The 142500-nt window shown below is 42.1% G+C and overlaps 1 protein-coding gene across 1 annotated transcript; it reads right to left on the bottom strand.

Moving 5' to 3' along the window:
* Positions 1–20752: 20752 nt before the first annotated feature.
* On the bottom strand, positions 20753–84317 carry LOC147602679 (asparaginyl endopeptidase Rep2-like). Its single transcript, XM_086797518.1, has 9 exons — positions 83943–84317; positions 83693–83857; positions 83459–83615; positions 56113–56198; positions 55645–55844; positions 55432–55480; positions 44498–44758; positions 21269–21475; positions 20753–21159 (listed from the first exon to the last, which is right to left on the bottom strand). The coding sequence occupies exons 1-9, from the start codon at positions 84180–84182 to the stop codon at positions 20974–20976; spliced, it is 1551 nt and encodes a 516-aa protein (XP_086653644.1). The 5' UTR covers positions 84183–84317; the 3' UTR covers positions 20753–20973.
* Between the last annotated feature and the right edge of the window lie 58183 nt (positions 84318–142500).

The raw sequence follows: 142500 nt of genomic DNA on the forward strand, positions 1-142500 counted from the left end.
GATTGCTTTGGATCAGTATATTGCTTATGTCTATCTTGAGGAGCTTTCATATCCATCTTTATGGCTTGCATTTTATTATCCATCTCATGAAGCATTTGCTTTGAGACTCCTACTCGGATTAGTGGATCAGACAAATTTAGTTGTGTGAGGCAGTCCGTATAAGGCCTTGAAAGGAGTCATTCTAATGCTTCGATGATGAGAAGAATTATACATAAATTTAACCAGATGGAGATCTTTGAACCATCTTCTAGGCTCATGACCATAGAAGGATTGAAGAGCATCTTCACTGTCTCTATTTAGTCATCAATCTCTAGGTGATAGGCTGTACTAAGATTAAGAGAGGTTCCTAATGCCTCAAAGAAAGCTATCCAAAGATGAGTGATAAACTTGGCATTTCTATCACTTATGATCCTATGAGGTAATCCATAGAGTTTGAAAATTTCTCGTAAAAATACTTTAGCAATATCTAAGGTTGTGTAAGTCTTCTTCATTGGGAATAAGTGAGCAACTTTAGCCAATCTATGGACTACCACAAATATAGAGTCATAGCTTACATTCATTGAGGATAATCCTGTAATAAAATCCATGCTTATACACTGCATAAGACTCTTACCAAACTTAGCCAAAAATTATGTCTCAACTTAATTAATTTTTTTTCTAGGATTTGTATAAGGTTTGTGAGTAATTCACATGTGAACATATCAATTTTTTGTATTTTCTATCTCTTAATTTCATTAATCAATGGAGAAAAAAATTATATTAATTAATCTCTTTATATAAGAAAAAGGCTAGATGAAATATCTCTCATCAATCGATTTATCATTAGTCTGAAGAGTAAGAGGCTTAACTACCATATTTATAGGTCTAGGAAATACATCTTTGATAATGAGGGGTACCCCTGAGGAAATAGACCTAGTGGATAATCTATAAGATAGTGATGTAAAAGTTATCCACCCAAACCAAGAAATAGGGAACACATCATCTAAAACCTCAATGGCCAAGGGGCCCAACCAACACACCAGCTAGATTCCTAGTTAAGGACATGAGCATGGATGAGTTGGCATATAATCTACTGAACTATTTAGGCTATCTGTGGGTAGGCAACCAACACACCAGCTAGATGTTGGAATATGCACAAGCGAAAGCATAGACAAGGAGAGAGAGAGAGAGAGAGAGAGAGAGAGAGAGTGAGAGAGAGAGAGAGAGAGAGAGAGAGAGAGAGAGAGAGATAACTTGTTGTGACAAGATCACCTTTATTATAGCATGAGGCTTTTACAATGGCAATAGCTAGCACAAAGAGAGCAGTACAAAATGTGCTAGAATTGGATGAAACAAGTGATTATGAGGAGGCCCTTTATATAGGGAAGCAAGGAGTTGGCCGACTACTCCATGACCCATAAATCAAGGGAAAATGGATAAAACCCCAATAAATATACACACTCTTAATACACTATGATGCACAATATTCTAACACTAGAGTCTTAGTCAAGGACATGAGCATGGATGAGTTGGCATAAATCTACTCAATCGTTTATGCTATAGCTGGTAGGAAACCTCAAGGCCATTCCCAACCAACACCTTAAGCATGACATACACACCTATTCCCACATGAAGAGATATGGTTTGGTGTGAAATTTTTTTCACCAGAATTATACAAGTATAGGCCTAGAGAACAATAATTTTGTGCTCACTCTACTAGTGCCGTGGGAGACCATGATACGGCTCATTGTTGGTACCAAGGAAACCTAGTAGGCTGAACTATGGCACCAAATAGATGCTCCTTACATCAAGGTAGCCATTGGCCTTGCCAACCCCTCCAGTCACTCCTTAGTCATTGGCCTTGCCAACCCCTCCAGTCACTCCTTAGTAGGAACAAGATCTAATCCCTACCTATCAGAACTCCTTACCCAACGAGGCATGTATAGAACACCCCAACTTCCATATCCACATTTGGTACTACCACCTTAGTTGGTTCCTCCAAGAATAACACTAGCATAATAGTACTTGGTGACCCTACCTATAAAAATAGAAAACTAAGTGTAGGAGAGCTATGAGTCTTATGGCCAACAAGACCCATATGAATAACCATAGTATTATCCCTATGGGTATCATGAATAGGCTTCACCCCATAGACTACACCTCTCTATTCAAAGCTATGGTGCAACAAAGAGTGAGGGGCCCCAACAATATGGTCCATAGGCCACTGAATACAATGCTTCCACCAATACAAAGTCCCACACTATATTGTAAAGTGCCCTCACAAAGAGCTTGCACCAAATCCCCTAAGTGCTCTAAGCACTCTAAATCCCATGCCCAACCCCAACATAATTGCTTATGGATTTGACCATGCCTACAAGGATTCTCTCAACAGAATGACAATCACCCCTATGGGGGAAAAAGCATTTGCTGTTTACGAGCCTTAACTTACATATAAGGAGGACTTATTCTCAATCCCTTCCTTAATTCCATTACAAGGTTTCAAGAAAAGACAAGGGTAGGCAAAGGAATATCCAAGGCTGCCAATGAGTAGAAAGCCCAGGCTTCAACTTCTAAGCAAGTAGCTAAAGCGCTAGAGGTATAAGCCCCGAGTTTTATAGGAGCCCCTAAAAGGGATAATGAACCAAAACTAGAGGTTTAGAAGAAGAAGACCTCCAAGACAATATGCAAATGTAACACATGCTGAATTATCAATGGCAATGACATCATGACCATTGAAAAGTGTTTAACGAGATCTCTGAAGATGCCTCCCTTGCAGAGATAGCTAGTGATCTCCCACTCAAACAAGGAAAAGAAATCCATATACTACAAAAACCTTCCAAATAAACTCAAGGAGTACCCTAACGTCGTGTTGGAGAAAGAGAGAATGAAACAAGCCCAAGCGATTATAAGGAAAGTATAGCCTGAAGGGGTAGGGTTGGGGTAAAGGCCCTCAGGGATGGATAGATCAATCAGGTCCACTGGAAAGGCATGGTCAGAGGGGAATCCAAATTTGAGGAGGCGGCTCCAGCTCATCTCACAGGGTGTTGGGGGAGCTCAAAGAAGTCATGGGGGTGTTGGAAGGAGTGAATGCCTTGGAAATAAAAGAGGAGGACCAGAGTAGTAGCAGAGGAGCCGTGGGCAATTTGGTGAGGGCATAGATGAAGTGCTGGTGGGAGAGTGGCTCGTCAATGTAGAGGTTGTGTTGCAAAAGGTTGAGGCGTATGCTCTTGAATTGGAGATTGAGAAGCTGGTAAGGGGTTTGCGGGCGGTGGGAGGGCCAAGACCAGGAGCTCTATTGCTGTATCCATCAATGCATCTACCTTTTGTCTAAGGAGTTGGATGAGGGATTAGAAGGTGTGAGAGGAGGCTGGGCTGCCCTGGCTTCAGCATCTCCGAGCTGCTCTTGCAAGGTGTGGATGGTAGCCTTTACAAGCTCTGGATACTTGATGAAATCTGTTTGAGTGCAGGCAGCAAGACTGTCCTCTGTAGTCTGGACATGCTCTTGGGCATCCTGATGCAGGCCTTCGATAACTGTAAGCTTGTGATGTGCTTGCTCGACCACTGCATGGGCTTGGGTGACCTGTTGTTGGAGCTCAATGATGCGGGCAATGGCAGTGTTCAACTGTTCATTCTGATCATCGAAATTCTTCTATAGCTATATGTACTGGAGGTTTGTTTGGTATAATTCCTCAGACACAGCTCTCTCTTGGGCTTTGGCTAATAGCATCTCCTGCTATGACATCTGGGCCACTTCTTGTTGTCGTCGGTAAATATAGTTGGTCATTTGTGTAATAAGCTCACTTGCCATTTGAGAGAAGCAGAGCGCAAAATTGGGTACATCTCTGTGGGCCGCATGTACGATCTCTGCCTAAGCCTAACTAAGCTTCCCGAGTGTGCCCAACGGAGAGTATTGATTGTGTTTTGTGTATTGCTGGGGGAAGAAGGGATGGCCTATGAATATGATTGCATTTTGTTGAAGCGTTCAGGAGGGGGTGTTTTGAAGAGGCTCCTGTTGAAAAAATCTTGTTTTTGCTTCTCTTTCTCCTCCTTCGTGGCCTTCTTGTGTGGGTCTTGGGTTGAGCAGCGATGCTTGTTCTGTAATTGTCTGCTCGTGGTGTGGCCTCTTTGCTGGTGGTGGATTAGGAGAAGTGGATGGAGAGGGTAATAAGGTTACTGCAGCATCTGGCCTGCTCAGTTGGATTGCCCGGGGCAACTCCTTCCATCCAATTGCATAGTAGAGTACTTTGGTGAGCAAGTTAGCGGCCGCTAGCTTTTCTCTTGGGGGTTCGAACAAACTGCGTGCACTTCTCTGAAAAGGTAATCCACCTAGTTGACCATTTGACCCTATGGACCCGAGCCAAAGTAGACATACTATAGTAGCTAAAACGGTATGTCCACCTAGTGTGGTGAGTAAAACCTGTAAAGCACGGGCGGGCATGATAAGGTCCTCTTGTACAATATTCGCCCATTCAACACCATCCTTGTTGGGGCTGCCCCTGTATAGACCTCCGGTGAGCTTTGATGCATTGTTGAGGTGGACGTATGGCTGATCCATAGGTGGTAGTGACAAAGCATCCCTGACGAGCTCTACACTGAGCTACACTTGCTGTATTTGGCCCTCGATATCTATTACTCTGCTAGTGTGCTGATTGGCGTCGTAGGTCCCTGTGAAGTATAGGGCACTGTGGAGGTCTAGCCCCCAGGGCTCCAAGGTGGGAAATCTCCCCAAACTAGGCTATTCCAGCTTCAACACCACAGTGGGGTCTACAACCATAGCCTTGAAACATGGTCCAGTGTAATAAAGGAGCTTGTGCTCGACATTATGATTGTTCTTCGTAAGGGCCCCATTGACCTGTTTCATCAGTGCTTCACCCAAGTGAGAGAATTGGGTTGGGTGCTTAGCATATTCTTCAAAACACCCCCTTGCAAGTCTCTTTCTCCGAAGAGAGGTGTGATGGAGAACATCTTGGGAGGAGTCAGAGGCTTCTGACTCCTCCCAAGATGTTCTCCATCACCCCCTTGCAAGTCTCTTTCTCCGAAGAGAGGTGTGATGGAGAACATCTTGGGAGGAGTCAGAGGCTTCTGACATTTTGCTGGCTGGCTAGTAAAGTGAGGGAGCTCGAGAGAAAAAATGACAAAAGTTTGGCTAATGTGAGAGCTGAAAGTGAGGAAATAGAGAGGATGGGTCCATATTTATAGCTCTAGGAGAAAGGAACGGGCATGGCAAGTCTAGGGAGTGGTCGTGGCTCCGTTAGAGAACGGACATGGCAAGATGAGCGAACGGCCGTGGTAGTTGGACAGATGGAGTGAACGGGCATGGGAAGTCAAGCGAATGGGCATGGTTTGAGGAATTATAGAGTGAACGGGTGCAAGAAGTCAAGCGAACGGTCGTTCGCTCAATGGAACGAGCGTTCGCTTATTGAATTGGAATGGAACGAGCGTTCGCTTATTGAATTGGAATGGAATGGTGGTGGGGAACTTTGAACAGGCGTGGCATTTTGGTTGAAGAAGGAACGGCTGGGGAAAACTTGGAATGGCCAAGGCACTCCAGAACCTGAGAAAGGAACAGGTGTGACAAACTTTGAACGGGAGTAGCAAATGTGGAACGCCCATGGCTTCTCTTCTCTTTTCTCTTTTTTTTTGGTACGCACCTTGAAGTAGGTTTTGTACACAGAGGCTATGCTACCAGCACCCCATTACAGGTTTTGCACTGACCGCGTGCCCAGTCCCCCCCCCAGAGTAAGAAGTCGATTCCAATTAGGCAAAGGCGAGGTGGTAGGGTTTACTTTTTTGAGGGATTCTGAGGCGGGTGATAAGGGAGTACTTGAGGCTGAAGGAGTGGATGAGGGCGTTGTTGTACTCTGTTGTTGTTGCAACCTCACGAGTGGTGGGGGGGTTGCTGATGTTGAAGGTATATCAGTCTTGACTTAGTCAGCAAGTAGCATGGGGGTTTCAGTGTCATTGTGGAGTTTCTATTTGCCTTTGTCTTGGGCCATCTTCACAGAAGATGTTACCTTGGGCTTCCATTGAAGGGTAGGAGAGTGCTGAGTGACATAGGGTGGAAGTTGAGGTTGGTGAGATTTGGGGACCCAAATGTGATGGTTACCCTCGTAGAAGTGCTGGGCTCGTAGGAGAGGTTTGGGGATCCACCGAGGGAGCTGGTTTTGGACAAACTCGAGGGTTGGGTTGAGGGTTTGAATGCCATGGAGAGCTCTTAGGCTTGCGTTTGTCCTGTACCCTGTAAGCTTGAGGTTGGCAAATGTGTTGCCAACATTGGGGAGACGAGGAGCTCTGGGTGCCTGTGGGCAAGGGGGATGGTTGGACCTTTTGGGGATCATAAACTTTGATTCGCTCGCATAATATTCTTACACTATAAGAAGCTTTCGAGGTACCCAATGGCAAGATAGTAAACCCTATGGAGATTTGTTAGTAAAGTTAACAATGTTAGTTGGGTTAGTGTGATGTGGTGGGGCAGCAGCTTGTAAAGTGGCAATGTGAGAGTTGATCACTTCCGTGTATGGTGGTGGGGAGTGTGTGAGAGGCATTGATGGGGTGGGAATGAAAAGCGGCCTCTTTTTTAGGGGGATGGATTGATAAGAGTAAGGTGACGTGATGACGAGACGTGGTGAAATGGGAAGTTCTTGGCATGGGGGAGCAACGAGAACTAGTTCTTTGTCTTAAGGACCGTAACTTGGCCGAAAGCCAATTCTAGGGTTGTTGTTCGTGCATCCCAGTCGATGTTGCATTGGTTATGTCCCATCCACCCTTTAGCGAGAGGAGGATCTCTTCACGCATTGTTCCTGCAGGCATCACATAAAACTTCCCTTCTAAGAGAGTGTGACTATGCCTATGCGATGAACATGCTATGAGGCAATTGTTGTAACAATGGTAGGGGTCTCCTTGAGTGTGGGCTCCCCAAGGGAACGCCATGTTTTATAAGACATTAAATTGTATCTAGCCCTTGTATCAACAAAATCTAGCTTTTGGACAAAGCTTGTCGGGGTGTTCATTCCTAACCACAACCGAGCTGGCTTTACCTCCCAATCTTCTTCTTCTAAGTCGATCACTTGGGCCATATTGATCACATGATATGTCTCTGTATTAACTTAGCTTGCCTTGCTTTGGCTTGTTCTTGTGTAGCTTTTTTCGTATCCTCATGGTATTTTTTTGTTATTATTTATCATGGATGGCTTTTAAGGTGGTCTCAGTGAGAGGGCCATAGTAGCGTTTAAGTTTGCTACTATTGAAGTAATCAGCCATCTCAAGTCCATCAAGTGTTTCAATGAGCACTGCGCCTTGTGGTGTTATCTCAGAGACTAGAAAGGGCCCTAGACCTCTGAGCTTAAGCTTTTTCTTGTGTGTCTTAGTGCTAAATAAGAGGACCTTATCACCCTCATTTATCTGTTTATCCTTATGACTGTCACCCTTGCCAATCTTTCGTGAATGTGTTGTCACTCATGCTTGTTCGGGGGATCTTGTTGGGCTTTGGGTTTGTGAAGTCGATGCCTCTGCAACAGCATGTGTCGCGGCCCTTTGTCGGTTTTGCAGTCTTGTGACTGCATTGAGCGAGACTGCTCGGATGAAGCCACCTCTAACACTCAACAGGTTAAGGCTGGTGCTAGGATTAGCCTCGTGAGCCACCCTCCTAGTCATTCCTGGTCTTAGCAGACAATCCTTATACATATGATCAATACCACACCCAACACACAATGGGGTCAAGGCAGGAGTACTTGCAGAGGTACTCGTGCCATCCCCTTCCTATTGGGACACTCAGCCACTCGGTGAGGTCTCGCCGCACAATCATAGCACTGTATGGGTGGCTGTTTTGTCATCTGCTTATGGCTTGGAGCTACTAAGTGCACAGGGTACATTTGATCTCCCTCCATAACGTAATGATTAAAGGTTTGTGAGGGTGGGCTTGTTGGCTCTTGGGTTTCATAGATAGGAGCTTCTAAAATTTCTCGCTCGTTCCCATCCTCAAAGAGTTCCCTCAAGGTTAGCTGATGAACTAGTGCAACTATCAGTATAACGGGGGGCTGAGGTGGAAGAACTAGAGGTGCTAAGGGCATTTAAGGTACCCTTAAGATTCCTCTTTGAGCCAATTCTTGGCCAGGTTGAGGCACTTCTTGGCCAGGTTGAGGTGCATTATGATGCGCAGGTGTGCTGGTGGCAAGGCCAGCGGTTGCCTAAGGTTTACGGGCAATGCTTGAGGTAGGGCTCTTGCTAAGGAAGCTTTCTAATGGTAGCAATTGGAGACCTCATGATTGCCCCATTTGACACAATAGGTAAAGTACAAGCTTGGACGGGGTCTCAGGTGTGGACACTCCATTCCTGTATGGTTAGCACAACATGTAGGGCACCACACAATTTCCCTTATAGGATAAAGATGAGGTTGGTCTCCTTGGTTCCGACCTTGGCTGATTCTCCATTGTTGGGTCATTTGCTTCATTAAAGCAGCCCAATTGCTCAGAATTATGTCCCAATGTGGACTCCTTACTTTTGCCATCAAGCTTTGTACTAGTGGTCTTGAAAGAAGATTTTGATGTGCCTTCGTGGAGTTCTCGGGAACGAGTTCCCTTGAAGTTATCCTCAAAATCCATAGCACTCCTGTAGCATTACTCAAAGGAGGTATGGCCCAAGGCATACAATGAGTTATGCAAGGGCACGTCATCAAGACCCTCTAGAAATCTCCCTATTAACCTTTCGTGACGTCAGAGAACTTGTCTCTGGCACTACAGCATGAGTGGAGATATCTAACTCTGTTGATATAGTCTCTGATGGTCTCACTTCCTTTTGCCTTACATTATGTAGCTTCTCAACGGGGCTCCACTTGGTACCTTCGCTTCGAAGGTGGTCTTTGCTTTCACTAGTACTGTCAAAGACAAGCACCATTTCACCAACGGGGCGTGGCAGTTGAAAATGTGCACTGGAACGGGCGTTCCCTCAGGTGAGAGGGGAACGAACGGACGTGGCACTGTTAGAACTGGGAATTTTTAGAATTTAATTGGGGCTGTATGGCTACAAGTCTAACAACCTCCCTAGATATCCTCTGACAGTACAAAATCCCCCTAGATTGAATGCACTTCAATGCAAATTATGCCTAATTAAATGCATTTATTCTATTTTTAATGCCTCTACCACATTTAGGCAGTAGATCTTGCCAGATATGGACTGCAGTTGGAAGGAATGGACGTGGCAGATTTGCCAACGACTATGGCCTGATAAGCAAACGGACGTTTGCTTCTTCTCATCAATAGCTTGGCAGAATGCAGTTTCGATTGGGATTTTCTTCAATCACTTTTGCTAATTCAGGTATCTTCCCAGTATTTTTTATGTTTTTGTTTTAACAAGGAGCTAGAGCTAGTCTCTAGCTACTTAATGCATGATTTAAGCTAACAAATTGTAATTAATTTGAGAATTAAGCTAGAATGCAAACATAAAGAAAAAATACAAAAATTTGAGATTTGCTTGAATGTCCAATATGCTAGGAATTTCTCTTTTCCCATCTAAATGATTGAATTCCAAATGTCATAGGAATTTCTCTTTTAAGCATTTCCAGCATATCACGCAAGAAATCCCTCGATGCATCTAGCTTGATGTCCTTAAGACCGACATCAATAGGTGCCGTAGGTTGATACCCATACATAAGCATAAACGGACTAAAACCAATAGCCGTATATTTAAAACTGTTATAGGTAAATTCTATTATTAGAAGATATTTTTTCTAATTTAATGCTTTTCCGTAGACATATGCACGAGGCATATCCTCTACAATCTGATTCATACGCTCTGTTTGCCCATCAGACTGCGGATGATCAGAGGAATTCATACTCAAAGTAGTTTCCTTGTTGTAAACCATTCAGAATAAAGTAGGAAAACATGGCATTATAAACACCAGGAACCAGGTATCCAAGCGGCCCGATGTACCCACATTTTCTCATGGAATTATCAGTGTCCCGAGTTACCCATATCAACATAGAGAGTCATCAATGTCTCGATGAGTAACACCATCCGTAAACCATCAGGTTGACTGTATAAATCACCTAAAGTATGGAACTAGAGAAAGAAATGCCAACAAAGGAAAATTCTAAATTTTCTTAATCCAAATATAACAAGATAAACTCGAACTTTAAAGAAAGAGATTTCAACAAGTGAAAATGCCGACGAGATTACACTCATCAATACATGCAGGCTATAGGTAAAAGAAGTTTATCTAGAGAATGCCTACATTATAACTTCAAGTGAAGTCAAAAAATGAGATTGTCTTTGAATGTTGAGGTCAACATGCGAAGTGATGTAAGCAAAGCAACAATCTTGAGCCCAAATTATCCCATAAGATAATATATACGAGGAATCGCTAGCGTCCCGTACCACCATGATACCACCCATACATACCTTATTAATTTGAAACTCCCTAGTATGCCGTCTAGAAAATATGAATAAAATCCTGTATAAAAGGAATAAGATACCCTTATCCCAAACTTTCACATACTAAAACTTGTCTCTATATTCCTGAGACAACATCAAGAAATAACTCTTTCCAAGTACATCATTAAAAAAGAATTTTGAATTATTGGCGCCTTTCTAATGATAACTACCTAATAAACACACTAAAGCCAGGGTAGAAAAATAACTCACCTAGATATATAAGCAACTAGGTATCCAAGTTAAAATATGTACAAATATACTCCAAAATTAAGTGCAAAAAATGAAGGCAAATGCTACCTTCAAAGCACATGATATTATCCAAAAGATCAAAAGATCCTTATAAACCATGGATAAAAGCATAGAAGCTCCTTGAATCCATGAAAACCATAGTTGATCATAAAAATCAATGCATGCTATCTAATGGTCAAGCCAAAAGAAACATTAAAATTGGCGGCCAACTCATCTTTCCGGAGTATATGAATGTGATATCGTTCAAGAAAAACTCCAAAGAAGTAAGCAAGTGAAAACACATGTGTGTAGCACTCATTTAAAAACCCCTAGACACAAGTGATCTAGGCAGAACCTGATGAGTCCATATAAAACTTGAAAAATATCCAATAAAATCCACCAAAACAAACAGATCAACTAACCCATGATAAAATTTATCTTAGGCTTAAGAAATTAAGCATAGACCACACTTAAACAAGTGTAAAATAAATTATCATGGACAAGTGTCAAAGGTGAGACACACATTGAACACAGATTATAGCCATCATTGAAAAAATTAAGGAACATGTCCAAAAAGAATGGCTAAACAATGGTAAAAAATCATGAAAACATCGTTTAGAATTAATCCAAATAGAAATATCTACTAATACGAGGTATAATCGTATTAATAATATGCGAATAACCCGCATCTATCTAATGTCAGCACGAGAAAATGTACTTCAACATTAAATAACCCTCGAAAATATTAAATTCTTGAGAAAAAGAATTATCATTTTTTCTAAATTTTTTCTAATTTTATAGGGCCTCATAATTTTGAATTTCACCAAACCTATCTTATGGCATTCCAAACCTATATTTTTTCACAAAATTTTTAGTAATTTAGATTTGCCAAAATATCATTGATATTTTAAAAATATCAAGTTTTTAGAATTTTCAAAAATAATTTCTAAAAAATTTCTAATTTTTCCTGAGAGTCCTATCGTTCACGAAATTTTCAATTCCGCCCGACAATTCTCAAATCCAATGAAAATTTTTAATTTTAATAGATTTCCTAATTTTTTGGGTCAAAAAATATATTTTTAAAGGAATTTGAATGGTTGTGGGTACCCGAATGGACACACCACATGCCAAACACCAACCCCACATTTTTCAAAAATTTAAAATAACCTTTGTCTAATTTTTTACTAATTTTTATGAATTTTTTAAAAAAATAATTTACCCCGAACGCATTAGAATACGAACGGACATGCGAGAGAAGAAATAGGAGAAAAATCACAATTGAGAGGCAAAGAGACTCCCACGTACATGGGAGAGCATTCCATGCATCAACATGCTATCCCCTATTGCATTTCAACAGAAAATCGACAGAAATTTGATAGCATACCCGCGGAAAAACCCGTAAAAATGTATAAAAAAATACATTTTAACCATAAAAATGCTCAAAAATTTTCTAAAAATTTCCTAAAAATTATAGAAATTCAGGGAATTCATTCTACCAAAAACATCCGCACTAAATTGTGTAATATTTTGGTAAAATTTTCTATTAATACTTATTTTAAATCATAAAAAATAGAAAAAAATAGCATTAAACTCACGAAATTTTCTCGCAATGTCGATTCGTCCATTGAATAAAAGAAACACACATTCCAACCGCCATATTGACGATCCACATGCAAGTCAACAAACTAATATTTTTATTTAGTAAATATTAAAATTTACTTCAAAAATACTAAAAATTACAATAAGAAAGAAAAAAATAGGCTTAAGTTGATACTAGAGCTGGTAGTCTCTCATTGTTCGTCCACTCTGCAATAGCTCTTCACACTTCCAAGACTTGGTTTCTGCGAGTAAGCATTTATATTCAAAGTTGCACTTTTATGATTTCTTCTCTTACTTTCATTTCCTCCGTAGTAGGAAAAAATGGAGTTGGTCTTACAACATGAAAAAATGGAGTTGGTCTTACATGAAAAATTACCTGGTTTTTCAAAGGCGTGTCAGCACATGAAAACTTACGTACTTTTGAATTTTCTTTTGGCGGTTTGTATTGATGCACACTGTCCTTTGATATTCAAATGATAGTTTGGGTCACAAATCTTTCCTGAAAAGTTTTTTTTTTGAAAAACTAGTATTTTAGTTATCATGGGCATGACAAACTTAGAGTTTTCACAATAAGAATTAAGATTCTTTAGATAAAAATTTTCCATCACTTCAATCACGGTGTGATTTTAGCGAGTTTTTCACGGGATGATAATTTTTAGATTTCGAGAGGTAGTGTTTTGCCCCCCAAAGTTTCCAATTTGAGTCTCCTAAGTATGAATTCTCTAATTTTGCTTTCAATGGGATATCCTTTTTATGATGATTTTTTAAGAAAAAAAAAGACAAAAAGAAGAAAATATGCACTTTCAAGACGTAAATATGCAAGGATCAAAACATGTAAAAATGTATAAAAATAAAAGGTTTTCTTTTCTCAAGGTTTCCCAAGTACTCATAAAACCTAAACAACAAACATAAAACATAAAAACATTGATCTTTTTCTTCTTTTCTCACAAAACACCTAACCGTATTCTCTTCTCAACCTACACAACACTGCTCAAGACACAATGGCTAAGGAAAGATATTTGCATAAGGAAGCTCATCTCATTCATCCACATCCATCGAATCGTTCACAGGTACGACTACTCACATATATCCATACATTCATATCTATCACTTCACAGATTCTCCCTCATGAAGTAGGCGTTTTTTTCCCATCATTGCTTTTGAATTTTAAATCAATAAAATTAGATATTTCATCTCTAGAGACTCTAAAAGAGTGAAGGAACAAAGATTGCCTCCTCAACAACACCAAAAATGTTATGGCCCATTTTAGCTCTCTCAAGCAGAGAGCACAAACAAGCAACAACAATTGTGGGGAACTTACCTTGCTTCCATACTTACCTTGCAGGAATGCACACACAACTTCAAGAAGATGAGGAAGCTTGAGCACAACACAGTAGTGTATTATGAGTGCCAAAAATGAAAGATAACAAGCCCTAGAAGATAATGGGCGTATATACAATGCACGGGGGAAAAAACCTCCTAGTGAGGGAAAAAGTGCCCCGGCGGTCCTAAGTGTGTTCACACACATCACTACTATAATATGGTAACAAATCCCCCCTGGAGTGATGCGGTGAACAAGAGCTAGCACTCATGTATAGGGAAGTGTCTAGCTATGTGGACGAATCCACAAAAGGGAGTAAGCCCAAAGCTTTGCGAAAAGCTTCGAACTTCTCACGAGGCAGAGCCTTTGTGAAAAGGTCTGCAAGGTTATCCTGTGTTGGCACATAAGCCAAACTGATCTCTCCTGCAGAGAGTCTCTCCCTGACATAATGGTAGTGCACCTCAATGTGCTTCGTACGAGCATGGAACACTGGGTTCCGCGCAACTGCCAATGCGCTCTGACTGTCAGTGAAGATGGTGGTGGCAGATGGCTGCCCAACACCCAAATCAGCCATAAGGCGTCTGAGCCACACACACTCAACCGTAGCTGTGAAAGCTGCCCTGTACTCAGCTTCACAACTAGAAGTGGCCACAGTAGGCTGCTTCTTGCTCAACCATGATATGCATGAGCTTCCAAGCATGAAGCAAAAACCACTCGTGGACACGCGTGTGTCATAACAACCAGCCCAGTCAGAATCTGAAAAAGCATGTAAATCTGGCGGCAATGATCCCCCCTTGGGATAAAACAACCCAAGATGCCGAGTACCACTCAAATAGCGAAAGATACGCTTCACTGCCTGCCAATGCTTAATGCCTGGGCTATGCATAAATCTGCTCACCTGTGAGACTGCAAACTGAATGTCTGGCCTCGTAATGCATACATAAATGAGGCAACCAACAGCTGTCTGATAGAGTGTGACATCAAAGTGATCTCCAGCATCATGAAGACTCAACTTCAAACCTGTCTCCATTGGAGTAGCAATAGGCTTGCAGTCTTCAAGGCCAAATCTCCGCAACAATGTTTCAATATACTTTGTCTGACACAAAGCAATACCTCCATCACACTGCTTAAATTGTATCCCCAAATAATGATGCAAATGCCCCAAATCTGACATCTCAAAAGAGGCATTCAAATCAGCCTTAAAATCAGCAATATGACTCTCATTTGGTCCTGTGAGCAGCATGTCATCGACATAGAGAGCAATGATTAGATGTACACCATCCACACGTTTAACATACAAAGTGCTTTCTGTTGGACTATTCTGAAACCCATGTGCAGTCAAATATGCATGTATTTTTTCATACCAAGCTCGTGGAGCTTGCTTTAAACCATATAAAGCCTTTTTTAACCTGCACACTTTGTTTTCCTGCCCTCTTTGAACAAAACCACGAGGCTGCGATACATACACCTCCTCATGCAAATCTCCATTTAAGAACGCAGTCTTTATGTCCAGCTGATATACATTCCAACCATTATGAGCTGCTAATGCACAGATGCTACGAACAGTGGTCATACGACATGTGGGAGCAAAAGTCTCATCAAAATCAATGCCCTTCTCTTGAGCATAACCTTTTGCAACAAGCCTAGCCTTATGGCGATCCACTGTGCCATCAGGCTTACGCTTCAATTTGTATACCCACTTAGTGCCAATGGCCTTCTTGCCAGGGGGCAAGTCACATAAAGACCATGTACTATTCTTCATAATAGCATCGTATTCTGCTTGCATAGCAGCCATCCAATTTTCTGAACTTTGTGCCTCATCAAATGAAACAGGCTCACTTTCATCGCACATACTAGAAACAGCCAATGCATAACAATCTGACGCATAAGAGGCACCATGAGAGCCAGAACAAGTGCGACTAGACAAAGGGGCATCCAACTTGCTGTCACGCAAAGTCTGCACCAGCCATCTAGGCATGTTCCTAGAGCCCTCAATCTCTTGTCTCTCATCCTCAAGTGCATCATGCACATCTGCATCAGATATAGGCTGATCTGTGCCATCATTTAAAACCTGCATAGGCTGAAAAACTGCCTCATGAGGTATTGCACTTGACTGTGCACCACTGAAAAGAGGCAACAATGTATCATAGACATCACGTGAGCTGATATCTGTCTCCTTAGTACATGAAACCAAGGGCTGAACTGCATCTTCCACAAATACAACATCACGGCTAACCAAAATGCGCTTTGTCTGTGGATGATACAAACGATAGCCTTTGCTCTCAGCACTATATCCAACAAAAATACATTTGACAGCTTTGTCATCCAATTTTCTGCGATGTTGCACAGGCACTAATGCATATGCCAGGCAACCAAAAACACGTAAATGGCCAACAGATGGCTTGCGGCTATGCCAAGCCTCATATGGAGTGACAACCTGTAATGCTTTGGTGGGACACCTGTTTAGTACATAAGTGGCACACATGACAGCCTCAAGCCAAAAACCATGTGGTAGACTTTGACTCTTAACCATACATCTTGCCATTTCCATGAGAGACCTGTTTTTTCTCTCAGCCACACCATTTTGCTGTGGTGTATACGGCACTGTACATTGGTGTTTTATCCCACGCTCAGCCAGAAATGCATTAAATTCTGAAGACATATACTCCCCCCCTCGATCTGAACGGAGGGTGCCCATCTTACTTTCTGACACATTTTCAGCCATAACCAAAAACTGTTTGAAGCACAAAAACACTTCGGACTTTGCCTTCAAAGGATATACCCATGCATGCCTGGTAAAATCATCAATGAAAGTCACGAAGTAAAGGTAGTTTCCAAATGATGGAGTTTGCATGGGACCACAAACATCACTGTGAACAAGCTGCAATCTGCGTTCAGCTCTCACTGATCCATCTTTGGGAAAGGAAGCACGCTGCATTTTACCCAATATGCAGCCCTCACAAACATGCTTGACAGGTGCCTCAAGCTTAGGCAAAGAAGACACCATTTCAGATTTCTGCAGGCGCAGCAAACTTGCAAAATTCAGATGACCAAAACGTGCATGCCACAGTTTTGCATTTGAAATAGCCTGCGTATCCATAATAGCACATGCTGAATCCTCTACACATTTGCCATCCATATTGAGCTTATACAGCCCTCGACATAGTGAACCAGATGCTACAATGATGTCACCACAAGAGAGATCATGAACAGTACATCTGTCATCCACAAATTTTACAACCAAACCTGTTTTGGCAAATGCGGATACTGACAGCAGATTCTTTTTGATCCCTGGCACATACAATGCATCAAAAAGTGTAAAGGTGTTGCAATTTGCAACATTCAGCACAATCTGTCCAACTCCTTTAACGGGATAAGAGGAGTTATTGGCACAAGTGACAGTATTCCCTGTGGGAGCAGACTCAAGGAAAGTGAATAAACTGCGCTGCGAGGTGATATGCTTAGTGGCACCACTGTCAAAGTACCATACATCTGAATCTACTGCAGACATACATGTGTCATGCAAAGATGGGTCATAACTGCACTGCGCATTGAATGCCCATTCTGTATCTTGAACAACATTAGCAGATTCATTGTTAGAAGGAGAGGCATCTGCAACAGCCATACCAGCCTCTTTCTTCTTAGCCTCTTTCGCAGCCAGCTTAGGACACGCTTTGATGACATGATCATTTCCCTTACAGTACTTGCAAAATGTCTTCTGTTTGTCACCCTTCTTCTCATCTTTGTCTTCCTTCTTTGGTTGCGCAGCATTTGCAGATTTCTGCTTACTAGAAGAAAAGCCAGCTTTACCTTTCCCGCTTCTCTGACTAGCAACGAAAGCTTGATCTGCGACACGCATAATATTCCTGTTTTGCCTTGACTGGTCTTCTTGCAGCAAAACAGAAACTAACTCCTCAAATGATAAGGCATTGGGATTGCCTTTCATCATCAAGCGAAGAGTGGAAGCAAAACCCTGATAAGAATCTGGTAGACCATTCAAAACAGTCTGCACAAGTGAACTGTCTGACAGGATTTCATCTGCAGAAATGAGCTGCTCTTTGAAATCCTTGATCTTTGTCAAAAAGCTATCCATAGAATCACCTTCGTTCATATGCTCACTCTCCAACTGTTTTCGGAGGTAAGCAACACGAGCCTCATTTCTTGCCTGATACAATGTGGCAAGTACATCCCAAGCATCCTTAGAAGTCCTGCAGGAGCGAATATGTGGGATAATGGTACGTTTGACAGACAGCGCAATCAAGGCATGAGCCTGCACATCTCTACCATCCCAACGAATCTGCTCTGCTGAAAGTGGTGGTTCTCGAACAGCTGCTACAGCACTTGTGCCTGCACCATCATCAACAGTACCTGTTTCTGATGTGTTTGCAGCATTCCCAGCCACAATAGGACGTGCATCAATACCCTGCACAATGTTCCATAACCCCTTTGCTACCAATACATGTCGCATCATATATGCCCACAATGGATAGTTGGTGCCATCCAACTTATCCTCAGCAGCCAACATGCGGAATACATCATTGTTGTCAGCCATGGCCAATGACTGTACTACTAGATGTAAATGCTGTCTGTAAGAGGTAAACCTGTATAAAATCGACCTGTGCTATGTAGCACAGCCCATAACAGACGAATGGGCACCTGTCCTGCAGATTTTAATCTTGACAGAAAATCTGCACAGTAGGACGATTTTGCCTGCGCAGTACTTGGAATGCAAAAACGGAGGGCGAAATGACTTCAGATCAAAATTCTGAAACGACCAAGCCCTACGAGCACTCCCACGGCATATACTAACCTGCAGACGCTCGTGAAACCTCGTCGCAATCGGAGGAGATGACGCGGCAGGTGCCGGTGATGCTGCCCGGGAGGAGGAAGCCTGCTCTGATACCAATTGTTGGAATTAGGGTTGCAGGAATGCACACACAACTTCAAGAAGATGAGGAAGCTTGAGCACAACACAGTAGTGTATTATGAGTGCCAAAAATGAAAGATAACAAGCCCTAGAAGATAATGGGCGTATATACAATGCACGGGGGAAAAAACCTCCTAGTGAGGGAAAAAGTGCCCCGGCGGTCCTAAGTGTGTTCACACACATCACTACTATAATATGGTAACAGTTGGCAACTCCTCTTCTTGAAGCCACCAAGCTTGCCAAGTCCTCTTCTTCAAGCTCTCTTTTTTTCTTTCACCAAGGGAACTGCTTCACCTTCATACAAGGACTCCCTCATCTTTCACTGTCTACTCTCTCTCACACAAAGCGTAGATAGGAACATGAATTGAGGAGTAAACTAATCTCTATTCTCGACTCTCTCACATAGCAAAGAGCAAAGACCAAATAGAAGACTTAGAGAACTTGTTTAGCACAAAGGGGAATTGAGTCCATTCATATGAGATAATGCCTTGTAGACAATATGCCCTTGGGCACTCAAAACTCCCAAGTTCACTATTTGAGTTTGTGTGACTAGCTTTTTCATAAAGGTTACAACTTTTATAGTGCCTTTTTATGACACTTATCACTTTCATAATGGCGGAGAGCGTCCGGTTATTTACCCGAAATGGAGTTAATACGGAATATGTATAGACTCATGCACCAATCTAAATTGTGTATCCACCATCACGACTATGTACTCACGAATAGAGAATCAATAGGGGATCATTTAAGTATATCCCTCTCTACTCACAATGGAAGAAGGCACAGCTTCTCAAAATCTGCTTGTCATTGGTAGATCCAGGCCACCCTCAAACACATCCATGAAGCGAAGATCCATGTCAACAACACATTGGACGATTGATGTCTAACACATTGGACGCAAACGCACTAACATGAAGTAATCCTTGCTGTGATCTCACCAACAATCCATGGCTGATTCTTATCCATGTTCACATGGGTTACATCAATGACACCACAACGATTTGGCAGTCTATGTCGTAGGAAAAAGGCCCTCGTAACTCTTTTCATTGTATATGAGTCTTCCAGCCATGTAATAAATTTTGCATGGTGAACTAGCAAAGCACGTGAAAGAATTTTGCATGGTGACCAACCAACATGCCTAAATCAACTGATGGAAAATCATTCAGTTTGCAACTTGTGTTGCCAGTGAAGGTAAAATCTTTTGGAACGTGCCTTTTTGTTTAATAGCACACACCCTTCTTTTAGTGCTCACACGTGTAGTACACTCTTCAATATGCATTTCACACATTTATAGTAGTACTTCCAAGATCCGTCCTGGTTCCATATCCAAAACACGAATATGCAATTAACATGCCGTGTAAACTTGAATCATGAAAAGAGATAATTTGGCGCAAACCCATTTCTCAAGACTGATGCATGAGCAGGGACGGCACATGCAAGTGCCTTAGCAGTTTTTCTACGATGACTGGCTTAGTTCAGAAAAAATACCACTTGGAGAGAGTAGGGTCTATCAGCAAGTGAGAACAAGAAAGTTGTATGCAAGAAAAATGAAAGAGACTGTAAGCATGGCACAAGGCTGCAACAAGGGGAAGCACAGGCAAGAGTAGTACAACTGCTGCTTGTTAAAGTGGGCAACCATGGCATAAAGTCAGAGGGGGGGGGGGGGGGGGGGGGGCTCAACTTGTAATTTCTTTACATTTGGGCTGGCAGGGAATCTTACAAGGCTGATATCAATTCAAGAAACACAGAGCCAATATTTACAGAGACCATGTTAGCAGAAAGACAAACCTAGTCATTTCCCGCTGACCTAGTAACTCCATCTGAAAACAAGGATAAGTTTAAATTTTGAACACACTAAAAATTCAAAATTTAACTTAGCAGAAAGACACTCTCTGACTTTACAGAAACTTGGTAACTCCATCTTAACACAAGGATAATTTTAAATTTTGAACACCGTAAAAATTCAATCGTACTTCATGCCGTACGCCCTGCCCTTTAAGCTAGACCCTGGTTCTGCCAAAAAAAAAAGGCACTTTTTTGGCACTGTTTCAAACCCGAATTTTCAATTTCAGATTCTCAATTTCACTGGTGTGTGAGATATGCCTTGCCATGTTATCAAACCTCTGCTTTATAAATATGAAACTATCATTGCAATAATTGCAATAAGGCTAGTTGCAGGAAAGAAAATTGTAAAGAAGAGACTATCTTAATATCAAATAGAGAGAGAGAGAGAGAGAGAGAGAGAGAGAGAGAGAGAGAGGATATTGCAGACACTTAGTATCTCATTATTAAGAGCATTTGAGAGGATACAGAAACATTCAAAGTCCATATGAAAACCATAATCCAAGCACCATCAAATCGAAGAAAGTTCATTCGATTTTCCAATATGGCAATCGTTTGCTTGTGAACGTGTTCTCCTGTACAATGTCTTGAAAATAGCTTAATAACTGAGTCTATAAGGACTCCTTATGTGAACATTTTTCAGAGATTACTATGCACTGAAGCCCACCTCAACAGGACTGACAACCTGAGACATTTTGCTTGTAGCACAGACTTTAAGAGAGGCCTCTGAAAATGTACTTGGCTTGATTCCAGCATTGCAAATATTTGCAAATGCCCGCATGTGCCTCATTCCATAATCAGTAAGAGATCCACAATGTGACTCAAATGTGCGGACCTGGAAGCAGTATGGAATTTTTCTTCTTTCATATAAATAATACAATGGCTTGGAAGGAAGGTGTATTTCAAGGACACTTAAAAATTTCAAAGAAAAGCTGTTGACTCACCAGAAATTTCAAACACAACCAGTCATCTACCAAATGCTTCCCCCGTGGTCTCACCGCAGCCAGACCCACCGGTCCTTCCTCCTCTCCAAAGATCATTTTGCCAATGAGACTTACACTCTTATCAAGATGCATTCTGTAAGACATTTCCTCAACCAGCTCTTGCTGAGCCTCAAGCTTCTCATTCGAACCTTCATCCCGCATGTTGAACTATGAACAAAAATAACAAAATAGCATCACCAACTTGAGGCATATTATCCCCTTCAAGGAGACCAGAGGCCTCCAAAAAAATATTTATAGGTAGCAACAAGGCTACCAGATCCTAGTAAGTTCCCATTAATAGTTCATACAGTTTTAGTCTTCCGTTTTCTAAACATCCAGAAGAACGACTTACTGTTTCACTCTCCTTGAATTTTCCTTTACCCTATTCCTTTTTTTTAAAAACCCCTTCTTTGTCTTACTTCACTTTCTTTTACATGCCTACCTCATTCCTTACTCATGCACATGCATGATCGCTAGTTCCAACCAACAGGCCTCATGCCTAGAGCCTGAGTTTAGCCAAACTGCTTGCACGCTGTGGAGCACATGGAATCCAGTGTAAAATATGGTAAAAATTGATGTCCACATACATACAACATGGGCATGTCCAAATCATCATGCAAATCCTGAAGATAAACATCATCTTCGCTACGATGTGAAATCTAAAAAATCAGCAACATACTTACATTCATCTATAAAGAATAACAAAGAAAAAAGTCAAACTAAATAAGATAGTAATGATTCAATGCGAGGTCCACGATCCATCATATGTTTCCAGATCAAACAATTAAATCACTCCTTGCCCACGACTATGATTGTTCTTTTTTTCCCCGAGAAAAAGATCCTTCTATTAGTGACCAAGAAAAACAGCCACAATGGATAAGTACTTAGTACAAACTCGTCTCCGCGAGAGTCAAGAAGCATAAAAGGAGGGAAGATGCTCTTCTCCTCCGGCTGGCTGCTCTACGAGGAGAAGGCTCTCTCATACAATGGGGGGAGGGGGAAACAACCACACAAGTGGTCTATAGTGCCAAGTGGGCTTGCCACCAGTGTCAGTGAGAAAGGGACCGAGACGCCAGACTCTCCATGGTCAGTGGGGGAAGCTTCAAGTGGCTCAGACCACATGCGGGAGTGCTGGGAGGCCTTCCTAAGGATATCGAGCCAGATGCTCTGGATGGACTCCGTTGGCGGGGTGAGGGTGCCTTCGATGGAGGGGGATCTAAGCCTTCAGGCAATCCCAAAGACAATGACGCTGGGACTCCTGAGGATGGCCACACCTCGGACATAATGCTGGCCAACCAAGTGCAAACTGCCAAGCTCCTATGTGCCATAAAGCGAGTGATCTTCCGCAGCTGTATACAAGTGGCAGCCAACTGACTCTCAATCCTCGGGCTATACTATGCGCTCTCTTGAAGCTCATGTAGGGAAGCCAGGCCCCGGCGAATGCTCCTCTCCTCCTCTCGGAAGGCAACCAATCTGCTTTGCCTTGCTTCCTATAAAATAAACTACTAATCTCTCCAAGGCCTTCATCCAAGGGCGCCTGCAGTTTCTCCCGAGTGAAAATCTAGCCTCTCCCAAATCTCCTCTATCCTGCTGCATAACGAGAGTCCTAGATGAGGCTATCAGCGATCTGGGTACTCAAATATTTGTCTTGCCTCCAAGGGTTCTCCAGGGAAAGAATAACCAATGCATGATCAGAGAAGGTAGTCCCTGCCAAAATACCAACCATGCCACCTTCGAGTTTGCCCACTGCCAACTCTAGCATGTTAAAATCCCCACCCATACACCATAATCCACCTACGCAAGGGCAGTACTGATGAACTGTACTCCAGAGTGTGGCTTTGCCTGTTGCGGGGATCAACGCATATATGTTTAGAAAGCCCACACAGTCCAGTTTAATCCTGATGGTCACCCACTGAGGTTGTCCAGTGACAATGGTGCCTACGTTAACCACTGTGGACAATAGCTGGAAATGCATACTCCACCCTGTGTCTCGAAGGGGCCAAAAGAATGGGACCAGAAGGTGTGACTCCACGAGATCCTCCCGCAACGGGAATGCCCCTTTGAAAGATGGTGCTCTTGAATGAATAGAATGTCAATGGTTTTCCACCAATTGCTCATCTCTGAAGCTCCTCTCCAAGGCCAGTGACAACGGTGCCTAGGTTAACCACTGCGGACAATAGCTGGAAATGCATACTCCACCCTGTGTCTCGAAGGGGTCACCCACTGAGGTTGTCCAGTGACAATGGTGCCTACGTTAACCACTGTGGACAATAGCTGGAAATGCATACTCCACCCTGTGTCTCGAAGGGGCCAAAAGAATGGGACCAGAAGGTGTGACTGCACGAGATCCTCCCGCAACGGGAATGCCCCTTTGAAAGATGGTGCTCTTGAATGAATAGAATGTCAATGGTTTTCCACCAATTGCTCCTCTCTGAAGCTCCTCTCCAAGGCCAGTGACAACGGTGCCTAGGTTAACCACTGCGGACAATAGCTGGAAATGCATACTCCACCCTGTGTCTCGAAGGGGCCAAACGAATAGGACCAGAAGGTGTGACTCCTGCCCTACGAGATCCTCCCGCAACGGGTATGCCCCTTTGAAAGATGGTGCTCTTGAATGAATAGAATGTCAATGGTTTTCCACCAATTGCTCCTCTCTGAAGCTCCTCTCTAAGGACACCACGCCTTTGAAAGCATTGTGGACTTCCCAAACCCTGGATGTTCCATGAGACAATCCGCATAACTAAAATGTGGGAGGCAAAACTGTCGGAACTGCCCTCCACTCAAAGAGTCTTGGGCGTGGGTTTCAATGGAGAGTTATCATTGTCGGTCCTAGAGCGAAGCCGTGCTAGATGGGCTCCAATCTTGCCCTCCATGTGGAGCCACTATGTCCGAGCCTTGGACTATGCATACTTTGGACTCCAGCTATCGCAATGCAGGTATCTATAGGAGGGGAGAAGGGGTATTGCCACTGAAACATGAAGAAACACGAAAAGAAGCATCTCCAGGCTGGAGGATACCATCTCCCCTTCATTATCTCTGTGGCCCGAGCCACCAAACTCCATCTGAGCCAAAGGCCAGTGGTGGGTAACCACATCAGTGATAGGCAGATCATGCAAATGGTGTGAGAGATCTATTGCCTACCCACGAATAGTAGTGCACACTGACTCCATGCTCGAGTCCTTTCCCCGACGCTACACTCCAGGGGAAAGAGAAAATCATCGCGCCTCTCTCTGGGGTGGAGGGTCTGAAGTGATGTACCACCACACATGTACGAATGGGAGCCACTGTCTCCTCGAACATACCAGCTCCTTCAACGGGAAGGCATCGGAAGAACCTGTAGTCAATTGGCTGCCCAAGCACCCGCACGAGGGGGGGGGGGGGGGGGGGGGGGGCAGCGGCTTGATTGGCGACTCTAGGAGGAAGCCTACACTAAAGAGGTAGTGATGGTCATCTCTACCGGCTCCATGAAACGATGGATCAAACAGCGGACTTAGCTAGTATGTTGCCTCCGCTCGGGGTCTGGCACAACCAGAGGGGTGTACGAAGTGCAACGGGGCTAAGCTACATGACCACAGGCGAATCGAACTCAACGTGGTAGTAACCACGTCCCAAGGGATGAATATTAGCAATCTTTCCATGCATGCCAAGAAGGCTTGCATGTAACATATCCCTGAGCTACCCGCACGCCGGGCAGCTACCCACAATCTTGCATACCAAGGTGGAGGCCTCCAAAGATAGGACTATCAAAGCAAGGAGCTAGAGACCCGCTTCTCAAAAAGAGAGGCAAGGGACGGCAGCCTCAATCGGGGATGACAGAGCGGTTGTCGTGGAGTCCTCCTAGGGGTTCAAGACTAAAAGTTGCCGAATCTTACCTAACAAAAAATTACCCGAAAGCTAATAGCACTTGACTAGGGAGACGAAGAGCAGGGTAAATCCCAACAGCGGGGCGGGGGGGGCAGCGGAAAACAAGAGGATAAGGCGGCGCCCGAGTAGAGGAGGAGGAAGGGCGAGGAGGTCAAACGAGGGGACAGAGAGCGGCTCATAGCCTAGCGGGTTGCGCAGGGGGCAAGGGATAGTTGGCACCGAGGAGGAGCAAAGGCGGTGGGGGGCTAAGGCGAGGGAGGGAGGCCACAGTGGCAGCAACACGAAGGAGGGAGAAAGCACGAAGGGGAGGCGGAAGAGAAAGGCGACGAGGGACGATGAGGTGGAGGAGAGGCGAAGGCGAGGGGGCCACAGGGTAGCAGCACAATGAGGGAGGGGGAGGCAGAAGAGACGCGAAGGAGCGCAGGCAATAAGTGCACAATGGGGGAAAGCTCCAGCAACGCTCAGCGGCAAGACTATGACTGTTCTATTTACAAGCATAATCTAAAACTCCTCAATTAAATCATAACCTTATTCTTCCACTCCTTGTTCTAGTTTTTAGTTATTTTGATTAACGAGACGAAAATATGATAATTGATATTAACGCTTTCATCTTGAAATTTGATTCTTATCCAAAAATTTATTTATTCCTGCTAGAGCATGCACTTTCCTGTTGGGGTAAAGGCATAATGCCCACCCTTATAGTGTGTACAAGCCCATAAGTTATAGTACATAGTACACTTAGTACTTTTAATGTACTAAGTGCACTATGTGTACTAGTGCAATATACATGTGTGATAGGGGAGTCACACACTCACACTTGGTGAGTTGACTTATCCCCACAACTCTCTCTCTCTCTCTCTCCCTTATTCTCTCTGTGTATGTCTCCCACATGAATTACTCTAACCCTAATTCATACTCTCATTCAACTGGTATCAGAGCCCTGGTTTAGGGTGGCTCGATTTCAGCTGCTGTATTTGCCGGTACAGGTTTGGTACGTCATTGGTGAGCACTTAGTACTGCTGTACAGTACTTTGGAAGGGCAACAGAGCACATTTAAGGTGCTGTCCTAAATCTGCAGCAACCAGATTTTGTTGATTTCATCACATATAGTGGGAGAAAAGTTGCATTCGTGCTTCCGCAGTGGGAGATATACTTTGGGAGAACAACTGTGAGCACTTTGTGTGCTTTTGGTGCAGTGTTTGCATTGACAGGTTGCATATTGCTATGGCAACCACAGGCGAGAGCTCTTCATTGCTTCACATCAAGAAGCTTGAAGGCTCACATAACTATGATATTTGGCAAACCCAGTGCTATAATGTGTTGCTCCAGAAGAAGCAGCACAAGCCCATCAAAGAAAGGGGTGTAATGCCCGCTTCTCTTACTGCTGAAGAGTGGGAAGATATGGATGAGCTGGCAAGATCGACTATCATGTTGTCTGTGTCAGACTCTTTACTTTTCAGCATTCGTGAAGAGACTTGGGGAATGTGGCAGAGATTGCAGGACTTCTATGCCCAGCAAAGTGCCTCAAGCAAAGTGTATTGGTTGAAGAAACTCATAGGTCTTCAGATGAAGGAAGGGGCATCTATGACAGCCCATCTAAATGAGTTTAATGGTATTGTCAGCCAGGTCATTAATCAAAAGTTGGCAATGGACGATGAGTTCAAAGCCACTTTTTGTGATACATTCTCAGTGTTTGAGAAGTTTGTTGCTCTTGTTGAGAATCAAACTGGCAAAACATTGAAGGCTTTGCATTCCGACAATGGTGCAGAGTATATATCCAAACAGTTTTAGGACTTTTGTGATGCTAAAGGCATCAAGAGGGAGCTCTCTACTCCTTATGATCCTCCACAAAACGGGACAGCAGAGAGGATGAACAGGACCATTCAGGAAAAGGTTCGTTCTATGTTGTCACATGCTGCGTTACCTCATGGTTTTTCGGCTGAAGCTGTTATGACAGCCGTTCACCTTATAAACAGGTCACCTAACACGAGGCTTGGTGGGAAAGTGTCAGAGGAAGTATGGACAGGGAAGCCTCCATCATACAAGCACTTGAGAGTGTTTGGTTGCGTTGCGTACGTGCACATACGCAGGGAAATGCGCACCAAACTTGATCCTAAGTCTCACAAATGCATATTCCTAGGATATGGTGACAGAGGTGAAATGGGGTATAGACTTTGGGATCCCGTGAATAGAAAGATCATACGCAGCAATGATGTCATTTTTTATGAAACATGCATGTATAAGGAGCCTGCAAGGCAACAGGAGCCTAGCAGAGTCATCTTTGATGATGATGGACATCATGGACAACAACAAAGGGCTGTAAATCAGCCATTACAGCAGGAAAACCAGCCCTTAAATGGTGTTGAAAATGGTCCAAATGGACAGCCAGAGATGGCAGAAGATATCCCTATGGATATACCACAGTTAGAGGAGATACCGGGCATGATATTTCAGCCTTATGGCATGGAACAGGAGCCACCAATGGGTGATATGCAGGCTGGACAGCAACCTGCAAATGATGGTCATTGGGTACGGAGGTCCACTAGACCCTCCAGAGCCCCTGACAGGTTTGTTCCAGGGGTTGACTACTTGATGCTTACTGACTGTGGGGAGCCCTCATGTTATAAGGAGGCTTTACAGAGGGCAGACAAAGCTCTATGGGAGCGTGCCATGAAGTCAGAGATGGATTCTCTACACAAAAATTGAACATGGAAGTTGGTGCATTTGCTTGCAGGCAAGAAGGTTTTGCCATGCAAGTGGGTTTATAGGCTCAAAGTTGCACCTGATGCAAAGCCAAGATACAAAGCCAGGTTAGTGGCTAAGGGCTTCAAGCAGGAATATGGTGTGGACTTTGAGGAAATCTTCTCTCCAGTGGTCAAAATGACCACACTTAGAGCTGTGTTAGCTTTGGTTGCACATGATGATCTGGACTTGATTCAGATGGATGTGAAGACTGCTTTTCTTCACGGTGATCTCCATGAGGAGATATATATGCAGCAGCCAGAGGGTTATGCAGTGACTGGAAAGGAGAAGCTTGTATGCAAGCTGAAAAAGAGTCTTTATGGGCTCAAACAGGCACCAAGGGAATGGTATCATAAATTTGATACATTCATGAAATCCTAGAAATTCAGGAGAAGTGACATAGATTACTGCTTGTACACCAAGAAAGCTTTGGATGGCAGTCTATTGATCCTCATCTTGTATGTTGATGATATGTTGATTGTCGGGAAATCTCGTAAGGAGATGGATGCCTTGAAGCAGAGACTGCATCAAACCTTTGATATGAAGGATTTGGGTGATGCAAATCACATTTTGGGTATGCGGATACTTCGGGACAGAAATCAGCATGTGTTGTATTTGTCTCAGAAGGAATACATTGGCAAAGTCTTGCAGAGGTTCAATATGGACGGGGGGAAGAAGACTAGTACTCCTTTGCCTCCATATGTGAAACTCAGTGCTATGGACAGCCCACAGTCAGATAGTGGCAGGGCTGATATGGCCAAGATTCTGTATGCTTCAGCTTGTGGCAATCTCATGTATGGCATGGTTGCTACTAGGCCGGACATTGCATTTGCAGTGGGAGTGGTTTCTAGATACATGGCCAACCCTGGCAAGAAGCATTGGGAAGTAGTGAAAGGTGTCATGAGATACCTGAAGGGCACACAGGATATGTGCATTTGCTTTGGCAAACAGGATGCATTAGTGCATGGCTACACAGATTCGGATTATGCCGGTCATCCACATAACCGGAAGTCTACTACCGGTTATGTGTTTACATTCACAGGAGGTGCTGTGTCATGGATATCCAGGATGCAGAAGTGCACAGCCTTATCTACTACAGAGGCCGAGTATATTGCAGCCACAAAGGCTTGCAAGGAGGCATTATGGCTATCTCGGTTAGTGGTTGATTTGGGCTATACAAGGGATATTCCATTGTTGCATTGTGACAGTCAGAGTGCCATCCAGTTGGCAAAGAACCCTGTCTTTCATGCAAAGACGAAGCATGTGGATGTGAAGTATCACTTCATCAGAGAGGTGATAGAGAACAAGCAAATTCAGCTTGTTAAGATTCATACGGATGACAAACCGGCTGATCTGTTGACAAAGAGTTTGCCTCCGGAGCGGTTTGCTCATTGCAGACACTTGATGGGCATTGGATGAGGCCAGTTTCAGCCTTGATATGGCCTTGTATTTTATCATGTACATGCTGATTTTTTCTGTGTACAAGCCCATAAGTTATAGTACATAGTACACTTAGTACTTTTAATGTACTAAGTGCACTATGTGTACTAGTGCAATATACATGTGTGATAGGGGAGTCACACACTCACACTTGGTGAGTTGACTTATCCCCACAACTCTCTCTCTCTCTCTCCCTTGTTCTCTCTGTGTATGTCTCCCACATGAATTACTCTAACCCTAATTCATACTCCCATTCACTTTCCAAGAAATTGGAGAAGGGATGAAATCTTTCTATTCCTTCAAAGGGAGAAGGAATTGGAGAAGAGATGAAGTCTTTTGATTTCTTCAAAGGAAATGAAATGTCTTTATCGATTTTGTGGTGAGCAACTTCTAGACCTGTCACAAGGTTTGTCCCAAAAGATTCTAGTAATTCAATTGATTAACAATGAGACAATGTAAGCCCAGCGGGGCGTGCAGTGACAGACTCAACCACGTGTCCAAGAGATAAAAATATAAAGAGAAAGAGGGGAGAGAGAAAAGGGAATGGGGATCTTGCACAGTACACCACATTGAGCAGATAACATGCCTCGACACCTTTTAGAAATTTATTTAGGAACAATCCACGGGCACGCTGGCCAGGATCAATACAATCAATGAATACAAAACAAACAAATATGCCAATGTAGGATATCCAAGTCGATGTCGATGTCGACGTACAAGATCTCTGATGTCGAGCACACCACGGGGATTACCCACAAGTATCTCTCACCGGGCTAGTACTGAATCCAAATATCCAAATCTAAATCCAATGAATCCAAGTCCAATGAATCCAAATCCAAATCCAAGTCCAAGTCCAAGTCCAAGTCCAAATCCAAGTCCAAGTTCCATGTTCATGCCCAACCTATATGTCCAAGTTCCATGTTTATGTCCAAGCTTCATGTTCCATGTCCAAGCTCTATGCCCAAGTTCTCCATGTCCAAGCTCTATCTCTAACTAACTCATCCCATGAGTAATCTCCACGACTCCTATAGCCTTGTACATGAAGAAAACCATGGAAGAGCTCTTTCTCACAAGAAAACTGATAAAAAAACCTGTTTTAATGGTTTTTGGACGATAAAAATATCCAAAAAGCAATTTCTGGAGCAATTTTAGGATTTCTAAAATTTATGTCCGAACATGTCTATACAACTCCGTACATGCGTCTGTACGGGCCATGCATATGCCCATACAAATCTAGGGCTCACCGTACGTCTGAAAAGCATGTTGGAGAAGGTGTTGATGACGAAGAAGAAGCTCTTCATGATCATAATGATGTCCACACATACTCCACGATCTCCTTCAATCTTCAATGATCTTGTTCATGGTACTACAAGAGAAGTCCAATTCTTTTTAGACTTATAAGAGACCTTGCTCTTTGCCAAAAAGCCTTCATGCTTTTGCTTTGCCTTTTTAAGCTTTGCTTTTCTCTTTTTACTTTTATTAGTTATACTTTCCATTGAATTTGAATAAAGAAATACCGAAAGGGGCACCAAGCTTTGGGGCCAACAGGTGTCGATTTTCTTTTAGTTTTGGAGCATTCTAGCTCCTGCTAATTTGTTATTTGTTTGGACTACAATTGAAAAGGTGACTGCTAGTCTACCGCACTTTGGTTTCTACCAGAGGCCGGTTTCAAGGTTCCATTGCTGGGACCCATCATCAACTTTCTTAAGAGGGTGAGCTCGTGGTTGTCTAGAGGAAAGTCATTGCTGAAAAATTCAGCAACATGTCAGACACAGAAGATGAATATTTTTATGATGAAGAGCAAGAGCAAGAGGCCTCTCTTGAGAGAAATGAATCTGAGGATATTCTTGCAGGAGAACAGGCTGCAGTAGATGCACAATATAAGGATGTAACACAGCCAGAAGACATGCCTAGTAAAGAGGAAGATGATGCTCAGTTTAAAAATCGTTTGGCAGGTGTAATGGATGTGTTTATGCAGCTCACTCAAAGTGAGAAGTTTGCTGAATTTATGAGATCCCGTTCTGAGCCTGAAAAGAAGAAGAAAGTGCGTTCTGAGAACCCACCTCAGGGCAATAGTGGTCCCTTCCCACAGGATCCATCTTTTGGACAGTTTCCGAACATGCAACATACTTTTGGTGCCAACTCACAGAGTTCCTTTTTCGGACAGCCATCTATTCCACAGCGGTCTATGCATCCAGGCTATTTTGGTGGTGGCTCTGTGTTCCAATCCATGACTGGGGGTTATCCTCAGGGAGGCATGGGTATTCCAGGGAATTTTGGAGCTAGTTTTCAGCCTGGTATGCAAGGGAATATGTATGGTGGTATGCATTCCGGAATGCAAGGAAACATGTTTGGGGGCATGCAGCCTGGAATGCAAGGAAACATGTATGGGGGCATGCAGCCTGGTATGCATAGTGGTATGTTTGGAAACATGGCTCGAATGTATGGAATGCCAGGTGTGGGAACTGGCAATATTGACCCTATGATGGGCATGAATGCCGGGGGTAGCAATCTTGTGAAGCCACTTCCTTTCGATAATCTAACGCCTATGGGTAAGGCGAAGGATTATAAGGAAGGGGAAGCTGCTGTGAAATTTGACACGTTCAGTGGGGCCAAAGATAAGCTAAAGGCACTTACCTTTTTACAACAGTTTGATGCTGCTTTTTCTGGTGGTAATTATATGGAATCCTCTAAGGTGAGAAAAGCTGCGACTTTTCTCAAGGGCAATGCATTGCAATGGTGGTCCACTCTTCTTTTACAGGGCATAGCACCATCTACTTGGGTACAGTTTAAGCAAGTGTTCTCTTCCGTATGGCTCACATCTACTTTTGAGGTGGATGTAATGACAGCATGGCACAAGTTGGATGCATCGAAGTGTGAAAATCTGGAGGATTATAATAAGAAGTTTTGGGAAGCTTTACTCCCAGTTACTTCCTATCGTGCAATGCCTTTGTCTGAGCACATGGAGAAGTATTGTTGTGGGCTGCCCAAGGAAGTGCATGACTATTGCATAAAGACTCGAGTAACAAATATGTCGCAGATGATAGAGAATGCTATGATAGCAAATGCGTTACTCACTGGGGTCTCATCTGGATTTAAAGGAAGTAAAAGCTCAAGCAAGAGATCTGAAAAGTCGGGGCATGCTTCGCGTGATGCAAAAGGGTCTACAGAGAAGCCGTATAAGAAGTTACCAATGCCCAAGAGAACTCCTGAGGAGAGATGGGCTTTGATGGATGCTCGGAAATGTTTTTACTATACAGAAGAGGAACATATGTCTTTTAATTGTCCCAAGCGTAAGTCTCAAAAGGACTCTGACACTAAAGGGGAGCCCAAGTCTAAGAAACCAAAACCTTCTGCAGCGTTACTTCCTGATCTTGTTGGGGAACAGCCAGATGGTGAAGAGACTGAGTTGTGCAGGGCATGGGGCAAAGTGAGAGATCAAAATGCCTTGATTTTCTTTGACACAGGTGCTAGAGCCAAGTTTATTTCACCAAATTTGGCTGGCTGATTGGGGATTCATGCAGAGGAGATGGGGCCCTTGTATGAGGCTAATATGGCTTGTCCTGGGTATGCAGAACCCGTTACTCCTATTATTGGGAAGCTCAGGCTTCATGTGCAGGGTTATGTGGACAGTGAGGAGTTCTTCATCATGCCACTTGATGGATGTGATGTTTTGTTGGGTATGCCATGGTGCCATAGAGTACATGCGGTTGTGGATACATACAACAGGAAGATTATTTTGACTCAGAGGGAAAGAGCATATTTTGGAGGTAAAGCTTAAAGGGGAATCTGTTCCTTTTGTATCAGCTTCAGCAATTTCATCAGTAATGAAAAAGCACCTTTTCGCGTACTTGATTTTTGTAAAGGATGCAAAAGATGATGAGTCTAAATCTAATTTGTTTATGCTAGATAAAGACAGGACTGATTTCTTGCGTGAGTTTCAAGATTGTTTTTCCGAGTTATTGCCAAGAGAACTTCCTCCGAAAAGGCCAGAAGATCATGCTATTGATCTAATTCCAGGGAATACTCCACCAAATAGACCGCCGTACCGTGTTAGTGCAACCCAACAAGAAGAAATTATGAGTCAGGTACAGGAGTTGTTGAATAAAGGGTTGATCCAGCCTAGCTTATCACCCTTTTGCTCACCTGTGCTCTTAGTGCAAAAGAAAGATGGTTCTTGGCGCATGTGTATAGATTACACGGCGCTAAACAAGAATACCATCAAGAATCGATTTCCTATTCCGAGGATCGATGACATATTGGACCGCTTACAGGGCTCCACAGTCTTTAGTCGGATAGACTTGAAAAGTGGGTATCATCAGATACGCATTAGACCCGAGGATGTGCATAAGACACAATTTGGAACCACTTTTGGGTTATATGAGTTCTTAGTTATGTCCTTTGGTTTGACAAATGCACATGCCACATTTAACACGATGATGGACAGGATTTTCCGGCCTCAGAGAGCGTTTGTGGGCACATTCTTTGATGATATGATTGTGCATTCACACACTGAGGAGGAGCATAGAAAGCATTTGGCCATTGTGTTTGAAGAACTCCGGAAGCATAGGCTGGTCATTAATGGCAAGAAGAGTGAGTTCTTCTTGGAAGAGATACGTATCACTTCTTGGGACATTGTGTCTAAGCATGGAGTCCGTATGGATCCTTCGAAAGTGGAAGCAATTCTTAATTGGCCAGATTTGAGGACCGTGCATGATGTACACAGCTTTTTGGGATTGTGTTCTATTACAGGCAGTACATACGGTATTTTGCTGAGATTGCTTCGCCCCTTCATGCCTTAACAAAGAAGGCAACTCCGTTTAGATGGGCTGATCAGGAAATTACAGCCTTTAAAAAGCTTAAAGAAAAGCTTACTTCGGATCCCGTATTGGTAGTACCGGATCTCCGTAAGGCTTTTGTTGTCCAATGTGATGCATGTGGAAACAACATTGGGGCAGTTCTCATGCAGGAAGGACATGTGATAGCCTATGAGAGTCGTATATTACAGAATGCCGAGAAGCATTTGCAGGTTTATGAGAAAGAGATGTTGGCTGTAATTCATGCTCTTTCTACATGGAAACACTATTTGCTTGGGGCTGATTTCACTGTGCAGACAGATCATCAGACCTTGCGTTATTTCCTCACGCAAACTAAACTTTCTGAGAAACATATGCGATGGGCCAATTTTTTGTCTATGTTCCACTTCCAAATTGTGCATGTGGAAGGCAAAAAGAATGTTGTGGCAGATGCTTTGTCACGCAAGCCACAGGTCTCAGCAGCTTCACTTGCTTATCATCATGAGCTTGATGAGATGAAAGAGCAGTATGCCCATGATGAGGATTTTGGAAGGCTCTATGATCAGATGTCTGAGGGTCAGCGGCATGATCATTATACTCTCAAAGATGGTTTTTTGTTGATGCATGGTAGATTGTGTGTTACCAGGTAATTACGACTCAAGATTATGATTGAAAGTCATGCTCCACCGTATGCAGGTCATAGAGGTATTGACGCCACGATAAAAGCAATTGAGACTTTCTTTTACTGGCCAACCTTGAGAAGAGATGTTGATGATTTTGTTAGGCAATGCATCGTATGTCAGAAGGTGAAGTTTGACCATCAAAAGACACCAGGGTTACTTCAGCCTTTACCTATTCCAGATAGACCATGGGAGAGCATTGCCATGGATTTTATATTTGATCTTCCACGGAGACAAACGGGGAATGATGGCATTTGGACTATCATATATGCAGGTTCAGTAAGCAGGCTCATTTCATTCCCATGCGTAAGACGATCAAAGTTGATTATATGGTGAAGTTGTTCATGGTGAACATCTTCAAGTATCATGGCTTGCCTTCGTCTATCATCAGTGACCGTGATCCACGGATGACGAGTTTATTCTGGAGAGGGTTGTTTGACAACATGGGTACAACTCTCAAGTTTTCATCTTCGTTTCATCCACAAATAGATGGTCAATCGGAAGAGGCTAATTTTACAGTGTTAGATCTTCTTAAGTGTTATGTGTCAGAGCACAAGCAACAATGGAAAAGGTATCTTCTTTGGTGGAGTTTGCTAATAACAACACCGTCCATACCTCGACGGGCAAGGCGCCTTTTGAGATTGTGGAAGGAGGGAAGAAGGTACCACCTATTTTGCACACAAAGGATAAGATCTTTGAGGCTGATCAGTATGTGGAGAACATGGATGAAGCTTATCGGAGAGTTAAGTTGGCACTCCAGAAAACTCAACAAAAGCAAAAGAAAGCAGCAGACCGTCACAGACGTGCATTAGAGTTTGCATTGGGTGATTGGGTTCTTTTGCGATTTGAAAAAGCTAGGCTCAAGAAAATGAAGGGTAAAGAGCGCTTATTCCCTAAGTTGAGCATGCGCTATTATGGACCTTTTCAGGGCAGGCTCAGATGACATCTAGAGGTCTCTTGGTGCAACTTTTGTCTCACCCGAAGGTACTGATGGCTGACAGTACATCTGTTTATGGGACTTCTATGATATATGTGTACTAGTCACATTACATGTTGTGGCTGTGTATGGTTCACAGCGGTGTACAACTTGGACTACTACTACACCAATTGGTTTGCAGTGAATCTTGCTACATATGCATGGCTTAGAGAGATTGGGATGCTGATCTTGCCATATTGTACATTTCACTTTGGATATTTTGCTGTATCACCAGATTGCAATCGAGGACGCTTGCCATTTTTCAAGAGGGGGGTATATCATGACCCTCTGAAATTGGAACAGCATGAGTGTCAGCATGGTGGTTGGTGAGCAAGATAAATATTTAATGATTCATACTTGGGTACCCGGACAAATAGTAATATGTGTGGACATCCCCAAGTGTGAAGGGGGACCAAGGGAATTATTATTTATAATGTTTTAACCTTGGGTGGCCCCTAGGCATAAGTGGCCCTTAGAAACTTTAATGAACATTAAAAAGGGGACCTAAGATATTTATGGAAGGAGGGCTACTCCACTTTTGGAAGAACATGCCTCCTTTCCATCTCTCTCTCTCTCTCTCTCTCTCTCGCTTTTGGAGAGAGGTCATGCAAGTTGGCTACGTGGAGGAGAAGGGAAACATGCAGGTTGGCTGCATGGAGAGTAGACATACAGAACAGCAGGCCGTACAAAACAGCGACTGCAGGTTGACTGGCAACTGGTACACGCGGTGCAGGCGACCAGGTACAGGCTGTGGCAGCTGCACGTTACTGGTGCAAGCGGCTGCAGTGCATCACCAGAGCAACTACAGGCGCAGACCTGTACGGACAGGTGCAGGCTGACAAGGACAGCTCTGTCCAGCAGGTATAGACTGGTACAGTGCAGATCCGTATAGCTAGTACAGGCGGCGATGCATCAAACAGGCGGCGGCTGCAGAAGCTGACATGTACGAACAGGTACATGCGAGTACTGACAGCCCCGTCCAACAAGTACAGACAGGTACAGTCCAATCCTGTCCAGCTGCAGGCAGCGCATCACCAAGGTACAAGCGGTGCATAAAAAGAACAGCTGCAGGTACAGTTCTCAAGTGGCTACAGGGAGAAAAGTACAGACAGGTACACACGTGTGCTGCAGAATTGCTGACACAGGCGGCTGCAAGTACAGACTGGTACAGTCAATCCCTCCGGTGCAGAACTGCGCATAACAGTTGGTAATTTCTGAACATATCTTTCTCTCTTTCTTTCCACTGGTTTTTGTCTGCTACAGAGTTGTTTCTTCTGGCCCTTTGTGAGAGGAGGGGTATGGCAGTCTGAAAGGTGGAAACAGAGGTGGACAGTGGATATGTACTTGGGCTGAGTTTGAAGCCATGGACATGGAACAGCCAGATGCGTGCTCAAGGCTGCCCTGTTGTATTGTCTTGGTTGATTAGAGGAAACTACAATGTGTTGCTTTTGTGGGACACAAATCTGTATGTGAATCCTCTATGCTAAGAGGTCTTGAGGGCTGCCAGATTGGACATGCGGGTTTACTTTCCCTGATTGGCTTTGTTGTACTCAGTTATACTTTCCATTGAATTTGAATAAAGAAATACCGAAAGGGGCGCCAAGCTTTGGGGCCAACAGGTGTCGATTTCCTTTTAGTTCTGAGATTCTAGCTCCTGCTAATTTGTTATTTGTTTGGACTACAATTGGAAAGGTGCCTGCTAGTCTACCGCACTTTGGTTTCTACCAGAGGCCGGTTTCAATAATGATCAATTCCACCAATATATATACAGTGAAAAGGGCTAGAGGTATGATCTCTCCCTCTTGAATCTGTCTTGATCGAAAGACGTCTATATCTATATTTCAAATACATCTCGACCAACCACTTCCTCAATGCTCATAAGCTAGAAGTATATCTGGATAGTCCTAGAAGTACTCCTCTGGCATCCATTTCACTTCCAACAACGAATAACTCTTGGATTCCAAGAGGAACTTTTTGACCACTATCTTTCCTCCTTTTCTCACAGAATGAAACATAATCTGTTCTGGCTCTTCCACCCCTGGCGGATTCTTCAAAACAAGTTCCTCTAGGGATAACCTGTACATGGTTTCAATAAACTGTCACGGAACTGTCACGGAAAACATTATATATCTTCCAATGATCTGAAAGGTCCAAATGATGACATACATGGTTGATCTTCTTGGTATCCTGAAAGGGCCATATACCATCATTCCCTGACTTTGGCAATCCAAAGATAAAATCCATAGCAATATTCTTCCATAGATCATTCAATGGGTGCAATAATCCTTCTTGTGTTTGTCGATCAAAACTTGACCTTCTAACAAAACAAACATTCTCGAATCATAAAGCTCAATGTCTTTCTCATACTAGGCAAATAAAAATAGCTCTCCAAAGCTTGAAGTGTAGTCAAGGCGTCTCTATGCTCCATGTATGGAGAAGCATGGCACTCTTCCATTACTTTGGCCTCAATTCCTTGTGTTACACATGACCTGGGTTTGTATCATAAGAAAACCTTTCTTGATGACCTAAGAAGTCACCAAATTTCTATTCTGCAATTTGTTCCAAAACATCTTTGAAATCCTCTTTGGTAGCATAAGGATCCTTCATCAAAGTGAAATCCATATGGTAACCCATAGAAACGACATGGCTCAAGGGTTTCCGAGATAGTGCATCTTCTTCCTTGTTGGCTTTGACATTCATCGGCCACAATATGGCCTGCTTGGTTCAAGACTGCTCCAATGCAATCTCATCATGTTCAACCACAAAAAAAAAGGTCTAGAATATCCAACACTAGTCCTTTGCTAGCATAAAGTCTCAATGCTTCAAAAGGATTCTGTTTCAGCTTTGGTCCACAAAGATCCCATGGCTTTATTTGTCGAAACATGCAATGGGCTAAGCACCACTGCAAACCATTTGTCGAACTTCCTGGCATGATGTCAATCTGATGATCTTCCGATCTCTCTGGCTTCTTTGCCTTCCTTTCCCTTAATTGTCCTGAAGAAATTGCATTTGAAAGAGTAGGCCTAGGAGTAGCTTCCTTGTCTCCTCCATGATAAATAGAGCGGGTAGCTCTACATCCTTCTGCAATGGTGACTCGAAAATAGGCTTTAGCAGCTTCAACTCCTTTGGCTTCAGTGGCTCAATCCTTGATGAAATCTACAAACATTTGAGTCCTTTGCTCCTATTCTCTTTTGGTTCTCCAAGAAATAAATTCTTCGTCTCTGAGAGGTCGTCTAAACTGAAAGTCATGGTACTCTTTTGATGTCATGGCCGCGGTTCCCATCAAGAATTTCTGTAACAACCTCATGGTTATTCCCTTCATGAGGCCCATGGTCTCCCTCTGCTCTCGACATGGCTCTGTCACCCCAAGAAAGTTTCTTCAAGAGAAATCCTGCTCTGATACCACTGTAAGCCCAGTGGGCGTGCAATGACAGACTCAACCACGTGTCCAAGAGATAAAAATATAAAGAGAGAGGGGGGTGAGAGAAAAGGAAATGATCTTGTTCATGGTACTACAAGAGAAGTCCAATCCTTTTTAGACTTGTAAGAGACCTTGCTCTTTGCCAAAAAGCCTTCATGCTTTTGCTCTGCCTTTTTAAGATTTGCTTTTCTCTTTTTACTTTTATTAATAAAATATTACTCAACTAACTTTTAGTGCTTTGCTTTTCTGGCTTTAAGACCTTGCTTCTTGGCCTTAGAATTGCTTTTTAAGAAAGCGTCGTTTAGCTTTTTGGTTTGGCTTAGTCTCCTCTTTCCAATGGTGCCCTTGGCTCGTAGTCAACCCTGTTTGACTTTTTACTTTTTGCCTGCTTTTTGACCAAGAATGGTACTTTTTCTTAATCAATCCTTATGGACCCTGTCCCCCATGTCTTCTTCCATCTATCTAGTGTTCGGACATGGATTTCATTATGTGAAATAGAGCTAGGAGGACCAAATAGTTACAGACGATGCAAGTGTGATGTGGAATAAAGGATTTGGTGCGTGCCTTCTGCACAAGACACTGTAGTGGGTACCAAAGTACGGGCCAATCCTCCACTTTGGTAAGAAAGAAAGATCTATTAATCAAATAATCCATCCTGAGTGAGTCTCAAAAAATGATTTCTGTAGAACTCACATTCATCCCTATCTCTAATGATGACACCCAGGTCTAGCGTATATGTAGGCCATGTAGATCCAACCGGATGATCCAGTTGATGTCCTGTCGTGGGTGGTCGAGGTGTGGGGATTCTAGGTTATATTGAAATGGGGGGAAGTACATGAGACCATTCAACTACCTCCGAGTACCATACCTGCTTTGATAAGAGTGGCAAATGTCTTCCATGCGAGATGGAGGGCAACCTGCCCTCCCTCTCGCTCTCATGATATATCTACATAGAAGACTCTATGCTAGCCTCGGGAGACAGTCTCTATCAAGGGAGTATACATGTTGAATGTAAGTAATGGTCTGTAAGAGAGCATGTGACTAGTGGGCTGTTATGTACCTAGACACTAATCTACGGATTAGGAAACTAATCCAACGAGGTTAGGGAGCCCAGAGATTAGGGATTAGCAAGCTGATACTCGGCTAGGGTTCTTGGATTGATAAAACAAGCGTAATGGCCTTTTATAGCGAGTTAGATATTTACGGCATAGTTATCACTATCTAAATGAAAGCTTGGGTTATTATGAGACACAGTTGTGGGGATGCATCGCTGATAGTGGTTTGGTTTGGACCAGGAGAGTAGGCATGCTCATTCCACGCACATGGCGAGTGGTATGGGACACTGGAGTTAGACACGGGCCTATGGAATTGTGCAGGAAGCCCTAGCCTTGGCTCGGGGGAGATCGGTGGATGCCGGTCACGGTTGGAAGGTGAGCTTACTACCTCATGATTTGGTTAAAGACTAACCTTGGTTTCCAGCTGTGTTTAGGGCAGATTTTGGGAAGGACTTTATAGTTGGTATCAGAGCAACCCTAACGCTGAGGCTGAAGAGGTATGTGTCTAGGCGTCATAGATGTCAGAGTTCCTAGGTATTTCTCTCACTGTTTTCTCTTTCTATCAAATCGATTGCTCTACAAAAGTTGTACAAGGTTTTTAATGGCGTCAAGGATTGCATTTGAAGTCACGTGTCAAAGGGGATGAAAGAAGTAGGTCCCTGATTTGTATGTGTGCTGGCTGTAGGAAGTACCCGTTGAAGGCTGTGTATGGTGACTGTTGGGCAGTACGGCTTGATTATGCTGTTGTTTGGTGTGACAGTTGGGCAGCACGGCTTGAGGCAAGTTGGCCAAGAGGCTAGCCCTAGGGCAGCCAAGACCAACTACCCTAGGCGGCTGCTGTGCGCAGCCAACCAGGCCAGCCAGCCCTGGGCAGGCGGCTCAGCCTAGGCAGCCACCAGCAAGGCGCCCTACCCTGGGCAGCCAGTACTGGCACACAGCAAGGAGGCATGCTGCAGCAGGAGTGCGCAAACCAAGGACTGCAGATGGTTGTGCAGAATAGCAGCCTGTGGGGAAAAAAAAGCGTGCATACATGATGAAAAAACAGGCCAGCAGATTTAGAGAAAAAAGCAGCATCGTTTTTTTTTTGGAGAAAGCAAATGTTTTCTTTTTAATAATCGATGGTTTTTTGCTAAAAAGGATAAGTCTATAAAAAAGCACATGGGTTTTTTAAAATTAAAACTGAAAAAAGGGGAATGCTATAAGTCAATAAAAAAGCACATGGGTTTTTCTAAATTGAAACTGAAAAGCACTTTAGTTTTTTTTAGGAAAACTCAAATCTAGTAAACTCCGTCATTTGTTGATATAAAAAGGGGACTTGCTCACGAGTTCTACACATTCAAAGGTCCATCTCCTTGGTTAAGAGGGCTGAAACCACAAAATCACCCCTCAAATATACTGGTGCATCTTCCATTACAAAGGACAAACATGAACCTTCCAATCTACATGGACGTATAACTCTGAATAGATGTCAGTTACTGAGACACATGCTTGTCTCAGACACGCCACTAGGTTCACACAATACACGTGATCACTTGGTTGCGTCTTCACTCCCAGCTTCTGCACAAGTTTGGCATTAACGAAGTTGTGAATGCTACCAGGGTCAAAAAGGATGTGCACAGTCTCACCTAACACCGACTCATTAGGACCAAAGAATGCATGTTAAAAGCACATTCCATGCAAATACTCTGACCTAAAACAATAATATTCATGGAAGAAATTTGAGGGTTACCTCTTACTTCGGTCAAATGAGCTACCATGGTCTTGGCCTTCAGACAACACGCCTTCATATGGCCCTTCTAACCACAAGAGAAACACTTGCCCTCCCTAATGTTCTGGAGGATCTGCTAATGCTTCTGATCCTTCTTTGGACTGGGTTCACTCGAAGACTGGATTTGGTTCTGTGGAGCCTTCTCGGACTAAAAGTTTCGTTTACACCTAGAAGCTTGCTCAAAGGTTCCTGTGGTTTGAGGTTTCTCAAAGACGTTGTTCTAAGACTGACCGGCCACCATCGTCTCCTCATAAATCCTAGAAGCTTGCTCAAAGGTTCCTATGGTTTGAGGTTTCGCAGGGACATTCTTCTAAGTCTGACTGGTCATCGTTATGTGGAGCCTTCTTAGACTAAAACTTTTGTTTACACCTAGAAGCCTGCTCAAAGGTTCTTGTGGTTTAACGCTTCTCAGGGACGTTCTTCTAAGTCTAACCGGCCATCGTCTCCTCATAAATCCTAGTATACTGGATGGCATCCTCCAGTGTCTTGCTATGATAATTCTTTACCTGAGGCTTGTGTTCCTATGCCAACCCACGGATAAAAAACCTACACAATGTTGTGGCACCGGACTGCAACTCTCTGAATTCCTGTAAGTACGTGTCGGAAGACAGGTTTCTCATGTCCAAGTCCATAAAGTTGGCGACAATATCAAACTCATCCTCCACTTGCAGGGACTCATCGTGAAACACTGTCTCAAACTCTACCCAAGTACTCGGTTTATTCCCGAGTTCTCTACACCATGTCAGGGCCTTCCCCTTCAAGAGACCCCTAACCATGAGCTTCTAGGAATGGGTGAAACTCAAAGTGTACATTGCAACAGTTGAGCCAAGCGTAAACCACCTCCTAGGTCCTCTCCTTTTTGTCATCCGCAAAAGCCTCAGGTGCAAACGAAGGAAGGAGCTATTGATGTCGGTCCCGCACGAGCTGCTGCACCAATCACCGCTCGCTAAAGTACAACCATTTGTTCCCGTGCTACTGCAAATCGGTCCCGCATGAGCCACTGCACCAATCACCCCTCGCTAGAGTACAACCATTCAAAACCTGGAGCTCTTCCTGGAACTCTGCTCAGGAGCCGCTGCACCAATCACCACTCGCTGAAGTACAACCATTTGGGCCTGGGGATGTGTGCCATCTATGGTATAGGCTGATCCAGCACATTATATAACTGCCTCCCATATGATAGGGTCTCTGATGGGTTGGGGGTTTTCTTCTCATCCAAAATGTGCCAAGCCTCCGAATTGTCTTCACTCAGGAAGAGCACATACAATTCTTCGTCCCGTTTGGCAAGGACAGCCATCTTCTTGCGCTGGGTGAGTCGGCAAAAGCTACACTGCATCCCATGTATTGTGATCTATCCTGAGTTCCCTCTCGCATAAGAGGCACAATTTGGTGGTCCAGAACCCATTATCATACCACCCATTCTGGGATTGGGAACCCACTAATAGGCTAGCCACAGAGAGTGTGGTGTGAGGGAAGGGGTGGAGTCATGGATGATGGAGGAGAGTTGGGTTGTGATGTCAAAGAGAGGCAGTGATGGATCTAGAGTGCGGATTCGACGGGATACATGGTCCTCTTATCCATGATCAAGCTCATGGTGAAATTCTGGTCTTGAGAGAGTATTCTTTCAAGTAACCTGGATGCAATTGCTTTGCCAAGCCCTATCACACTACAATTACCAAGGGATAGCAGTGTGCAGGACAACGATGTGGGGACAGCACCTGTAGAGACCCCATTTGTACAGACAGCAGCTGCGCATACAAACAACACGTGTACGGCCATCTGGCAGAGCTGTATGAGCTGCTGAACAGCCATCTGCACATTCTACAGCCAACGGATTACTCCATTGTGCGCCGGAATATCTTGAAGCCATGATTCCATGAGTGAACTGTTGCAGGCATGGGTAGTGGTAGTGTATGTTGAAGACCTCATCACAAAAATCTGTTGCTTTTCTGGAAGTAAGGATTACTAGAAAAAGGACAAGGGTTACAACTACCTCGTGTAACCACTGTTTTTCTCTCTCTCAAGAAATCTCGTCTAAAGTACGCTTAAAGAAACTTTTCAAAGAGTTTAGTGACTACCACCATCCACTATCAAGACCTCATCTGCTTTTCCTACCATCCATGGAATTCGTCCTTGAATGGTTGGAAATGTTGTAGCGGTCTTTGATCAGGTGGCTAGTGATGGATTGTAGTGGTCACTACAGCTGGAATGCAAGTGCAGATATTGGAGCTGTCCATACATCAACCTTCCCTATCCTTCTCCCTAATCTTTCCCGATTCTTTTCCATTATGTTTCAATGAGGTAACAACAGATAAACAAAAGACAAAACTTGAACAAGTCACGACATTATGCGATATTGCTACAAGAAAAGAAAGACCACATTACTAAGATAATATGTAAGCAGCATGTACAAAAACCAGTTAGTAATAGCAAATGAGTCAAACTGACCTTGTGCCAGAGGAAGAGAAGATCAGCATCTCTTTGGTGCACACCCTTAACTGTCTTCCCCTCATGAAAGTAGCGCAAACCAGCAGGGTAATGTAAGGGAACAGACACAAGTGTACCTCCATCAAAGAAAGTACTATTCTCATTCACTGGGTCACTGCCCATATAAACATATATATTTTCAGCACTAATATTGTTGTCCCCGTACTGCATCACATGTGAACCAGATATATATGTGTCGTGATTTGAGGTTCTTGTCTTAACCTGTGGGCAAAACACCAAATGGTGAGAGAACCTACAAAATATTGGTTGGATTGTAGTTATTTTACTTGGGAAGCAGCGGAGAGGGGGATTTAGCATGTCATCTATTCATTAAAAGCACAAACCCAACACACCCCCCCTTCTGCTCGCGTGAAAAGAAATCAGTGACTAAAAAAGATCACTTAAAAATATGGTGTCAAAAAAGCAGTTCTAAAAAAAATTTGCAGGTCTTATCAAACTACTCTCACTAGTCACCATTCCTTGCCAATTTCTGATTCTTTATCATTCATTCTTCTTCATGGATGGCCACATAAAGCCTGTAAGACCAGGACATCTGGTGTTCTGCAGCTGATGCACTCTATCCAGGGTGACCCCACAGAGGCATGGTACATGTGGTGCCGCTTCTAGTCTGTCTTTGAGTCCATTATCTGTGAAGCCCGTTCCCTATTGTACTATTGAGAAGAAGATTGTGATGGGGGGCTATCAAAAGTTTTGAGTATGGCTCTACCCTCTCTGAGGAGGGTATCTCTGTGTCTCTCTAGCTCCATCAAAAAAAATCCTACACACCCACTTATCTGGTTAGTCAATAGTCTTGGATGGCGGCCAAAGCCTCACAGAAGAGGCAATGAAATCTCTCCCAAACGTCATAATCGTCTGGGCAGATGTAATGCTCCTCTATCTCAACCTCCAAGGTGCAAAGACTACATATACTATCCTGTGCCTTCCTTGTCTCCATTTGAGGTGGTGAGATGAGACTCAGATCTGCCCGATTGCCTACCACATGGCATGGGACACATCTTTGAATGGAGCCATCCTCTGAAACCCATAGCAAGAGATTCTTGTAGACCTGGATCTCCAGGGGAGTTTTGAGGTGTGAACCATGTGATGTGGGTGTGTAAGCAAGGAGGCCCTAATCGATGAGGCCGTTCACCTCCTAACGGAAGAGAAGAAGGAAAGAGTGCAATCAAGCTGGACTGGAAGGGTGACAAACTAGACGCCTGGGGTCACTGGTATATATAATGGTTAGGTGGTTAAATGTGGTATGCTAGCGGGACGTGCCATGAACCACATGTCCAAGAGAAAAAGATATAGAGAGAGAGGGGAGAGAGAGAGGAGATAGGGATCTTGCAGAGTACACCACACTGAGCGGGCAACAAGCCCTGTCCCCTTTTAGGAATTTATTCAGGAACAATCTACGGCATGCTAGCCAAGATCAATACAACAATGAATACAAAAGCAAACAAATATGCCGATTTAGTATATCCAAGTCGATGTCAATGTCGAGGCACGAGATCTCTGATGTTGAGAACTCCAAGAAAATGACCCACAAGAATCTCTCACTGAGCTAGTACCAGATCCAATACCCAAATCCAAGTCTAGATCCATGCTAAGTCCAAATCCAAATCCCAAATCTCAATGATTTCCAAGAAAACTCAATACCCAATCTATATAAAAATCCTCAAGAAGCTTCTCGAAAAAGCAAACACCAAAGTGGCGGATATGAGGGCCTGACTTTCAATCCCCCTTTTGAGAATCGGGAGGAAAATGCTGGTGGCTATGGGCGGTGCTGCACAGGCGGAGATGGGTAGCGAGTGGTAGAGGCGCTCCGTAGGCCGCAAGAGGTGGGGGGCGGCGGCGGCGGCGGCGGCGACGGTGATCAAAAGCGACAGTGGCGATGGACAAACGGGCGGTGGCGCGTATAGGCAACGGCGGTGGCGCGTAGAGGCAACGGCGACGACGGCTCTATGCGGAGCAAGGAGCAGCTGAATAGCACAAGGCGGCACAGGGGCGATGCAGGGCGGCTATCCGATGGTGGCGGCAACAAGTAAATGAAGATGAGGGTTACCAAAAGTTTGTCCATGCTTTGGCTTTTGCCATTTACTCTTTGCTTTTCACTTTTTGCTTTTTTCTTCTTCTTTTACTTTTATTAATAAAATATTAACCATCTTTTAATAAAGTAGATGTGCTTTGCTTTTCTAACTTCAAGGCCTTGCTTTTTGGCCTCGGAGCTACTTTTTGGAAAAGCGGCTTTTAGCTTTTTGATCCGACTGAGTCTCCTCTTGCCAATGATATCCCTGGCTCGCAGTCAACTCAGTTTGACTTTTTGTGTTTTTTCCTGAGCCTACTTCATGATCCTTGTTCCCATACTTTCAGCAACGTGTCCCTGTGTCCAGGCATGTGTTCCATCATGTGAAATAGAGCTAGGAGGGCCAAATATTTACATTCCCTCCTTACATTGCAGTTGTCCTCAACTACGGACTACAAGTGTTCTAAGCACATCCATATGTTCCATGTATATCTATGTATTCCAAGTACATCAAGTACATCCATATGTCTCAAATATTTCCCAGTACTAGTCCTATCAGGTGAGCTTGTGCATCTGGTCTTTCCTCATATCTATGGTGTCATCTACTCATCTGGCAACATCTCTATGCCTTATCTTTAACCAATGTCTCTGTTCTTGATGGTACTTCTTCAAGGCATGTCATGTGTATTAGATATAATAAATGCATACTTACCTTCTACAAAAACTAGACAAAAGCTAGTCAACAAATAAGTACGCATCATTCGTGTCTATTGGGTATTCCAAGTACTGGTCAGGTAGTCTAGAGCCCAGTGGACTATCACATGACATAAATCCAAGCATTGCCAAGGAAGTTCAAACATACATAAGTATGCAGTGCACAAGTAATGATCCTCCTGTTCATGGATTGTCATGTCTGGTTTTATCGGAAACCGTGCTAACCTATCCGGCTCCCGAGAGAAACTGCTCAGACTATCGCTGAGGCCATCTCGTCACTAGGACCGCCGGAGAGCTCATCAACAGCCATCTGGGCCATTTGGTCGCATTGACCGCTAGACTATGAAATCCAATACAGTCATTTGGGCCATCTGGTCGCAATGATCGCCTAACTGCAAAATCCAATAGTCATCTGGGCTATCTCGTTACTAGGACCGCCCGACTGTGAAGTCCGAGATATCTGCAATCATTGTCATCCAATGGGTCATTTGGCATCGTTGTCTCCTATATACAAATCTCGTTTTGGCATCGTTGTCGTCCAATGGTCATCTGGCATGGTTGCCTCCCATATACAGATCTCGCTCCTTGGCTATCAGGCATCATTGCCACCCAAACTAGAGCATGTCCAAGTAACCATTATATAAGCAAAATAATGATCAATTCTAGTCCAATATATATACAATGAAGAGGGCTAGAGGTACAATCCCTCCCTCTTGAATCTGTCTTGATCGCAAGACGTCTATATACTTGTACTTCAAATATATCTGAACCAACCACTTCCTCATAAACTTCAAGCATATCTAGATAGTCTTTGAAGTACTTTTCTGGCATCCATTTCGCATCCAATAGCGAATAATTCTCGAATTCCAAGAGGAATTTTTTAACCACTATCTCCTCTTTTTCTCACGGAATGAAAAAGAATTTGTTTTGCCTCTTCCACACCTAGTGGTTCCTTCAAAACAGGCTCCTCTTGGGGGTAACCCTGTACATAGTTTCCATAAATTTTTTGTAACCAGCCAGATTTAAGAGACCGTCAAGCAAGATGATGCAAGAGTTTCACATGGTAATCTTGTATCGACAAGGAAAAGAAAATATTATTGCCAATGCATTGTCTCGTATAATGTATCAAATGAGTTTCAATATAGTCGAGAATGAGATCATTCATAGAATACGTGAAGCTCAAAAGACAGATCCATATGTTCAATCATTATAGAATAAGGCTAGCCAAGTAGCTGAGGAATCAGCACCGCCTAGTTTATTGTCTCATAAACATAGATTTACCATTGAGAATGGAATTCTCAAGAGGAACAGCAAGATATGCATTCCAAACTTAGATGATCTAAGGGTATTAGTGACACGAGAATGTCACGATAGTCCATGTACTAGACACCCGGGAATCAAGAAAACAATTGAGCTCATTAAACGTTTCTACTAGTGGCCACAGTTAAAGAAACATATTAATCATTATGTGACACATTGTTTACAATGTTAGGTTACTAAATTCAAGCGTGTGAAGTTGTCGGAATTGTTATATCCGTTGCCTATTCCAAAGAGGAAATGGCGAGTATTTCCATGGATTTCATTATGAAATTACTGGAACCAAGAAAGGTTATAATGCTATCTTTGTAATTATGGAGCTTCCAAAGCCAGATGTCCATGCACATTGTAGTGAAAGCAATATCAAACGAGTGTTGTCGTTGATGAAATTCAACCACCAGTGCCTGAACTCTCTCTATGTCTACTTGTCTCTGGCCACACACCACGAGGCATGGACCTACCCTTGGAACAATAGGACCAAGATATGCAGTACAAAGTGAATACATGACTGGTTCCTCACCACCCCGTGAGTTCACAAAAGTTCACCAAGTCAAACACAAGAATCTCACACCTCCCGAAGGGTTCACAGGAGTTTACCTTGCATTATGAGTTGATTGCAATGGAGTTTTTTGCATGGAGAGTATACCACCAGCAAGTATTCGACTTGAGTAGTGTTCCCAAGCACTTAGACTGTGTAGGCCTTCACAAGCATTGGTTGACTTGTTTCAACAGCCTGTACAGCCACATGGACACATGGTACAACAGGAACCGTTAATGATGTGACAGCTGGGACAGCAATAAATTAGGGTTTTGGTTGAATTATGGTTTCTACAAAATTAAGGTTTTTGAAAATTCAGCAGTTTCATGAGTATGCCAGTTTCATGAGTACGTGTAGGTAGAAAAAGCTACTAAGAGGTTGAATTACTTGTTTTTTTTTTGAGAAATTTCTGAAAATTAGGGTTTTTGCCAAATTTAGGGTTTCAAGTACACGCCCATCTAATATGAGAAAGAAAAGGAAAGAGTGGATAAACTTATGGGCTGTATAATAGACAAGAGAGGCCTCGTTGGACCACCTCTCCAATGGCCACCTCTCTCCCATAAGTGGGAAAGGTGCCCATGCAAGTGCTAGATGCCCACTCAGGTGTCCATGCCCACATTTTCATTGAAAAGGGCCGCTTGAATTCTTGCCCAACCAACCGACTCCCAAAGTCTAATAAACTACCTGTCCACACTTTAATAAAGTGTGAATCAAAGTGACTTATGACTTTTCTGCCCACACTTTATAATGAGGTGTAAACCTGCAAAACAAAAAAATAAACCATAACTCTTGCATGCATAAACAAAGAGTTTAGAGGCACACTTACCACTTGTCTATAGCCCAAAAGCAAAGTGAAAATACAGATTCATGTGCACGGCTTCACGAGAGGGCGTCTCCTACCTGTAAACATGAATGATGACTGAGGACTACCAAACGCAAGAACAAAGTAGACCGAACGCAGGTTGCTCCAGATGCTCCTCTAAATAGCTCTTCGATGACCACTATGCAAGCCTAAAACTGAGGGATGCACATATGCTGGCTGAATGCTAAAGAATCTCTTCACGGAGACCTTGGGAACTGTAGGTGCTGACTAGTGAACGTATGCACAAGAAAACCTATGGCTCTAGGCACACTTCACTGCTGGAGAACTGCTGTAAATGAATTTGTGGATGATGATTTTATGCTGAATGATAGGCGATTGCTTATATAGGCTTATATGCTGCTGGTCGGCCAGTCTGGCTGCTGTCCGCCTGTTTTCAGGGAACACAAAATGCTTTTTCTACAGCATTAAATGCTGCGCTTAACACTTCTAATGCCCTTTTCATGCTGGCCAACGGGATGCTCCCCGACACGACTACTTCTGAAGTGGACTGGATGCTGGCCGACTAAGGACTGTTTGCTTCTTATGTTGGTCAACCACTGTTTTGGGCATTTGTAGGCTGTCGACTGGCTGCGTATGCCCCTTATGGTCTTTGATGATGGCCCTTATGGGCTGACCATCGGCTGGCCCATGTGTTAATGATCTACATGCTTGCTAATACTTTTTGATGCAAGACCTATGGCTAAGGTTGACTTCTACATGCATCTATTTGATAAATTCTCCAAGTGGGTAAGAGGACTGACACATGCAGACTCTCTATGGCTGTGGAGACTAACCTACGTAGCTCGTGCCTAATATGTCCCGAACTGGGGCTCACAATGGAGTCATGGCATACAACAAATATTCCTAAAAGGTAAATCCTATTGTATGAATGTTGCACTGATGTTGAGCCAATGACTCCAATGCAAGGTGCATGTGACATTCCCTCCTACTTAGCCTGGCGGCATGTTCATCACTTCCAAGTAGTTGGGGATACTCTGGAAAGAACTCTTCGTCGAGACAAACTACTTTATGGGTACCTCGGTCCCTAAATTTCATGTAGAATTGTCTCTGTCTTCGATCGGATCCATGCTTCCATCTGTGGAGGAGAATCTGTTCACGCTCAATGACTTAGGCTTCATCTACCGCGTCTGGTCATTGCTCATCTATAATATCCCGCAAAGCTGGACCAATGTAGGGCTTCAGCCAATAAACATAGAAAACATTATGAACTATCTGGAAGCTTAAACTTCATAGAGACATCATGTATCTTTTTAATGATAGGAAAGGGTCCGAAGCAACAGAAGAGTTTTCAACTTCTTCAATCTCTATTTCATTATCTGAAGGTATACCCAATCCCCTTCTTTAAAGTTGACATCTCGTCTTGATTTGTTGGCTTGCCCGGTGTATGCTTCCTATGCTTTAGTAAGACACTCCTTCACAGACTCAATGATCTTTGAAAAAGTTTCGGTGGTCTTGTTGGCCGCCAAGGAAGGTGATACCATTCTCCTAAGTAGTGATAAGAAATAGCAACCAAATGTTGCCTCGTACGGAGTCCAACCAATGCTAGATGAATAAGCGTCGTTGAGGATGGCCTAAACCAAAGGAAGATAATACTCCCACTTTGACTAGTTGTCATGGCAATACGATTTGAGAACATCAAAAGCTAGCTGATTGTAGATTTCTGTCTGGCCGTCTATTTGTGGATGGAATACACTAGACAGATGCAAGTTGGAGATATCCAGTGATGCCCTCCTTGGCCTTTTCTCATGCGTTTTCTTAGGTGTGAAGTTTTTATCCTTCTTAACTCCTGAGGTGCTTTGAGATTCTTTCTTATTGTCTTTGCTATTATGAGCTCCCTTCCTCCCTGAGATGATCATTGTTGGGTGGTGGATGATTGTTGTTGGGGTTTGGTGCTAGCCAAGAGTTGCTTGGGCTTACCTCCATTCAACATCACTTCCTCATTCTGAGCAAGAGTGAGAGCCCTATCATAGGACTGTGGCTGAAAATTACATATAGTAAACCTAATGTTAGTATCCAGATCTCGAATAAACTATTTCAACTTATTCTCCTCGGATATACCTAACTATTGTGGTGACGTGATTACTTTATTAGAGTATGCCAACACAGGTGACCCTGTAACTTTCGCCCCGGGGGGCGAGGGTTTCGCAAAACACTTGACCATTAATGCAATTAAACATCGAAATTGGCCACAGCCTTCAACATATGCCACTTAATCCACACAACTGTAAAAGAGAGATGTGCAGAGCTGACACCGCATAGAGGCCGGAATGGGCCAACCCATCCCTTGGAGGATTTGATTAGCCAAGGAGAAATATAACATGTACAAGCTTTGAGGGCCTTACTCTCCCCATGGGAGATGCCGGATTATCCATATGCAAATGCCATACAACAGTCCAACACAAGGCAACCATAAAATTCAGCCAATACACATGTTGTAGAAATACCAAGCCAACAATATAATCCATATACCTCCGTGTGGGTACTAATTCTTCCCCAAAAACCACGGATCTTCATGCAATAGAGCTGGTTCAGCCAGTACAGCTCTCCATTCAGCTGGTATTGGGCTAGTAGTACAAGTACAATGGTTGGTACATCAAGTACAAGGGCTGGTGCAATTGGTACAATGGCTGGTACAGCAAGTACAAGGGCAAGAACAACAGATAGTGGTTGGTACAGTAGGTACAGCCCTCAAATCAGCCGGTACAACCTTCATTCAACTAGTATAGTACATAAATCAGCCGGTACAAGGATGGTGCAACCATCAAGAGGCTATAGAAATAGAGAAACCTTCTGTTGAGGGGAGTGAAGGAGTGTAGGAACTCTCCCCATAAAGTGTTGGAGACAAGAATGCGAGCAACCATCATAGTAGAGGCTACTTTGCAACAAGAGAGCCTCCCTTAATGAAGACAGAGGGCTCCAATTTATAGATTTGCGCCTTCCATGAGCTAAAATGGCAAAAGAACACTATAATGACAAGTGGAGAGCCACACAAGAGCTGAAGTGACAAGTGTGAGGCCACTTGTCTCACTTTGATCCACTTTCTTGCCACATGTCCCAATCTAAGAGATGGATTCTCCCATAATCTTTACCTTTAAAAATATCCAAACTGGTAGACCTTCTGCCGAATGTGCTTTGGCATGTCCCCCTATCTCCTCAATTCCAAACGTAATGACGTGAACAAAATTTCCATCGGAGTCGGGCCAAAAATAGTAACCCTCCTAGATTTTAGGAGTGTGATCCTTTGTATTCCAAGATAATCACCCATTCCCAAAGCTTGTACTTTCCAAATATTTAGACATCCTCGAGTCCACCAGACCCCTTTCATACTGGGAAATGTCCAAGCTGGTGACAGAACAATTTTGCGAGAGTTTGTAAAACTCATCCTCAAGGTTGGTCATGTACTTTGGAGATAAAAACCGTTCCTTTAGGTCGGACACAAAGGTGTCCCATACATACTATAAAGGAACGGTTTTCCCTCCTAGATTTTAGGAGTGTGATCCTTTGTATTCCAAGATAATCCCCCATTCCCAAAGCTTGTACTTTCCAAATATTTAGACGTCCTCAAGTCCACCAGACCCCTTTCATACTCGGAAATGTCCAAGCTGGTGACAGAACAATTTTGCGAGAGTTTGTAAAACTCATCCTCAAGGTTGGTCATGTACTTTGGAGATAAAAACCGTTCCTTTAGGTCGGACACAAAGGTGTCCAATACATACTACAAAGCCCCTATGACGGGGCTACATGAAGATAGTCTTTGGCAAGTCCTAGTCTTTCCTTAAAAAAGTGGAAATACCTATCTAATTCCTAGTCTATGATCTAACACCCAAAAAGGTGAGAGATGCCTCACAATGAGCTATGCGATGTCTTTTATAGGCTTGAGAAGCACAAGTGGACTAGCCGACCTACTATCAGCCAGGTCCCTGGACACCAAATATTATCTTGCTAACGACAACCTCTTGATATATCCTTCATCTGCTAGCCGACAACCACCTGGTCCATCCCAGTGCCTTCCCTCTCAACAACAGCCGGCAGAAGCTAATGAATTTGGTCCTAAATCTGTTCTTTATTTGTTGCCTCTTCCGGGATTAGCATTGGGATTAGGATGCACATGTCATGCACATGACTTTCCCCCTGCTAAACTTGATGACGGGATTCCAACTTCCGACCCTGGATAACCGTCATCATCCCCTTGTCTCCACATGGACTCCCCAACTTGTCATCCTTCCCCTCCTAGCAACCTTTTCACTGAAAACCCTAACCTGTTCTCCAATTCCACTTCAAACCTAATGAGGACCTGTGCATCTGTTCCACTTTGTCCCCTTGCCTTCTTGCCTTGTGCCTGAACACTTTCTTTGGTGTTCTTTTCCTGAGGATTGAGTTTGGCACTCTCACTCCACCCCTTGGAGGATCATCCTCCCTTGGAACCGTTGCCTGAAAGCCTTTCCTAGTATGCCCCAAGTGGCATCCAACTCACACGACTGCCATTCCCCTTGGGTCTTGTGAAACACAACCAACCAACCTCCTGGGAAACTCTTCCATGTCTTGTGTTACTCTCCTTGGATTGTGCACCTTCATCTGGGACTGACTCAGTGTTTAGCCTTGTTGAGCCTAATGCTCTAATACCAATGTCACATGCCGAAGCTCTGGGAGTCTTCTTTCAGTCCTAAACACCTTTCCTAGAACATACTTGTTGCAAAACGCAAGCAAAAGATGAAGAGAAGAGAGAGAGAGAGAGAGAGAGCTGAGTTTTCAATATATTAATATTGTACAAAAAGGGTAGAGTCTTTGGCAAGCCCTTAGGCTACCCTTGAAAAGGTGGAAACACCTATCTAGTTCCTATTCTTGGCCAACCTGTTGTGGTCTTCTGTTGGACTCTTCTTCCGAGTCCGCCTTTGTAGCTTTTCTAGTACCTCAGTGGTGGCCAAGTCCCTGGACACCAAATATTATCTTGTGGCCGACAGCCTCTTGATAGATCCTTCATACCCACTTGGTTCATCCCAGTGTCTTCCCTACCAACAATAGCTTCAGAAGCTCCTGAATCTAGTCCTAAATCTATCCTTTATCTGTTGCCTCTTTAGGGATTAGCTGTGGGATTAGCATGTACATTACAGTTTGCTGCAGCCTCGATGGTAGTGGATACACTCTTCCAGACAGTCACATACCTCCATCGCATCATTCACATGGATCCCCACAGCTCTTTGGGTCTCTAGTAGACATTATATAATCTTTCTTAATTTCTCTCAAATTCTCTTTTTTTTCTTTTAGGATACTGAATTTCAACATTTGAGGAGCCGCTTTCATTTGTGTTAAAGTCGTGTTTACTTTATGCAAGTAAAACAATATACGTTTTTCATGCCTTAACAGACGTGCACACAGAAGTTTCATTAATAAAATGCCATGTCAGCAATGCCACTTACAGTACTATATTGATCCTTCAAAGTCTCCTCCTCCAGATTGTGAGCCTCACTGAAATCCAAGAGATGCTCTTTTAGTAGATATAAACTTATGCATCATGCTTGACTTTAATCACGCAATGCAAGTTTTAAAAAAGAAAACTATATATATGTATATATAAGGTTGAATTCAGCTTCTAGCAAAAATAAAAGTTCAAATCCTCATTACCAAATTACCTGTCTTCCATCCAAGCTACACTATAGAGATCTCCAAGGCAAGTAAAATATTCAGAAGGAGGAGAAGGATCCATCCCAGGACAATAAGTGCCCCAGCTACTTTCTTCTGCATTGGCTGCAGTGGTTATGTAGATATTCAAGTTCTCAGGAAGGAGCCCCTCAAATATACTTCCACTTTCACATGCCTCGACATATATCACCTGGTACAAACACAAAAGCCAAGGGCTCGTGCCATCGATCTTTCACCACAGAACCTAGACTTTACATAACCTAAGTTAAACATTAAATCAAGCTCACTACTCTTACTGCTTACTGGGAACATTTATGTGATGAAGCAGGTCAATGAAACATTTACACTTTGAATATGTTAAATGAAACAGTAATTATCTAATAATGTGCACAAATGAAAATCTTAGAACACCGTCTACATAAAATAAATAAATGACTTGAAGCAGTCATGCGGTATACCATTTCTTTATAACCTGCAGCATCGTGCTTCTCCTGCAAAGCTTCTATAAAGTCATTTGCGTATAAATTAGGATTGGTTGGCATTCCTGGAAATCATCATGAAACCAAATAATAAGCAAAATTATAGGGATGAAAGCTTGAGCTATTCATTTTGATTCACTCATGAAGCTTCAAAACAATATAATATATCCCAAAACCTAATGGCCAATCATTGTAACCATTCATTGATTGGAGACAAAATGGAAGGATCAAAATGAAACATATGTAGCATGTGGAAGACAGCATGTGGACCCCTATTCCGTGCTCCTATCTTGAGAGAGACAACACAAAAACAATCAATCAAACACTACAATGGCGTAAGGACAATGATCCACCTGTTAAGAATAATGCCTAATTAGTCAAGTACTAATCTTAGCATGTGAACCGTGATGTGAATATGGATATGCAAGCAATGATGTAAGCAAGTCAATGGGTCAATGTGTACAAGAGTAGAAGGGCAAGTGTCTCTAGTATTGTCAAGGAACCATGTTCACCTTTTCTCCTAGAGGTTAGGGGCAACACCTCCTTCCAAATTGGTCATGTACAACCATAACGGTGGGTGGAGATCGGGTATTGGATCGATGCAAGTAATACAGTAGATTGGACTTTTGCTTGTGTTTTATCAGCTTTGTCAAGCTTGTCAATCTTCCTAGTTTCTTCAAATGGTATCAATGGTTTCATCTTGTAGCTGCCTTCTTGGGAAATCTGCCACTTGCCCGTTTCACGATTTTGTTCTCTAGTCATAAGACCATCCACTCTGAGGTGCACTCATATGCAACGTATGTTGGCAGGATCAGGGTTAGGATGGAGAGACAAAGTAAGAGAGAAAGAGAGTGCGAGATTGAAAGGGAGATTGCACAACAGATTTGGCACAAACTCACATGCTCTTGATTGATTGAAAGATGCAAGTACAATGAACCTTGAATCATTAGTATCTAGGATGATGTCATGAGTGACATCATCAAGGTGACATTATGGATGGCATCAAGTGCTGACATCATAAGCTGATGTCATCATGGATGACATCATGCAGACATCATGAATGACATGACTGCTTCCATCGTCAAGGACGATGTCATAATATGAGGCTGTTCACACACACCGGATTACATAAAGTGTGGTTCACCCATATAAATACACAAGCTGGAGGCGGTTCACACTTGAAGCTTCGAATCCCAACAGAGCAATTGGACCTCTAGTAGTATATTATCACCATAATTGTGACACTCTCTAAACTGTAGTCAACAGCTCTTACCAAGGTTTCCATATTTTTCATTTGACCTCTTAAACATAATAGTGTAGTGACCAAGCAGTCGATCGTCTTGATGCGGTTTAGTATAAGCAGACAGACCAATCCCATCATACCAATTGTTATGTGCTTCTCTTGAAAAGCATTTGCTTAATGCTCCACCCTCATGTTGTTACTGTGGGTGACGACTGTATTGGGAATCAAGGTCTTGCCTGTGTGTAAACCCACTCTTATGAGTGAGGTAGTGTGTTTGTGTGCGAACCACCTCTTAGAGGGGTATCAATAATATCTAGATATTTGGGTATTGTGACATAAACAATGATGTCAAAAGCTCAACCTTTGTAACCTATAAACGTGTAAGCCCAGCGGGGCGTGCAGTGATAGACTCAACCACGTGTCCAAGAGAAAAATATAGAGAGAGAGGGGAGAGAGAAAAGGGAATGGGGGTCTTGCACGGTACACCACATTGAGCGGGAAACAGGCCCCGCCCCCTTTCAAGAATTTATTCAGGAACAATCCACGGGCACGCTGGCCAGGATCAGTACAATTAATGAATACAAAACAAACAAATATGCCAGATGTAGGATATCCAAGTCGATGTCGACGCACAAGATCTCTGATGTCGAGCACACCACGAGGATGACCCACAAGTATCTCTCACCGGGCTAGTACCAGATCCAATATCCAAATCCAATGGATCCCAAGTCGAATGAATCCAAATCCAAGTCCAAGTCCAAGTCCAAGTCCAAGTCCAAGTCCAAAATCCAAGCACCATGTCTAAGCTCTGTGTTATGCCCAAGCTCTATGTCCAAGTTCTTCATGTCTATGCTCAAGTTCAAGCTTCCATGTCCAAGCTTCATGTTCCATGTCCAAGCTCTATGCCCAAGTTCCATACCAAGCTCTAAATCCACTCGCTCATCCCATGAATAATCTCCAAAATTCCTATAGCTTTGTCGATGATGAAAACCATAGGAAAGCTCTTTCTCGCAAGAAAACTGATATAAAATCTGTTTTAATGGTTTTTGGGATAAAAACATCCAAAAAGCAATTTTGGGGTTTTTGGAGCAATTTTAAGGTTTTTGAAATTTTTGTCCATACATGCGTTTGCATCGCCCATGCATATGCCCATACAAGTCTAGGGCTAACCGTACATCTAAAAAGCAAGTTGGAGAAGGTGTTGATGGCGAAGAAGAAGCTCTCCATGATCATAATGATGCCCACACACACTCCACAATCTCCTTCAATCTTCAATGATCTTGTTCATGGTACTACAAGAGAAGTCCAATCCTTTTTATACTTGTAAGGGACCCTGCTTTTTGCCAAAAAGCCTTCATGCTTTTGTTTTGCCTTTTTATGCTTTGCTTCTCTTTTTTTTTTTTTCCGAGAAAGCTTTGCTTCTCTTTTTGCCTTTGCTTTTTCTCTTTTTACTTTTATTAATAAAATATTACTTAACTTTTGGTGCTTTACTTTTCTAGCTTTAAGGCCTTGCTTTTTGGCCTTAGAGCTGCTTTTTGAGCAAGCGCCTTTTAGCTTTTTGGTCAAGCTTGTTAAAATAATGCATCTTCAATAGGCTGTCGTGGAGGTCCTATCGGCCTGTTTCTACAACCGACCTGGTTCATACAAAAGTATACAAGAGTTGCTCTCTTTTATTCATTGTATCATCCAATAGTGCCCTATTTGCTAGCTCTTGTACTCTGTAACCTCAAGCTAATAAAGGTCATGTTCTTGCTTGCAATCTTTCTCTCTCTCATGTTTATTTGCTTCCGCTTGTGCACACTCTTTCATGGTATCATACGCTTTGTAACGCGCGGAATCTCTGGGTAGTCTTCTTTCAGCCCTAAACACTCTTGAAGACCTTCTGATGCAAAAAAACGCACCATGATGCAAAAACGCAGGTAGAGAGAGAGTAGAGAGAGAGAGTGAGAAGTGCTGGAATTTCAGTATATACTATGTACAAAAAAAGGTACAAATCTGTACAGCCATGGGCTGCCTTCATAAAAGGTTGTTAACTCCTAAATCTGTCCCCTATGGGACCTCCTGGTGACCCACACCCCTAGTAGGAGTGAATGAATAATTCATGAGCACTTGAGCCCCTTTTATATGTGTCTTGGACAATGTGGGAACTGCTGGAAACTGGCCGACTGCTGGTCGGCCAGTTCTAAAAGCATTAAATGCTTATTAAATCAGCCGACTTCATGCGCCTTCTTCCTGGTTCAGCCGACAGCTTCTGTCCTCAGCCGACTGCTCCCTGGTGCTTCTCCAAGTCCAACCTGTCCACTACTGCATCTTGTGCTCCACAGCCTGACTCTATCTGGTTCCTAGTCTTTTATCTGTCTGCCTCTTCTGGATCTAGCCTTGAGAAGGTCCATGGCATTGCTGATGCACATGACATCCCCCTCTGCTAAACTTGATGACGGGAATCCAACCTGCTCTTGGATGACTGTCATCATCCCAATCCTGTCCCGAAGTCCCTCTGTCATCATCCATCCCTGGCAAACCTTTTTCTCTGAAAATCCGTTCTGTTCTCCAAACCACTCTGTCTCTGATGAAGATCTGTGCATCTGGTCTTCCTCTAGTCCACAATCCATTCCTGCCCTGACTCTGAACACCGTCTTGGTCTTCGTTCCTGGAACTGAGTCTGGCACTCTCACATCACCCTTGGAGGATCAACCTCCCTTGGGACCGTTCCCTTAGAACCCATCTGGCTCACGGAACTGCCATCCCCATCTGGCACTGTGGAACACCACCAACAAACCTCCTGGGAGTTCTTCCCGATCTGTGTTCCCGTGTACTTTCCTGTACCTTGGACCTGTACACCATCATTTGGGCTTCGAATCCGTGTACTTTCCTGTACCTTGGACTTGTACACCATCATCTGGGACTGAATCAGTGCTTAGCTTTGCTGAGCCTGATGCTCTGATACCAATGTAACGCGCGGAATCTCTGGGTAGTCTTCTTTCAGCCCTAAACACTCTTGAAGACCTTCTGATGCAAAAAACGCACCATGATGCAAAAACGCAGGTAGAGAGAGAGTAGAGAGAGAGAGTGAGAAGTGCTGGAATTTCAGTATATACTATGTACAAAAAAAGGTACAAATCTGTACAGCCATGGGCTGCCTTCATAAAAGGTTGTTAACTCCTAAATCTGTCCCCTATGGGACCTCCTGGTGACCCACACCCCTAGTAGGAGTGAATGAATAATTCATGAGCACTTGAGCCCCTTTTATATGTGTCTTGGACAATGTGGGAACTGCTGGAAACTGGCCGACTGCTGGTCGGCCAGTTCTAAAAGCATTAAATGCTTATTAAATCAGCCGACTTCATGCGCCTTCTTCCTGGTTCAGCCGACAGCTTCTGTCCTCAGCCGACTGCTCCCTGGTGCTTCTCCAAGTCCAACCTGTCCACTACTGCATCTTGTGCTCCACAGTCTGACTCTATCTGGTTCCTAGTCTTTTATCTGTCTGCCCTCTTCTGGATCTAGCCTTGAGAAGGTCCATGGCATTGCTGATGCACATGACACGCTTAGGCTCAGGTTGTTGCACAAGTCTGCTCTCTGCTTCTCTCCTTCTTCAACCATGCCTTGCGTTTTTTGCTTCCCTAGATTCTCCAGGCTGTAGATACTTCAACAGTGGCTGCGTTTTCTTCCTTAGAAGCGTTTTTTGATCTACATGCCCTCCTACTGATGTCGGCCAGCCCCCAGGCTACATTTTCTTCTACAGAGGCAAGTGGAGGAGTTCTAGCTGCAAATTCAGTAAGGGAATCGATTTTTTGGAAGGTTCTTGTAGGATATTTTTGCCAGACAAGTGGCACATCAGCTCTTCTCCCTCCAAGATCTCCTCCCCCTTCCGGTAGGAGGTTCCCGGTGGTGTGTTTTGAGTTTCTTTTGCTGCTATCCAGCCTGCATCTTCAGAGGGGGCTACTAGTCCCTAGTTGGATCCTGTAGAAAGGTGCTTGAGAGAGCACGTGGATTGCTTGGCTACAAAGGTTGTTTGAGACATAGCTTCTTTGAGGCAGATATGGGTCCCCCCTACACGAACAAGGAGGACAAGCTCAGTGGTTCAAACTATGATCACTGGAAGCTACAGATGAAGGTCTGGTTCACACACAAGGGACTTTGGGAGATTGTTCAAGGCCACGAACGAAAGCCCGAACGCCCTACCAGCTCTAGGAAGTGGACTCAGGACCAGGAGGATGCCTTTCTCGCAGAACTTTCAGCTTGGGAGAATCAAGACTCAAAAGCTCACTCTGCACTTGTATGAGCCATCTCACCAGAGGTCTCCCCCGCCATGCAAACATTGGATTGTGCTGCTTCTGTTTGGAGAAAGCTGACAGATCTATATGCACGAGACTCTACAATGCGGTCAATCAACCTTTTGGGTCAGCTCTTTTCTCTAGAGTTTACAACACGGACTTCCATGCAGTCGTTTGTGATGAAGGTTAAGGTAATCCATGACCAATTAGTGGCAATGGATACTGTCCTGACATCTTCTCAGTTAGCTGCTCTCCTCCACATTAGGCTTCTTGCAGATTATGACATGGTTTCCCGAGCTTTGCGGGTTCAGATCACAACACGTTCCCTCAAGTTTGATGATCTGTGTACTCTCCTCTTGGAAGAGGAATCCATCCTAGTTTCACAGGGGAAGTTGAAAGTTTCATCGTCTATTGGACCTGCTCAGGCAATCGCGACGGTGCAGAAGAAAGTTCCGAGTCGATGTTACAAGTGTGGGAAGAAAGGCCACCTGTCAAAGAATTGTCTATCAAAGGACAAAGGCAAAGCCAAGGACAAGGGCAAGTCTTCAAAGAAGGGCAAAGACAAGTCACAGGACACTGACACAGACTCGTCTAGTGATAACCCCAGCTCTCCCAAGGCCTTACACACTGGAGAGAACATGACTGGTGCCTGCTCTGATCCTAAGGGCATCCCCCCGCGTGCTGTCTTCCAGAAACGGCTTGTGGGCGGGAGAGGGGGCTTTCAAAAGCTCTCTTATATTAAATCTGGAGCATGGAACCCGTGTGTCGGAGTTCCAAGTATAAAGACAGACAAGTTCACTTGATGGTCCGAATGAGTTCCATGATCAACCAAGTTTCCTTCACGGTTCGGATGAGTTCCATAACCATTGGTTAGCAGAGACTATGGACAAGATGTGTTCCATGTTCATTTGTTCGAGGTTATTAGATGTGATGTGTTCCCAGTTCTACCTGGAGTTTGGAGCCAGGCAGATTTTCTTTTGCTCTTTACAGTGGCATTATGTTTTCTGGAGAAAACAAGCTGACATGTGCATTTTCCGAGGTGTACTCAGTACTGGCCATGCTGAGGTGTCCATAGTCGCGCCTTCGTCATCAGTTTTCTTCCGACCTTTTTTTTTGCACACTTCAAGATGCAGAGGATAATGCATCTTCAATATGCTGTTGTGGAGGTCCTGTCGGCCTGTTTCTACAGCCGACCTGGTTCATACACAAGTATATAAGAGTTGCTCTCTTTTATTCATTATCCAATAGTGCCCTATTTGCTGGCTCTTGTACTCTGTAACGTCAAGCTAATAAAGGTCTTGTTCTTGCTTGCAATCTTTCTCTCTCTCATGTTTATTTGCTTCCACTTGTGCACACTCTTTCATGGCTTAGTCTCCTCTTTCCAATGGTGCCCTTGACTCACGGTCAACCCTATTTGACTTTTTGCTTTTTCTTGCTTTTTGACCAAGAATGGTGCTTTTTTGTTAATCAAACCTTATGGACCCTGTCCCCATGTCTTCTTCCACCTGTCCGATGTCCGAGCATGGCTTTCATCATGTGAAATAGAGCTAGGAGGGCCAAATAGTTACAAAACGTACATGTATACTCCATTGAAGAAATCAAGCAAACTCTCACATCATTGAGTTGTGTACCTCTCTCTCTCTCTCTCTCTCTCTCTCTCTCTCTCTCTCACACACACACACACACACACACACATTCTTGAGTGCCTGACCCCTGCCAGACCCCACTCTGGCGTGACTCTAGACCGGGCCACGACACTACAACGAGCCCGATGCCCCAAACTCCCTACACCTCGCCAGCAACACAAACATCATCCCCATCTTGAGGAGATCTTGGAGAGGCACAAAGCCACCTTCCCACACCCGGCGGATCTGCAAAGCCTTCTACAGGCTAACCACATGCTCGATATCCTTGACGGCCCCCTCCCCCTACCAAGGAGTTAGCTCCATAGGTTGTACAATGATGATGGTCCATCATGGCTCGCATTTGACATTCCACGCTCATAGCTCTCGTCTTTGTTTTCTTTTGTACCATGATGAGATTACATGGACACTATGGTATCACTTTTTGGTCTCATAGACCCACTGGGTCTTTTAAAGACGTTTAATATAACTCTCTCTCTCTCTCTCTCTCTCTCTCTCTCTTAGAGATATAGAGACGACCTGCTTAGGCGCACAGAGAGCCAGACTCAGAGGCACATTACAGACTTCTTTAGTCCAGCCGTCACTGCGCCAGATGGACCACAGCAGCAGCAGGACATGGATACCGCCCACACCAGCGGTACACTGATTGATCGTGCGATTGAGCTTGGGTGGTCCAGGCCCACGACTACGGAGGAGGGCATCCCAACATAGACGGAGGCTGCAGCGGCGGATTCGGATTATTCTTGCGAGACATGCAGGACACCCAGTCAGGGTGCTGACCACAGAGGATATTGAGGAGATCCACCAACGTCCGATGAGCACATATTATGAGATGGAGGCACCTCCATAGTGTATCCCCCCGTCCCACATGATTTTGTATCCCCTCACTATACTCCACTCACCTCCATAGCGTAGCCCCCCCTCACTATATTCACACCCTATAAGGGTTTCTGTTTGCCTTCCAGTTCCAGTTTCATTTTCTAGGTGCCAGTAGTATCATCTTTATTTTTATTTTTCATTTTCTGGTTTTTAATCTAGACATTGTATCAGATCCACCATGATGTAACTTTTTGGTCTCATAGGTCATTATGGCCTTTTGAAGACGTTAATATAACATTTCATTTCATTTCATTTCTCTCTCTCTTTCTCCTCTTCACTATTTGTTGTTTACACTCCATAGCCATGTATCTCTTCGACCCTCCATAGCTACAGCTCTACCACAAAATTCAACATGGTATCAATGCAGGTTTTTTAGGGCTTCTTTTAAAGGTTGCTGCTAAGGTGCTGCGTGTCACCATTTGGCCATTTATATGGTTTTCCCTAATCTCTCGTGCCCAAATGTGGCTAGTTTCTCGCGCCCAAATCTGGCCAGTGTGTGGATTCAAGTGTTTTGGGTCCCAGTTCCGCACTTTCGGATGTGCTGGATTTGTGCCCAGAAATGTCAATGATGTACATGTTCCATGACCGGAAGATTTGTGCATAAATCAAGTGCACATGCACACATGTTCGCATGCATGACATTGTTTTCACGTGATCTATCTTTGCCAGCTATGAATGTCCAATTCAAAGGCCTAGGACACCTACCCATGAATCGTGTGAGTGCCTTGTATTCTGACGTGTTTTGTGGCCTATGAACAGGTGGTAAGTTTGCTCAAAACCATTGGTTACTTTTATTAAAATTTCTTTATAACGTTATAACCTTTGCAGGTTCACACTTGTAGAAAGCGAGTCGACATTTATGGAGTGCGCCCAAGGGGCACCCCCCTTGGGCACACAAACAACCAACGCAAGTGGAGAGGGCAACTCACTCATAAATGGTGACCCTCCACGTATTGTTGGGGTTGGTGGAAAAACTCAACAAGAGCATGCAGGCGGCAGGCGCATTCATGAAAGGAGATTCAAAGGAGGGGAGGCGATTGGGAAAAAAAAAAGATCCATCTTTTTTCTTTTGGCTGCCGGCTCTCCATACACAGGTCCACCCCTTGCTAGAGGTCGCGGTTGGCCAGCTTTCCATACACAGGTCGCCCCTTGCTACAGGTTGCTGTTGGCCAGCTCTCCATACACTGGTCTCCCTTGCTTCAGGTTGCTGCTGGTCTGCTTAATCATCTCTACTACAGGAGTTAGTAGCTGCTGGTCACCTATGCTGTTGAATCCTCTTTGCTACAAGAGATGTTGGCTGTTGGTCACTTATACTACCAGATGCTGCTGAATCACCTTGGTTATGGGCTGGCTGCTGGTTGCTAGTTGCCTCTACAACTAGGTATTCCTGGTCGCCATTGCTACAAGGAGCTGCTGGCCACCTTTGCTCATAGTCATCATATGCAAGCTGTTGGCTGATCAACAGACTGCTAGTCGGTCGTTTTGGCTTGGTTGTACATGTCATGACTCAACACAAAATGAAAGAAAGAATTCTTTGTATCCTTTGTAATAATTATACTTTCTTCTATGTTTTTCAATGACCTACATCAATGTCGACCCTAGGTACTATATGTAGACTACTTTGGCAGCCTTAGTTCATCATCCAGTTGAATGTGTTCAAGCACTCTTGTAAGCAAGACATCCTCCATCCAAAGTCTATCTAGATCGCCATCTCAAAGCTCCTTACCCGGAGCACATGGGTGGGTGAACAGCCATCAATTTGTAATCAAAATTTGCAAGTAATAATATTCCCGGAGCACATGGGTAGGCGGTGTAACTCGCGGCGGGTGCCCGAGGGACTAGGGCCTTTGACACACTTGTTGATACCATCAATGCATATTAAAACATTTAAACATGGCCACAGACTTAACATATATCCATCATCATCACTTTGCATGAAACATAAAAGCTAGACAAAACATCCACAAATGCTGAAAGTGGAGCTTGCACATGTGACACCGCACAGAGGCCGGAATGGGCCGACCCTCCCCTTGGAGTATTTTATTACCCAAGGAGAATAATATCATGTACAAGCTTTGAGGGCCTTACTCTCCCCATGGGAGATGCCAGATTATCCATATACAAATGCCATAACACAGCCCAACACGAGGCAACCAAGCCGGAACATAGGCTGTAGAAATGCCGAGCCAACAACATAATCCATATACCTCCGTGTGGGTACTGATTCTTCCCCAAAAACCACGGGTCTTCATGCAATAGAGCTGGTACAGCAAGTACAACTCTCCATTCCCGTGGTACAATAGGTACAATGGTTGGTTCAGTTGGTACAGTGGCTGGTACAACTTGTACAATAGTTGTGACTAGTACAGCAGGTACAGTGGCTGGTATAGCAAGTACAAAAGCTGGTACAACCGATACAATGGGTGGTACAACAAGTACAAGGATTGGTACAGCCAATACAATGGCTGGTACAACAGGTACAAAGGCTGGTACAACAAGTACCATGGCTAGAAATCATAAAAAATGATTAAATACCCTTACCTACAGTATTTTTCCGCGATGGAAGCCTCCAAAACAATCCCCAACAGCCGGTATTCTTCATGGGCAGCCTTCAAGAGAGAGAGAAAGAGAGTAGCCATCATTAGGGTTCCACCTTCAACGGTGGTAGAGGCTAGTGTGCAACAAGAGAGCCTCTATTAATGAAGAGAGAGAGCTCCAATTTATAGATTTGGGCCTCCCATGAGCTAAAATGGCAAAAGAAGGCTACAATGACAAGTGGAGAGCCACACAATAGCTGAAGTGACAACTGTGAGGCCACTTGTCTCACTTTGGTCCACTTTCTAATAAGTGTCAGGCCACTTGTCTCACTTTGGTTCACTTTCTTGCCATATGTCCCAATCTAAGAGATGGGTCCTTCCATAAACTCTCTCTAAAAATATCCCACCTGGTAGACATTCTGTCATAGGCACTTTGCCAACTCTTGGTATCTCCTCAATTCCAGATGTAATAACGCGAAGAGAATTTCCATCGGAGTCAGGCCAAAAATAGCAACTCTCCTAAATTTTAGGAGTGTGATCCTTTGTATTCTAGGATAATCCCCCATTCCCAAAGCTTGTACTTTCCAAATATTTAGACATCCTGGAGTCCACCAAACCCCTTTCATACTCGGAAATGTCCAGACTGGTGACATCCTCCCCAGCTTCTTAAAAGTTGTCCGCAACTTTAAGCGTCAAGCCATATTTTCAAGATATAATCATGTCCCATCGAGTAGGCGAGACAAGATAGTCTCAAAAATCCAATATAACTGAAGAATCCATGTCCCAAAGAAATGGGCGAGACTAAATAAGTCTCATAATAGCAATATCATGTCCCAAAATAAATAGGCGAGAATTCCGTGGAAGATATGCTAGACACAAGCACAAGAGCCAATTGTGTCTCAATCACCAATATCAATGAGATAATCATATGCCAATGAAAATCACCAACCAGGTGCTAAGACACTTAAATAAGTACAATGCACAAGAAACTAGTGCCTCGCACAAAAACATGTGCTATGCACACAAACTGGTGCCATTCAAGAGCACAAACCATGGTGACAAAAAAGCTGGTTCTCCATAGTTCTGGCAATCCTTTCTCCCAATCCCAACAGTTCCCATGTTCTCCCATACAATCCCAACTCTGATCAATAAGCATGGTGTGGAAACAATGAAACACTCACTCCACAATCGCAACACGAATCCACGTGAAACCGGCCTCTGATAGAAAACCAGAGTGCGGTAGGAGCAATCACCCGTCCACTTGTAGTCTAGATGAGAAACACAACACAGATTGGAGCTAGAGTGCCCAAATCTGAAAACACAGCGACACCTGTTGGCCCCAAAGCTTGGCGCCCCTTGCGGTATTTCTTTATTCAATTAAAATAATATGTATGGCTGAGTACAACACAAAGACCAGCCAAGAGTTTACACCTGTAAGTCCAATCTGACTGCCCACAAATCCTTCTCAGCACAGAGGATCTATGCACACAGATCTGTGTCTTCAAACAACACACTGTGCCTCTCTCTGATCAGCCAAGATCACTAAGCAGGCCAGCCACCATGGGCATACATCTGGCATAACTCAAGAGCATGATACATCTTCTCAGCTCAAACATACATATGCTGTTCAATCTCTGTCTTAATCCCTTGTCAATCTGCCGTACCCCTCCTCTCACAAGGAGCCAGATAACACATATCTGCAACAGACATCAAGCAGTAGAAAGAGAGATAGATGAACAGAAACAGAGCTTACCAAGTTCAGCTCGTGAAACAACACTGGAGGAAGCAACAGCACCAATCTGTGCCTGCAGGCACTTGAATCCACAACCCTGCTTCACACGTGTGCTTGCACTTGCCTGTATCCTCCTCCTGATGCTCACTCTTATGCTGTCCTTGAAAATACAGATCTGAAAATCAGCACTGTACCCGTCTGTACCGCCTCGGGATACGTGCCAAGCGTTGTACTTGCATAAACAGCCTGCTGTCCACTTCTGTACCTGCCTGAATCAGCATACACAGTTCTGTCCAGCACCCTGAAAAGCGCCGGCTGCAGCTACAGAATTCAGAAAAGCATGCGTCAGCCCTGTCCGTACACTGTACGGCTGTCGTACAGGGCTGTACGGCCTGTGTACTTGCTGGTACAGCCTGTACTGGCCTGTGCGCAGAGTTCCCAGCAGCAGTCTGTGCGCAGCCAGCCACAGAGAAGAAAGAAATGAAATGAAATGAAATGTTATATAAACGTCTTCAAAAGGCCATAATGACCTATGAGACCAAAAGTTACATCATGGTGGATCTGATACAATGTCTGGATAAAAAACCCCAGAAAATGAAAAATAAAGAGAGATAGAGTATTTGAACAGTTCTGGCCGTACAGTGCTGCACGGCTGGTTCCACTCAGAAAAACAGCAACCAGACTGGTCTTCAGCAGCCGCCTCCTTCTTCCTGTGCTTTTCCACGCTAGTTCTCAAGCGCATGAAGGAAACTCCCCTTTTACTACACGATTCCCCAAAAAGGGAAGAGAGAGAGAGAAGAGAGAGAAAACTCCTCCCCAATTTAATCCCTAGGGCCCCAACTTTAATAAGTTTCTAGGGCCACTAAGGCCTAGGGGCAAACTCCAATAAACATTAAAACTTAATGTTTCTAGTTCCCCCCTTCACACCTAGGGATGTCCACACATCTTAAACACTGTCCGGGCACCCCCCATGTGAATCATAAAATATTCTGACTCTGCAACCACCATGCCCACACTTGTCCTGCTCCATTTTCACAGGGCCATGACATACCCCCCCTCTTGAAAGATGGCAAGCGTCCTCGATTGCATTCTGGTGATGCATCAAAATATCCAAAGTGAAATATACAATATGGCAAGATCAGCGTCTTAATCTCTCTGAGCCATACACATGTATCAACATTCACTGCAAACCAATGGCATAGTAATAGTCCAAGTTGTATACCACTGTGAACCATACATATCCAGAAAAATCTCCATGTGACTAGTACACATATATCATAGAAGTCCCATAAACAGATGTACTGTCAGCCTCAGTACCTTCGGATGAGATAAAATCTGCACCAAGCGACCTCTAGATGTCATCTGAGCCTGTCTGTATCAAGGGAGTGGAGGTGCTACCCCCCTCTTGAGCATCAGGTAATGCTCCAGACCCATGCTCTGCTGAACCTGAATGAGCCACAATAAGAGTCGGCTCTAACTCAAAGGCATCGAGATAAAGCTGCAAAACCTGAGGTGAATCTGTTAAGTCACCTTCCTCCATCCACTTCGCATCCATCGGTGAATAGTTCTTGAACTTCACAAGATAGCGACGGGAAACTTTACCTCGTACCTTCCTTTCTTTATGTGCCAGTATTTGCTCTGGAATCAGAACCTCATCAAGTTCCTCAACTTCCGGCTGAGCCTCATCTGATACATCCTCAGGCACATCCCCACGGAAAGGTCTAAGAAGACTCACGTGAAAAGCATTGTGAATCCTCCAGTGATTTGGTAACTTCAAGCGATAGGTTACCTCACCAATCTTTTCCAAAACCTGAAAAGGCCCATAATATCGCATGCTCAACTTAGGGAATAAGCGCTCTTTACCCTTCATCTTCTTGAGTCTAGCCTTTTCAAAACGCAAAAGAACCCAATCACCCAATGCAAACTGTAAATCACGTCTGTGACGGTCTGCGGCTTTCTTTTGCTTCTGCTGAGTTTTCTGGAGGGCCAACTTAACTCTCCGATAAGCTTCATCCAAGCTCTCCACATACTGATCAGCTTCAAAGATCTTATCCTTTGTATGCAAAATGGGTGGTACCTTCTTCCCTCCTTCTACAATCTCAAAAGGCGCCTTGCCTGTCGAGCTATGTACAGTGTTGTTATATGCAAACTCCACTAAAGGAAGATACTTTTCCCATTGTTGCTTGTGCTCTGACACATAACACTTGAGAAGATCCAACACTGTAGAGTTAGCCTCTTCTGACTGACCATCTGTTTGTGGATGAAATGACGATGAAAACTTGAGAATTGTACCCATGTTGTCAAACAACCCTCTCCAAAACAAACTCGTCATCCGTGGATCACGGTCACTAATGATAGACGTAGGCAAGCCATGATACTTGAAGATGTTCGCCATGAACAACTTCACCATATGATCCACTTTAATTGTCTTCCTCACGGGAATGAAATGAGCCTGCTTACTGAACCTACATATGATAGTCCAGATGCCATCATTTCCCGTTTGTGTTCGTGGAAGATCAAATACAAAATCCATGGCAATGCTCTCCCAAGGTCTATCCGGAATAGGTAAAGGCTGTAATAACCCTGGTGTCTTCTGACGGTCAAACTTTACCTTCTGACATACGATGCATTGCCTCACAAAGGCATCAATATCTCTTCTCAAGGTTGGCCAATAAAAGAAAGTCTCCACTGCTTTGACCGTGGCGTCAATACCTCTATGACCTGCATACGGTGGAGCATGACTTTCAATCATAACCTTGAGTCGCAATGGCCTGGTAACACACAGTCTGCCATGCATCAATAAAAACCCATCTCTGAGAGTATAGTGCTCATGCCGCTGACCCTCAGACATCTGATCATACAACCTTTCAAAATCCTCATCATGGGCATACTGCTCTTTCATTTCATCAAGCTCATGATGATAAGCAAGTGAAACTGCAGAGACCTGTGGCTTGCATGACAAAGCATCTGCCACTACATTCTTTTTGCCTTCCACATGCACAATCTGGAAGTGAAACATTGACAAAAAGTTTGCCCAACGCATATGCTTCTCTGAAAGCTTAGTCTGCGTGAGGAAATGTCGCAAGGTCTGATGATCTGTCTGTACAGTAAAATCAGCCCCAAGCAAGTAGTGTTTCCATGTAGAAAGAGCGTGAATTACAGCCAACATCTCTTTCTCATACACCTGTAAATGCTTCTCAGCATCTTGCAAAACTCTACTCTCATAGGCTATCACATGTCCCTCTTGCATGAGAACTGCACCAATGCTACTTCCACATGCATCACATTGGACAACAAAAGCCTTTCGGAGGTCTGGTAACACCAATACTGGGTCCGAAGTAAGCTTTTCTTTGAGCTTTTTGAATGCTGTAATTTCCCGATCAGCCCATCTAAACGGAGTTGCTATGAAGAGGCGAAGCAATTTCAGCAAAGTGCCGTATGTAACGCCTGTAATAGGAACACAATCCTAAAAAGCTGCGTACATCATGCACGGTCCTCAAAGCTGGCCAATTAAGTATTGCTTCTACCTTTGCTGGATCCATACGGACTCCATGACCAGACACAATATGCCCCAAGAAATGTATCTCCTGCAAAAAGAACTCACTCTTCTTGCCATTAACCACCAATCTATGGTTTCTGAGTTCTGTAAACACAATGGCCAAATGCCTTCTATGCTCTTCCTCAGTTCGTGAATGCACAATCATATCATCAAAGAATGTGCCCACAAACTCTCTATGAGGCCTGAAAATCCTGTCCATCATTCTGTTAAATGTGGCAGGCGCATTTGTCAAACCAAAGGGCATAACCAAGAACTCATACAACCCAAACTTGGTTCGGAATGCTGTCTTATGCACATCCTCGGGTCTAATGCGTATCTGATGATACCCGCTTTTCAAGTCAATACGACTAAAAACTGTGGAGCCCTGTAAGCGGTCCAAGATGTCATCGATCCTCGGTATGGGGAATCGATTCTTGATGGTATTCTTGTTCAGCGCCCTGTAATCTATACACATGCGCCAAGAACCATCCTTCTTCTGCACTAAGAGCACAGGTGAGCAAAAGGGTGATGAGCTAGGCTGAATCAACCCTTTATTCAATAGCTCCTGCACCTGACTCATAATCTCTTCCTGTTGGGCTGCACTAACACGATACGGCGGTCTATTCGGTGGAGCACTACCAGGAATCAGATCTATGGCATGATCTTCTGGCCTCTCAGGAGGTAATTCTCCTGGCAATGACTCGGAAAAACAGTCTTGAAACCCACTTAAGAAATCAGCCCTGTCCTTATCTAACATTGACAAATTAGACTTAGACTCATCATCCTGTGCATCCTTTACATAAATCAAGTACGCGGAAAGATGCTTTTTCATTACTGATGAAATCGCCGAAGCGGATACAATAGGAACAGATTCCCCTTTGAGTTTTACATCCAATACATGCTCTTTCCCTCTATGAGTCAGAGTAATTTTCCTATTGTAAGTATCCACCACCGCATGTACCCTGTGGCACCATGGCATCCCCAACAAAACATCACAGCCATCCAAAGGCATGATGAAGAACTCTTCGCTGTCCACATAACCTTGCAAATGAAGCCGAAGCTTCCCAATGATAGGAGTAACGGGTTCTGCATACCCTGGACAAGCCATATTTGCCTCATGTAACGGCCCCATCTCCTCTGCGCGAATCCCGAATCGGCTAGCCAAATCTGGTGAAATGAAGTTGGCTCTAGCACCTGTGTCAAAGAAGATCAAAGCATTCTGATCTCTCACTTTGCCCCATGCTCTGCACAACTCTGTAGCTTCACCACTTAGCTGCTGCCCCACAAGATCAGGAACTAAGCCTGCAGAAGGCTTTGGTTTCTTTGGCTTGGGCTCTCCTTTGTTGTCAGGGTCCTTTTTGGACGTTCTTTTGGGACAATTGAATGACATATGTCCCTCTTCAGTACAGTAAAAACACTTTTTAGCATCTCTCAAAGCCTGTCTTTCCTCAGAAGTCCTTTTGGGCATTGGCAACTTCTTATACTTTGTCTCTGTAGACCCTTTAGCATCACGAGAAGCATGCCCAAATTTTTCAGCTTTCTTGCTCAATTTCTTACTGCCTTTAAACCCAGATGAACCACCTGTGAGTAACGCATTAGCTGTCATAGCATTTTCAATCATCTGTGACATGTTCGTTACTCTTGTCTTTATACAATAATCTCGTACCTCCTTGGGCAGCCCACAACAATACTTCTCTACCTGCTCAGATAATGGCACGGCACGATAAGAAGTCACTGGGAGTAGAGCTTCCCAAAACTTCTTGTTATAATCCTCCAAACTATCACATTTTGAAGCATCCAACTTGTGCCATGCGGTCATAACATCCACCTCAAATGTAGATGTGAGCCATACGGAAGAGAAAACCTGTTTGAATTGGACCCATGTGGTGGGTGCTATGCCCTGCAAAAGAAGAGTAGACCACCACTGCAAAGCATTGCCCTTGAGAAAAGTGGCAGCTTTCCTCACCTTCGAGGACTCTGTGTAATTCCCACCAGAAAAAGCAGCATCAAACTGCTGTAAAAAGGTAAGTGCCTTCAATTTATCCTTGGCCCCACTGAAAGTGTCAAACTTCACTGCAGCTCCCCCTTCCTTGTAATCCTTCGCCTTGCCCATAGGCGTTAGATTATCATATGGAAGTGGTTTCGTAAGATTGCTGCCCCCAACATTCATACCCATCATTGGGTCAACATTTCCCATTCCAACACCAGGCATACCATACATCCCAGCCATGTTTCCATACATTCCATGCTGCATACCTGGCTGCATGCCACCAAACATATTGCCTTGCATCCCAGGTTGCATGCTTCCAAACACATTTCCTTGCATACCGGACTGCATACCACCATACATATTCCCTTGCATGCCAGGCTGAAAATTGGCTCCAAAAGGCCCATACATACCCATGCCTCCCTGAGGATAACCCCCAGTCATGGATTGAAACACCGAGCCACCACCAAAGTACCCTGGATGCATGTTCTGCTGAGGAATAGGTGGCTGTCCATAGAAGGAACTCTGTGGGTTTGCACCAAAAGCGTGCTGCATATTCGGAAACTGTGCAGGAGATGGATCCTGTGGAGTGGTACCACTATGACCATGAGAAAGATTCTTTGAACGAACCTTCTTCTTCTTTTTCTGGGGCTCTGTGCGGGGCTCTGAGCGAGATCTCAAAAATTCAGCAAATCTCTCACTCTGTGTGAGCTGCATAAAAGTATCCATAACACTAGCCAAACGATCTTTGAACCGAGCATCATCATCCTCTTTACCATGCACATCTTCTGGCTGTGTTACATCCTCATAAGGCTCAACATCTGCAGCCTGTTCTCCTGCAAAAATATCCTCAGATACATCTCTTTCAGGAGAAGACTCTTGCTCTTCTTCTTCTTGATAGAAATACTCTTCCTCTGTATCAGACATGATTGCTGAATTTTCAGCGATGGCTTTCTCCAAAACAACCACGAGCTCACCCCCTTCAGAAAGTTGATGATTGGTCCCGGGGACGGAACCTTGAAACCGGCCTCTGATAGAAAACCAGAGTGCGGTAGGAGCAATCACCCGTCCACTTGTAGTCTAGATGAGAAACACAACACAGATTGGAGCTAGAGTGCCCAAATCTGAAAACACAGCGACACCTGTTGGCCCCAAAGCTTGGCGCCCCTTGCGGTATTTCTTTATTCAATTAAAATAATATGTATGGCTGAGTACAACACAAAAACCAGCCAAGAGTTTACACCTGTAAGTCCAATCTGACTGCCCACAAATCCTTCTCAGCACAGAGGATCTATGCACACAGATCTGTGTCTTCAAACAACACACTATGCCTCTCTCTGATCAGCCAAGATCACTAAGCAGGCCAGCCATGGGCATACATCTGGCATAACTCAAGAGCATGATACATCTTCTCAGCTCAAACATACATATGCTGTTCAATCTCTGTCTTAATCCCTTGTCAATCTGCCGTACCCCTCCTCTCACAAGGAGCCAGATAACACATATCTGCAACAGACATCAAGCAGTAGAAAGAGAGATAGATGAACAGAAACAGAGCTTACCAAGTTCAGCTCGTGAAACAACACTGGAGGAAGCAACAGCACCAATCTGTGCCTGCAGGCACTTGAATCCACAACCCTGCTTCACACGTGTGCTTGCACTTGCCTGTATCCTCCTCCTGATGCTCACTCTTATGCTGTCCTTGAAAATACAGATCTGAAAATCAGCACTGTACCCGTCTGTACCGCCTCGGGATACGTGCCAGGCGTTGTACTTGCATAAACAGCCTGCTGTCCACTTCTGTACCTGCCTGAATCAGCATACACAGTTCTGTCCAGCACCCTGAAAAGCGCCGCCTGCAGCTACAGAATTCAGAAAAGCATGCGTCAGCCCTGTCCGTACACTGTACGGCTGTCGTACAGGGCTGTACGGCCTGTGTACTTGCTGGTACAGCCTGTACTGGCCTGTGCGCAGAGTTCCCAGCAGCAGTCTGCGCAGCCAGCCACAGAGAAGAAAGAGAGAGAGAGTATTTGCCCAGTTCTGGCCGTACACTGCTGTACGGCTGGTTCCACTCAGAAAAACAGCAACCAGACTGGTCTTCAGCAGCCGCCTCCTTCTTCCTGTGCTTTTCCACGCTAGTTCTCAAGCGCATGAAGGAAACTCCCCTTTTACTACACGATTCCCCAAAAAGGGAAGAGAGAGAGAGAAGAGAGAGAAAACTCCTCCCCAATTTAATCCCTAGGGCCCCAACTTTAATAAGTTTCTAGGGCCACTAAGGCCTAGGGGCAAACTCCAATAAACATTAAAACTTAATGTTTCTAGTTCCCCCCTTCACACCTAGGGATGTCCACACATCTTAAACACTGTCCGGGCACCCCCCATGTGAATCATGAAATATTCTGACTCTGCAACCACCATGCCCACACTTGTCCTGCTCCATTTTCACAGGGCCATGACACCACGTGTATGGTGGAGTGTTCATTGAGTTGCCCTCTCACAATCCCAACATGAATCCACATGCATGGTGAGATGAACAATGAACCTCTTGGCCTCTGTATGGATATGGCTTAAAAATAAATAAATCCATGTCCCAAATAAATGGGCGAGACAAAACAGTCCCAGAAGTCTAGATATCATAATCATGTCCCAAGTAAATGGGCGAGACAAATCAGTCCCATAAGTCCAAATATCATACTCCATGTCCCAAGTAAATGGGCGAGACAAAATAAGTCTCCTGCCAACAAGACATTGGTCCACATGGCCCTTGGCATAAACATAAGTCCCGTGCCAACCAGGCATCATGTCCACTTTACCACTTGCACTCCGTGTTGGTACTCTGACCACACACCTTGGATGAGAGGTGGGCTCAAGTAACAAGTTAAAATAATCACTTGCAGGCATAAATAACCTGGTGTTCCATAAGCATTTCTGCTACACATAGTTATAGGCATTTCGGCCACCAATAGTTTATAGGCATTTTGACCACCAACTCACACTACCCTCTCAAGTGCCCATGTTTCCTTCCATCTGCTCTCTATTGTTCCACCCACACATGGTAGAAACATAAGACAAGAGAACACTACACAGGGTATGTTGTGCTCGACACTATCCTCTGAAGTGCCCATGTTCCCTTCCATCTGCTCTCTATTGTTCCACCCACACATGGTAGAAACAATCTTCAAGAGAGCACGTAGGACAAGAGAACACTACACAAGGTAAGTGAACTATGAGTTCCATAAGTCCAATGCATTCCAAATAAAGGGTGCCATAAAGAATAATCCATCCCAATAAAAGGGAATCATAAACATAATCCATAAACCTGAGCATGGATCCAAATCCCTAGAAAAGAAGTCCAGGAATCCATAGACCTGGATACCATAATCCTTGTATACCATAACTCTTACCACATACTCCGTGCTAACCACACACCTTGGAGTAGAGGTGGACTTTATCCATAAAAGCATCATATCCATGAGATATCAAAAGATTTCTTCTCTATAAACTCGGACAGATTCGTCCATAGAAATTGCTTGTGAAGCCCAATATCTATATAAATCTCGTCCAAGAAAGAAATCTCCATAGATATAATCCATCCCAGTAAAGGGAGCCATAAACAATGTTTCCCTGAAACCATCTCAAGGCAAACAACAACACCTTTCTCCTTGCATAGCTGAAACTCGTTGTACCAATGGAAAAAAGGTTGCATAGATGAAAAACAGGCTGCACAGGTGTGCAATAGACCATACAGTGCGAAACGCTAACTGATCAAATAAGGGTAGAAACCCTAACCACCATATAGCTCTAAAAATAGCCCACAAATTGCACACAATAGAGAAAAGCAGCCCACAACTAGAAGGCTAGACCCGCTGCTTTGATACCAGATGTTGGCATGGAGTAGCCTGCAAGACAAGATCTACAGTCCAGAGGTACTTAGAAACACACATGCACGAGGAAGGGAAAGAACTCCACAAGCTGCTTTTGCACTAATTTATTGTGTTACATCAAAGATAGGCCTTATATTAATGAAACCCTAACTACAGCCCAAGATTATAGCGTCTAATCCAACGGTCACAATAAAAATTGTTACATGTTGCGTAGAGGAAGCTCTTAATTATGACTAAGGCGTGCATTAATTTGTGATCATGAAAGAGATTATGGAGAGAGAAAGAGAGAAAAGTAAGAAGCACACACAATGCACTCAATTTTGTCCCAATCAGCCCCGGGCTCTCCAAGAAAGGATTTGCTTGAATTGCTGGAAGAGAGTGAGTACAAGAAATCGACTGTTTGTAGTCCCAACAAAGACTGGCCAGAAATAAGGGTTTTTCCACATAGAATAGCCTTCTTTCCTTGACAATTTGACTGCCCACGTGGAGTACTGCTTACTGCTGATTGGCAATCAAGAATATGATGATGATCTCGTTTCACCCTTTGCTCCTTGGCTGCAAATGCGTGTGCTTCTGTTGCGACCTAAGGCCTTGCGTTTTGCTCTCTTGCCGGCCTATAGGCTTGAGCACCACACACCAATGATGGGAAATGACAGAATGAGGAGAAAGGCAGCAAACCCACCCTTATATAGGCCCCTATGTGCAGGTAGGTCTGATTTGGACAAATTAGACAAAATAGGCAAAAAGTGTTTTTTCCTCCCTTTTTATGGATGCCTTGTTCTTCCTAGCCCATAGCCCCTCTTCCATGTATTTTGGGCTGCATTTGACCACGGCCCCTCGATCACACATTTGATCTTCCTTTTCCCTTGCCAGTGACCTTGGACAAAAGGCTTTTGCACAGGCAAACATTTACCTTCTATATGACTTGACCATAGTTCCAAGCACCTCACCAACGGTCTAATAAACACCTAGGACACTTGTAAATCATTACAGCTTGCAAGTGGGTTACCTCCGACTTGCACACTTGACTCGACCCTAGACCTACATGGTGCCTGGCGACATGTCCCTAGACAACATGTCACGTGCATCCCGCACTTGGATGCCACGTAGACATTTCTGTACAGAAGGTGTAGGACCTGGGATGGCGAACTGGTCCCATGTGAGCCCAGTCCGGGACGAGTCAGCCAGGGATCCATCTCAGTCGTCCGAGGTCAGGTGTGCATTGTCCTGCACATGAGTCCAAGGTCAGGTGTGCATTGTCCTGCACATGAAGAAGTGCCAATCCGCGCTGTGAGTCTCCCTCTGGAATGATGTCAGATGTGCTGTGTATCTGGTTTGCAACTGGATGCCAGGCCTCTGTAGGCATGTAGGTTTGCATGTAGAGATGGGGCCAGCCCATAGGACTACCCCAGTGCAAGGATTTGCATTTGCATTCTTAGTATGGGCATAGGGGAGGTGTAGAACCACCCCCAAGGGGCCAGGAGAGCCCAAGATATGCCCACCAGCCATGGCATGGGCTGGAAGGGGCTGTCGGCCAGCTTTCAAGCTGCTGGACAGGCAGTCTTCAGGTCTATTACCCCACCCAGCTAGTCGGCCAGGTGTAGGGAGCAATCCCACACCCATGCGTTGACTGTCCAGCAGCCAGGGTGCTGCCCAGAAGCATGCGCAGGCTGGACAGCAGTGTGAAAACATGCGCAGGCTGGACTGAAAGTATTATTAGTGTGAAAACACTTGATTAAAAAGAACTCAGTCGTGGAGCTTTTATTAGCTGGCCGACTGGAGACAATAGGGGGTATAAATACCCCAGCCCATAATCCATGTTTTCATCTCATAATTCACCAAGAGCTCCAAGCAACCAAGGGCCAGGACAGCCAAGAACATTGCTAAAGCAAAGGGGTGAAGGACTGAAGGTCAAGGGTAGGTTTTCCAGCCAAGAAAAGGTCAAGTACTTTGTATTTGTTTCAGATTTACATCATTCTAATAAAGCAAATACACCATCCGTGGTGGGGGCCCTACAGAGGGTAATTGGGACCCAATACTGTGTCCTTCTCCATCTCCCCCTTCTCTCTCTATTTTTCTGCACATCGTCTTTCAGTTTGTGCGTTAATTCCGTCGCGAAAAGAGTGCTGTTTTCTGAGTTTTGAAGTACCGATCCTTCTCCGAAGCTTCCGCATATTACACAACAGCTCACAAAATGCACAATGCCCATCACAGTGGATTCCTAAGTGTACTAAGTAAGTAAAATGTTCACGTGGCACCCTAGTACAAGAGGTGCACGACATCATACATGACATCCCCTCCTACTTATCTTGTTGATAGGGTTATCATTACTTTCGGCAGACAAACCTTCAACAATGCTAGACCTTTCTTATAAGACTTCTCGTCAACTCTTGGAGGGTCCTGGGAATCAAGATCTCAAACTCTTACCTTCTTGAACTTCAACTTGTCTTGACTTGCAAATGAACATCCGCTTGTCTTCGGTATCCATCGATAGACAACAAAATATTTCCTTCTTCTTGATCCAACTTGGTAGTGGACAGAGCTGTTTCGAAGCATCCAAAGCCTATTTGGGCTATTCATGTGGTTGTTAATGTTCCTACACTAGCTTAGCCTTCAAAACCTTCACAAATTCACCCTCTTCGATGTTAGTGTGCTCCAAGGCTCAAAGTGTATTAGTAAGCAAGTGTTAACCCATTTATGGGGTTTTTAGATCATGAATGTCATTGGAAACCTGGGATGTGATGCTCATGAGGCTTGTATCTTGAGGAATCCTTGGTAACACAATCATATTACAAGAGGGATCGGCCCTTCCAGCCCTATTCCCAATGTCATTTAAATCTCAGCATTGCTATCTTGTTTGGTTTTGTGCCATTTCATCTTGTTTAATAGTATTAATAGTTTGAGTGTGTGGTAAGATTGTGCTCAACCCCGTCGGGGGCAATTACATTCTAGCCCACAACAGAGTAAACCATCCACAAAAAAAATCAGCACAACCTTTGATCAAAGCCTAAGCTCTCATACCACTGTTACATGCAACGCAGCGCAATGGAAGCTCTTAATTGTGATTTAGAAGTGCGTTAATGTGTTGACTGTGGAAGAGAGACAGAGAGAAAAGCAAGAAGCATACAAAGTACACCTCATGGGGTCCCAATCACCCACTGAAGGGCCCTACCTTTGAAGATAGGCACCTAGAAGAGATTGGCATTTCTCTAAATTAGGCCCGGGTTTTCTACGTTCCCACATGCTAAAATTGGGTGCCTAAGTGCAACACATGCACGGTTGTCCAACTGTCACAAACCTAGATCATAAGTTGTCCATGTGTTTAAAATTCTAGCCTAGCTTGTGTGAAACTTCTAACTTGCCTGGCCTTATTTCAACAAGGTGTGTACTTATCACCATTAACCTTGGAAATAAATGAAAATATGTTGTAAATTGGTGTGTACTTATCACCATTAACTTTAGACATAAATGAAAATATGTTATAAATTGAATTGTGTGACCTCTTACCATCTGCAAAACACAAAAGACGGTGAATAAGTCCCAAGCACGTGATGCACACATGCATCATCAAGATGCCCAAGCATCCCCGGTCCCATGGACAAGTCACAGGCAGAAATGTCACGCATAAAAATAGTTCCACACAAAAGAAAACTAATGTCAAGGCATCCATCAGGTATCCATATGCACTTTGTTGACTTTGCAAATCACCCATCCACTGTCTTATACAACATAAATACCACAAGGCATCCATCAAGTATCTATATGCACTTGTTGACTTGGCAAATTACACATCCACTATCTTGTACACCTTAGATACCACTTGTCCATCACCGTGAGTGTGGTTCTACCAGTGAAGCGCTTGCCAAATGTGGGCTAGCATGCAAGCGGCCACCTTGCAAAATCAAATTTCAATGGGCTTGCTAGTTCTCTCCACGCCTTTTACACAATGGTGCTACTCTCAACGAGGCCATTGCCTAGGTTGGAGTTCTCTACTCTAATGGTGTGGTACCTTTCTTTGGACCACATTAATTTGTGCAGGTTCTACGATAATGTGGTGTGGAGAGGAATGGACAAGGGGTTTTTGTACACAACTCCCGATTTCGATACAAGCAGAGGAGTACATGAGAAACCTCCAAGTGTGGAGTTCTCTACTCCAACGGTGTAGTACCTTTCTTTGTTACCACATTCAACCTGCACAGGTTCTACAATAATGTGGTGTGGAGAGACATGGACAAGGGTTTTTGTATGCAACTGATTTCGACACAAGCAGAGGAGTACATGAGAAACCTCCACGTGTGAGTAATGTATAGCCTCCACTAAGATCTCATTGAATACATCAATGCTCACAAATGAGGTTTCAACATAGCCTACATAGACTTGGACTCCCCCAACACAATTGCAAGCAAGAGGCAGCAACAAACATTGTGAGTCTGTGGACAAAATATTTGGATGGAGCCAAGCCCTCCCTTTGCTTATAAATGAGGCTCCTCACCAAGCTCGTGGATGCGTTGGACTACTAGGAGACCGAGCAACAACCACTTGCAGTTTTGAGAGCTCAAGAGCTTGGCCAAGGTGGATCTTAAAGGGGTGTTGGATGTGGAAAACCAGCATGAGGAAAGTCTACTTCTCATATTCTAATCAAGTGTACACACAAGGCAGTCAAGGCAAGAAAGCACGACAAAGCTTTGGAGAAGCTATTGTTGGACAACGAAATCGACCATGAAGAGTTAACCCATCTACGCTCACAACCGAAGTACACCATGTATTGGCCACTGTCCATGCGGACACCTCCAAAAGTCCATACCGGCTATATATCATCAAATATTCCTAATCCGAAACTCTTGTGTTAGGCAGGTCCAAGCGATTGACAGCTGTCCAGCAAATCTACAGTGCGGTGTGAGTTCACGGGCTGAGATTTTGTGGCCATCTTTTGTATTCATAACATTTTGTACAGATTTTACATTGTTCATAACATACAATAGGTTTAGGTCTAGTTGTGTTGTGCTTCATCTCTATTAACTCTTTCACAATCCCAAAGACATAATGACTATTATTTAACACAAACCAAATCATTTTCATGCGCTTGCAAAGGAATACTGCTAAACTCGAATATACAGTCATTTTTAAACTATATAAAAATAAGAAAAATCCATCAAATTTTGAGTAATTAGTTCATATTTAACCATATCCGAAGTAATCAAGGCAATGTGATGCATTCTTATAATATCTATACAAGCATACTTGGACTTGACATATTTATTGTAAATATCAACTTCTTCTAAAACTATATCAAATTGAGATATTTTGAGATCCAAGAAGGTACAACAATCTCTAGAGTCTGCTTGAGATAAGAATGAGCTCACATGATATTAGGGAATGAATTCCACCACCAAAAGGTCACAATCCTTGAATATGAATAGATGAAAATCTTGAAGGACGTGGACAAATAAATCATCTATTTATTGTAAAGTTCATGGAGAATAATATGAGATAAAACTAAACGTGGTGCTTTGATTGTGGGAAAAGACAAAACATGAATGCAAATATCTATCAGAGTCACAGTAGAGGGAGACACCAGACATCCGATAGACAAAGGGAGAAGCCACACCTAGCACTCCTGGGCCTCCATGATCAGAGTAGAATATGAAGATGTGGTCATTGGGACCGCTGTCAACCACCTTCCCACTGCCACCTGTGACCTCGCTTTTGTTTCCAAGCAGCACGGCAAAGAAGTTGCTGACTGTTACGTTGGACCCCGTGTAGTCCTGCGTCGCTCATCCATTTAGGGAGTACTTTATGGTAGTAAGAAGACTTGTACGCACTCATTCACATCAGCACGCACCTTGGGGACACCAGCGTACACGTCGACTCCCAATGGATTGTTGATGATTTCGCCAGGGCGTGGGTTGTAGGCGTTGTCGGCGATGTCATCATACATGAATACCACAATATTCTCGTCTTTCAAACCCCCTCTCCGCAGTACTTGATAGGCGTGGCAAACATCGGCCTTCAGAGATCGTATGGGTCAACCAGTTGAACATAAAAGGGATCAACTAGCATGCGATTCTCACACAAAACCAGCCAAACCTAACCTGATGCCGATAATTCCCGTAGCCTGCTGAGCCAGCGATCAAGATCGCCCACCTCGTCCCTCCATCCGCATCATCGCCATCATCAACACTGCTGCCGTCGTCGTCCGTGGGCATCACGATAAATCCATCCTCAGCCACGCCGGAGACTCGAAGACCCGACCGAGCCGCCTCTGCGTGTGACCTCGCAAACACCACCAAAACCAGAAGGAACCACACAAGAGCCGACTCCGCCCGAGACATCTCTCTCTCGCTCTCTCTCTCACACTAATAATGAACAAGTGAGATGAGTTTGATCACGAATTCCCTTCCAATTTCCAAAATTATATGCACCCCTCATTTATTTTGTAAGGTTTGCACCTTATTTCCATGGATTTCGTTTACTAAGGTCCAATTGTCCCATGCACGCACACTTAGCAGCAATGCATGCAAAATTTCACTTGTCTTTTTTTTTTACCAATAATATACCAAATTTCACTTGTCTTCTATCTTGTGTGTCTCCATGAGTGTTGTTGTGGGGATGGAATCAACATGATTAACGTGTGATTACGTTATGTTTAGGATCGAAGGTGATGATGTTGCTAAACTGCTCACCTCTTCAAAACCTCATTGCTCATAGTGTCTCAATAGATGAGATAACTAGAGGTAGGCGTATGCATTTTATAGTTAGGTAGACCTCAAAAACGAGGTTTTCTTAACAACCATCAAGTTTTTGAAAGAGCATAAATTTATATAAACAACTATCTATATATCTATTAAGGGAAGGTATGCCACATGGCACGGCCAAGAGAATTTTTGAGGGTTTTTCAATTTTATGGGGTTTTTCAATCACCATGCGGCACCTAAGGGATTTTGGGGGAGAAAGGAGAATTTAAAGCATTTACAAGAAGAGTTGATACTGGCTATGTTTAGGATTGTGGACTAGGTGGTTTAACTAGTTCAGCTGGTGGTGCTCACCGCGTGAGTGTGGTTCTGCCAATGAAGCGCTTGCAAAATGTGGGCTAGCATGCAAGCAGCCACCTTGCAAAATCAAATTTCAATGGGCTTGCTAGTTCTCTCCACGCCTTTTACACTGTGGTGCTACTCTCAATGTGGCCATTGCCTAGGTTGGAGTTCTCTACTCTAATGGTGTGGTACCTTTCTTCGCTACCACATTAATTTGTGCAAGTTCTACGATAATGTGGTGTGGAGAGGCATGGACAAGGGGTTTTTGTACACAACTGCCGATTTCGACACAAGCAGAGGAGTACATGAGAAACCTCCAGGTGTGGAGTTCTCTACTCCAACGGTGTAGTACCTTTCTTTATTACCACATTCAACCTGCGCAGGTTCTACAATAATGTGGTGTGGAGAGACATGGACAAGGGTTTTTGTATGCAACTAATTTCGACACAAGCAGAGGAGTACACGAGAAACCTCCAGGTGTAATGTAATGTATAGCCTCCACTAAGATCTCATTGAATACATCAATTCCCCAGAGGCCTAGAAACGATCTAGCCATGGACCTTAATGTGACCACAAGGGCAGATCTCTTAAATATGGCAGCAAAGATGGGTCGAGGGATGGTTAGGAAACTAGGCTCTACTCTAGAACCCCAACCTTCCCAGATGAAACCCCATATCATTTCAAAACTTGTCCAAAAGATCTCTAGGGGGATGGGGATCCTATCTAACATCTAGAGATCTATGGGGACGGGGATCCTATCTAACATGTAGAGATTTTTGAATCCACATGTGAAATCTGCGGACTAGTCAGTGACGTGACCATGATACATGCCTTCTCATTGACCTTAGAGGGAAAAGCTCATCAGTGGTTCCGAACCCTTAAGCCTGAGGATAAGGTTAACTTCACAAGGTTAAAGAATGTTTTTGTGCCCAGTTTTGCCTGCCAGTAGCGACAGATGGAGTCATGTGGCACAACTACATAACATCAAACAAAAGGAAGATGAGTCGATGAGAGATTATGTCTCTTATTTGAAGCACTTAAATTCAAGGTGCAAACTTTGGGAAAGGTTGACAGATGATCAATTGTTGCCTTGTTTTTGGAGAGGGGTTAGAGACCATAAAATGCATGATTACATGGTACTAGCCCAGCCAGCTACTCTTGATGCATGCTGCAAATTGGCAATCGAGTATGAAGATAATATGTTAGAATTGCCACAACCCGAAAACGTTAGAACATCTACAACAACCACAACTTTGCGTATCTCGAGTCACCAAGAAATTGGAGCTCGAAGTAAGCAAGTCGGAAACATGACTTTAGATGAGCTCAACAATGCCATATTAGAGAAATTAAAGGTTAGGGAGGGAAGCCAGACATCTGGGCATGGGCATAGTCACCTTTACCCCCCTAGGCAATTGGTATGGTGCTCCATGTGTAGATTTAAATCATACCACCACTGAATGTCCATAGTTAAGGGCAAGGCCATTACTTTATTGTGCTCACTGTGTAAAATTGGAAAATCATGACACTTTAATGTGTAGATATCATGACACTTCAATGTGTAGATATCTTGACGGCATCCAAATGGAGGGCTATGTCAATGGGAGTAAACTGAAAAAATATTTTGGACCATTGACCCAAGAGATGCTCTTGCAAGAACATCTCTCAAAACAACAGAAACAGCTAGAAAAAAAAAAATCCAGCAACAAGTGCAAGAGGAAGCTAAGGCGAGGCAAGTCAAAGCTAAAATGCATAAAGGCCTGATTCATGTCAACATGGCGTCCGTAACCCTTGTGGATGAAGGGGATCTAAACATTGAGCCAGTACGACTCAAGTTAGTGGGACTCACAAAACAGCTAAGGCATTGCAACAAGTATTGCATTAATAGATACAGAGTCAGCCCCATAACTTGATCTCGTATGATACTTGGGTAGCCTTAGAAAGACCACACCTTGAACCCACGGACACGCAAGTTCGCAGTGTGCACCTAACAACCACAAAGACCGAGGGGTATTTAAATGTTAATATTTCCATCAAAAATAATTCCTTGGTCGAAAAGGTGTTTTGATACCTGCAATGGACGAAGAGATGATCCTAGGACGGTCCTGGATCTATGCCAATAAGTGCAATATCCAATGGGAAGAAACAATAGTATCATTGAGCATCGGTGAGAAGGTCATGTCCATACCATTATGGAAACAAATCACTGCAGAGGCAACACCTCAAAAAACAGAATCTGCACCCATTATGCTGAAGTTACCTACACAATATCCAACATACAAGGGTACACGTAAATGGGTGCTAAAGAATCAACTTAAGGATCAACCAGAGAGGAAGGACACGATGAGTAATGAGAGGATTCAGAGGAAACCACAATTTAAAAGTCGGCCATTGCCAACACCTAACCAAGTGGCAGAACTCCCTGCACTTTGCAGAGGCCTCATGACTATCGTCAAAGCAATGGGTCCGAAAAGACCTATTGTGGGCATAAGGCTACTACCAAGGCAATGCAGTAATATGGGTACCCAAACCCAAGTCAATGGCTAAAACCACAAACGGTTCGAATCAACAAACAAAGAGATGTCATGGCTTACAGCATCAACTTCCCGATCGAGCCAGCACTACACCTGCTCTTGTGTGGAGGAGAAAGAAAATTCAGCCAACTGAATTAAGGATGACCAAGGCAACAACAATACCTCCTCTGACTACTATAGAACTAAACAAGACATGTGAAGATAGAAGCAAAGATGTTCCAAAAAGAAGCCATCCACAAACAGACATAGCAACAAAACTATTTAGTTGGGTGGAAGGAACAATAAGAAGCTCCCACATAGAACTAAAAAGACTACATCAGTAAATGCCCAAAAGTACCCAGGTGTACCCTTAGTTTTCATGGTAAAATCAAAGGGACAAGGTAAGCAATGCATCATCATATGCATGTGTGCATGTTTGAGCACAGAAGATAAAAATTCGATCTTATAAACTCCACGTGAAATAGCGAGAAAAAGGTTCACGCCGTGAACCACCCTACAATCGTTCACATTGTGAACCATTATTTGGCTTTTCACGTCGTGAAAGCATGCGAAGAGTTTCACGCCGTGAAATGGTTAGAACTGGGTAGCAAATTATGCAATGACACGTGGCATTTCATTAAATGTAGCTGCCCTGTCCGATGGTTGGGTTATAAAATCAAATTTTTTGCCTTTTTTTGTCACTTTGCATCATTTGGGAGTCATGTCTTCATCATCTGCGAGCTACGTTTGTTCATCACGCATTTGCATTTGCATTCAACTGCTACCAAAGCCCTTCGAGGCGGGAGCTCAACCTTTTTCCTTTTCTTTTTTATTTGCTTTACTTTTTTCTCTCTTTTTCTCTATGATGATATCAAATTGCTCATGTGAGTCCAAACATGTTTTAGAATCAATTGATTGAATGAATGAATGCCTGACATCTTGTGTTGTTGGATATAAATCCAGTGTATGCAATTAATACATGTCGTTTGTCAGTATATGTAAAAATCCATCCTGAACCTGTGCATGCATTGTTATAAATTCATGACTGCCGATTCACGTCCCTGCAGATTCATGTCTACACATTCACGCCATGATGTCTCACGTCCTGATGTTTCACGTCTGCACATTCACGCCATGATGTCTCACGTCCCTGCAGATTCATGTCACGCCATGATGTCTCACGTCCTGATGTTTCACATCATGATGTTTCACGTCTGCACATTCACGCCATGCTGTTTCACGTGTGTATGTTTCACGGCATGATGTTTCACGTCCTAATGTTTCACGTCTGCACATTCATGCAATGATGTTTCACGTCTCCACATTCATGCCATGTTGTTTCATGTGTGTGTTTCTCACGGCATGATGTTTCACGTCCTGATGTTTCATGTCATGATGTTTCACGTCTGCACATTCACGCCATGCTGTTTCACGTGTATGTTTCACGACATGATGTTTCACGCCATGCTGTTTCACATGTGTATGTTTCACGGCATGATGTTTCACGTCATGCTAATTCAGGCCATAGTAATTCACATCTAGTGTTTCATGTCATGTTGTTTCACGTATGCACATTCCCAGTGATTCACGTCATGGTGCCTCACACCAACCAGTTTCACGTCTGTACATTCATGTCATTTTCACGCCTAGAAACTTATCACTAGAATCCTAATACACTGCCATTCTCTCATCTAGATTAACATACTAACTCAAAAAAAAAGGGAAAAAAAGAAAAGAAAAGAAAAAGTAACTTTCCACCAGTCATTCGACTGATGGTATATGATGATACAGATGTCGGTCTCCAAATCCGAAGCACGCAAACAACCATCCACCATGCAAGCAACCATCCACCATGCAAGCAAGCAGTGCTACGGGTTCCCCAGCCAAACACCGACTACAAGCATTAAGCAAGTTGAAGACCAATTTCTTCCCAATCATTCCAGGAGGGCAACCTCGTTATAGGAAGGAAGTCATCACACCCCATGGGAAGGTGACTCTCCAATGCCACATCCCAGAGTGCCTCCATCTATTAGAAGATGCAGAAGTCAAAGCAAAACTCGACAAAGTAGGCCTCGACACAGAATGGCGAGGTACTGTCACACGTAGTCAACACACTAACCTCTGCGCCGAGTACCTAAAGACATGCGACAAGCAAACAAAGAGAGGAAGGATTACAAAGGCTGATGGCACCACAGAACAGCTACTCATCACAGAGGACTTAATCAGAGATGCCTTATAACTCCTAGCTGCTGCAGTGAAAGCCCACAAGCACACCATTGACACAATGCCTATAAATGAAATGCTCAAGCGAGATTCTTACAATTCAAATGGAGCAGAATGTGACATCAGAGATGAGGCTACAGAAAAAGCATGTAGAGTAATGTCCCTCATAATGCAAATAAAACATGTAGATAGGTAAAAGAAGGTGGTTCTAAACAGGATCGCAAAAGCTTATGAGGAAAAGGAAGAGGATTGGGCCTTCTATATGCATAAAGAGATGGAAAACTACTTGAAAGCCCATCAATCAAAGATCAACAATCCTTACCTCCTCACTCAAGTACTTAACCATGTAGCAAAGAGGCCTTTGAAAGAGCCTGAACCAGAGGAGAACATGCAGCTAGCGCTCATCCTCGACCAACCTAAAGAAGCTACTGGCACGTTAGAAGAGGGGCAGGCAGGCAGTATTAATGGAAACACATGATCTCATCAAGAAAATAAAAAAAGACCGCAAAAAGAAAATAGACAAAAAGATGAGAGAAATACTTGTGGATGTAGCAGCATAATCACAAGAACTGGAAGTAGCACTAGCAACAGAAATACGCACATACCAAGAGGCCCTTCAAGAAAAGATACTTGGCCATATTGTGCAGGAACCACAGCAACAGCTTACCCCTCTAGCAAGCCCCGCACAACTTATCTTTAAAGACCTATCTCCTCTCAAAGATTCACACCTAGCAGATACACCAATAGAGGTAATTGAGGAACCAAGGAACAAAGCTACGAAGGCACGAGTAGTAGAAGAAGTAACAATCACAGCACAAGAACTGGAGGCTCCCCAGAGTCAAGTAAGAGACAACGAATGCCAGAACCTTCCAGTCCAAGCAAAAGGAGAAATTTGGACGATAAAGAGCAACTGCCCCAGCTAGCCTCCTTCCAAGACATGGATTCTAAACAATTCATCCAGGAAACCATGGAAGGCCTCGAAGCACTCCTTCACGATCCACTTAAAGAACTGGAAATTGAGTCAAGTACAAACTGGGAACAAGAGCAAAAGGTATGGCGTTGCCACCTATTAGCAACACACATGTTACATGACAGGAACGCCACCCTCTAGAAGCTGAAAGATGCAAATGCACAAGTGCAAAGCATAAAAGCAAATCTTGAGGCAATAGAGTCAACTCACAGGGAGGTTATCATGAAGAGCTTAAAGGCTGCGGCGGCGAAGGAATAGGAACAGAGGTATAATTCCTTGGAAAGTAATAACCTCGTCTTAAGCCAGACAATTGTACAGAAGATTAACGAAAATGCTGACTTAAACGTAAAGCTAGAGCAAGCAAAGGATCAACTTCAAAAAGAGATCGCCCACACACAGAATCTCACAACTCTGCATACCCGACAAATCAAGGAGTGCCAAGACAGTGCAATGGCTAATGAAGATGTGCTTCACCAACAAATTGAGCTCCTAACAGCCCAACTCAAGGCAAAGCAAGAAAGAGTGCAAAGTTTGCAACAGGAAAGAGAACAAGCAAACGAAGCACATGTAGAAAAGATTAAGGCCCTCAACGAAACCATCTGTGCAAACTAAGCAAAAACGTAAAAGAATAAATTGGACCATCAAGAAGCCATATCATAGCTTACAGTGCAACTACAAGACACTCAAATATTGGCGGCATAAAGGCTCAATCAGATTACTGAAGCACAACAACAAAGGGAAGCCACTGCCCGGTGAGCACAAGAAGATGCAACAAGGAGATTTGAAGAGATGGATGCTGAAAGAATGATCTGGGAAACAACCATCTCAAACACCTCAGCAATGCCGACTCTCGCCTACAGGATGTGGCATGTCAGCTAGCGGCACAAGAAAGGAGTCTATGCCTGGAGTTGATAGATTATCTGCGTATCCTCCTTGAGCACACCTCGGAGTTGGGCCAGCTGCCCCCAGTAACTCCTTGGGCCCCTCCTCACACTCTTACTTTGTTTCTACACTAACACTCTCATTACTTCAGTATAATATAAACTTAGTTGAAGATATAGGCCTAGGTGAATTAACCGTAATTAAACAAAATACTGATAGAGATGCTGACCCAACCATCATCATGCGCATTTTGAGGGGGGACCTTGTATTAACTAACCCTCAAGACATATTCTTCTACCCCTTGCATCCTATAGTGCTAAACCTTTGTAGTTGGTGTCGCATGCTCCAAAATTTTAAAATCCTGGACAACAGTATCGACAAACTCGACCTGTTAGTTCCAGATGGCATACCAGAGATGCCGGCCAACTACTACAAGGTGTTTGCAAATACTTATCAATGGGTAATTAGTCATGGGTTGCTAGAAGTGTACAATACACACCAACATTTGAATCTCTCTGAGTCCACATTATATCACCTTGTTGGCATCCTTAAACTCTATATTAATATCCACAAGCATTTAGAAGCTATGCTCACCAATGTAAAATATAATTTTGATGCCACTCACATCAACTACCCGGATATTGATGATGAAGAAATTCCTGAAATACAAAACTATTTTAAATCTCATAAGCCTAGCCACCCACCCCCTAGCACTGGTCAAGGTCAAGAAGAAGGTCCCTCTTTAGTTTCAAAATCCACTTACCATGTATATTCTAATATAGCCAGTAAGCTTCTCAATCCCTATCCTATTGTGCCACCTACTACCTCTTCCCAAGCTAACTGTATCTACTCTTCTTTCTCTCCTCAAGAGTTAGATTTTCCCACTAAACACTCTCGCCCTCGAGGAGGTAGAGGCACCTAACCCATCTCCACCCCCCACGGCAACCTCAAGAGGTACACGATCTCACTCCACATGAAAATATTGCGCCTTACATTGAACAAAATGTCGTGGATTCTTTGACAGCTGCAAAGTACGAGAAGTTTATTCGAGCCGGCAATCCACTTTTAAAGCCAAAACTCATGTTCAAAGTACTCATGTAGATTTCTCCATTCGACCCTACCCGCTAGATTATGCCAGAAGCATACTCTACAGTCACACCAACAAGGCAACATTATGTACCATACCCTCTCCGTGCCCCACATCCTGACTTAGAAGAATTACTCCCTTTGGCGGCTGGAGAGGGTACATTGTGGGCAAATGTCGCAAAACACACAAGGCTCACCAACCCTCATTTAGCTAACTTGCTGGATATTCGCATTGTCACATTCATGATCAGCTACTGTTATTTATAGAAGATGGAGAAAGAGACATCCTGTGCATACTAGAAGTGGTTACGCCACCATCATCAGTAATGAAGAACAGCCAACAAATTTTGGAATCCAGCCTACATGGAGGAAGGAGTTTTTGTCAGTTCTAGAATATAGCAGAGTATACATGAGCGCACCACCAACAATGAGAGTAAATCCATTGTACATGCCTGTCAAGAGAAGGTGGACGCCATTGGAATTCCAAGAGGCCAAAAACAGGGACTCCCATGTTTGTTATAACGTCCCTATCTTCACACCAGCAACATTTGGCCATATTCAAGATCAAAGACAACAAATGCTAACATGGATCAGAGCATGGAGAAGGATACCCGATATGGCCATTATGGCAAGTCTTAGGTTTATGAAATTGTTGCTGGTACTAATAGACCAACCAAAAGAAACCTATGATGGCTTTGAAGCACAACAATTGAAGTTCGATATGAATCAAGGGCCTTCAGACAGAGGAATGATGTTGTACTACCACCGATTAAGATGTCTTCCAGCCTACATGCACATTACATTTGAAGACATGGTAGACACTAGCTTTTGGAAGTCACATTCAACATTCCATCGCACTCTATGAAAGCTCTAGTCCAGACGAAATTTCTACTGACATGAGTTTGGTGAAGCTCCTCTACAAGCCTACGAGTTCACTTCAATCCATATCTCTTATTGGAAGCCATTGCTATGCGAATTTTTCAAGTGATGAAGGCGATGCTAATGATTTGTGTCAAGCGGCTTCAATGCATGTATGGATGGCTAAAAATGAACCACTAGACAGCCATGAAGATGCAAGTGTTGATGGGGAAGATGAAGAGCAAACGCATGGATCTCTTCTTGGAGAGAATTATATGGATAAAGATGAATGCAATGAAACTCTTCTTGAATGAAGGAGACAACTCTTACGAAGATCTTCATGGTGTTGCATTACATGAGGGATTTGTGGTTGCCGACCATGAATATGTGGCACATGATGTGGATTCACAAAATGATGGTGTGGATGAAAGTAATAATGTGGTTGATTGTGATCCTTATGATGCGATTTATGAGGAAAATGCTTTGGGTAATGATGATGATGATGCTTTGGTTTATGAAAGTGATTCATGGGTGGACTTTGATGGTTGGCGCATCATTGGTTGGTGATGACACTTCCAACCATTTGATCCTGGTATACATGGAAAGATTCTTGATGTGGATTCATTTCCATATGATCAAGGTGGACAGCATACATTGCCACTTGAAAGCGGATGGATTTCCATATGACCCGGGTGGATACTATGCATTGCCATTTGAAGCGGATGGGTTTCCTATTTAATTGGGCATTTTTGGAAGTTAACCTTATTGATGGGGACTTGGTGTGGGTCACCTATTACCTTATGCTCGAGTCTTCACAAAATAAGTACAGTTGTATGGTGTCTTTTGACAACTATATACATGGAATGGGATGATGGCATGAAAAGTGTTTGTAAATTTACTATATGGACAGCCATGGCCATTGGTGTACTTCACCACTCATCAATCAACGCTCAACGAGACTCTGTGGGCTTATGGATATCATAGAGAGCAGTCCATATGTACATCAAATAAGTGGACAGCTCTATTTGGAGTTCTTTTGTGTGAGGCACTTTTGGAGTTGCAACAAATGTACTTCCACATTCATGAGAGAAGTCAAGAAGATTCCCAACAGCCCATACATTGCTCCATACATGGTTTCAAGGACGAAAGCTTTGGGTAGGGATGGTTTGTAATGAAGGGGGCTTGGAATTAGACTCAAAGAGATCTTGCCCATGGGCATAGATATGGCCGGGCAAGTATGGAGGCCCAACATTAATGAGTGTGAAAAGGTGGGCAAGTATATAAGTGAATATTGTATCTAGGGGCATAACACACTTTTACTAATAATGAAATCATACTTCTTGGAGCTCCATGCTTCTATGGCTATGGTGGTACTCCCTTGAGTGCATGTGGTACTCCATCATGTGATCAGTGCATGTGGTACTCCATTATGAGTGCAATCTTTCTTCCTTTCTTTTCCCCATCATTACAGATAATTATATGTGGCTTTCTCATGAGTGAGATCATTAGATCCTATAAAAGTAATAATTTCAAACACTATTGAAACTCACATGAGTACGACCACAACATTGTTTACATGGCAGATGCGGTGTTTAAGGAGGTCTTACAATTAGCTTTGAGATGAACATAGAGGTAATTTGGCAAGATTTTTTTGGCTTTGAAAGGGAATTTGTGTGATATATATTAATTTTGGCATTTCCTTTATTCTTATATATATTTTTTAGATTTTGTATCTCTATATAAACGCTAATACATGTGAGTTGTTTTGGGTTTCTCACCAACTCCTCTAATAGGCTAGAAGATACACAATTGCAAGAGTACTAAGGGTGTTTGTTATGTGTATTCAATAACAACATTAAAGTTGTTTACCTAGAAATTTATGTAGATCCCTTTCTATGGAGAGCTCTTGTCCCTATTCAATTATTGGTTGAGTTATTGGACATGGAAAATATTTTCAAGTTAATATTGTAACCTTTTTTGTTGATTATTATTTTTGAAGGAGAGAGTGTTCTTTTTGAAGAAGAGAGTGTTATGTGGTACATAAGGGATAGTGTTATTGTGACACACGTACATTCTTGATGTACCTATGTTTATTTTGGAACTTTTTGGAGGTGATCCTTGTTTATGTTCTTTTTGATTACCAAAAACCTATTAACTAGAGCCTATGGGGCATGGTTGTAAAATGAGGATTATTTGTATAATTTTTTTGAGGTCAATCCATATTCTTGTCGAAGAAGATGCGGCATCTATTAACCAAGGTTGGTTAAGTACTGTGATTGTTTAATTGTAAAGCCCTTTGTCTTTGAAAATGTAAAGCTCTTATGGGTTTGATGTATTAAAACTAGGTGCAGGTCAAGTCCAGAGTATAGGTGGTCTATTTTGTAGCTAATTGATTTTGAGATTTTTTTGTGCTTACAAAGCTTTCTATTTTATCTTTGGATATATAGTTTGAGACATGTGTACTTTAAATAGGATTAGGATGACGAGATCTTTTTCGTTTATCACCGACTATGCTGCTAAAAGTTGAAGGTATGCAACCTGTGCAAGTGCTAAGTACATAGCTCGTCTTTTCAATAATAATAATACTAATTTTTTTAACTAAAGAATGTTGATCCCTTTTGATGGAGAGCTCCTTTCTATGCTCACTTGTTGGTTGACCTCCTCATCGAGACGGCAAGTTATTGTAAGTACATATTCTAATCTTTGCCTACTAATTATTATTTATAAAAAGAAAAGTGTTGATTGGTTCATGCATAAGTAAGTATAAGGGATGTTCTTTTTGGATCAAGTTCACTCTTGATGTGGCTATATCTATATTGAAACTCTTTGTACATGATTGGTTCCTCGATGGAGAATACACTTTGCTTAGGTTTTATAAGGTAGATCTTCATAGGGTTGCAGGGACTTGCAATCGAAGCTGTATCATTGTATCTTACTTAGGCTATCAAGACCCTACTTATTGGAAAGCTATTGGGCATGGCCATAAATGATGACTATATATATAGTTTTTTGAGGCCCACCCTGTACGTTTGTCCATGAAAGTACATTGTCTATCGAGCAGACTATTAAAAATTATGATGTATAATTGTATAGCTCTTTCATCTAAAAAATCCAAAGTTTTTAATGAGTTTTTATGTATTACCTAGGTACAAGTCGATTTGAGAGTAGATCTAGCAGTTTTGAGTATAGGCGTCATTGCAGCACGTGTAGGACAACACAGAGACGTCACCTTTTTAACGAGGAAAGATTTATGTTTGTAGCACACCAAGATTCTATAACACCATCTGATTCTACTTAGATTTATTATATCTTTTTGTATATTCCAGTTTAGGGTCATTGTATATGAGGTTTTTGGCCCTTGTATAGGTTATGATGACCTTCCTATGTGAAACATTTTGGTTACCACATTTCAGTATAGTCCATTGTATATGAGATTTTTTGGTAACCACTATGTAGCTTATGGGGACTTTTGTATGTAAAGCATTTCGAGTGCCACATTTTCGTGTAGTTTTCAGTATAGTCCATTATATATGAGATTTTTTGGTAACCACTATGTAGCTTATGGGGACTTTTGTATGTAAAGCATTTCGAGTGCCACATTTTCGTGTAGTTTTCAGTATAGTCCATTATATATGAGAGTTTTTGGTAACTGCTACATAGCTTATGGGGACTTTTGTATGTAAAGCATTTTGAGTACCATATTTTTGTGTAGTTTTCAGTATAGTCCATTATATATGAGATTTTGGTGCCACTATTGCTTATGGATACTTTTGTATGTAAAGCATTTTGAGTACCACATTTTCGTGTAGTTTTCAAATGTATTCTTATATAACTTATGGGGACGTGTGTATGTAAATAATTTCGAGTACCACATTTTCTTGTAGTTTTCAAATGTATTATTTTTTGTGTATAATGTTTATTTAGGTTTCTTATCGTCACTTTGGTCATTTGTAAGATTTCAAGTTTTGAGAGAGAGAGAGAGAGAGAGAGAGAGAGAGAGAGAGAGAGAGAGAGAGAGAGAGAGAGAGAGAGAGCTACTATTTTGGCAAGTCTCTTCCTTATGGTCAGCTCATTTGGTGGAGAATTACACGACTATATATATTGGATGAGGGTACTCCGAGTTACATCTGTGGTTCGGAGTAATTAGTGAGGGAAAGCTAGTACATAATATATCTTCTATTACAAAAAAAAGAGAGATTGTAGGAGATTAAATTTTTATACAAGAGAGAGTTGATAACCTATTGAATTAGAGTTGATTTGTGCCTATGTCCAACCCATCATCTTGGGATGAACCCAATAAGTTAGTAGTTTCACCACTACACTAGAGAGTGAACACATTGCATAATTTGTTTAAGATGGTGCTATAAGTCAAGTTACACCCATCATTTGCATCCCAAATTGTAAGCTTTGGTAAGACAATGGCATGGATGGTAAGGTTGTTGTGAGATTGATGAAAGGAGATGTATAGGTCATGTAAAAAGGGCCATGAAGATGTGGTGTGCAACATAATGCTTGATATTTTAGCAGGTCATTCATTTTGTTGATGGGGATAGTGGTTGAGAACAGAGCCTTGATGAGAGGAGTTTAAAATCCTAACTATTGTTACACGTGCTAGTGTACAAAGGGTTGAGAATACTTAGTCATGATCTAGGTGTATGAAGGTCTACGAGAGAATCAAATATCTAGTGGATAAGATTAGTTTAGATATGATGGATATGTACCCCATCAGAAATACAAGATATGGAGCCCACATGTTTTAAGAAGGAACTTGTATATAATCATTGGGAAGATGAAGCAATGGTTGCATTTTGGATGCAAATGGGATATAGGAGTTAGTGCCTTTAGCAATTGGATAATCCACATTCCACTTCATGGAGTTGTGTAAGATAGGTGAGACTTGGTGTTATAAGTCAAGTTGCAAGCATTAAAGTTTTGATACCCATCATTCACATCCCAAAGTGTAAGCTTTAGCAGGACATTGGGATTGGATAGTAAGGTTGTTGTGAGATAAACGAGAAGAAGGTAGGGAGATGTATATGTCAATATAAAAAGGGGCATGAAGTTGTGGTGGGTAAAATCCCCATTCCACTTTGTGGAGCTAGCATTGGATTTATGCAAGGTTGTGCCCCCACAGCTATGGCATTGTTGTGAGCACTGGGTTTTTAGGTCACCATGCAGCTTATTCATCATAAAAACATAAGAGCTCAACTATACATAGGAAAATGAATTCAAAATCTTTTAAGGAGGTGAAAACATACCTTTCTCGCTCAAAATCTTTTAAGGAGGTGAAAACATACCTTTCCCGCTTGATTTTGCGGGTTTCAAAGGCGATTTCTTAAAGCTGGTCTGCTGTGTTGATGATTTCATTGACTTGGGGGATTTGGGGGACTTAGAGTCCTTTTTAGAATCAGGGGAGTGTTGGGTCTTTGCTGCACATATGTGATGTGGAGTCTTCATTGCTGAGACAAAATGGACAATTTAAAAAAAAAGAAAGTTAACATAAATTACATTCAAGGAGAAGTTATGAAATTACATTACTCAATTTCTATTTTCAAAACATAGAGGTTCAGTGCAGATCTGTACATCAGAGACATATACATTAGAGAGGGAGGGAGGAAGAGGGAAGACCTTTGGGGGGGGGGAGAGAGAGAGAGAGAGAGAGAGAGAGAGAGAGAGAGAGAGAGAGAGAGAGAGAGAGAGAGAGATGACAATCAGGGTACTTACTTCTTGAGCTAGCAAACAGATTCAGGAATGGGAGCCATAGCCACACGTTTGGGAGCTCTCACTGCTTTTACTTGGAAGCCATAGCCACGCATTTGGAAGCCACAATGCCTTCACACGAGGTCTAAAGAGCCTTACAACCAAGAAAGGGCCAATTTAAAATTTCAAAATCAGTTTGCATTTAAATTTTAACACTTTTTCATATTTAAAAAATTCTCACCTAGAAATTTCCACCCACCTAGCCTTTCAAGCTCCCCAAAAATATTGCTTCCATTTAACTTATAAGTGCACCACTTTTTACACAAAAAGTGTACCACCCCTTCTTGCTTTCACCAAGTATCAATCTAGCTTATTTACACATAGGTTATCTACCTTATTATCTATTATACTAGAGCTTCTATTACATGCAATCTTCAACACAGACACATTAACTCAGGGGCTGTACTTTAACATACAACATGTGTTCATAGAGTATTAAAAATACTCTTTTATGTGAATTTTGACCTTATAAAATGACCCCTTTTTCTTATAAACTTATGTTTTTTTTTCAAAATGCCATTTAAAACCCCCTTATATAAGTAGATTTATGTAAATTTTCCTCACAATCTTGGTTTTAAAAACTCCTCCTAATGATTACATATGTAGTAGACTTACATTTTTTAAAGTAAACACAAAATTACCCTCATAATGTAACATCATAAGATATGAACTCTCGCTTTGAATATAAAATCACCCTTTGAGGTTAACCTTTCTCTAAGGTTGTATTTGTGCTACTTTTTGCTTCTTAAGAATATATTATTCTGTTTTTGAACACTGCATTTCATATTTTAGTTTCCTTTTTTTTCGACACCAATATTTGTGATGTTTGAGTGTGGGACAAAGAAAAGCCTCCAAAAACAATTTCGGAGTGCAAAGTAAACATGCGTTAAATGAGAAAGACTTAACTTCTTTAGGAGATCACTTCTCCAAAACTTCACCTTTCTTAGCCTAAATTGAAGCCATGATTGAGGCTTGTATTTAGTTAATCTCTTGGGGGCAGTCTTTTTTTGTATTAGAAGATGACAAATGGTCTTTAATTTGTGATTTATTGAAGATGGTCTGAATATAATATCTTTTTTTGGTAATATATATATTTGCTACATATTAACCATGGACAACCAAGGCACAAGGAGAGGAGAGAAAAAGGAAATCATGGATTTCTAAAAAATAAGAGGAAAACATCCCTTCCATTGACCCTTGATCCTTTGTATTCAATTGACCCTTTGTATTTTTTAGAAATCATGGATTTCTAAAAAATAAGAGGAAAACATCCCTTCCATTGACCCTTGATCCTTTGTATTCAATTGACCCTTTGTATTCAGACTTCCATTCTTGAGTTTCCCTTCTTAATGTCTTTATTTTAAAAAAAAACTTCTTCCTCCTCCGAGAGTACCTTTTGCCATTACTAAAAGCATGACCTAACTAACGTTTCAAATGGCAAAATGCGGTGTACGTGGATATAAACGTATGGGCCATGCCTATGTTGCAAATAGGCGCGTCTGCACGCCCGAGAGAGAGAGAGAGAGAGAGGGAGAGAGAACGCTGTGTTTGTTGTTGTTGTTGTTGGGAGGAGAAGTAGTATGAGGAGAGAGGGGTATGAGTTTTGCAAAGGGGCATCCGTTCGCGTGAGGACAAATAACCAGCCTTCAAATCGCTCCAAACTGGGTCCTGCTGGCGCTGGCAGGACGTCGACCCACCACCACCACCACCACCACCACCACAAGTCCAAGTCCATGAAGAAGAGCAAAGGCCAGCGCAAGGCGCACGGGATCGACGTGGCGTCCAACCATGCCCTGCATGATTGGGCGATCCACAGCCAATATCGATTCCGGTCCCCATCGACAACATCATCAAGGACAGAATCATCATACCAAACCGAGCACCACCACGGCGGCCATCGAGGATCACAGGACTACTGGGATGCCGTTGATTGTGTGGTGCCTCACAATGCTAATGTTGAACGTTATCCGCTGCAGGAAGAGGAGGAGGAGATGCTGGCGCAGTCTCGTGGGTGCGTCCATGTCGACCCATCGGGAATGATGGTTAACATTGACGGCGACTGGGTGGATATTGTGGCGGGGCGGCTGCTAGCAGACGATGATGATGAGACCGACGACGATTGGTTTCTGTGTTAGAAGAAGAAGACGTCGGCAACGAACCAAGCACTTGTAAGTACCTCTTCTCCACTAAATTATCAACAACAAACGTACTGCTGCCCAGGACCTCTACTGCAATAAACTCAAATTGCACAAATGTGAAAAACGAATTTTGATTTTAGCTTCTCAACGTCCTGTCTGTCTCTCTTTTAATTTCCATGAAGAAGAGAATTTTATCGGTTTATAAAAGATATAATTTTTTTTTATCAATAACGCCCACCCAACGAAAGGCAACCAATTGGAATTTCGAAGACTCTCAACGAATGATATTTATATTTGGTCCACCATTGGAACTAGTTACATACAAATACAAACCGATACATAGAGGTCACATCTAGGTGTAAGACAATCTAGGTGTAAATCAAAGGTTCAACGGATAGAGAGGACACATCTAGGTGTAAGACAATCACACAAACACTTGACAAAAAAACGCAATCTTGCAAAGGGCCACTTCTTGTGAGGGTCTTTTATTCACGCTTTTTAATTAATTAATGTTGTGAGTTTAAAGTTCCAAGTAAAGTGTAAGATTTTATAGCCAAGGTTTATATCTAATTAATTAGAAAAGTCTCACATTAAAATTATTTAGATTTTGAAAAAAAAAGCTTGAACAAATATGAAAGAAATTGGAGATCAATATGGGAAACCTTATATATTTTCTACAGATGTGCTTATACCAAAGCCCAAAAAGTGAGGTCCAAAGACAAATTACATGAAATTTTGAGACATTTTATATTAAAAACCACCTCTTTGCCTTGGGGTGGATGCCGATGACCTAGGGTTCGAGGGAGTGTTCTTAACACTTGGGGTGGATACTGATGACCTGGCCTTATTCTTCACAGAACGTAAATTGCAACACAAATTACCAAGCTGCTTTCTATGGGACGGAGTAACAATACATGAAAAAGCATGCAGAGGAACAGTTGGATCTGTAGAAATTTCAGTGATATCCTCGTCTCGCTGTAACATTTGTAATATTGGCTAGAGAACATCTAGCACGAACAACGAGCTAACCCATCAATGTACCAAGACTGCATTACCCAACATGCAATCACACTCCTCTCATAACTAGAATATAGAACAATGGAAGATAGAGAAGGTACAACATCGGAGATAAAAAAATCACATGTTACCTTCATGCAACCCCACTAAGGACTACGAGTAGTACCATGCAACTAACCCAATCGAACACCAACAGACCATACAGAGGCTAAGTGAGTAGGAGCACAAGTGCGAGGTGGGCCAAGGGAACCATAGATGACCACGACATGCAACGCGGACCATATAGAGGCCCACCACAGCGAGCACGAGCATGAGCATGAGGTAGGTCGAGTGAGCCACAAATGCCCATGACATGTAGGGTGGGTGGACTATAAAAAGGCCAAGCACCACAAGCACAAGAACGAGGTAGGCCGAGTGAGCCACACACACCACGACATCATATAGGGTGGTACTGTGAAAAGACCAACCGACTCCCCTATGTTAATAGCTCACTCCCCCTTGTTATTGCATGGAAAGGATATTTATTTAACCCTTATTATTACATGGAGTTAAAGGAATATTCGATGGAAATTAAAGCAAAAGAGTCTAATGGTTCAAGGAATATTTGATGAAAATTAAAGCAAATTTTTTAGGGTCCTATTTACATATACACTTGAGTTCCATAAAGGTAATATAACTCTTTTTTAATGCATGGAGAGTTCATAAAGGTAATATAACTCTTTTTCAATGCATGGAGAGTTTATTATATAAAAACCTTATATATCATTCAAGAGGCTTAAAGTTAAATTGATTTTTTAACAAATTCAAAGCTTTTGTAATGTCAAAGCAACAAATTTTTTATCTTTCTTTACTGAAACCCCTTATGTATGTAAACTTTCTCGCCCCTTTCTCGTCATTCCATGAAAATAAAGCCCTCTTTTTATAGCACTCATGTGTTGATAATCTCTTATCAAATGTGTTTGAGTGGCCAATGAAATGGAGTCAACATACATTCATCAAAACATACATTTACCAAAACATAAGATGAAGGATCTAAAGGTGAAGACATAAACTTTGTTGTTAATGACATCCAAAAATGACATCCAAAGTATGGAATAAATGTTCGTGGATAATGGCATTCAAAAACATGGAGTACAGTCATTGTGTAGCTTACTTGAGTGCAATATATATTAGATGTTGCTACATAAGGAAAGTATTGTCCATGGAATTTGCACCCCTAAACTCATGTGGAGAGTGGGATCAAAACCATTAAGGAAAAACCTTCTAAAACTTATGCAAACTACACAAAAACATCCTTTTGTTACCATGTGCCATGTTTGTATATAGTATCAAGGAACATGCATCTCATAATGAAAAGATTTTTTAAAGATTAACTTCCAGGTTAGTAAGTATAACACTTGTCTATAGTCATATTCTAAATTATGCTCATTGACCTTCTCAATGTGGCATCACATGTGACATTATATAACAAAGATGCATGATTATTTATGTAAAACATTAGGAATTTGATATTATATATATGTAACATATCGTGTTTATGCACAAGGTGGTTTTCTTTAATTAAAGGACTTATATGCCTATATACATGCATATATACATGTAGGAGGGATTAAACAAACACTTGCTTAACAATGTTAATAACTTCTGTGAATTTAGAGAAGGGAGTTCTAAATTTGAAATCCAAACGTGTATACTTACAAAAAAGGGCATAAATGATTGTATTAAAATTGTTAAACAAAAAATTCATGGGTATTTTAAATACATGCATGCATGTATATGCTTTGATTATTGTTTAAGAGTGACCCTAGGTGTATAGACTAGTTAGGATAATGCATACCACATGTCTATATAGTATGATATTTTTTTAATTTATAAAAGCTCATAATTCAAACACCTTAAATTGTGTCTAGTAATACTAACATAATACGACACTTAGGAAAGGAAGTAAATCATAAGTAAATAGACCTAGTAAGAATCCATGATTACAAATGAGAAAAATGTTGTGCACTACTTTGAAGACACATGAACCCCAAGTTATCCAAAGTTTACATACATGGTGATATGTTATATATGGTTCTTTTAAATATTTTTATATAGTAAATTACCATGGGAGTGAGAAGTGAAGGGCATGAAAGGAGAGAGACTTAAAGGAACTTGTTACTTCTTGATACCATAGGAGATAATCCAAGAGGTTATAGTTCATAGTGCACATACAATGCCACTAAAATTTGTATAATATTACATGAGCTTCCCACGTGTGGGCTCTTGTTAAGGAAGCTTTGATGATTTGATAGCTATTATTGAGAAAGACACACTATATGTATAGACGATACAAGGGTGTAAATTTAATGAATATTGATGAGTGAATGATGAATAGGGAGCTACACCTAGAGTAGGCTAATTTGAATGTATAGAGAGAGATAATCCAAAACTGAGATATCCTTGGATATAAAAATCCTCCTAGTGTCTAAAATGGATTCCCCTGAAACATAAATTCAAAAATAACTTTCCGATGTGCATTTGGAATTAATTGAAAATGTGTATAAAGGACCTTAGCCTAAGGGTCTACATTTTTAAAAAATTTTGGATTATGGTCCAATTAAGGTTCCAACGGGCCAATTGGATTAATCCAAGTGTGGGGATGAGATAAATCTAAAAGAATAAAAGAAAATACCCAAAAATGAGTAAATACTCACATAAGATGAAGAGTTGACTGAGTACAAGGTTTATTAGTTAAAAACTATGAGATATTACTAAAAAAATGAGATATTTTAGAATAATGATGCATTTTTGACACCTTGGTAAGGAGAGGGGGACTCTTGAGGTAGGTGCCTATTTCACACATGTGGATGAGTTTTTAATTCAAAAAAATTATGATATTTTTATCTCTCCTCTCTCCTGGATCAAACCAAATAAAAAAGGGAGCCAAACTGATCCAAATCTTGTCTAAATTGAGCCAAATTGAACTTGAAAAATTCTAGAACCCAGTTGGACTTGGTTAGTGGCCTCTCTCACCTATAAATAGATCCTTAGTCTTTTGTAAAAAAATATGTGAACTCTACCATGCCAGTATTACATTAAAATAATGATATTTTCTATTATCCCTTAATGTGATGTGAATCGGGATTGATGTGAATGGATGAGATGTGATGTGAATGGATGTGATGTGACGTGAATCGGGATAGATGTGAATGGATGAGATGTGATGTGAATTGGGGTAGATGTGAATGGATGAGATGTGATATAAATGGATATGATGTGATGTGAATTGGGATAGATGTGATGTGAATGGATGTGATGTGATGTGAATCAGGATAGATGTGAATGGATGAGATGTGATGTGAATTGGGATAGATGTGAATGGATGAGATGTGATGAGAATGGATGTGATGTGATGTGATATGGATCGGGGTAGATGTGAATGGATGAGATGAGATGTGAATGGATGTGATGTGATGTGATGTGATGTGGATATGGATATGGGTAGATGAGAATGGATGAGATGTGATGAGGATAGATGTGGATAGATGTGATGAGATGTAATATGATGTGATTGGATGAGAATGGATGAAGGACAATAGGAATACATATGATTGGATGTGGATTAAGCAATGTGAATTGATGTAGAAGAATGTGGAATAACGAGAAATGATGTGGAACAATGTGGAATAACGAGAAATGATGTGGAACAATGTGGAAAGATGAGAGTTCATTAGATACTGGAATTATGACATGTTTTTAAATGACTGTTTTATGTCAAGAATGCTGGGAAAGCATTTTGACCATCTTGTGAATGAGGTCGTGGAGACCAAATTGATAAAGTTGCAACAGCTGACGGAGAGTCAACGGAGAATGTCTCACGTAGCAAGGTCGGCCAAGGTCTTGACCAGCCTCGGTTCGATTTAAATGGTGAGCTTCCGGTACGGTGAATGAGGGACCAAGGAAGCGGCCTATGAGTGAAGCGCTAGGTGACTTGTGAAGGATCCTAGAGGGTGCTGACCGTACGGTGCTCGGGCTCTGGGTCACCGAAGATACCCACGCGTGCATCGAGGAAGAAAATGGAACAAGGAGTTAGAGTTGTTTTCTGAACCCGGGCATGGATCTGGTTGATTGACCTTGCTGGTCCTTAACGAATGAGTCCATGGCTCTTTTATATGGATTTGTTGGTTGATCTTGCTGATCTTCAACGGAGAGTCCATCTGGATTTTTATAAGTGAATATATTTTCGGGTACTATGAGCTAGGAACTATTGAAAAGGCCCCTGAGTGAACAGGTGGTGAGCGTTCTGGTTGCCAATGATGCCATAGGTACACCGATGAAGGAATGATTAGAAATTAGAATTCAACCGGATATTTTGGAGGATTATGATCAGTGATACTATGGTTTCATTAAAAGATTGTTTTAAAGACAGATGAATCTGTGAAACATGCAATTTCATATTGGGTGTGTAAGTGGTGTGACTATCTTGAAGTTCGTTTGAAGCGCTGGCTAGGGAGCCTAGGAACTCTTTTCCCTGGTACCCGGGACAAAACATAACCAAATTCCTAAATGGATCTTGTCACTACAGTGGTTGGTGGGTGGTTGGCTAACCCATGGGACTGGATGGGGTTAGGCTAGACTGATGGATCCCGAAAATGAGACTCAATTCTGTTATGGTACGATAGATGAAGTAAATCTCGGATAGTCCTTGTTCTATAGACATGAATCAATGGCTGTGCCTCTCGATGAGGAAAAAAGCGTTGGTCTTTTCCTTGATCTGATCATATGACTTACGGGTTTGGTCGGATCAGTTTGGTTAGTTAAGGCTTTTGACTACGTTAGAATAAAAATATCCTGGAAGAATCGCCCATGCTTTCTGGGCGAGGGAAGTTTTTTTAGGTTCGGTTTTGGAAGAACCAAGGGATTAGTCTCTTGACCGGATATCCATGGGTGAGGCCCCAAGTGAGAGGCTCTGCCCTGCGTAAGAAGTGCTACTTCCACTGTTGGCACCCCCGATTTCGTTGCACGGAGGGGGCAAGGATCTTTCAGTTAGGCAATTAGTAAGGTATAGTCCTAGGGCTCAGGTTAATAAGAGTATGACCACTTGTACGACCCCTTGTGTTGTTAACTTGAGTCCCCCCCTTGACTTTGCAATAGCATTGCTTGCATATGTGCCATGAACTCATGATTGGTTGCTATGTGGAATCCTTTCTTTCGTTAAGATTAGGCTCCATAATGTTAGGTTGAGTCGCCAACTCCCAACCCTCCCTTGGGCAAAATTGGCTAAAAGTGGTGGCCTTCCCTCTTTAAAGCTTGAACTAGAGCTTTTGAGCCTAGGCTTGTGTAGTTGGGTTAAATGAGAACCTAGCATTGCCTCGAGATCATGCTTATTCTATATTCCTCATCTCTGCATTGCACGTCTTAAGTCCAAGTATTTATTTTTACAATGAAGTGATTGTATTTGTAGTTAAACCTCTATAATTTTGTCATCTACCTCCCTCCATATAGTAGAAATAAAGGCTTCTCTAGTCCTAGTGCATTGGCAAAATCTCTCCTAATCTTAGGAATAAATTAAGGTTCATACACAATGGTCTACACTTGTATAGTCAATGTTGAAGGATGTACAATTTGAGTACCTAAACCACGTGCAACATTCAATAATCCACTATTCATTGATTGACTAATATAGTCAGCTTATTGTGCCCTCTTGAAATCCAATAACCCTTTGGCACAAGGCCTCTTAATCTCACAGGAGAGGATGCAATACATTTGTTAGCTTGTTCCTCAATTCTTGGAGCGTCCTCCTCAATGCTAATTGTTTCAAAATATTACTGTCTCCTCCTAGCAAACACACTTAATTAGTGCTAGCCAAGTGATGAAATGCCGCAATCCACTGATAAGAGGTTAGATGCCATTGTCTTTTAGAGTGAGATCATCACCAACAACTCTCCCCGAGCTCAATTATATTTAAGGGCTTCTTGGCATGAAAAAATACACTTAAAATGCAAGCTCAAGTATAGAAGTCACTGTATTACTTCCTAGTCTCACCACTAAGGGCATCACAGTAATGGAAGTCTTACATGGTGGTTCGGAAGTGAGAATAATCACCAAGAAATATTGGGAGAAGATGGCTAAGCTGTCTGAAAGTCTCAGATATCAATGTCAAGATGGCTGACGGGACTGTCGCCAAACCTATCAGGATGTTACGAGATTTAAAGATCAAGGTTCTTAAACATTTAGTTACACATGTCTTTATCATTATGGACTTTTCCAAACAACCCAAATCGTATGAAACAATCTTAGGATGCCCCTTTATAAGAGAGGCAAAGATGGTACATGATTGGTCTAAGAACCATGTCTACCTCCAATTCGATGATTCCATCATTAGGGTTGATCTTGTGCCGCATACATCCTATGGAGGTAGTGGAGGACTTTTTGAAAATCATTTGGACACCACCACTCGTTCATCCCCATTGCAGTATTGTCATACTTGTAGAGAATAGACCAATGTAGAGAAGGAACCACCCTACAAGGATGTTGAGAAAAACAAGCTATTGAGCCTGAAGATGATTTAAACTGGATACATATGATGGCTACAATCGATAGTTGGGAAACCAGAGGATCCACATGGGTTACACATGATGGTGAGGAGCTCCCCAAGGTTGTGCCATTACGAATGATTCATGCTCTACCTTCTGATGTTGAAGGGATTGGTTATAGTGAACTTGAGTCCACATGGGATGACTTTGACACAAGCACCAATGGTGGTGAGGAGTCTGAAATAGAGATCGCAAGTGACACCAACTCCTCAAATAATATGAGAAAAATAGAGCTAATAACATCAAGAGAAATAGTGGGAAGTAAAACAGAGACTGTAGAAGTAGCTCTAAATCTAATATTGAGTCCCAATCTGAAGAAAGGGATGAAGTTGTTCAAAACACTAAGGAGTATCTTCAAAAATGGTAGAGACGTAAACGCTATGTGGCTAATCATCGTAAAAGGTTGTAAGAGAGGATAAATACTGCCCAATGGCTATAATATGTTGGTACATTTGATGCACATCGCAAGTTTATTGACATCTAGGGAGAGGAATTACAAAAAGCTATGTATTGCAACCCTACTCCCACTGAGTTGATAGCCAAAATCCATGTCACTGATGAACCAAAGCTTAGTCATTCTACTAGGTAGAAGAAGAACAAGAGTTGGCCCAAAAAGAGAAGGAAGTGAAAGCTGCAACTAAGGTAGCTTAAGAAAATTAGGAGCCAACACCTTACTTGCACCTTAAGAAAATTAGGAGCCAACACCTTACTTGCACCCTACCTTAGAGCACTATAAATCTTTTACAGTTGGGGGGACCACAAGTTAGTGTTTGATAATGCCACACGAAAATTGACAAGTGAGGCAAAAGGAGTCTATGATGGAGGCCAGGTTGAAATAAAGGAAGTAGACTTGGTTAAACCTGGGAAAGACCCTAAGCCAGTCTTTATAGTAAAAGACCTCACTCCAAGTCAGGAAGTCAGACTCATTGACCTCCTCATGGAATATAAGGATTTCTTCGCATGGACTTACCATGATATGAAGGGAGTAACTAATGAGGTTGTGCAGGACACAGCCTCAACAGGTACCATGATATGAAGGGAGTACCTATTGAGGTTGTGCAGGACACAGCCTCAACAGGTACCATGATATGAAGGGAGTACCTGCTGAGGTTGTGTAGCACACAATCCCCATGGTACCGAATGTTGAACCTGTCCATCAACTACCTTATCCAATGAATCCAAAGTATGCTAAAATTATTAAAGAAGAGATAGACAAGATCATCAAATTTGGATTCATCTATAAGATTGAACATTTGGATTGGGTGTCGCCCATCATGGTTATGCCAAAAAAGAATGAAAAATTATGAGTATGTGTTGATCTTAAAAGGGTTAATGTGGTAACAAGAAGAGATCATTACCCCTTACTCTATTTAGAACACGTACTCAAATGAGTAGTTGGCAAGGAAGCATATAGCTTCTTAGATGGATATTCAAGATATAATCAAATTTACAAACAAAAAATTTTGTTCGGAGCAATAGTTACAAACTTCTTGTGCAAAAGATACAAACTCAAGTGACTCAAATGTTTTAGAAAAGACCTTATAATAGGAATTGAGTATGATTTCTCCAAGTAAGAATGTCCACTTCATAATTCTAAAAAATAACAGGCATCAATGGCTTCCTCGTGTACTTAAATGATGTCTTATTTCTTGATTAAAAAGAAGAACGATTATACCTTACTCCACTAAACTTTTACATTCTTCTCCTAAAATCCATGTTTTTATCTGATTTCTCTAAGTTTACAAACAGGTTTGGCCTCTGGTTCAAAAAAGCACTCATAACTTGGGTCCACCTTGCCTCCTAGTTTCTAGTGGTTTAATCCATTTCAATTTCAATCAACTCTAAAAGCTCAGCCTAGCCCCATCCAGTCCCATGGGTTTACCCTACCACCTGTTGGACTTGTGGAGCTGGTGTAAACTTACACACCCATGATTGAAATTCTCTTATTCATTACGCAATCACCTACTACCATCAAGGTATGAAAACAGAGTTCACACACGCACCCCACAGAGAGACAATCCTTTACTGAAGTAATAACATAACATAACCTGTCATAAAATGTATGATATATAAATATTAACAAAATCAATAATGTCCACATGTCTCCATAACATAACCATGATCCTCAAGCCAAGAAGGTATGCACCACTAAGCTTGAGCACTCCGAGACCACTATGTCGTCCAACAAGGTGTCCATATGTTTTACACACATAGATCCTATATTCATGAATATCCTAATAGAGCCTCTTTTGATAGCCATACCACACCCAAGGCATAAAGACTCTGGCCCATGAGTTCACAAAGCTCACATGATGAGACCATCACTCAGAAACATTCATTAGGTACCGCACCCAATGTTGTGGGATCCACCTCACATCGATCATGCCCATAGCACACCCACGTCCCATCCAATTGGGTCAAGGTCTTGAACGATAGCCTTCATGGTGTGATTCATTGCTTAGGTGAGATCCCCATGACAAATCTCACATATGCGGATCCTTTATTGCATTCCACAAGAAAAGAAACAATGAATATGACAATGTCCAAACAGGTAAGACATGTTTCATACAATGTATGCATCACACGTGCAAAACGAGACCAACTAAATCATTGCAAACCCAACAAGACCTTCTTTGCTCTCATTGTTACAACTCTGAATGATGTTGTCTCCTTGCTTAAGTTCACCATTTCTTTTTACTTGAATAAGTCATAGGATTTTCAACCCTCTTCTTTTCTCAATTGTTCACAATCCTTAATATTGGGCCATAACAAACCTAGAGTTCTTAATTTATCTCAATTTCTTCTCTAAAGTCCTAATTCATCTAGGATTTATCCATGGGATTATCTAGAGCCTTGGTCCTCCCTCGACATCCTTAATTCAATCTTCTCCTAAACACCTTTAGTAGATCTACACAATCATGTAGCTCTACACTAAGATTAAGGTCACTTAGGGTCCTAGTAGAAATCTAAATAATTTATGGTCACTTTAGGGTCCTACACTAAGATTAAGGTCACTTTAAGGTCATGTTCTTAATCTTGTTTTAGGGTCCTAGTAGAAATCTAGATAATTTCAATGAGGACAATCCATCTAAGGTCCTTCTTTAATTATTTTAAGCAAGCCTTTATACTCTAAGGGTCTTTATTTGAATTTAAAGTACAATATAAAAGTTAGAGAGGGAATAAGTATTCTTCTCTTTTCCTTTACTACACATATCCTTAGTTATCCTTAGTATCTAGCCTTTTTCTCAAGCCACTCTCTCATTGTTGAAGTTAGTTCACAACCCTCCTTGGAGTGATTAAGCTTTGGTTTATTTAATATCAACTTGGGTGTAGGTGAGACCACAAGGTACACAATGCACATGTTGATTTATTGTAGGCCCTAATTTATCTCAAGGGATTCCATTTTCATGATTTCCCTAGAATTTCTAGTAAGCCAGTCGCACAGATTGGGGACACAAGCTCATTGTAACACTATGGGCCTATCGTACATTGTATAAGGTGGCGATGGGATACACTCCCTTTCGTCCAACTTATGGCATTGATGTAGTAATATTAGCCTATGGAATTCTTAGTTCCAAGCCTGCGTATTGCGGTACAAGAAAGGCTTATGGAAAATGTGTTAGCCGAGAGGTTGATTGACTTAGAAATACTTGATGAAACCCGGCTAATTGCATCGTATGGGCTTATGGTCAAGAAATTGTGGTTTGATCATAGCTTAAAACACAAAGAGCTGGAAACAAGGGACCTTGTCCTCATGTATGGTATTGGAAGCACCAAGAAAAAGAAATTGGAATACAAAGGGTTCAGACTTTTTAGAGGGTCCAAAATCACGCCTCATGTAACATGCCCATCTTCAATAATAATATATGTCCATTTGATAGATGAATTTGTAGTCTTTTTATAGTATAAAAAATATCAATTTTAATAATTGAGTTATTGCCACTTGGAATCTTAAAATTTTGAGTCTAAATTTGGAATCTGCGTGTGATTTTACCCTAGTATAGGATTCTACAACACTCAAAACGGACACCAAAATAAGCCTCTACGTAGACTTTTAGTTATTTTTAGTTAAAGTATGGTAAACTTCCGACCTTAATAAATGCATGTTCGGGTGGCCGATTGACGAACGAACTGCACCCCTACGTCCAGGGAAACACCCTGAACATTTTCACCAAAAAAAAATTTCGCAGCAGCCACCGAGCACACCAGCACGTATATCGAGGTCGACGTCCCAAAAAAGGGGTCCTGCCCCAAAAAGCTATTGTACACATACCCGAGCACCCACCCGTACAACGGCCATGCTAGGACCAAAGGCCAACCGCCCTAGCGTACGGTCCCCACCACTAGCCGCCTGTGGACACCCATGTGCGACCACCATTGACCCAGAAGGTACATGCGTACCTCACCTTTTGCTCGTGCACAGGCACCATCCCTTTCCCTAGACTCATGTAGCCACAGGCTAGTGTACTTTCATCGTACATCATCCTTTGCACCCTGCTTTTCTCTCCCTTTCCCTGCACCTGTACCCACACCACTATCTTAGAAGGTACATGCATACCTTACCTTTTGCCCACGTACATTCACCTTTTGCCCATGTACAAGCACCGTCCCTTTACCCAGACTCATGCAACCACAGGCTGGTGTGCTCTCATCATACACCATCCTTTGCACCCCGCTTTGCTCTCCCTTTCCCTGCATCCGTACATGTACCAGCCCCTATATAAACCCTTAGCTCCCCCCATGGCCGATACCCTGACGCCCTGCACTACTCGTACATGTCACTCTGTGCAGGACTGTACAGCACTTTCCAGTTGACAAAGTCTGAGAATCTTTAGGAACTTTCAAATAAACCAACACTCCTTGCTCAAAAGATCAACATAAACTTGTACTCTATCTTGAGCACTCTTGATAGAATGCTAAGCTTAGGTTAGTATTTCCTGCATATCATGCAAGAAATCCCTTGATGCATCAAGCTTAATGTCCTTATTAAGACTAACATCAATAGGTGCCTTGGGATGATACCCATGCATAAGCATGAACGAACTATAACCAGTAGCCATATGCTTAGAACTGTTATTGGCAAATTCCATCATTGGAAAATACTTTTCCCATGAACGAACTATAACCAGTAGCCATATGCTTAGAACTGTTATTGGCAAATTCCATCATTGGAAAATACTTTTCCCAATTGGATGGTTTTCTAGAGATATACACACGAAGCATATTCTCTAAAATCTAATTCATATGCTTTGTTTGCCCATCAGATTGCAGGTGATCATCAGAGAAACTCATACTCAAAGTAGTTTCCAATTTCTAGAAAACATCATGCCAAAAATGAGTTGTGAACTTTGAGTCCCGATCGCTCACAATATCATAAGGTAGACCATATAGTCTAAATAGTTGCTCGACAAATTGGTAAACCAATTTTGATGCTTTAACTACTGTCTTTGTGGGTAAAAACCTAGCCATCTTTGTCAATCTATCCAAATGACTACCCAAATGGTATCATGACCCCTGCTGGTACGTGGAAGTCTCATAAAATGAAATCCATGGAAATACTTTTCTACTTTTGAGATGGAATATCCAAAGGATGCAATAACCCAGTAGATTTAAGGCATTCAGCCTTGCTTATCTAACATTGATGAAATCGGACCACATAACTGTGAATAAAATCTTTCATTTTTAGCCAATAAAATGTCCTTTCAACTAAAGTCAAGGTTCACTGTATGCTAGGATGTCTTGCCGATGGTGCATCATGGTACTTAAAGAGGATCCTGAGTCTAGTTTTCGGCACATCAGGCACACAAATCTTATCATTTAGAAATAAGAGACCATTCTAAATAAAAAATTGGTTAGCTTTTCCTTGATTCACCAGGTTTTTATCTACCTCAGAGTTGGACCCTGATTTTGCCAAATTCTAATATTTTTCAAATAAAATATATGTACTGCATTTTCTCTTCTGAGTGAATCGTACAAGTTAGAAGTAATTTTCATGAAGCTAAGTTCATTAACTTCACCAATTTGACTTAACATATCAGCAATGTGATTCACGCTACCTTTCCTATATTTAATCATGAAATCAAAGTCTTGCATCAACTCAGTCCATCTGGCCTTTCTACCTTTCAAGTTCGATTGATCACAAATGTACTGCAAAGACTAGTGATCTATCAAGACCATAAACTAAGTCCCGTAGAGATAATGTCTCCATGCCTTTAAAGAATAAATGATTGCATACAACTCTTTCTCTTGAGCTGGGTACCTAGTCTATGCATCATTGAGTTTGTAAGGCTTGCTAGGATCCGGCAAGGCTAACACAGGAGCATCTCAAATTTTATTTTTCAAAGTATCAAAAGTTCCCTGTAGCTTCTCATTCCACTCAATCAGAGAATTAGACTTTTTATTTTTACCCTTAAAGGCACTATTAACTTTGAAGAATCCTTCACAGATTTTCAAAGAAACACCACGAAACCTAAGAAAGATCTTAACTGCTTGGCTGTACATGGAACTGGCCATTCCCTTTTGGATTCGATCCAAATCTATACCTAATCCATCTTGAGAGATCTTATGACCCAAGTATAAAAATTCCTTCTTGAAGAAACACACTTAAATAATTTACAATACAGTTTCTCCTTCCTGAGCTTTCCTAGAACCTCTCTAAGATGATGCTCAACCAAAGTTTTATTGTATATCAAAATGTCATCTAAGAAAACCACCATGCATTTTCCTAACAGATCCCAAAATAAATTATTCATCATTTGTTGGAAAGTTGTTGGTGCATTAGTGAGTAAAAAATCGTAATGGCCATAACGTGTCCTAAAAGCAGTTTTAGGAACATCTTCCTCTGCAATATAGATTTGATGATAATCGGTTTACAAATCAAGCTTTATGAAATACTTAGCTCCTTTTGCAACCTATTAATAAGATCATCTGATCTAGGCAATGGGTATTTTTTTTTAAAATTGTAACCTTGTTAAGACATTTGTAATCAATACATATCCGCCAGGTACCTTGATCTTTTTTTTAAACCAAGAGAACTAGTGCACCCCAAGGAGACTTACTTGGTCTAATTTGACCCATCCTCAAGTATTCAGCTAGTTGCTTGTCTACCTCATCTTCCTCAGTTTGGCTAAGCCGAATACGGAGGAATACTAATAGGTACTGCACTTAGTACTAGCTCAATTTTATGGTCCACCTCTCGTTTAGGAGGTAATTCATGAGGTAACTTATTAGGAAATACATCCTAAAATTCACTTTTAATGGAATTTAACACTTTACTTTCCCAAACATCTAAAGAAACAGTGTTGACATCAAAATGAATACATGATGACACTGGATCCATAACCAATTATAAAAGTTAATAGTAAAAAAGATTTCCCATTAGCTCAAGCCTATTAATGAAAGTTTCCTTGGGTACAACAACGTTTCCCTTAACAGTAACAAGGTTTCCATTGTGATGGAACGACATCAAATGATTCACCCAATCAACAGAAAAATCTTTATTTTTTTGATGAAACCATTCCATCCCTAAAATGATGTCTACATGACCCAAGCTCATGACATGAAAATCAAGTCTTTTTAAGTACAGTTGGATGTCTAGCGGTATCTTTGACACCTTCTTGTCCCAGAATTGGACTTGTCCTCTAGCCATCATGACCTTGTACATGTGATTATTCTGAGTGGTTTCTAGCTTTATCCTCTGTACCACAATGTTGTCAGTAAAATTGTGAGTACTACCGGGTTTAAACAATATATGAACTTGATGTCCATTTATTGTTCCATAAATACGAAATAATTCGTTTGGACCAAAATTGTCTTTACTGAAAGTACTTTCTGGACATTGACTTCCTTAAGGATGCGTAATATTGACTTCAAAAAATTTACCTCAAAGTTCTGTAATGTTCACAGATTTCTTTGGTATAAACTTATTCGGTGCCGCCTTTTGCCCAGGTACGTTGAAGGTGTTGTAGCTTCATTTAAAGGATAAAATTTCTTTGTGTGTCCCTTTTCTTTGCATTTGAAACATGTGAAATTATCCCTACTCACAAATTTCAGCTTCTTGCTAGCGTTGTCAGAATTTTTTGGTTTTAATGTAAAAATCATCTTCCTTTTTTGTCCACTCTTCAAAAAAGTGAACGTGGATTTCTTTTCATTAGACAATGGTTTTGAAGTGTTGGTGCCAACCATTGTCTTATGAAAAACATGAGCTGCCTGAATAGCATCCTTAGTCATTTTGACTTTGCATTTTTCTATCTCGTGTACTGAGTCACGAGATAGACCCTTGATGAAAATCCCACATAAGGTATGATCATTTGATTTGGCTCTGGCAGCCAATTAAACTTTTGCACATAATTGTCAAATATCTGATTCCCTATGCTATTTTTAACAAGCTTGGCAAATTCATCCTCCTGTTGGACGAACTCTTTTTTGAAAGCTTCTTTGAGATTCTGCCAAGTGGTAGGAATGGAATCTTCTTTGAGATCCTTCCACCAAGTAAATGCCTTCCCTTTCAATAACCCCTACGCCATCTGTAGCTTTTGCACATTGATAAATGGATGAAAGGCAAAGTGTGTAGTCCACCTATTGAGCCAGGCATTTACACATTCTTGAGTTTTCTCTTTTTTCTCACCACCGTACACCTTTGGTGCAAACAACAGAGCAATTGCTTTGGTAGGAGCAGGAGGCACCGTCAAAAGAGCCTTTTGCCAGAGTCAAGATCTACATCTTTTCAGTGACTCCATCTCGTCATGGCATTTGGCAATAGTTGCTTCCAGACGCTCTGTCACTTCCATGAATTCACTCTTTTCAACAGCCTCCTCTTCTTCAACTTGGAATTTAAGATCTTTCCTTTCTCATGAGTTGGGATGATCACACATCTCATCGACATTATCATTAATCGAGAAATCAATGTGAGCCATGGTAAAAAAGTTCTCCAAAAATCACGAATCACTCGAGCCAATTTCACTTGATCACCCTTGACTAAAATGATCTAGCGAATTAATTCACTAGAATTGATTGTTTGCACATAAGAAAAAATGCTTTAATTAGCATTTTGGTGGTTAAACAACAATAAAAAAACATGAAAACACCGTTTAGAATTAATCAAAACAGAAATAACTACTAATACGAGGCACACTCACATTAATTATATGCGAATAACCCACATCTATCTAATGTAAGCACGTGAAAACGTACTTCAACACTAAATGACTCTTAAAAATATTAAATTATTGAGAAAAAAGAATTATCATGATTTTTCTTAATTTTTCAATTTGCCAAAATACAGGATTTTTAAAATATTTTTTAGAAAATTTTTCCAAGTTTGGTAATTATAAAAAAATTACCCCAAGAATCCCATCTATCTCACGAACCTTTTTAATTCCGCCTGACAATCCTCAAATGCAATTAAAATCTCTAATTTTAATGGAATTTCTAAATTTTTGGGCAAAAAATAGATTTTTACAAGAAATTGAAAGATCACGAATTTTTGAGAAATTTTTCAAAAATTTAATTGTACTCCGAACGCGCGAGAATACAAACGGTCAAAAATTTCAAAACCCGAATAGTCACCCCGGAATGCGGATAGTCAAGGGTTGCGGAAAAGGAAAAGATAAATAATTCCTGGAATTTGAAAGGTTTTAAAAAAAAATTGGACACCAAAGAACAAAGGGCTCAAGATGATTTTTTTAAAAAAAAATCATGAAAATGAAAATTTTTTCTTTAAAAAAAAGCTTTAATCAAAAGCTTTTGTAAAGCTTCTTTATTTTTTAAAATAAAGAAATGTGGGGGGCGCAGCGCAGCTGCTGCCGCCATGGGAAAAAAAAGCCCCCCCACCCTCGGCTGTGCGCGAATATGCATGTGGGAGAAGAAGAGGCAAAAAGATTCTCTTCACTTGTCCTTCCCAACAAACCCTTCTTCCATTTCTCTCTCTTTTCCACTATTAATCATGGTGGGTAACCACTAATCATGATGATTATTCACTAATCAAACCTACCCACACAAGGGGTGTTCCCATGATGCGGAAGAGAAATTTTGAAGAAAAATTTCGATGAGAGAGATAAAAATTATGCAGAGAGAACGTGATGCATCAACATTTTGCCCCACTGATTTTCAGCAGAAAATCGGCAGAAAATTGCTAACATGCCTGTGGGAAACCCGTAAAAATGCATTAAAAAAGCCCATTTTACCATAAAAATGCTTAAAAAAGCCCTAAAAAAACCTAAAAATTGTAGAAATGTAGTGAATACTTTCTACCAGAAAATACCCATCATAGCATGTGTGGTATCTTGGCAAAAAATTCATAAAATTCTTATTTTAACTATAAAAATAAAGAAAAATAGCATTTTCACTCACGAAATTTCCCCGCAACATCGATACGTCTATCCAAGTCAAGAAGCACCACATTCTGACTGCCATATTGACATTCCCAACACATAGGCCACCAAAACAAACCAAAAAATAATTTTTTTACTTAGTAAATTTTAAATTTTACTTAAAAAATGCTAAAATTTTAGAATAATGAGAAAATTAAGCGAATAAAAAACATCAAAAAATAATTAGAGCCACTCTAATACCACTGTTAAAACCCTAAAGATATCTCTAGCTAATCACTATGCATAAACATACATTATCCAAGCATATACTCATCCACCCGACCACCCTTGAGTCCAAGGGTGCACACATCAACATAATGAAGAACCACATACCTAGCCTTGCTATCCCATACCACCAAGAAGTATGTCTTTAATCTAGCAATACATAGCTCTAGCATGAAATGGCAAGAGAGTAGATATAATTCTCTACACAAGAGAACATCCCTTGAGAGTGCCCCATGCCCTATTATATAGGAGAGCTCTCAAGTGACTCTTGACTCTCTATTTCCAAAGTCTCTTAACCTTCCATTTCCAGAGTTACTCTTGGCCTTCCATTTCCAAAGTGACTCTTAACCTTCCATTTCCATGTGTGACCCTTGGTTTCCTAACCCTAAACTCAACCCAAGGTTAGGCGTCCCACTAGAGCATGTTCCCATGCTCCCATGCTCACATGCCTAGGGTGGGTTAGCCTCCTAGTATATGCACATGATGTGCACATAACATAGTAGGTTCATGAAGTGTTAAGGCATGAGAGCTTAAAGCATGAAGTGTTAAGGCGTGAGGTGTTAATTCGTGAAAAGTGTTAATGTGTGAACTAGTAGGTTCGTGAAGGGTTAAGGCATGAAAGCTTAAAGCGTGAAATGTTAAGGCGCGAGGTGTTAATTCGTGGTGTTAATTCATAAACTAGCAGGCTCGTGAAGGGTTAAGATGCGAGGGCTTAAAGCGTGAGCGCTTAAAGCGTGAAGTGTTAAGGCGTGAGGTGTTAATTTGTGAAGTGTTAATTCGTGAACTAGAAGGTTCGTGAACTAGCAGGCTACGGTTCACACGGCTTAAAATTTGAAATGTGTGTTAGTAAATTACTCTATTGCGTGAGCTACTGATTAGTATGAGGAAGGTGCAGCATCATCAGTTTGATATGTGTGAAAATGCAGATGAGGTTTTAATACCATGAAATAGTAGAATGCTATTTCACGTGTTGAAATTGTGCTTTTATTGTGGGTGAAGTGGTAGAAATAATCACATGGGAAGAGAATAGAACATGGGAGGGGAGAGAACTTAAGTGGATACAATCACATGTTTAAGCATTTCATGCACAATCACAAATCACACATGATTGAAGCAAGCAAAAGGCATCGAGCTCCTACCTGAGACAATTATGGCAAACGTAGGCAAAAAGCTTGGAGGATGGAGAGCACTCAGTGATTGTGAACGATCAATGGCAAAGAAGATGACTTAAAAATTGATGATGAACATGCAGAAAGATGAAAGATGCAGAATTTATGTTCAAGATGTCGACGTCGGTGGCCATCTTTATTGAGCATGCCACATGTCTACAAAACAGTTCGCAGATGGTTTTTTATCATTTCACGGTGTGAACTGTCATCATGAGGCAATTCACGACGTGAAATAGTCCAAAGTGTTTCACGGTGGGAAACAACCTTAAGCAGTTCACGACATCAAATAGCCCGTAGGAAGTTCACAATGTGAAATAGCTCATAGGGAGTTCACAACATGAAATAGCCGCGTTCCCTGATGCGTGCAAATGTTGATACCTTATGGATTCCTATATGCTCAAACATTCCAAGGCCACATGATATGCATTTAGAAGAGTAGAATTGTACATGTGAAATGTATGAACATGTTTCACGCCATGAATTGCACACCCCTTTACCTTATACTCAATTGGAGTTATTGTTTGGAGCTAGGTACTCTTTGTTAGCCTCCTTCCTTTTATTACCACCACGGGAACCAAGTTTGTACTGGGATCTAGTGGGTATGTGTTGTTGTAGTCGTTGTAGCTCTAAGTGAGAACTTCTAATTTTTCCTTCCATCCAGTGGAGGAGTACATTTACCGAATCCTGGTGAACTTGTTTTGTTTCGTGTATATGTGGGTGCACATCTACATTACCCTGGTCCACAACTTGGCTCAACTTGATATCTTTGGTGGGTGACATTGGAGGTGTCATACTTCTTTGTTTACTTGGTTGATCGGTTTTCTTCTTCCAGCCCCATCTTGGTGTTGCCTTGACACTTGACTTATGTGGGCCTTGATTCTACTTGTGCTAATGGCTCTCCTTTGTAAATTCGGAGGTAAATGTTGCATTGGATCTTGTGTTGGTTTTTGGTACCCATACTTTTGCATTTCCTTGATAGTAGCCCTATGCTGTTAGTAAGTCTTTCCTTACCCACCTCTCTCCTGAATTTGTTCAGGCATGCTTGTTCAGGCATGCTTGGGTTGCGGCTTCCTCTCCCTCGTTTGATCCCTTTGGTTCTTGCATTTGGCTTTGTGTTGTTGTGATACCCCACGAGGTTTTGTCACTACTATCATAGTATCCTTGGGCTTGAAGTTGGGATTCAAGAACCCACTATTGTTTGACTCGATACATTCGCTGCCTTTTCTGTGGACCTCTTGAATGGCAATGTTGGGTTGAGGTGGAGGCTTGATCTACTGATTTTTTTTTTTTTTTGCTTGGCATGGGTGGCTCCATGTCACATGTAATTGCTTGCTTCCCCTTATTTAAGGGACTGCATAATGGGATTGTGATGGTGTCATTGCCATCGTTGAGTTGTACTGCCCGTTTTTCCCATTGGATGTGATAGGATCATCCTAGAATAATCTCCTCTTCCATGGTTCCTTTTTGGGCATAACAAATACCTTTCCAACGAAGGGATTATCTCTAATGGAGATGTTAACATTAAAAAATCCCATTGTTTGTGTAACTGATAAATGCACATTACGAACTTGTGCACTAGTTGCTTCTAGGTGGGGTTTGTTTAGAGCTACCCATGTTTCATAGGAAATCAATTTATGACTTGACCCTGTATCAATCAATGCAATGCTCTTTGTGTGACTACCCTTTGTAATGACATTTACGTTGAGGCGTGCTGGCTCAATATCCAATTCATTCTCTTCAAGCAAGGTGAGTGAAGCCATGTTTACATGTAACGTTCTCCCTTGGAGTTTCTGTTTTGCTTTGGCTTTACTTGCCTTGGCTTCCTCTTGAGCTTGTTTGATTTTTTCCTTGGCTAGCTTTTTCTTATGGATTAAAATATGCTCTTGTTCAAGCATTTCTTGAATCAGGGTCCATAATATTTTTTGAGTTTACTTCCATTACTGTATTCCTCCATTTCTACCCCATCGATGGTTTCAATTCGGACTGACCCTTGGGGTGTAAGGTCCCCCCCATCCTAAATAGGGGAAACTTTAAGATAATCTACTAGATCTAATAAGAGAAAAACTTCCTACTTGTCGATACCTTGACCATGTAAAGATGTGAAGATACGATTAATAGGTAAGACCTAGTTCTATCCCGCAGGGGATGCGTGGTCTCCTAAATGATTTTTAAAATCAAATCACCCATAGAGTGATTGACCTTAACTTGGGAAACCTCTATTCTTGATTCCTTAAAACAGCGCTTTCCCCCCCATCTATGTGAGGCATAGCCACTAGCCTAATCCTCTAGAGTAGGGTTGTTGCCTAGGGACCTACTTATCTAACGTAGAGCTTTCAATTAATTCTGTTGGAAAGCTACCCGCCTAATCGGGTCCACTTGTCCGTAGGATGGTGCCATCAGGGCATTCCATCCTCCCACTTTCTACCCAACTCACGCATCAATTTTGTTTTCTAATTAGTCATACCACATTGTGTCACATATATAAACAAGTTCCTTAATTAATGACCTTACATAGTGCTCGTTTAAATAGCCCTTAATGATGATACAACAATGCTAGCAAACAAGGGATTTAATAAAAAATAAATACAATGCTTAACTCTATCCATAGCCAGATCTAGGCTCTCTTATTTCTTTACTTTATCCTGCTTGTGATCTAGAATTTGGCCTTCTAGCCTCCTACGGGACCATACACCTCGTCGTTGTTGGTAGCTGGCAAGGACTTAAGTCGGCCTGTCGCCCTCTCAGGCTCCATCGCTTGATCCTCCTGCTCTTTGAAGGATGTCTACATGCTAGGGTAGGCTTATTCACCGCACTAGCCTAGGCCCATAGAACTAGGCAGCATTCATAACACTCACCTAAACTAGTGAGTCTCATCTTCCCAATGGTAGGAGGGATACCTTGGGCTGACTCCGGGCCTCGTCGCTAACGTCACCACTGGGCTATACAAGCATGGAAATGGGATTAGCATCAAGGTGGGGAGAAGATGTACTTGTACTTTAATTTAATCAAGATAACAACACAAATTGCTTAACTAAACCATAGGATATGAGAAACAACATTATCTTCTCGACAAAGTAACAATTTCACAAGAATTTTGGTATTTCAAAGCAAAGAAAAGTAGCACCTTCTTTCTTACTTAACTAATGCTAACATTAAAAGTCAATCAAAAAAACCTCTTTTTAAATGATTATTAAGCTAACCTCGCCATTACTTCCTTGTGGGACTCCCAAGGGGAGAGTTGGGGCCGCATCTGGGGCATTCCCTCTAGGGTCGTTGTTATGCACGCTTTGCGAGGGCGGTATTTTGGCATCTTTGAAGAGGAGCCATTCTTTCCACCTTTGCATAGCCCACGCTATCGCAAACTCAACGCTTCATTCGGATCGCAAATCGGAGTTCGTCTGCTCACTTTAGGAGCATAAAACTCTTATGTGGGAACCACCTTTAAGAGCCAAAGTGTGCTTACTAAAGTCACCATAAATGGGGGGGGGGAGGTGTCCTTAAACTGGAATTTGGGGTAAAAGCCTACACTTAGAGGGAGAGAAGGGGAGTTCTCCCTTAAGTCTATTTACATGGGAGAGAAGGGGAGTTCTCCCTTAAGTCTATTTACATGGGGGGGAGAGTAACTTAGGACACCCTCTCCTCAACACAAGTGTGGGATGTTGAATTTTTTTTTACAGAGCCTGGGTGAAAAGGGCTTGCTGAGAGAGGGGATGTACTATGAATTCTCACACAAGTGTGCAATGAACTCCAAGAATAGATGATGAGCTATTGGACACACCGCGTCCATAATCCCCAATAGTGGTGGAAAACACATCACGTCCTAAAAGCCTCGAACAATGAACTCAAAACAGATCCAGTTTATAATCTCTGTTACACAAAAAATAACCATATCAAAAGATAATCATGTCCTGCTGCCAGATGTCTAATGCTTGGAACTCCAAATCACGATTCCCATGCACTAATAAGTGGACCTGCAATCAGTCCCCTCTCCCACCCACAAGCCTCCTGTGGCTAGAATCACATGGGGGGGAACTGCATGTATACTAAAGAAGTACACCATGTGTCCTCCTAAGCCGTAAGCACCCTGGGAGCCCTAGAGGTGGTGGTACTAGAAGAATCTATATCGTTATCCTATATATAATCATTTCTCGTCTTTGAAAACTTGGTCCTAGCCTAGGTTGTACCTTTGGGCTTACAATCCTTGGCCAAATGAACCTATTTTCCAAAAGAGGAGCAGTGACACCGTTCTGTCGTATTACATTGTAAAACAAGTGCATGATCCTGTCCACTAGGAGGGAACCTTACCTGCTCTTGAGAAACAAGGATAGATCCCTCCTCCAAGTGGGAACCCATATCCACAACAACAAAGTACACAAATCTCAACACTCCAAGACTTCTCTCGAATGCTTTCTAATGAAGCAAGGAACCAAGAACAATCAGCCCCCTCTCAAAACTAAGTGTTAATCCAATTCTAGGATTAACAAGAGCTACCACCATTATCTTACATCCAGAAGTCACGGTAGATACACCAAAGGGTCATACATTCATGATATGAAGCAATAGTGTCCAAAGCTACAACTTGGACGGGCGCCCGTAATGGTGTGATGGAGTATTTATGGCAATTCCCACTTCAAGAGCGTGTGGTAACAAGTTAGGATGAAGTCCTAAGTGATGTACTTCATGGATATATTAAGAGAGTAGTCATTGTAATAGCATTAGGCCTCGTATAAGCCTAAAGTGCTCGATCGGCCACACAGATTAAGTGAGTGTGAACACTTATGGCCATGTATATAAGTGAATTTCTCTCATAATATAACATACTCTTCCATTGTGCAATTGAGTCTTGCTCTTGCTAATCCTCTTGCTAATCTCTCTCCCTGATGCATGCTAGTGAGTGTGTGTGAGTGAAGTGAGGTGAGAGGAGGGACGAGGACCCATAGTGCAATGCGGCGATGTGACAACGCTCGCGGGAGACGCGGTGGAATTGCTTCTCAAGGAGTTGTAGAGCTTGGAGACCTCAAGGGTTCTGAGTTCGGCCATTGGAAAGATCCTCACGACAGTTGCGGTTCACCAGGTAATCTCTTTTTGGATATGTTTCAAGGAGGGTTAGGGTGAGCCTTAACATTTTTGGCGCCACTACTGGGGAGTCATCCCTTGGCTTTTTCCATCATTTTGTCTCTAATCTATGCATAACCCATTGCCAATTACCTTGATTAGTGGTTTTCCATGAAAAAGATGTGGATTTGATGGTGATTTGTATGAGATTTGGTGTAGAATAGCTCCCTTTTTTGTTTTTGAAAAGAATGCTTTTAACTTAATTTTTAGATTAATTTATTGTTTTTGTGGTTTTTCATGTTCTTAGGGCTTGCACATAGTTTGTATTAGGCTTAGTTTGCATCCATTTCATCAAACAATGCAAGAGAATGTATTTCTTAGTGAATGTTAGCTCTCTTTAGTTTAAACATAGATCTAAGATTATTAATTTTAGTTTAATTATGTATTTTTTGTTGAAATTGTTTGGATTGGAGTGTTAGCAAGCATTAGGAGTAGCTTAATCTTTCAAAAAAAATTAAAACCATAAAAAATCCTTGAATTTGACTAATTTCTCTTAATGGACTGGTTTTTGTCATTAAGAGTGATTAATCTTGTTCAAAGAGGCTAAAAATTTAGAAAATGTGTTAACTGGGGTCTAAATTGATCATATAAGTAGTCAAAATTAGAGTTTTTGAGTGTTTTAAGAGTATCTAGATGCATCAAAACACCTAATCACATCAATTGTTTGATCAATTGGAGAAATTTGACTCTCTTTGCTAAATTTTTCCTTGAAGAGGAGACAATAACTAGGAGTCTAATTAATCTCCTAATTTAGATTAATTTACATAATTTTTGATGCACAAAGATTAGTTTTTTCTTGCTCTATCCAATGGTGTGCTCAATTGTGTGAATTAATTAAGATTAGTGGTTAATTAGAGTCCTTGATTAGTATAAAAGAGGGAAAGATTAGTAAAAGAATTAATCTTGGATTAATTTTTAATCACCTTTTTACATAACTCATTAAGGCTAATGAGCATTCAATAAGAAGATGCTCATGAGTTGTCAATTTGTCCATTTTGGGGGTCATTTATGAAGGGTGTAAGGCGTGTCATTAAAGGGTTGACTTTTTTGATTCCACTTACCTTTTTGGAAAAAATGCCTATATCCCTTTCATTCTAAATTCAAAAAAGGAAAATTTGTATTTCCCACAACTCAAAAAAAAATCAAAATTTAATTTCCACGTGAAGCGTTCACGTGTGAGAAGTTTCACGGTGTAAATCAGTTCACGCCGTAAAAAAAAAACGAAACTTAATTTCCATGTGAAGTCCGGTTCACGCGTGAAAGTTTCATGGCGTGAGTTCTCGGGAAAAAAAAACAAAAAAAGAGTCTAGAAACCACCCCTATTTGGAGGCCTCTATCTCCTAAATTGTATATCCGATGAAGGCGCTCTAGGACTCATCGGAAAGCTAACATCAAGCTCTTCGACTTTGAACTGGATTGTCTGAAGTCAAAATCGATCATTTTGGCCTCTGACCTGCAGCCTCAAAATTCGACCCGAAAATCGAGGCAAAAAATAACCCAAAAACCACGAAAAATCGTTAAAAACAACGCGAAAATGACGACGAGCCATATTCGGGCAACTTTTTGAGGGTCTAGACAATAAAATCACAGACGACTTAGGGAAACAAAGTTGTATTACTCCAATACCCTAAAAAACGTGCTACGATAGTGATGGAAAATAGGTTTTAGGATCTCCTCTTCCATCTAGGAAGTTCCTAGCATATACTTTTCTGGAAAAAATATCTCAAGTCGTTCACGTGCGTATAACACCTAAGCTAATTAGGGCAAACGAACACCCGTTTGATCCAGCAAAGAGTACCCCAAGCCTCTTGAGGCTGTAAAACGGGCTGTGGGAAAGTTTTTTTTTTTAAATTGTGATTGCTCATTAAGGAATATTTAGACACTTTGACATGGCCACGATAGAGGGATTGCCAGGGATCACACAAGGACTCAACCCAATGGCTGACATCTTCGAGCCATTGAGATCTATGCCACCAACTCAACTCCCCATGCCATTGGCCATGCCTATAATAAACGTGGACCCCCCTGTCACTTCGATTCAACCGAGCTTTGGTCCCTTGCCTAACATTCCCGCAAATCCTATAAGTACCAATCCTTTCCTGGTTGCCCACACCCTGGACATACTAAATAGTCTAGGAAGGGGAGTGGTCCAAGGACTCTGTGAGTCTCTTCCAACAAGAGCACTCATATACGGCCTCAATGACTCATATAGAAATACGACCGTACAAATTTCTAAAATTATGGGCACATATGATGGAACAACAAACCATGTTCAATTCATTCAAATGTTTAAATAGAGATGTGAAGCCTTTGGAAATCCCAAGTGCCCCACCAAGGTATATGCGTTGAACTTATGCTTAGAAGGAAAAGCTAGTCGATGGTTCATCGCATTGATGCCGGCAATCAAGATCAACTTCAAAACCTTGAAATCAGCCTTTATACATGGCTTTTCCAGACAAGGTGATCGGTGGAGTGTAACAACAGAACTCTATTCAATTGAACAACAACCCAATGAATCCATTAGAGATTTTATCCTTCGGATAAAACTCTTGGACTCACGTTGTGAGTCATGGGAAAAATTAAACGATGTTCAATTGAGAAGATATTTCATGATGGATTTATAGAATAACAACTTGCACAACTTGATCATTGTATCCAATCCGGAAACATTCGATCAATGTTTCAAAGAAGCAATACGTTTAGATGACAACATGCTAGAAGGTGATCATGCTAAGAGGTGTTCCTCATCTAAACCAAGTGAAGCAATGGCAAAAGAAAGATCGATCTCGGAATTGACATTCCCATAATTTTATCCAGCCTTGCTTAAAACATTACAGCAGACATCTATAAGACATGATGAAAACCTTCAAAACCAAACATCCTTAATGCCTATAAGACATGATGAAAACCTTCAAAAACCAAACATCCTTAATGCCTATAACAACGAGGAGCAAGATGCTTTGTGTTGAATGCAATCATATGACCATCCCAATCCTCATTGTGCATACAAGGCACCTGTCCTTCTATACTACACATATTGTAAAACATTTGACCATGATAGTAAAAAGTGTCCCACTTCATCCACAATGAACCTCTATCTCCCATGCACAAAACAGAAACAGTCCAAAGGATAGAAACTGCTTAGGAAGCAGTTAATCGGACACTTCAGTGTTTCTATTATTGTGGACCTTGTGGCAGACTATACAGTTTGGAATACTTCCATGCCCATAGTCACTGACACCTTGCGACCAATGTGTGAACGATGTGGCATAGATCATATGTTCCAAGATTGCCCAAGACGAGTTGCTTCAATGCAACTTGTCTCACAAAATACAACTCTTAACATCTTAAAGTGTACAAAACGGGCAATTGTCCATGGTGCCATTGAAAATGGGCAATTGTCCATGGTGCTTACATTGAATGTGCTTACACGTTTACAAGCCAAGGCACAACAAAATGGGCAATTGTCCATGGTGTTTACATGTTTACAAGCCAAGGCACAACAAACACTCAAAAAGAACGCAAAAGACAATACCTCAACATGGGTAGAAGAACATGCTTTAAAACCGAACCCAAAAGAGAAAACAAAACCTTCTAAACCCAAGAAAAACAAGGGACAAAAAACTATCAAAACCAAGGTCGAATTAAACGATAGGGAAAAGGAGTCTATACAGGACATAAACCCAAAAGGGGACATAAACACAAAAGAGCCAAAAGCTATACATGATGCAGAAGCATTCACCTCAAAGACTACCACGCAAACCACAACACCCATACGTGCGACATAGGACACAAAAACTCAAAATAAAATTTGATCTCGTCACATGGGTAAACATAATGAAAAACTGATAAACCAAAGAAAGTCAGAGAATGAAACAAGTTCTTGTACATCACTAAGTGAGGATGAGACAAGTTCTTACTCTTTGCTTAGTGCACCATATAGGCCAATCAAGAAACTAGAACCCACCCAACCACCCCAAATGGATAATAATGATTACATGACATATGCAGAACGCAAAAAACGAGCTTAGGAGTGCATGCTTAGCATGGTTGAATGTCTTACAGGGTCACCGGTTGTGATTGATTCTCATAATGCCAAACCTAAAACAACAACCAAGATACAAAGCCTAGAGGAGTACTGCTTTCCCTTTCAAGAGGAAGACATACTCTCTACAGAAGAGTCATTAGACAAATTGTACGAACTATAGGCTTGAGAAAGCACGTAAGGAATTCGATAATTCCCTTACAAGATTAAAACAGTTTCTCAAAACCTCATTTGGAGGAATGCTCTTCTCTCATGAGATAAAGCTAGCATCATATCAACACTTGTACCTTTAATAACTCAACCTGAGTTATACAAGGACATAACGAACTACATAAACTAGGAATGTCAGGATTCGCAAGTTTCCAAACAGTCCTCACATTAAGAATTGTCAGAGGGCTAAGTGTGCCATTGTACGCATTGGGTACTCTTGAAACAGCTAAGACCCAAACAAAGGAGGATGAAAGTTAATGGGAATATGAAACAAACACAGGATCTGACGCTGAAACAATAACCGAAACACCCATGGTTCCTTTGGAAGATTCTATTATGGTATGGTTGGATTTTCCTACAGGCAATGATGTTGAGCGCAAACGTGCATTGATTAGCCCTCGAGCAAGTCATAACATCATGACAATAGACACTTGGGTGTCATTGGGACACTCACCCTGACAAGCAATAGTCTTGCAAAAGGAACCAATGAACAAAACATTAAAGTTCCAGGTTACTTTAGATACACTACTCGGATAATCGATGGCGATATGGAATTTACATTTCATGTCACCCTAGATTCCCTTGAGTATGATATCATCATTGGCAGACCTTGGATGAGTGAATCATTGTATTCACTAGATGAATCCATGTAAACAATCACCTTGAACACTCCTGCATGCAATGTACAATTGCTACTATACGAAAAAGGAAGAAACCTTGCACGATCTGGAACTTCCAACATATCTTACTGAAAAGATCCATAGGATTCTGGTTGGATTGAAAATTGCAAATGAAATCACCACAGCTCAAGCACAACTTTATCCAACACGAGAACACAATCTCATGACCTTCGATCTATGAGATTTATTAGGTCAACCAACACTCACGGCACATCCTAAAAGGATTACCTTTACACAAGACTTAAACATGCCATGTTCGGGGTACTTTGAACATACAATGTATATTGAAACTAACCCCCTCACTTACAAGTTTTTTGTGGTTGAGTATATGTTGGAAGCAAATTTAATCTTGGGACATAAATGGACTGTTGTTGCTACCCAAGCACCACTGTGTTCTGGTAGTGATACAGTCATCATGGATGGTCAATGACAAAAAGTTGACAATACCATACTACAAGGAAGAGGATCCAACTTTAATGGATATCTAAGATGCTAAATGCAAAAGGATACAAGTCTCTTCCACAAAAGCCCCTCTACACAAGGACCTACCATCTGCGTCAATAACCACCCCCAATAAAGCCTCTACTCCTTCAACCCCATCCTCACCTACGAAGAACGATGCCAGATGCATGTGCTTCAACAACAAGGATACTATGATGGTAATTCCATCATATGGTTGCCAAAATCGAACAATGTGAAGAAAACCTCACCACCAACAACTTCACCTAAAGTTAGATAAGAATGAAAGCCCAAGAAATAGCAAGCAAACAAAACCACTCTTGTGCATTCACCACACCAACACAAGAGTTTGTCTGTTCAAGCAAATAATCAGCGGTCTTCCCTACTGCCTTGACATCATTGCAGCAAAAAATTCAAGATCAAATATGGGGACTTAAGAGCACATCAAGAACAAAATAACAATGCTCTTGTCACCCCTCTGGAAATGATAAATGATCCATCCTAAGCATATGCAAACACAGTCGTAAATTCACGGCCCATGTCATCCCAGATTCACATCATGACTTTTCACATCTTGGATATTCATGTCATGACTTTCACGTCTACAGATTCATGTCATGACTTTCACGTTTGCTCATTCACGTCATATGTTTCACATCATGAATTTCACGTCTTGGATCTTCACGTCAAGACTTTCACGTCTGCAGATTCACGTCATGACTTTCACGTCTTGGATCTTCACGCCAAGACTTTCACGTCTACAAATTCATGTCATGACTTTCACGTCTTGGATCTTCACATCATGACTTTCACGTCTACCCATTAACGCCTCAGTGTTTCACATCTTAACAGTTCACGTGGAGAAAAAAAATAAAAATCGAGGTCAAAATTTACAAATTCAAGGAGTTTCATCTCAAGGCTTAAGAACTTGCACTTTCACGATTTAAGTCTCATCATGGATTAAGCCATATCACAGAATAGCCACTATATATTTGTTAAGCTTATTGCTTACTATTCTTTTGGCTAAATTAATGTAGTAGCTGCTCATGAGTACAAATCCATACTCATGCACTGGAGAACATTTGCACAAATGCCTCACCATCAACAACTTCCAGGTATATCTCTAGATGGGGTGCCATGGTGGGCGAAAGCCTGGTCAATGGTACAACCCATTGCCTGGAACTTTCCTTCAAATTACAAACCTCTCCAAACAATGCCACCATCTTTACAAATCAATAATCTTCAATCCTTAGTGAAGATATCTATATTAGCCACCTCGCAAGTCGACGTAATTCTTTCAATCCTCACCAACAAGCCGCTACTTCAACATAGAGAAGTTTAATAAGAGTTTATATGACTCAATTCTTGTACTTCATGAAAATCTGCTTTTAAGAGCACTTAAATATACATAAAAACATAAAAAGCACATGGGCAAAAGAAGACAGGATCAGGTCTCCTACTCAACATTTGACAAGAATCCTGCCACACAAAGGGACATCATCACAAGCCAATTGCTTCAAGTGATGACTGTCGCTTCAATGAATCAAACGAGGAACTGAGAATCACCATCTTGTTTTGATGATTAAGTCTACGTTACTCCAGATCCTTCTCTATATTCTCTCTCATTATTAAAATCTCTTAGTGTCCCAACTAACAAAAATCACATGTAACCTTACTGATGATTGCCAAAAACAAAGGGAGCCAAAAAAAAATGACTCACACAAGTATAAAAATGCAATCATTCGCAAAAACCCCCCACCCCATTAGAAATTCCCAATACACCACTAACCTCTTCATTCATTAACTGGCTTTACTTATTCCTTTCGGAGGAACATAGACCATTGAACGTCATTCAACATCAAAGCCATCGGACAAAACTTGTTCATTCTCCCCACACAAAGTCTTCAACACGATCACGAGGATGCAATCGTCATAAGGACCGCGGGGGGGGGGGGAATGTTAATCCAATTCTAGGATTAAAAAGATCTATCGCCCATTATCTTACATCAAGGAGTCACGGTAGATACACCAAAGTGTCATACATTTATGATATAAAGCAATAGTGTCCAAAGCTACAGCTTGGACATGCGCCCGTAATGGTGTGATGGAGTATTTATGGCAATTCCCACTTCAAGAGCATGTGGTAGTAAGCTAGGATGAAGTCCTAAGTGATGTACTTCATGGATATATTATGAGAGTAGTCATTGTAATAGCATTAGGCCTCGTATGAGCCTAAAGTGCTCGGTCGACCACAGTTTAAGTGAGTGTGAACACTTATGGCCATGTATATAAGTGAATTTCTCTCATAATACAACATACTCTCCATTGTGCAATTGAGTCTTGCTCTTGCTAATCTCTCTCCCTAATGCATGCATATGCTCGTGAGTGTGTATGAGTGAAGTAAGGTGAGAGGAGGGACGAGGACCTGTAGTAGTGCAACGCGGCAGTGTGACAATGCTCGGGGGAGATGCAGTGGAATTGCTTCTCAAGGAGTTGTAGAGCTTGGATACCTCAAGGGTTATGAGTTCGGCCATTGGAAAGATCCTCACAACAGTTGCAGTTCACTAGGTAGTCTCTTTTTGGATGTGTTTCAATGAGGGTTAGGGTGAGCCTTAACATTTAAGAGAAGGAGATTGGACAGCAGTAAAAAGTCCAAGAAATCACCAGGAACCTCCTATCGGAAGGGTAGGGACTCATGGAGGATGAAGAAAAAAGTAGTGCCTCTTGTCTAGCAACACCATATGCAAGAAACTCTAGCCAAGAAAGCTAGTCGATAGCAAGTAGATGGTTGGCCAGACTAGAAAACACAGTAGAATGTAGAAACAGAGCCACTGGTTGTCACTGAACTACAACTAGGAGAAGCTATGTAAGCAAAACGAACAATACATTTGAAGAAGATGATGTGCAGATTGCAAAATGATTGAGTAGCTTGAACCTAAGCAAGTGATATTGCACATGCGGAAGCATAAACAGAACAACAATGAGAGAGAGGAAAGAAGATGGAGAGAATTGGACAAGATCACCTTTTATAATAGCAACAAGCTTTACAATGGCAATAGCCAACAAAGGTGTTGAACAATGTGCAGAGGAATGGATTGATCAAGTGAGCAATGGGAAGATTCCTTATATAGTGACTTGGGAACTAGTCAGCAGCCCCTAGAACTGGCCGACTACTCCACGACCAGCTACACATGGAGAAAATACATAAAATAAAGGTAAAACCCCATAACACTGAGATGCACTAATTCTAACATTAAGGTATGTAGAAATGGATTAGAATCAACATCTTAACATGCTAGAAATGTAAGAAAGAGACTAATTCTAAGAAAAATGCTAATGATAAAAATAGAGCATAATGAAAATGTAAGAAAGAGATTAATCCTAATGGCAATACTAATGATAAAAATAGAGCATAATGATAAGGCAAAAGGTTTTTTAAAAAACTCATGTAATAATCCATTAGATAGAGATCCTTTTTTTAAGCTTGAGTATGTCTCCATTAGCTATTAATCATGGTCCATAAGCTCGGTTAAGTTCACCCTAATCTTTCCTAGATTTGAGCACCATCTCCCTTGAAGTGAGCACCCACTTGGCTTCTTTCCCACCTTCTTCTGGGTGCCTACTTTTGGCCTCCACATGGGCTGGCCATTCCACATATTCCTCTCCCTTTGAACCTTTGAACCTATGACTTATGCAATTCATACAATCATTTGAGGGTCACATACCACTCCCACTTGCTCCTAACTTTTACCCATCATCACTTGATATTTCAATATTCACATGGCCAGAGAACATAAGGGGGTAGTTGCATAAAAGCCCTCTATTTTAAGGAATAATGGGCACTCTTGCCCCATGGGATTAGGCTGTGCAATTTACAATGGCACTTGTCTTGCATCGACTAGGCTTTGAGGCTGTAAGCTTGGTGCAACAACTTATATGAATACCATTATGGATCCCTTTAGCTAGAGGTAGCCCTAACAATAGCTCTTTACCCTTTCCTATGTTCCATGTTCCTCATTGTTCCCTAAAGCTTGGTGCAACGACTTATATGAATACCATTATGGATCCCTTTAGTTAGAGGTAGACCCTGACAATGGCTCTTCACCCTTTCCTATGTTCCATGTTCCTCATTGTTCCCTAAAATTGAGAAGAATTGGAACTTGGTTCCATGGTGAATAAGCTTCTATAGTGAGCTTTATGGAAAGTGGGACTCCTTACACACTGTGCCCTTTCACATGTTCCATGTTCCTCATTTTCTAAATAGAGAAGAATTAGAACTTGGTTTTGTGGTGAAGAAGCTTCTATAGAGTGAGTTCTTGTAGAAGTGGGACTCCTAGTTGTATAGTGTATATCCAAGTCAAGAGCTTACCTTAGCCTTGCCAAAGCATGTGTCGTTAGGTCTTGCCTTTGAGCCATAAATGCAACTTCCCATGTAGGTACACTAGCTCATCCATCATATCCTCACTCCGTTTTGTCACACCAAAATATTCCTTTGCTAAAGGGGTCCTTGCCAAAGGGGTGAAGGGAGAACTCTCAATTCCTAGATGGAGGCAAGAAGATATGGTCTTGCATGGTGGTTCTTTCTCATAAAAGACGAGAAAAGAAGAAGCTAATGCAAGAGGGAAACCTACAATCACACCTATCCAAACAAGCATTCATCAAGCAAGTAAGAACAAAATAACATTGAAGCAACCATCAAGTAAGTAAGAACATAATAACATACAAGAAAGAAGAGGAAAGGAAGAGAGCTCATAAGAAAACTACTATAAGAAAATGATTGTTATTTCTTATTGTCACAAAAATGACTTATATACAAGTGACTAGTTTTCACACTAGGTCGACTAGACTTAAAAATGGTACAGCCTCTATTACTAGTCTTAAGAAACTATGTACACTAAGTCTGTAGACTTTCCCTATGTGACATTCAGTGAATAGTAAGGCCATTTTATAAGTTCCAATGCCATTTTAGAATAATGTCGTGTACATAAGATGGCAAAACGACTTACAATCGGTCAAGCAAATGAAACCATGTTAACCAATGGAGTGGTTAACATAATCCCTTTTCTAATGATGACCACATCCTCATGTCACTCGAGTTGGTGGTGGTGAAGCTACTTTGCAGTAAATGGTATGGATGGTCGAGGATACACCATGGAGTTGGTGTGACTAAGGTTATGTGGTTAGTTTGAGACCACCAAATGTAAGGCAAAGTGATGGAAAGCTTTGGGGTGTGAAAGTAGTGCCATGAGATAGTCAGTAGAAGCAGTCCTGTGCTTGGTGGAATGAGTGCCAAGAACCCATGAAAATGATTGGCATGGGTAGATGGGGGCCCAAGATGTCTTGGCGCATGACAAGGTATTATGCCCAGATCTCATAGCATGATGCTAAGAGATTATGCCTTTGCTAACGATTATGTTGGCTAGGGAAGCAAGGTTTTGTTAGTTGGTAAATTAGAGTCAATGTAGAGGATATAGGCATGGAAGCTTGAGGGAGGTACCTACAACGTTGAGGGTTCTCTGATCTCGAGGGAGATACCCTACTGCAAAGTGATGGGTTGTAAAGCGATCGATTGTACCATAGGCTAGGTTTGTGATGGGTTGTAGGTTTATGATGGGTTGTAAAGCGATCGGTTGTACCATAGGCTAGGTTTGTGCCCCTGCCATGGTCCCCCTATCCAGATATGTACCTGGAGGGTCAGCATTGATGAGGTTAGTTGTAAGTGCATGTGTTTTTTTGCTATGAGATGTGAGAAGTGAAAAAAATGTGATGTCTATAGTGAAACATGTAGGTGACGTGCATGGGTAATAAGCGAAAGGTGCACCCATACCTCTCCAACATAAGGACTTCTCTAGCATAACTACTTTCTTCAACTTTTTTTGTTACTTTCTTTAACATTTATTTGACATCCCTTTTCTTGGGGAGTCAAGATCAGTATCTTGTTAGAGACATGACAGCGATTTACGCATGGTGGTTCCCACAATTGCAAGGGAGTTGGATGGCCTTTGTGGCGGCTCGAGGGATTTGGCAATCTTGAGCACTTGGGATAGAGGCAAGGTGAATTGAATGGGTGGGGTGGTCAAAGACAAGGCACGAAAGGGTTCTACATTGTAGGAAGGTCCAAGTAATGGATCATATCATGGGCCAAGCTTGCACCACCATGGTCTCCCCATCCAAAAATGTACATAAACGGCTGTCAATGATGAGTTTCAATGTAGGTCCATGAAGGAACAATGCCTATGTGTCTATTACATATAGAGCCCATGGATATATTATAGGTGGTTACATTGGCATTGGGAAAAAGGTGGGCCCATGTACAAGCTTCTTCCAGTGAAAACTCCAACACACTACTTTGTTCAACACTTATTTGTCTACTTTCTTTGACTCTTGCATATGACTTGAGATAGGGAATTTATGGTGGTGGATGTGTGTAGTAACGAGGCTTGCAAATAAGATGGATGTGTAATGAGACTAGGACTGATAAGCTGGATGTGTAATGAGACTGTCTGATAAGGTGGGTGTGATTAAAGTTGGGGTTTCCATGTGAGGATGGAAGAATTGAGAATTACCCTATCTAGCAGGGACATTGGGAAACCGCAAACGATGGATGGGAAAAAGGTGGGCCCGTATAGAAGCTTCTTTCAGGTAGTGAGAACTTTCTTGAGAATTGCACAAAGGCACTTTTAAAGCTTCCTTTTGGACCACAGGTATGAAATCTGAAGGAAAGGGAGAGGAACCCTCTTCAAGGCAACAAATAGAGCAACTAGCATTGATGCAACAAATGAACCAACAATGGAGAATAGGTTAAGGTCATGACCAGGCTGGTATAGAAGCTTCTTTCAGGTAGTGAGAACTTTCTTGAGAATTGCACAAAGGCACTTTTAAAGCTTCCTTTTGGACCACAGGTATGAAATCTGAAGGAAAGGGAGAGGAACCCTCTTCAAGGCAACAAATAGAGCAACTAGCATTGATGCAACAAATGAACCAACAATGGAGAATAGGTTAAGGTCATGACCAGGCTGGTCAACCTCATCTTTATCCCAAGAGAGAACTAGTGTGGTTCCTAATTTATCGAGCGAACCACACTAGTATGGAGTGTCCACATTTGAGACCTAGACCAACTCTCTATTATGCTTATTGCCAAAGACGAGGAAATCACGAAACATCAAACTGCTACCACCAAAGAGTTGCTCAAACTAGGCCCTTACAGAGGCCTTACTATCTAATCTAAGGTAACTATTGACTTTGCCAGCACTTGCACATCATAATGCACCTTAACTTGGCCATAAAGTGGCCCAACAAGGTATTCTCAAGGTACCCGACATACCCTTGCCACCTCTAGTCCTTCCACCACAACCTTCATTACCTCGAGTGACCCTCATGCACTAGCTGACCTTTACAAAAATTTTCAAAGAAGGTGAGGAGGGAGAGGTGGCTAACAGCACCATTTTCGAACCCCCCCCAGCGAAGTAGCCCCACAAATCTTAAGTCATTATGTAATGGAGGGCGAGCACATGTATCCCATATACCTAGCAACCATAACAGTGTCAGGGTGGGACTTAAACAGTATGTCTAAATGACCACCTATGCAATGCTATCACTACATTAGACCTCAATGAATAGCTGAGTGTCCAATCAAGAAAGGTTGAGCACCCCCTTCTTAACTCCCTTATGCACAAGTTGTGGGATAGACCACATGTATAAGGATTGCCCATTGAGAATGGGTGTACTTGAAAAAGGAAATGAAGCTAAACCAAGCACCATCATTAAATTGTTGAGTATGCGGGATGGCTTTATCTACACAGTGCCCCTCAACGCAATCACACGGATGCTCTTATGATGATATGGCTGCGGTCCCATGAGTAATGGATCGATGGCCCTGGTTCCCGTCTTGAAGTCCTTGAAGTCCTGGATCGGCCTCATAGTTGTTCCCTTCATTAGGCCCTTAGTTTCCCTTTACTCTGCTGGATCAACAGAATACAAATAATGGAATTGTAGAAAGAAATTGTTATGTGCACATCATGTGCACATACTAGGAGGCTAACCCACCCTATGCATGTGAGCATGGGAGCATGGGAGCATGCTCTAGTGGGACTAGGGTTAGCTCGAACCTTGGGTTGAGGTTAGGTTAGGCAACCAAGGGCCACACATAGAAATGGAAGGCCAAGAGTCACTCTGGAAACGGAAGGTCAAGAGTCACTTTGGAAATGGAGAGCCAAGAGTCACTTGAGAGCTCTCCTATATAATAGGGGCATGGGACACTCTCAAGGGATATTCTATTGTGTAGAGCATTGTATCTACTCTCTTGACATTTCATACTAGAGCTATGTGCTGCTAGATTGAAGCCATACTTCTTAGTGGTATGAGACACTAAGGTTAGGTATGTGGTTCTTCATTATGTTGATGTGTGCACCCTTGGGCTCGAGGGTGGTTGGGTGGATGAGTATATGCCTAGATTATGTATGTTTATGTATAGTGATTAGCTAGAGATATCTTTAGGGTTTTAACAGAAGTGGAGAGTAAACAATATTACTACTTACAAAAACTTTATTACAAAGTGATGGCATCCCACCCACCTGTTGTGTGCTCTAAGCAAGGAGCCTTAATGGCAATTTGTTGAAATGTGGTGCCTGTCATGTCATGTGTAGGGCACTTGTATGTGGGAGTAAGGTAGATATAGCCTAGGATGTTATGAAATTGGAATGGATACAAGCTAAGGTTATTTGGGCATGTGAATATCCGATGAATGGAAAAAGTGGTCAATGGCCCAAAAGTAGGCACATCGAAAGTGCAAGGGTGCATGTTATGGGTTACTTCACCTCCCAAGAGGAAACTCCACACATTCATAGTTGGAAGAAGCAATAGACAATAACTATCGTTGGGTACTTACCAACTGCTTTGAGCTCACGTCCCTTGAGGCTCTCCAATCCTGATTTTGGAAGCTCCACTCCTCCAATCTCCACCTCCACGTTGTCACCACCACGAAGTCGCTCACACTACAGTGCAAGGTAATCTTCCTCTCACACACATGCATAGAAGAGGAACATACACTAGAGTACACACTCTCTCTATTTCACAAGACAAAGCAAGAGCTCTCATAGCATAATCCAAAACTTACTAATAACCAAAGCCTTGGCTGGCCAATATCTCATAATGTACAACCTTTATAGTGCCTTTACATAACACTTATTTAATGTCCTCAAATGGAGGAGCATCTTTGTTAATCCAAAATGGGATTAACATTCCCCCTACTTGATGTAGGTTGTGTCCTCAAAACCTTTACCTAGGTTGAAAGACCAAGTTGTCGCCAAACTCATGTTGATAGAAGTTTCGGCATGATTGAAGATTTTTTAGGGTTCTTCAGAATACTGAGTGTGATGTCTAGAACCCGGTGTCTACCATGTCTTCGAATGTGACATACATATAACTTGGGAGACACCTAAGGCGATGATAATAAAGCATCATTCCACGTTCATTTGGGCCTCTGTTCATGTTGAAGCATAACTACTTTGCCTCATATCCATCATACATTTCCTTTGGTTGATCGATAAGAACTCTAATCAACTTCAAAAATCTAACAGCAGAGCCACTATTTTGGGATCTGGTATTCTTCACCATGCTCTTATCCGTGTCATCATGTGATTTCCTTAAGTACTAGTAATATCTTGAAATATTGATGGCGAGAATTGAGGGAAGTCATAGCAAACATGAGAATCTTGTTCCCTTGCCTCTCGTGGAACTGTAAAGGAGTGAGCCACCTTTTGATTGGCATATATAGAGGATCTACCCTTTGTTTTGACAGGGAGCACTAGTACTGAAGGTTGTATTCTGGCACTATAAGCTACTCCTTTCTCCAATTAGGTTGTATTCCAAAGTCCACTAGGTACCCGGGTTAGCATCATCTGTAACTATGTACCGAATGTTGCTTGTGCCACCTGTGGAAACAATAATTAATCACAAATGTGACGATGTGGATTTCTAGTAGGTCGACGACCAAGTGTGGGTTTGCCAATTTGGTGTTCTTTGCTTTATTTTTCCACAAAGTGCCTTCACCTCCCATTGGTAGCAGCTCTGCTAAGTCGAGCATTGGGGCTCGTAGAGGATATGGCACATAAGGTTGCCACCTGGATTCCATAGTCAAGTAGGCCTCTAGCAAGAGTCTTCTCGTTGGCTCAAAGGGTATAATTTGCATCAGCACTTTGAACATCAATTTAGGATTTAAGAGGGGATTTCCTGCTCGGATTAGGCCCTCGTATTCTACCGGTTGATAAAGATTCAATGATATTTTCATTAGTAATATCTTGTAAATCATCATGAGGCAGGAGATTACTTACCTCATTGAGCTGTCATGGTGGAGATAGATTAGTTCCAGATACTCCTCGGGGTCGAGAGGGTTAGTTGGGAATTCTTGAGTAGATATACACCCTAGGATAGTCTAGATTAGAAAAATAATTAGTTTCTCTAATTATCTAGTAAGCAATTTTTTCCTCTTTTTCCAAGCTCAAAATCATCAAGAATCAAAAGTTTTTGGTTTATCTACTATAAGAAGGCTCTACGTAGAGTGATACAAGACATCAAGGAGGCCATGATTGATCAAATCAAAGCTTCAAAGATAGCCTAGTAAGCAACAATTTTTGGCCAAAAGGGGGTAAAAATTTCATATTTCTCATCATACTCTTGAGCAATTGAATCATGGGTTCATCATATACATTATCAAGGATGTGTACATCAGTTTGTTGCATAAATGATATACATTGGGGCTTTAATTGAAAAATTATTCTCTGCTTTGTTAACAAAAAATTACCTATATTAACAGGTTAATTAGCAATTACATATAAGTTTCTAAGCCATTGAGGGTTTTACTTTACCCTTGGGGTGTTGCTAAACACTTATGCATCATCAATTTTCCCCATAGTTTAGTACTCTAATTTACTCTCCTAAATGAGTGTATTTTTTTGGTTTTATAATTTCTAAAATTGAGAAGTATTTTTTAGTTTTACAATTTTTAAAATTAGGAAGTATCAATCATATGAAATGTATATCTCCACCTTTAGCATTGGGTAATCCCATTGTAAAGACCTTCCCATCCTCATAAGAAAACCATGGCAAATCCACTCAAAGTTGATAAATTTAATAGTGATGGTTTCTATACATGGTAGGAAAAACTTAAGTTTATTCTCATGAAAGATGGGCTTTGATGGTGGGGGATAGTAAGCGGAAGGGAAAAGTGTCCCGGATTAAAAGGGGAAGAAAAAAGGTTTTGGTTTAGAAGAAATGAGAGCTCTAGCCATCATTATGCATTAGGGTTAGGAGATGGTTTTATC

The sequence above is a fragment of the Cibotium barometz genome, chromosome 66 (genome assembly GCF_041138505.1).
Source record: "Cibotium barometz isolate CiBa-2024 chromosome 66, ASM4113850v1, whole genome shotgun sequence".
Lineage (NCBI taxonomy): Eukaryota > Viridiplantae > Streptophyta > Polypodiopsida > Cyatheales > Cibotiaceae > Cibotium > Cibotium barometz.

What these genes read in the sequence shown, in the direction of transcription:
- LOC147602679 (XM_086797518.1), bottom strand. Translation starts at nt 84,182, where the DNA reads ATGTCTCGGGCGGAGTCGGCTCTTGTGTGGTTCCTTCTGGTTTTGGTG. An exon ending in TGGAGGCCCAGGAGTGCTAG is followed by an intron (nt 56,199 to 83,458) that starts GTGTGGCTTCTC and finishes GATGATTTCCAG; the next exon opens with GAATGCCAACCAATCCTAAT. An exon ending in CTGCAGGTTATAAAGAAATG is followed by an intron (nt 55,845 to 56,112) that starts GTATACCGCATG and finishes TGTTTGTACCAG; the next exon opens with GTGATATATGTCGAGGCATG.